This window comes from Schistocerca nitens, chromosome 7, assembly GCF_023898315.1.
Source record: "Schistocerca nitens isolate TAMUIC-IGC-003100 chromosome 7, iqSchNite1.1, whole genome shotgun sequence".
Classification (NCBI taxonomy): domain Eukaryota; kingdom Metazoa; phylum Arthropoda; class Insecta; order Orthoptera; family Acrididae; genus Schistocerca; species Schistocerca nitens.
This window is the reverse complement of record NC_064620.1, coordinates 453,795,375-453,939,553: the sequence shown is the minus strand read 5'-3', so window position 1 is coordinate 453,939,553 and position 144,179 is coordinate 453,795,375. Positions and strand designations below refer to the sequence as shown.

General features: G+C 38.8%; 2 protein-coding genes across 2 annotated transcripts; both read right to left on the bottom strand.

Moving 5' to 3' along the window:
* Window positions 1-32,726: 32,726 nt before the first annotated feature.
* Window positions 32,727-104,750, bottom strand: LOC126195683 (putative neural-cadherin 2). Its single transcript, XM_049934311.1, has 9 exons — window positions 104,746-104,750; window positions 104,537-104,714; window positions 102,997-103,110; window positions 102,696-102,882; window positions 100,048-100,237; window positions 69,939-70,177; window positions 65,711-65,911; window positions 50,462-50,620; window positions 32,727-33,286 (listed from the first exon to the last, which is right to left on the bottom strand). The coding sequence occupies exons 1-9, from the start codon at window positions 104,748-104,750 to the stop codon at window positions 33,228-33,230; spliced, it is 1,332 nt and encodes a 443-aa protein (XP_049790268.1). The 3' UTR covers window positions 32,727-33,227.
* Window positions 104,751-116,827: 12,077 nt separating this feature from the next.
* Window positions 116,828-141,940, bottom strand: LOC126195682 (neural-cadherin-like). The gene is made up of 8 exons (XM_049934310.1): window positions 141,937-141,940; window positions 138,100-138,308; window positions 133,965-134,161; window positions 133,678-133,846; window positions 133,400-133,591; window positions 128,143-128,414; window positions 117,059-117,264; window positions 116,828-116,976 (listed from the first exon to the last, which is right to left on the bottom strand). Exons 1-8 carry the CDS (start codon window positions 141,938-141,940, stop codon window positions 116,828-116,830), a joined length of 1,398 nt encoding a protein of 465 aa, XP_049790267.1.
* Window positions 141,941-144,179: the final 2,239 nt, after the last annotated feature.

Sequence of the window (144,179 nt, the reverse complement as noted above, 5' to 3'; positions counted from 1 at the left end):
CGTTAAGGAATCCAATATTCCGAGATCCATAGTATCAAGAGTGTGCCGAGAATAGCAAATTTCAGGCACTACCTCTCACCGTGGACAACGTAGTGGTCGACGGCCTTCATTTGACGAACGAGAGCAGCTCCGTTTGCGTAGAGTTGTCAGTGTTAACAGACAAGCAACTCTGTGTGAAATAATTGCAGAAATTAATTTGGGACATATGGTGAACGTATCCGTTATGACATTCCGTCGAAATTTGGAGTTAATGGGCTGTGATAACAGAGAATCAACGCGAGTGCCTTTACCGAGCGAGGTGGCGCAGTGGTTAGACACTGGACTCGCATTCGGGAGGACGACGGTTCAATCCCGCGTCCGGCCATCCTGATTTAGGTTTTCCGTGATTTCCCTAAATCACTCCAGGCAAATGCCGGGATGGTTCCTCTGAAAGGGCACGGCCGACTTCCTTCCCCATCCTTCCCTAATCCGATGAGACCGATGACCACGCTGTCTGGTCTCCTTCCCCAAACAACCCCAACCCAAGCGAGTGCCTTTTGCTAAAAGCGCGACATCGCCTGCAGCGCATCTCCTGTGCTTGTGACCGTATCGTTTGGACCATAGAAGACTGCAAAACCGTAGGCTGGTCAGATGAATCCTGATTTCGGATGGTAAGAACTGATGGTGGAGTTCGAGTGTGGCGCATATCCCTCGAACCCATAGACCGAAGTAGTCAATAACGTACCGTGAAAGCTGGTGGTCGGTTGTGTTTAAATACAGTGGAACGGATCCTCTGGTCCATCTGAACCGATCATTGACTAGAAATGATTATGTTAGGATTCCTGGAGACCATTTGCAGCCATTCATAGATGGGGGTTTTAAGACTGACAACGCACCATGTCATTTCATCACAATCGTTCGCAAGTGGTTTGAATAACACTCTAGACAGGCTGGTATCCTCCGGTTTCCCAGCAATGGGGCAGAGACATAAACAGGTGAGATAGTATTGAGAATATCGACAACCGAGCGATAAGGATGTCATGCGCGCATGGCGCGCGAAGGCTAAAGGAAGAAAGCATTGAGAAGAAATTTTTCGATCCTCTAGGTTGGTGGTTGTGCAGTGAGCATGTTCCTCACTCACATAAAATGTATGAAACACGAAAAATTTAATAATATGCCTCAGAAAACTGGAACTTTTTGATCAGAGTCTGGCGATGAAAAAAGAAAAATGGAATTTGGATTTTGGAACTTGCAAGTCATAGCTACTAAAGTGAATGTATTTCCCACAAGATTTAACACACTCAAAATGTTTGTTACTGTACCTTCAGAAACCTATAGGAAAGGTAAAGAGAAAGCAACGTTTTGGGTCTTTGGTTGATTCTAGAATTAAAGGGAATCATTGACGCCTCTCAGTTTTCTGTTTGAGACGTAGTTATTATAATAATTGTTCTCTAAGATCCGATACACAGCGTCCTGCAGTCCTGGAGTGTCGTAGTAGGGACAGGATTTCGTTCTCATGGAGCACGAAGCGACATGTAGTTGGGCAGAGTGCTTTTAAGGAGCTAATATGTTGTTTTTCTGGTGACTACTTCACATACCTCTTCATTAATTGTTATCATACGTTATTCTGTTCCACTCTTAATGGTATTAGTACGCCTGTCTGGTAACAAATTGAGGTACCAAGACATTATTACCACGGGCTTAATTGCCTGCTGGCCCCTCTGTGGAACGGAATATAAAAGTGATTCTTTGTGGTGTGGATTCTACAGGCTCTTGGTACATTTCTGGAGATATGGGGCACCTGATACCTAGGGAACTCTGGTTGTTGTTGTGGTCTTCAGTCCTGAGACTGGTTCGATGTAGCTCACGATGCTACTCTACCCTGTGCAAGTTGCTTCATCTCCCAGTACGTACTGCAACCTATATCCTTCTGTATCTGCTTAGTGTATTCATCTCTTGGTCTCCATCTACGATTTTTACCCTCCACGCTGCCCTCCAATACTAAATTGGTGATCCCTTCATACCTCAGAACATGTCCTACCAACCGATCCCTTCTTCTAGTCAAGTTGTGCCACAAACTCCTCTTCTCCCCAATTCTATTCAATACTTCCTCATTAGTTATGTAATCTACCCATCTAATCTTCAGCATTCTTCTGAAGCACCACATTTCGAAAGCTTCATTTTCTTCTTGTCCGAACTATTTATCGTCCATGATTCACTTCCATACATGGCTACACTCCATACAAATACTCTCAGAAACGACTTCCTGATACTTAAATCTATACTCTATGTTAACAGATTTCTCTTCTTCAGAAACGCCTTCCTTGCCATTGCCAGTCTACATTTTATATCCTCCCTACTTCGACCATCACCAGTTATTTTGCTCCCCAAATAGCAAAACTCCTTTACTACTTTAAGTGTCTCATTCCCTAATATAATTCCCTCAGCATCACCCGACTTAATTCGACTACATTCCATTATTTTCGATTTGCTTTTGTTGATGTTCATCTTATATCCTCCTTTCAAGACACTGTCCATTCCGTTCAACTGCTCTTCCAAGTCCTTTGCTGTCTCTGACAGAATTACAATGTCATCGGCGAACCTTAAACTTTTTATTTCTTCTCCATGGATTTTAATACCTACTCCGAATGTTTCTTTTGTTTCCTTTATTGCTTGCTCAATATACAGATTGAATAACATCGGGGGTAGGCTACAACCCTCTCTCACTCCCTTCCCAACCACTACTTCCCTTTCCTGCCCCTCGACTCTTACAACTGCCATCTTGTTTCTGCACAAATTGTAAATATCCTTTCGCTCCCTTTATTTTACCCCTGCCACCTTCAGAATTTGAAAGAGAGTATTCCGGTCAACATTGTCAAATCTTTCTCTAAGTCTACAAATGCTAGAAACGTAGGTTTGCCTTTTCTTAATCTAGCTTCTAAGATAAGTCGTAGGGTCAGTATTGCCTCACGTGTTCCAATATTTCTACGGAATCCAAACTGATCTTCCCCGAGGTCGGTTCTACCAGTTTTTCCATTCGTCTGTAAAGAATTCGCGTTAGTATTTTGCAGGGAACTAAATACCGTAAATTACGGGCCGTTGGTTTTTGGGCACGGAGCTGGCGTCGGGTATTGTCCCCGATGTCTTCAGTCATCGAGTTTTATGGCCAATACTTCCTCACGAGTTCATAATGATGCTTTTCGGTACACTGTACCACTATTCTGAGCTTACGACGCAGACAATTGTCCTGCTGGAAGATGGCATCACCGTCGGGGAAGGCATCAAGCATGGAGGGTTCCAGGGTCACGTAGTTCAAAGCTGTCATGATGCCTTCAATTACTACCACAGGTACCACGGAAGCCGAGGTTAATGTACCTCAAAGAATGATACTACCGCCACGTTCATGGGATGGTGCACATGTCGAGCAGTTATTCTCTGACAGCATATCTGGATACGTCCATCGACGTGGTTTAGCAATAGATGTGATTCTTACAACCAGGTGACACGTTTCCATTGATTCACGGCCCAATTTAGATGATCCTGTAACCACTGCAGTCGTAACTGACGATGTCACTGGGTCAACATGGGAACACTTGGGCGTCGTCTGCTGTTGAGCTTCTTATTCAGCAATGTGCCCCGGACAGCATGCCCCGAAACACTTGTGTCTGCTCCAGCGTTATATTCTGCCATCACATTTGGCACTGGTCGACTCCTATCTTTACAGACGAGCCTCCGGCGTCCACTTTCTGTGACGAGGCGTGGACGTCTGACACCTTATCGCCTACTCGTTATTTCACCGTGGTTCATCTATTTGGGCAGTGTTCATAATATTTTGGGTCATCAGTGTAAGTCACTTATAAATTAATTCAGTAAAAAACGCATGGAAGTTAAAGAGAAATGGCAGCGGGAAATGTTTGAAGAAATTGAAGTGGAAATGGTCGACGGAAAAACTGGTTCAGCATTTGATGATGATGAAGTCACATACTCCTTGGCAGAGCTTAGGGGAACGATGCGGGAGACCTACACCACAGTACTAATCAAGGTCCTAGTGGAGATGGGCCGGCCGAAGTGGCCGTGCGGTTAAAGGCGCTGCAGTCTGGAACCGCGAGACCGCTACGGTCGCAGGTTCGAATCCTGCCTCGGGCATGGATGTTTGTGATGTCCTTAGGTTAGTTAGGTTTAACTAGTTCTAAGTTCTAGGGGACTAATGACCTCAGCAGTTGAGTCCCATAGTGCTCAGAGCCATTTGAACCTAGTGGAGATGTTTGCCATTGCCTTCCTCCGACCGTAATGGGGATGAATGATGATGATGAAGACGACACAACAACACCCAGCCATCTCGAGGCAGGTGAAAATCCCTAACCCCGCCGGGAATCGAACCCCGGACCCCGTGCTCGGGAAGTGAGAACCAGGGGGGCGCAGAAAGCGATGCGAAGAAAGCAACGTGTTTTCTCAGTTGTGCGCATGACGTCACCATGGAAGCAGCTGTGCCAAACAGTACACAGTTCGAATTGTGTGTGATTGTTTTTGTTGTGTTCTGTTGTGTTTGAAGGAGTATTTTGATTGAGTTCTTTCTTCTGAGGTACTCAGTCAACAGTGGAAACATTCGGAATTCTGGAGCGTTACGGTTTTTGCTGTAATTGATATTTGATTCGGAACTGAAATAGTTAGCGATAGTGGACAGCGGGAACAACATTGTGTTCGGCAGCTCTATAGTTTATGGTTCGTCCTGTGAAATTATTATTCGAGAATCTGCAAGTGAGTGAGAAAATTAATTTTTACAATGCCAGGCTGTGCTGTTACGGGCTGTTCTTCCTACAACCGGAACACGAAGGGAACTGACATAAAGTATCAGTTTCCCGCGTAATGAAACATTACAAAAACTATGGTTGTCGAAATGTAGGAAAGACAGTGTAAATGTTGCGTATGCACGAATATGCTCTCGCCATTTCGCAGAAACAGATTACTTAAGGGATTTACAGTTTGAATTGCTTAATTTTCCCCGAAAAAGAATGCTCAAGCCAAATGCAGTTCCTTCGTGCAATTTGCCGTGCAGTAGTGCGACTGTCAATGTGTCACCCACAACAGACGACAGAACCAAACGGTATAAGAAACGAGAACTACATAAGAGATCTATGGAAACTCTGGAAAAGCTGTCACCAAATAAGAAACATCATAATAAGAGCACATGTACGGATGACAGTTTTTTTTTTCAGACACAGATAAAGTTACTTTGATGAATACTATAGCGGCATTAGAAAGAAGGAATGCTGTTCTTACAAACAAGTGTGTGCAACTTTGAGCCCTTAAGTAAATTCATTTCTAAATGAATAGTTTCTGATTTATTTGAGCCGAGGTTTCGAATTTCAAGTGTGTGTCAGTGTGGTTGTGATCTGATATTTTACCGATGTGTAAGGCATAAGCTGCGAAAGAATATAACTCATCAGTTTTAACTGTAATATTTTAGCAGCAGAAAAGCAGTTTAGACATCTCAATTCTGCTATAAACAAAATCTTCCGCCAAAAACTTGACGTAAAGGCGCATGCCGTGTCGTCTGCTTGTGAGCGCTTGCGTCCACGCTGACGTCACTAGGCCAGCCAATGGCAGGGCAGAGCGCTTACTGCCCAACCTTATTATTTAGTAACCTTGGTGAGAACGCTATTGCGAGACCACGAGCTGTATACATCGAAATCAAAATAATTTTCGGTGAATACAAATGTAAATGTCTCAGTGTAAAGAGTTGAAGAGGGTAACACTGTAAAACGCAAACGAGGCAGTGGTTAAGTTGCAAAGAGTATATTAAAGGCCTTTTCAAGGAGAAGGAACTGTCTAGTAACACATACACGAATGCAGACTTTCTCGGCGTGTGTGCTAATCGAATTCTTGAAAAATCAGTCAAAAAAATGGCTCTGAGCACTATGGGACTTAACTGCTGAGGTCATCAGTCCCCTAGAACTTAGAACTACTTAAACCTAACTAACCTAAGGACATCACACACATCCATGCCCGAGGCAGGATTCGAACCTGCGACCGTAGCGGTCGCGCGGTTCCAGACTGTAGCGCCTAGAACTGCTCGGCCACTTCGGCCGGCAAAAAATCAGTCACATAATCTGTTTCATCAGTAGGATGTTTTGACAAGTTTCTCACTTATTATGTAGGTCAAAGACCTAGCAAAAGCCGTATTTCAATCGTTTTTTATTTATTTTTCTTTAATCTACCAATTTCGTCTCATTTCTGGTACCATTCTTAGGCTCTATGTACACAGTGAACGGATGTACCATCAAGCGTGGTGCAACACAATGAGAGCCATCAAATAAATCTGAATTCCCTGGATATTTTTCTTAACTGAGTACCCTGACAATTAGGGTCCATGGATTCATGAGGTTGTCTCCATCCGCTCGACACAATTTGAAACGAGACTCGTCTGACCAGGCAACATGATTCCAGTCATCAATAGTCCAATTTCGGTGTTGATGGGCCCAGGCGAGGCGTAAAACTTTGTGCCGTACAGTCATCAAGGGTACACGAGTAGGCTTTCTACTCCGAAAGCCTATATCGATAAAGCTTCGTTGGATGATTCGCACGCTGACACTTGTCGATGACCCAGCATTGAAATCTACAGCAATTTGCGGAAGAGTAGCATTTCTGTCACGTTGAACGATTCTCTTCAGTAGTCGTTGGTTCCGTTTTGCAGGATTTTTTCCGGCCGCAATGATGTCGGAGGAATTCCTGATAGTCACAGTACATTCCTCAATAGGCCGTACGTGAAAATCCCTACTTCGTCGCTACCTTGGAGATGCTGTGTGCCATCGCTCGTGGGCCGACTATAACACCACGTTCAAACTCACTTAAATCTTGATAATCTGCCATTGTAGCATTAATAACCGATCTAACAACTGCGCCACACACTAGTTGTCTTGTATAGGCGTTGCCGATAGCAGCGCCGTATTATGCCTGTTCACATATCTCTGTATTTGAATACGCATGCCTGTACCAGTTTCTTTGGCGCTTCATTGTATATCAGTTGCGATCTGCTCTAGCAGGACGAGAATGGTCTCCTCTATATGTATCTTGGTAAAGAGAGACTTGATATCGAAACTAACGATAGTGTCAGTTGATGGTATCCGTTGCCCTTCCATTAGTTGTTCAAAGAAGGAAGAATGCTTCAAACACTACATCTGAGTGAGCGCACATGGGAATTTGGGCAGGACGGGAGGCGTGCTCGGATGGCCGAGGTAGTTAATGCAGCCGCTTGAGAGAGGAGGAGCATCGGGTATGAGTTCCAGTCCGTCACCGTTGCCAGTGCCTGTATGCAGCTGAGATCTGAAAATTTCTCTCTTATTCTATACATACGGCTGCTGAATCATACAAATGTTGTCTGTTATTTCGTACATGTACCAAAGAACAGACACCACGCATATCAATACTGAAAGCATGGTTGAAAGAATGTACTTACGACCGAAAAATCAATAAGAAACTCGCATTGCATGTACCTGAAATAATGTGGCTATGATATTTTTATTAGAGCTTCATATTTTATTGAAGTTTTCTCGAAGTAATGAACGTGTTACTTACTGTAATCTACAGCCGAGTTCTTCGGGAAATACATATGGCACACGTGCTAACACAGGCTAGTCACGTCATTACTGCTCCTTTGTGTTATTCACTGCGGCAGTAGCGCTCCAAGTGGAGAGAAAGCTATACTGCTGAATAATATATCGGATGAGTACGAATAGTATTGATTATATAGATTTCTAACATAGTTTTTTTTTTTACAGTCAGTGGCGTATGTAGTGCCGTAAAAATCGACAGTAACTAAAAAATGACACCACATTTGCTTTTCTTTAACTTCCGAAGGACCAAGGGATGTAATGAACGGTACAATACAGGGCAGTGTATTTACATTTCTCTTGTAATCTGCAGATATTTAATGAAGAAAGTCGTTTTCTTTTAAGAACAAGAAAATGGATAGCGTACTAGACCGCTGGTAGAAGGAAATATGTCCATTCAACAACGTGAGTCACATCAGTGAATTTGGAACGTAGGAAAATTCTGTGGAATGCAATACCTACATTATTTAAAGTATCAAATAAGCCACGACAACCGTAGGTGAATGGAAGACCATAGATGTGACAAAAAAATGGCTCTAAGCTCTATGGGACTTAACATCTGAGGTCATCAGTCCCCTAGACTTAGAACTACTTAAACCTAACTAACCTAAGGACATCACACACATCCATGCCCGAGGCAGGATTCGAACCTGCGACCGTAGCAGCAGCGCGGTTCCGGACTGAAGCGCTCAGAACCGCTTGGCCACAGGGGCCGTCGGTAGATGTGACAATTAAGCGTCATAAGCTATAAAGCTTCTTTCCCAACCCACAAGGAACCAATTCCGTGTTACCGCATCTGAGCCACAAAGGGCAAAAATGATCAACACGTTCTCTTACGAAGGAAAAATAAATGGGGCGTTGAGAACCATAAGGTCTAAATCGCACTGTCTCGATTTTGAAGATTGTAGCGTGTATGTGCGCTCCTTACTGTTGACCTTACTGTGAACGAGTTTTATCAATGCTGTGCCCTTACGATGTATTTATGAACAGCAGCGGCAGCCTCTGCGCGTGCGCCGAAGTCTTTGGTTCTTCGTCTTGCAGGTGGCGTTGCTGTCCTTCCAGCTATCGGTTGATATCGTCACTATTGGCCATCGAATTTGGCGCCTCCACGCATGCGCACTTCCTGCCTAAGACTGGCATGAATATGAGGCTCTAGTCATGCCTTTGCAGTGTGTTCGTCGCACCTGAAGATGTCGGCCAGTTGCACTGACGAAATATTGTGTTTTCACTATGACATCCGATGTCTCACCCGAGAACCATGTATACAACATATCCGTCGGGAATGCCTCAAGCAACATATGTATGAACATTTGCGAAAATCTGTCTCTCCCATTTCTCTGATATTTATTTTCTCTTGGGCCCAAAGCACAAATTTTCATTGCTGTAAAATGATCAAATGTGTGTGAATTCTTAAGGGACCAAACTGCTGAGGCCATGGGTCCCTAGTCTTACACACTACTTAAACTAACTTACGCTAAGAACACACACACACACACACACACAGACACACACACACACACACACACACACACACACACACACACACACACACATGCCCAGGGGAAGACTCGAATCTCCGTCGGGAGGGGCCGCGCAATCAGTAACATGGCTCCTCTAACCGCGCGGCCACCCCACACAGCTCAAATGGTTCAAATGGCTCTGAGCACTATGGGACTTAACATCACAGGTCATCAGTCCCCTAGAACTTAGAACTACTTAAACCTAACCAACCTAAGGACATCACATACATCCATGCTCGAGGCAGGATTCGAACCTGCGACCGTAGCGGTCGCGCGGTTCCAGACTGTAGCGCCTAGAACCGCACACAGCTCATTGCTGTAAGAACACTCACTAGCTACAATGGCTCAAATTTCTTCATAAAAGCTGTAAGCTCTTGAAGGAATATCCCACAGCAAATTGACGTTCCGTGGTTTAAGCATTTCAGTCTGTAAAGTGGACGCTGAGGATATTAAAACCGTTAAGAGCGTTACCAGCCTCAGAATCAAACCAAAACATAGCGTTCGTTGTAACAATGTACATTTCAGAAGCTTTACAATGTCACGAACTGATGTTTAAAGTAATATATACTTCATTGGAGTCATGGGAGGACACCATTTTCTTCAAGTGACGTCGAGAGAGAACACAGTTCGCCCGCATCTCGTGGTCGTGCGGTAGCGTTCTCGCTTCCCACGCCCGGGTTCCCGGGTTCGATTCCCGGCGGGGTCAGGGATTTTCTCTGCCTCGTGATGGCTGGGTGTTGTGTGATGTCCTTAGGTTAGTTAGGTTTAAGTAGTTCTAAGTTCTAGGGGACTGATAACCATAAATGTTAAGTCCCATAGTGCTCAGAGCCATTTGAGCCATTTGAGAGAACACAGTTCGTTATTTTCCTACCATTCGTAAATGCCTTGCAAAATCTAGTGTCCAAATACGTACGTCGAAGACAAATATGTACCATGATACGTACGAACTTAACAAAACAACTAGGTCATGTCTGAAACAAAGTTAAAAAAAAACAGTAGGTGTCATGTCTGAACAGTTTTATCTGAACCTCAAGCCGTGCAAAAGGTGGTAACGAGGGCCATGGATAGTTAGGGCAGGTCGTAATTGTGTATGTATGTGTGTGTGTGTGTGTGTGTGTGTGTGTGTGTGTGGTATGTTTATTATCTGTTCTTTACGTTCTGATTCTAGTTTCACATTGATTACGAACTACACAATAGTCAAAAAGACACCATTGCCACTAGCCTACATATAAAAATTTTGTGGATGACATTAATAATAACAATCATAAATATTACTTAAAATTTCATAACATAAAGTGGGCACATTATTTTTACAGTAAACATATCTTGTTGAAAATTGGGTAGAAAAACAAGTCAAATTTTCGAGATTGGACTTTTACCTATAAATCTGATTTTCACAAACATCTACTTCTCTCATAACTTTGTGGCAGTGCTTTGTCACTTGTGATTCTCACTGCCTCAATCACATTTACAAAAATATTTATGTATTAGAAGATCGAATGAAGTGTAAGAGTGTGCAAATCATGAGACTCCACACGGAATCGTCATGTGTCAAGAAGGTTTCGGCTCACGGACCACGCCATTGTACAAGCATCAAGCGCTCAGCCTCGCTGTACATTTTCCTCCACCATCACGCCACACTGTCGAGCGTGAGGAGGAGGAAGAGGGGAAAACTGCGAACATGCTGTGCCTCTGACTTGATTTTAATTTTCACGTTTTTCAGCAAAATATATCACAAACAAAACATTTTTTGTATTATTTAATTATTTTTGGTGAGTTGAAGAGATAATATAATTTTTCTCTGGTATAAACTGTTAGCATAAGGACAGACACACACAATTTCACAGAATTTCCCACTCAAGTTGCCACGTAATTTGACTTATTTAGATTCATAATTGAAATAAGGTCTTTTGGACACATATGTTGATTGAAATATTGTAACACTTTTGCAACCACATTATGGAGACTTCGAAACTCAATCTGAGAAAAGCAATGTAGACACCCTGGACAGTTTTAACGTAAAAAGATTTGTCATTAAAACTGGAATTACCTTGCAGGTCAATCAGTTACATCTGCACATGGAGAGGAGCACCTTCACCTGAAATGGCAAACGATCTGAAGCAGATGTAACATTTCCAGTGTCCTCAGAATATGTAGTAAACTATTCTTGTAATTCTTTCAAGATCAGTGTTGTCCGCAACTCGTGGTCGTGCGGTAGCGTTCTTGCTTCCCACGCCCGGGTTCCCGGGTTCGATTCCCGGCGGGGTCAGGGATTTTCTCTGCATCGTGATGACTGGGTGTTGTGTGTTGTCCTTAGGTTAGTTAGGTTTAAGTAGTTCTAAGTTCTTGGGGAGGGATGATCATAGATGTTAAGTCCCATAGTGCTCAGAGCCATTTGAAGGTCAGTGTTAGAATGTGTCCAAGGGCACCCATACAGTAGTTTGTAGGGGCGGGCGTAGACTTAGGGGGGAGGGGGGGATGGTGTATTTTTATATTTTGGAGGACGAATGGTGATTTGAAAGTAGCTATAAAAATGACCATGTTAAAAACCTGTGTAATACTGACTTTTCAATAGTTTTGTTGAAAGAAAACCGCCTAAATACACAATATTTCTTCCTTTCCCTGAGATCTATGGGGGTACTGCGCCCCCCCCCCCCCCCCCGCCCGTCCCTTGTCCATGGGTATGGACACCCTTTAATGCGTCTCTTCCACAACGCGATTTTCTTATTTAATGCATCCCCATCAAATCAGAAAGAAGTTACCTTGCAATGTTTTACTGTAGAAAGTGAGCAAGCAGGTCCACTTAAAATGCAAAGTCTACAATCCATTCCAGATGTTCTAATGTTCGTTCCTGCACTCACTTTTCCTTCACAAATTCAACAATAGCGAGTTTTAAATCGAAAAATAGTTCCTTGACTTCATCAACACACTGTGCAGTAATATAAGAAATCTCCATACTCTTGTTCAAATCCACTGAAAATTATTGCAAGTGAGAATGGAATAATGCGTGTAAGCTCAGAAAGTTTACTACTCGTACCACCAACTTATTCGCGTGCTCCATGCTTGTAAATTTAGCTCAAGGTGCTTCTTGTGTACAGAGCAAAGAATCTCATCTGTCGATTATTGCAATTTTTTGCTCTTTCATTGTGAACCTAAACTTTAAATTCTTTCTGCATTCTGTTGTAAAGTCGTTTTGTAGCAAATATGCCCTACCTGTCACTCACTCGAATTGAGAATCCTCATCTCTCACTTCCGTCGTCCTCATTCATTTTAAAGGATTGTCATAGTAAATAGCTGGACTGCCTCGTTTTGTGCAAACAGTCACTGGACCTGCGAACGTTTTTCATGCTATGAACAAATAGCGAAGGGTAAACAGTGCTGACACCACGATTCTGCCGAACTGACGACTTGTGCCAGCCAAGAAATGCTGTACCGTGATGTTAAATTAAATGTAGCGCTCTTGCGCGTATTTGCGAGGAGGACCGAGCAAAGCTGTGAGAGACTCGTCCTTGGTCTTCACAAGGCCCACACACGCTGCGCGCGTGAAGTTTAGCACGTCGTGGCCGGCACTGGCCTATCGTAATAAGAACAGACATCAACAGAATCACATGATTCTCATTAACGAAGTACGTGTTTACACTGTCTTGCTTCCAACGGATTAAGCTAGTTATACACATATTCGAAATTATTTCTCCATGAACGCTTTGTAGCCTATGTTACAGATTCAATGAGATTAGGCTGCTTCTACATTTATTTCACGATAATTCACGTCTCTTGATAATTTACTAACGTTTGGAACGCAAAAATACAGTAAAATATCTTTAGTTATGTAGAAAAACATATAAAAACGAACATTAATCTTACGTTTACCTTTCAAACCGCAAGAGGATATACAGTCCCCAGTGAAATACTAATAAAAGACTTAAAAACGTTATTTATAAAGAAGAGACATTTAAAAATTTAATAATAAGTGGACACTATCCGCTCAGGCGAACATACATTTTTCTCATGTATCCGTATTGTAATAATTTCTCTGTGTAAGTTTCGAAGGCAAAGAAATATAACAAAATGATCTAAAGGGACGACAAGATATGCTCAATTGTTATTTTTTAGTCGTCTTAACTTCTTCTCTTGTCTTGGTTGCGTGTAGGCGGACATTTTGCGAGTGCTGGCAAATGTAAGCATATTTGTACTAATTAAGCAGATAATATGTTGATTTAATATTATTGTTCACTTTTAATTTGTAAGAGGTGATCCCGATTTCATGTTCGCCTTCCTTGAATTAATCTGCATTCGAGTGCAACAATCACAGCGGCGGATGCAGCCAACGACGCAATTACGTGGCGATATTAACTTATAAAAATTAGCGGAAGCGAAAAACTCGCCCGCTATTAACATAATATATATCTCTACAGCCGCCCGACGTTGCAGAAAATACGTAGCTTTAAGATTGTTATTTTCAGTACAACAGCCGAGAGCCAGAGCCAGGACTCCGACTACAATGCAATGGTTAACGGAGGTAAGAAAAATACTCTCGCGCATGTGTGGGCCGCAATTGTAATTAATAACCAAAGTTTTTTTGCTTTAAAGTGAACTGGCTAGCCGAGGAAATTAATATGTAAAAGTTTATTCCATTGTTCAACTTATATGCTCATGTTTTAAGATGCAGTGAGTCTCACGTCGTAACGTAGCAAGTAATTTCCGCTGAAGATTAATATTATTTAAATAAAGAGACAACTGCACAAAAGCATTTAATTGTAAATCAAAATTGAATCAAATATCATTTTTATTAAGGCCCACGCGTAAGTTGGCAACGATCACCATTACCAATGAATTTGTGTAGAAAATGATAAAGTAAATTACGACGGCCGACGGACGCGTAAAGGAGCTAGTGTTCCAACTGTCAGACAGCAACAGCTTTCACAGCAGTGTCGCGACTGTGTATCTTGGACCGGGGTGCTACTCTGAGATATTGGTACAGGAGACGACTTAGTTGTGAGATGCATAAAACCAGACTAAAGACCGAAAAAAAAGAGAGAAATATTTATGAGCACTTTCATACACGAAACACTTACTGAAGTCACATCAAAAATTCCAGTCACGGCCTCGGTGGCAACTGAACCCGCGGCTGCTGCTTTACGAGAGCAGAGACCCGGCTGCAGCAGCCAGCGCGCCGAGCCACGCCCGGGCGGAGTGCCAGAACTTGGGGTTTATTCAAGGCCCTCCAGACACAGCCGCAGGGTTTCGCTCGTCCATCCCGCTGTCCTGAAGAGGCACCGCCACATTACCGTAAATTGTCCGCCATCCTTGTTCGTAACCCTCTATTTATGCACGCTCGCAGAGTTGACGTCCTGCCAACCAAGTGCACATGCTAGGGCGTTAAACAACAAACAGACGACTTCCGACGAATCTCACTTGAAATTTCAATTAGCTGTCGTTGAAAAATTACGAAATTCCAAGTGCCTGCTAGAATTTGTGGCGTTACGTTATTACATGTGAAATATTTTCACCGAGAAATAATTCTGTGCACGAGTTTTCTATTATAGTTAAAAAGCTGCATAGAACAGTTATACAGGGTGACTCAAGTGCCTCTATCGATGTCGTTTTATGCAACGCTCAATATTAAATCGGCCTTCAAAAGCCACCAGCGAGATTTTTATATCCTCTCTCTCGCTACGCGCAAGCTATTAATCCTGCAGAAAAATGAACAGGACCTTTTTTGTAGTAAATTTATTGTAGTTAAGTTTTGTACTGGCATACATTTTCGCTGGAGGCGACGATTTTCGAGCTATTCAAGAAAAACGTACTATCAGACGCATCTTCCAGCCCACACTCGTTCGTCACCAGTCAGGATGTTTAGTATCTCTCCTACCAGTGCACAAAAATTTCCCACTAGACGAACAATTCCCGATATTCGACCTTTTTTGGTCGCTGTTGATTGTGCTATTACGCAACCAACACAGTCGGCCATTTCGTTAATATTATTAATTTAAATGTGCCTGTGAGGGAAATGAAAGAAAAACTACTTCTGGAAACGTTATACTAAAACTAATTATATTGACAATTGTATCCAAACTTAATCATTACTGTGGGACCCTGCCCACAAGTCTCTTATAAGATGTCTAGGAAACTGTTTTCTCGGATAGCTAGCACAACATACAAGCAAATCACATTGAGGGTTTTTATTACAATAAAGTAGACTCACAATACTTAACTTGGCGTCTTTACCAAGATTGGTCGCAAGCAATTGGCAAGATGCAAATAATCAATGTCCTTTGCTATATACAATGTCCACGCAAGCAGTTGCTTCTGGTGCGGCCCAGGCTAGGCGGCGCGTCGCTTTCATTCTCTTCGTGTAGAGGCCGCACCTATCGTGGCGACGTCCCATTCAGCGTGCTATTGGCTGACGTCGTCTCACAGCCCTCTCTGCTGTATCGTTCTTGATCTTCGTGCCGGCGCTTGTCGTTACGCCGGAACGCTTACAAGCACAGCAGTTTCGTAGTGCGAAGGCCTGACGAATACAACAATGTAGTTGTTTATTTTATGCTATTAAGATTCACAAAACTCTTAGGTACATTCTACAAAAACGTCAGTTTTACAGTTTTTACGTGGAGATTCAATACCCAACCAGATAAAGCTAGGTTACATTAATACAAGATTTAAGAAAGGGGATCGCAAAATTTGTTCAAACTATCGAGGAATTTGTGTTACAAACACATTAATGAGAATCTTTGCGAAAGTGATTAAAAACAAACTGGAAAAAAATTTTAGTACCCAGGAAGAACAATGTGGTTTCGCGGCTGGGAGATCATGTGTAGACCATATTTTCACATTATTACAGATTTTGGAGAAACATAGGAAAATAAAAAAAAAGGGATTAATTTACATAGATCTAGAAAAAGTGTATGATACTGTTCCAAGAAAACTACTTTGGAAAGCACTACACATGGCAAACATAAACCCTTCCTTGATTAAAATACTACAACAGATGTGTAAAGATAACATTTGCCAAATGAAATTTGGTAATAAACTTTCACAGAAATTTAGAACAAGCAAAGGCCTTTTACAGGGCTGTCCCATGTCACCATCATTATTTAAAATAAAAAAAATGGCTCTGAGCACCATGGGACTTAACATCTATGGTCATCAGTCCCCTAGAACTCATAACTACTTAAACCTAACTAACCTAAGATCATCACACAACACCCAGTCATCACGAGGCAGAGAAAATCCCTGACCCCGCCGGGAATCGAACCCGGGAACCCGTGCATGGGAAGCGAGAACGCTACCGCACGACCACGAGCTGCGGACTATTTAAAATCTATATTGATATTAGCCTTAGAACATGGTCTTGTAAATTAGAAATAAGAGATGGAGTTTACCTACATCATTTATTGTTTGCTGATATCAAGTAGTCGTAGCACAAGATGGAGAGGGTGCTAACTATATGTGCAATCAACTAGCAGTAGCATACAAAACTTGGGGTTTGAAGATTGATTACCAAAAAACATAATGCTTGACTAATGATTCAGATGACCTATACATTGAAAGAAAGAAAATCAAAAAGATAAACAATTTCTGTTATTTGGGATCCATTTTAGAAATCGAGGGAAAATCAGAGTCAGAAATCAATAAAAGAATTAGTAGCGGACGGAGGGCCATTGGGATGCTTAACTCAGTCTTATGGAGTACGAATGTAATGAGCAGAACTAAAAAATTAATGTACAAATCCATCTTAGAGAGTGTGGTTCTATATGGAACGGAGACCTGGACAATTAATATGAAGCACATTAAAAAATTACAAGCTCTAGAGATGAACTTCTCGAGAAGATCGGCAAGAATCTCCAGGAAAGAAAAGATAAGGAACACCGAAATAATAAGGAGAATGGAAATAAAATGGCTCTGAGCACTATGGGACTCAACTGCTGAGGTCATTAGTCCCCTATAACTTAGAACTAGTTAAACCTAACTAACCTAAGGACATCACAAACATCCATGCCCGAGGCAGGATTCGAACCTGCGACCGTAGCGGTCTTGCGGTTCCAGACTGCAGCGCCTTTAACCGCACGGCCACTTCGGCCGGCTTGGAAATAAAAGAAAGAATATATGACGTAATGGATAGGAAGAAATTACAGTGGTACGGGCATGTACGACGAATGGAGAAAACCAGAATACCAAAATTGATACTGGAGTGGGAACCGGAGGGGAGAAGAAGAAGAGGACGACCTATGACCACATGGCTCCAAAATGTACAGCACACAATGAGGAGATTAGGCGCAGAGGAAGAGGACACCAAGATCGAAACACCTGGAGGAATATTTTGAAAATAAAGTTTAAGAACGTTTATTCCTTGTATAGTAATTTCAAAGTAAATTATTATGTTGGAGATAAGCCTCTGTCATGAGGAAAAGCTCAAAATAATAAAAATAAAAATAACGTGGTCGATAAATCTGGTGGCTAATAAGACCAAAAAACATAGAGTGTGGGAAATAATTGGTGCAATCGCAAATTTTTGTACAGTGGTAGGAGGAAAAGTCGTCAACAAGATACCGGAAATCCTGCCCGGTGGGGGCTGAGTGTGGAAGTGTGGGTGCGTTTGATGGTCACTGTACATTTTTCTTTAATAGCTCGAAAACTAGGGCCTCTAGCGAAAATTTAGCTTCTGTACATTAAATTTCACACAAAAAGGACCTGTTCAATTTTTCTACAGGACTGATACTTCGCGTGTAGTGACCGACAGGACATCAAAATATCGCGTGTTGTTTTGGAAGGCAAAATGTAACACTGCGGGTTGCATAAAACGATATCTGTAGGGGCGGCTGAATTACCGTATGTAGACATACTGTATATTAAGGAGTGTTCTGCAGAAAAGTGGCTGTGTTGGCTATCGTTACTGTTATAGTTGCCACAGTTAACATACTTAAAGAAGTATTGCACGCACAATTTTACTTCCAAAACATGTTCCAGAAGTTTAAACATTTATAGTAGATTTTTGCATTAATACGACGTACAAGTATTGTGTGTACGACTTTGGGGTATACAGCGGTACTGTCTAGTAGTAGGAAACAAAACCAAAACACATTGTTAGAACATGACTCAAAATATCTCCAGCAGTCACAGGGTCGTGCTTCTGTCGTGTGTGTATCACATACAGAGGTTGGACAAAAATATGTAAACAGTGCAAACACAACACATTACTGTACCTAACACGGTGTAGGAAAACCGTTGACATTTAAAGCCGCTTCCAATTGCCTCGGACTGGATGAATTCAAGTCCCGTATGGTTCTGAAGGATATCCCACACCATTCTTCCCGCAAAACAGTGGCAAGTTCAGGTAACACTGATGGGGGTGGATATCGATGACGCGCCCTTCTCTCCAAAGCAGACCACAAATACTCAATAATACTGAGATCTGGTGACTTTTCTTTCAATAGATTGTTTGACACATTAAAAATATCTGTACTGTATGAATTTTTCATTTCTTTGACTATTTTAAGAACTTCATGTTGGCGTACCTCTTTAAAGTGTTTTAATGATGATCTGGCCCTATTATGATTTAGGTTTGCTCTCTTAAGATAATCTATATATGTTACATTGGGTTTACTGATCAACTTTTTGATATCATCAGCACAGCTTACAAAATATTTATTGAATATATCTGCTGGTATTGGGACTGTCTTGTCAAAGTTTCTGACTTCACCTTTAACAGTATTAATTACTGACCAGGCTGTTTTTGCATTGGTTTTTACTATTTTTTTATGAGATTTGTGTTGCATCTTTGTTTTGCCAATTGTAACTCTTTCTTATACAGTGATTTTTTCGAGATCCTTAATTTCATTAGAATTGTTTACTTTGGCAAGATGCTTCAACAGCATTAGCTTATTTTTTAGATTCTCCAGTTCTTTGGTGTACCAAAATTTACCCTTTCTTGTTTTATGATATTTCTTTTGAACAAGATGGGCTTCTAAAGTACCTGTTAAGTAATTGTGGAATGTTTCATAAACTGTTTGCGCACTGGAATCACAGTTTTGAAATAATTTGTCCCAGTTTGTTATGCTCAGCTGGTGTGTTAGTTTTATGAGATTGTGTTTAGACTCTTCAGTTGCTCTCTCAATAACTTCTTAATTGTCAACTAGCATTTAATTAACACTACTACTGAAGGAACCGCTGTCTTCCCATGTAATGGAAGTCCTGTGCGTAGCAACCATATAGAGAGGACTGCAGCTTCCATTCTGTCAGCTTTGTTGGTGATGTCATGATCCCATTCACCTTGCAGACTTACCTGAGCTCTGGTAAGAGGGCATTGAAAAATAATACAGATAGATGGAGATTTATAATGAAGTGTTACTCCATCATTCTCTTTTTTCTTGGTATTATAGACAAAGTCCAAGGACATGTCTTGTTGTCAAGAATATATATTATCTAGGAATGATTTAATGTGAACACCTGGACACATACAAATTGGGCACTTCTTTATCTGTCACATAAATTATCACTAAACAACAGAATTTTCGTATACAGCAAGGAATGTGTCAGTGGTATAGAATGTATATGCATATGCGTATCTCATGATGTAATCAAAAACTTTAGGGAAACCTTCAGTTCACTTGCACATAAGTTCTCCAGTCGTATTGTAATCATCAGTGGAGACATCAATTGTCCAACAGTTCATCGGGAAAATTACACTTTTGTTATTGGTGGGTGTAATAAGACAATATGTGAAACTTTGCTAAATCCTTCTCTTGAAACGTAGAACAGCTAGTTAGGAACCTCACTCATGATGGAAATATATTGGATCTAATGGAAACAAACAGACCTGACCTCTTTTATGATGTTCACATTGAAGATGGCATCAGTGACCATGACACAGTTGTGACAACAATGATTGCCAAAGTACAAAGGATAACTGAAACAAGCAGAAGTATATGTTCAGTAAACTAGATAAAAAATCGGTAGTATTGTATCTCAATGAGGAACTTGAAACTTTCAGCACAGGGCAGGAGTATTTAGAGGAACTCTGGCTCAAGTTTAAAAGACTAGTTTATAATCAGAAGAAACTTCCATGGTAGACAGTCACTGTAAAGAAACTTCTAAGGAAATAGAGATTACTACACAGTAGGTGTAAAACAGTGCAGTGCTATAGATAGAGAGATGCTGAATAAAACACTTTTAAATTTCAAGAGATCAGTATATTGTCAAGTGATCTTTCAAAGAACCCAAAGAAGTTAGTGGCACCAAAGTTAGTGTCAATTCCCTAGCAAATGAGATAGGAACTAAAATTGAGTATAGCAAAGCAAAAGTTGAAATGCTTGACTCCAAATGGTTCAAATGGCTCTAAGCACTATGGGACTTAACATCTGAGGTCATCAGTCCTCCACACTTAGAACCACTTAAACCTAAAAAACTTCCTGGCAGATTAAAACTGTGAGCCCGACCGAGACTCGAACTCGGGACCTTTGCCTTTCGTGAGCAAGTGCTCTACCATATGAGCTACCGAAGCACGACTCACGCCCGGTACTCACAGCTTTACTTCTGCCAGTATCTTTTCTCCTACCTTCCAAACTTTACAGAAGCTCTTCTGCGAACCTTGCAGAACTAGCACTCCTGAAAGAAAGGATACTGCGGAGACATGGCTTAGCCACAGCCTGGGGGATGTTTCCAGAATGAGATTTTCACTCTGCAGCAGAGTGTTCTGCAAGGTTCGCAGAAGAGCTTCTGTAAAGTTTGGAAGGTAGGATAAGAGATACTGGCAGAAGTAAAGCTGTGAGTACCGGGCGTGAGTCGTGCTTCAGTAGCTCATATGGTAGAGCACTTGCCCGCAAAAGGCAATGGTCCTGATTTCGAGTCTCGGTCGGGCACACAGTTTTAATCTGCCAGGAAGTTTCATATCAGCACACCCTCCGCTGCAGAGTGAAAATCTCATTCTGGCACTTAAACCTAACTAACCTAAGGGTATTGCACACATCCATGCCTGAGGCAGGATTCGAACCTGCAGCCACAGCAGCAGTGCGGTTGCAGACTGAAGCGCCTAGAATCACTCAGCCACAGCAGCCAGCTGCTTGACATTCCTTTACAGAGAAAAACCCAGGAGAACTGCACCAGTTCAATCCTTGTACCAAAGAAAAGATGATTGAAATAAGTACTGGTGCCATTGGTATTGAGGAGCAGCTTAAATCATTAATAATGAACACAGCTCCAGGTCCTGGCAGTATCCCTGTCAGATTCTATGTAGAATTTGCAGCTGAGTTCGTCCCTCTTCTAACTATATTACATTGTAGATCCCCCAAACTAGAAAACCATGTGTAGTTCTTGGAGAAAGGCATGGGTTACACCTGCCTATATGAATGGTAGTAGAAGTGATCCACAAAACTACTGTCCAGTATTCTTCACATTGATTTGTTGTAGAATCTTAGAACATATTCTGAGCTTAAACATAATGAGGTATCTTGAACAGAATAACCTCTTCAATCCCAACCAGCATGGATTTCAAAAACATTAATAATGTGAAACCCAACTCTCATTTTTCTCACAGAACATACTGTACGCTATGGATCAAGAAAACCAGTTAAATGCAGTATTTCTTGATTTCCAAAAAGCATTTGACTCAGTACTGCACCTACACTGATTCTCAAAAGTATGATCATATGGGTGTATCAAATGAAATTTGTGGCAGGATTGAGGATTTTTTGTTATGGAGGACAAAGTATGCTATCTTGGATGGATAGCCATGGTCAAAGTGGAAGTAACTTTGGGTGTGTCCCAGAGAAGTGTTCTGGAACCCTTGCCATTCATGTTGTATGTTAATGACCTTGCAGACATTATTAATTGTAAAATCAGGCTTTTTGTGTATGATGCAGTTATCAGTAATGAACTACTATGAGAAAGAAGCTGCATAACTATTCAGTCAGATCTTTATAAGATTTCAAAGTGTTGCAGAGATTGTCAGCTTGCTTTAATTGTTCAGAAATGTAAAATTTTGCACTTCGCAAAATGAAAAAAATGTAGTATCCAGTGAAAAGAATATAATATCCATGAGTCACTGCTGGAATCGGCCAGCTCATACAAATACCTTGGTTGTAATACTTTGTAGGAAAATGAAATGGAATCGTCACATAGGTTCAGTCATAGATAAAGCAGGTGGTAGAGTTCAGTCTATGGGTAGAATACTGGGGAAGTACAATCAATCTATGTAGGAGATTGCTTACAAATCACTCTTGCGACCAGTTCTAGAATATTGCACAAGTTTGTGGGACCCATACTAGATACGACTAACCGGGGACCAGGTAGGACTAACAGGGGATATTGAACGTATACAGAAAATGGTAGCACATATAATTACAGGTTTGTTTAAACCATGTGAGAGAGTCACAGAGATACTGAAGGAACTGAACTGGAAGACTCTTGAAGATAAACGTAAACTATCCCAAGAAAGTATATAAACAAAGTTTCAAGAACCAGCTTTAAATTATTACTCTGGTAATATACTACAACCCCCTACGTATCACTATTATTGGGATCTTGATGATAAGTTTAGAATAATTATTGCATGCACAGAGGCTTCAAACAATCATTATTTCTGTGCTTCATACATGAATGGAATAGGAAGAAACCTTACCAATTGGTACAATTGGATGTACCCTCTGCCATGTACCTTACAGTGGTTTGCAGTGTGTAGATGTAGATTGTAGTTCTGTCTAGTGTCAGTCTATTAAATGCATTTGAGCTATGTGTGTTTAAATCTAAATTTGAAATGAATGGAGAGAAGTAATAGGAAAAACCTAGCAATTAATGACTGATACAATTTCAATTTCAGAAGGGTACTCTGCTCTGATATCTTAAGTTAAACAATTTTGCACCATTCCACCTTAAATGGGTTGGACAGCCTTTGTGCTTCACCCTACAGGATAATTCCCATTATTTACAAAGGAGTGCAGGCAGACAATGATTAGTAAGCAAACCATGCACCCAGCAGATGGAAGCCAAGATTTTGACGCTGGTATGCCTAGTGGAAAGAAAACTTACCTACTCAAATACTGCCAGTGCCTATGAGGAAAAAATAATTTTAACAATGAATTCTTATCCAATACATAGGAACAGTTGGTCACGAGTTGCATGAAATACAGGACTACTTCACTTTCCCTAGAACAAAACCACAGTTTGCTAAGACAAGTTTTAGATTATTCATTCTGCAAAAATGCTTCATCTTTACTTTATTTATTTGTTACTAATTACCTTTCAGTTGAACACCACCACAACTTAGTTTACTGAAGCATTATCTTTGAAAAGAGGCCAACACCATGCGATACTGTTCTGTTGAATTTGGATACAATTCTTTATGAACTCAAATTTGTATCTAAGAATAGCACACATCAGCCCCTACTCAACACAGCAAGTTCATGGTTTATAGCCATAATGAGTTTCTATCCTGGTTGTATGAATCAGATTATCAGATATTTCAGGGGTAGTGCAAGGAGTGGTGATTTTCACGAACATGTCAGAAAAAGACATATCACTGTTATTGATGTGGCAGCCTGGAAAATTACAGTCCACCATGCCATGGCTCACTAGTTACTGTTTTGAAAACTGGAAGCCATTTCTTTGAATAATACATGGTGTACATAAAGTCCAAGAACACTTTAAATTATTTATTGCATAAGAACCATACATTGCACAGATATCATACATACGTCATTTTGAAGAGAAACTCTGAAAGTTTTTTTCATGTATACCATCAAAGTGTAGTTTGGTAATTTTCCGATAGCCAGTGTTAGTCTCAAACATGGCGAGTTCAGGTGTGGGGCAAGTTTTCTGTGTGTTGGAGTTCGACAAAAACAGATGTGCTAGAGTTGTTCAATGGATGTTTAGAACCAAGCCCAGTAAGTAGCCACTAACAAGGAAGACCATTTACCACTGGTATAAAAAATTTGTTATGACAGGTTGCTCGTGCCCAGCAAAGAGAAGTGGATGTCCCAGTGTGAGTGCAGTAAATGTGGAGCGCATACACGAGACATTCATAAGGAGTTCAAAGAAATCGGTGTGTCATGCATCACATGAACTTGAAATGGCTCCAATAACAGTGTGGAAAGTCTTGTGACAGAAGCTGCCATACAAAATATTCAGTATGCTGCCAATTTTCTGCAGTGTTATGTGCCAGTCCTCTCTAATGATTACATCCACACAGTAAACATTTGCAACAGTACTAGATGTTTTGGGCCTGACTTTGCAATATCACTGAGATCCATATGTCCGGCATCAAATTGCATACACCACTTTACAATATCTGTGTGAGAGACTGCATGATCACCATATACAGTAGTGATGATGAATGTCCATGCAATTGAGTCCTTTGGCCAATAGAAATCCAATCGTTACATGCTCCTCGAATTTAAAGTGAACATCCAGTTGATGCACCTTTAAGCCTAGCCTGCTCAGCACAAACAACACCATGGGATACCACACCACCTACCCTGTCAGACGTCGGCAGTTACTGTTGAGTGCTACACATTAGCCATGGTCAAGACGCACAGCATGGTCTCACAGCGAGCTGGTGTAATATACTTTTTGATTCCTCCTCGAATTTAACACTTCTTGTCTGGGGAGTCATAGGTACCACAGTCAACATGTCCTCAGTTGTGTCATTACCATTTCAAAATAACCAATTTGATAGCAAAACATGACATTCATTTTGTAATGACTACTACAGTAGCATTCTATACACAATATTGTCAGTGTCAGACCAAGGTTTAGTAGTGGCTGCAGACTAAATGATATGGCTGAAAACATTGCAGTGCCATGAATTGAGAACTAGGGAGCCCAGTAATGAAGATAGTTCAGTAAAAAGTAGACACTATTTTGCAGCATCATCCAACTTAGCAGGAAGCCAAACTAAACAATTAAACTTTCTTATTAGTGAAAAAACAGCTTGGAATTATATTTAAAGTACTCCAGGCAGCGACTGGTGGTCAGTGGCTACGATGTTTTGCTGAAAGCACAAACAAGAAGGGTGAGAAGCCTTCTTCCTGCTCTGTAAGTCAATCATATTTAACTAATTTGATAGGTCAAATTCTTTGCCAAAATGATGTAAAATTTTAATTCTTCAGTCAATATAAAGTTTTTGATACTTAAAAATATCCAAATAGTGGACTGGCCTACCACAGACCCTTCTTATGATCTCCATGCTTGATGATTTTTTTGTTGTGACTAAACAAAACAGACAAAACTGTGAGATAAGAAACAAAATACGCTCCTGGAAATTGAAATAAGAACACCGTGAATTCATTGTCCCAGGAAGGGGAAACTTTATTGACACATTCCTGGGGTCAGATACATCACATGATCACACTGACAGAACCACAGGCACATAGACACAGGCAACAGAGCATGCACAATGTCGGCACTAGTACAGTGTATATCCACCTTTCGCAGCAATGCAGGCTGCTATTCTCCCATGGAGACGATCGTAGAGATGCTGGATGTAGTCCTGTGGAACGGCTTGCCATGCCATTTCCACCTGGCGCCTCAGTTGGACCAGCGTTCGTGCTGGACGTGCAGACCGCGTGAGACGACGCTTCATCCAGTCCCAAACATGCTCAATGGGGGACAGATCCGGAGATCTTGCTGGCCAGGGTAGTTGACTTACACCTTCTAGAGCACATTGGGTGGCACGGGATACACGCGGACGTGCATTGTCCTGTTGGAACAGCAAGTTCCCTTGCCGGTCTAGGAATGGTAGAACGATGGGTTCGATGACGGTTTGGATGTACCGTGCACTATTCAGTGTCCCCTCGACGATCACCAGTGGTGTACGGCCAGCGTAGGAGATCGCTCCCCACACCATGATGCCGGGTGTTGGCCCTGTGTGCCTCAGTCCTATGCAGTCCTGATTGTGGCGCTCACCTGCACGGCGCCAAACACGCATACGACCACCATTGGCACCAAGGCAGAAGCGACTCTCATCGCTGAAGACGACACGTCTCCATTCGTCCCTCCATTCACGCCTGTCGCGACACCACTGGAGGCGGGCTGCACGATGTTGGGGCGTGAGCGGAAGACGGCCTAACGGTGTGCGGGACCGTAGCCCAGCTTCATGGAGACGGTTGCGAATGGTCCTCGCCGATACCCCAGGAGCAACAGTGTCCCTAATTTGCTGGGAAGTGGCGGTGCGGTCCCCTATGGCACTGCGTAGGATCCTACGGTCTTGGCGTGCATCCGTGAGTCGCTGCGGTCCGGTCCCAGGTCGACGGGCACGTGCACCTTCCGCCGACCACTGGCGACAACATCGATGTACTGTGGAGACCTCACGCCCCACGTGCTGAGCAATTCGGCGGTACATCCACCCGGCCTCCCGCATGCCTACTATACGCCCTCGCTCAAAGTCCGTCAACTGCACATACGGTTCACGTCCACGCTGTCGCGGCATGCTACCAGTGTTAAAGACTGCGATGGAGCTCCGTATGCCACGGCAAACTGGCTGACACTGACGGCGGCGGTGCACAAATGCTGCGCAGCTAGCGCCATTCGACGGCCAACACCGCGGTTCCTGGTGTGTCCGCTGTGCCGTGCGTGTGATCATTGCTTGTACAGCCCTCTCGCAGTGTCCGGAGCAAGTATGGTGGGTCTGGCACACCGGTGTCATTGTGTTCTTTTTTCCATTTCCAGGAGTGTACACATGAAGGGAGGTGAAAGCCACAAAGATTCAAAACAAAACTGAAACATGTGGACAGGGGACAGGATATAGATTTTAACAACATTTGTTTGTTATCTACACAATACAATGTTTAGAAAAAAAAAATTCTGGAAAATAACAGATTAATTCCAAAAGAAATGTTGACTATTGGATTTTAGTTATTTATTACCAGATATCAGGCAAGTACTAGCAAGGTTCAGTGTGTGAATGGTAGAAACATTGTCTAGAAAGCACCTTCAACTGTGACATAATTTTGTTAGGACATACGTCCAGTGCTAAACTTTGCCAGAGCAGGGGTTACAGCAGTTTCAAACCTTATCTGACTTCTTATAAAACTCATAGCTGGACTTCAATCTAGCCAGTTTACACAGTGAATATGAATAAATATCAACAAATGATTGTCTTATAGTGATTAGTCAACATCACTTTCAGTTTTTATGTCTAAAAGACAATACAGTCTGCTTAAAAGTTAGCTGACATCCACTATGTTATCTTAGTATGAAAACAGAATTGTTCGGGTGATCCATGTTAAGATATCAACAACATCTTTAGTACAGGATTGTTACTCCCAAAAAGTGCTTGATTTCCAAATAAATAATACTTCCAACTTACCATTACAAATATTTTTGGTCACACAAATATTTCTGGTCAGAAATTTTGAGTGGAAATAATTTTATCTGACTGAAGTGGTAATGCAGTTGCCCATTTATAATTTGAGTCAGTGCTGTTGAACATGCACTACAATGAATTAAACTTAAACTACACACTTTCTTAACATAATTAAATCATCTTAAAAATGAGTGGCATGTATTTAACTTGCAGTATACATTATGAGTCTAAAATGCTATTTGATTCAGCTTGACTGACTGTAAGTGCCATCATCAAGGTAACTGGGACCTTTAGTATCTAAAAGTAGTTAGTTTCACTACAATCTTAAAATGGGTTAACAACTGGTAACTGAGTCTCTGGACTCATTCTTGGGATGAGCACTACACAGCCATTCTTAATTTTGTAATTAGATGAGAGTGCAGGTTTTTCAACCACAGGACAATTATAACACTAACATAAACCATACAGGGTTAACAGGAACTAATAACATCTATATTGCAAGCAGCACAAGCATTAGCAAATATGGCAGGAACATCTCCTGCACCATCCGTGTTTAGAGTTTTACTACCATTTAACAAACAGTCTTCTAAAGAATCAGATGCTTGCAGGGTTGCCACAGGTTCTAGAAATCAGAGAATTTCAAACACGTCAGGGCAATTTGGAAAAAACAATCTGAAAAAATCTCGTTTTTGTCTCATAGATGAAATGGTTTGCTTACTGAAGTGTCATGCATTGTTGCTGGATGGATGCAGCTCAATACATGTACCACTTCCTACTCTCTCATTACTACTGCTTCTCCCCTTGCTATCACTGTCCTAAGCTTTCAGTCAGCGCTGCACCACTTCTTTCCACTAGCCTAGCAGCTGCCATTGAAAGGCAGGGAGGCATGAGGATTGGTCTGTTTGGATCTAATTCTTAGAGACTGTAGATGCTGCTGCCAGAGATGATGGTCATGTGTGCATGAGTTGTGTCTGAGCGATTGTGTGTGTGCTCTCGTTTTCTGACAAAAGCTGTTGCTGAAAATTTAGTTGTGGCAGTGTGATTGTCTTTTCTACTTGCCTGTCTGTTGCTCAGTGATCATCTTTATCGTGAGTTGCTACCTATCTTCATTATTATTCATTCTCAGAGTATTTGAACAAGTTATTTGTTGCATGGAGTGATCACTTAGGTCTCATTTCATCAACAGGCTGTCTGTGACTCGTGAATAACTGGTCATACAAGTGGATTTTGTCAATAGGCCAAAACTGCAGGCCATTTCTGCAGATGTCTCTAATAGATCGGGCCTGCCGATCTGAAGCCCATTGTTCCCCACTAATGTGCAGGTCCTGCCTGTCATACCTAGCCTCATCGATCTGCCTGCAGACCAGATGGCATAATGCAGTGGATTTTTGTGGTTTATTCATGGACCCAGGACTGCAGTGTTCCTCAGCAGGCCAGAGGTCATGGGCGATGGATTTCAGGAACTGTGACTGTTTTGCCACAAGTACATTGTACAGTGTGGCATTTTATAGACATATGATTTGTTCTAGGATATTTTGGCTTTTCAAAAGTTGTTTATATATTAGAAAGTATGTGCGATAACAAGAAGGAAAATTTTGTCAGTCGCTGGCAGTTTTTATGCTATGTACTCATACATTTCTCAAAAGAAAAAATCATTCAATACCTGTAGAATGATAGATATAACACAGTGGGTAATACCTGACAATAATGAACACAATAGAACCAATATTTTATGGGTGGTCACCTACAGTGTTGGTTTACATGACTCTTCCCCACCTTATACACTTCTTTCAAGAGGCCTACTTCTTTCTGAGGTCATTTCTGAAATCAGTGAAGGTATTTTAAATCTGTCTTGTGACTCCAAGAAGATGCATATTTCTGTCACCAAACATGCTTTGTTTTTGTGAAATAAAATAACATAAGTGGTCTTAATGAAACACACATATTTGGCTTGCTTTCTCCATCTAAAACCAGTTCATTATTAAGGACATTGATGTTAGTACTTCAGAATTTTCCTCACAGGAAATGCTGTCTGCTTGCAAGTCAGTTTTTAGATATTTCCTTGTTTGCACTATTGTTTCTTGTACCATAGTTGCAAAGACAGATTGTCACCTTACATCTTAACTTACCCTGGAGATATCAAAATTTGTCACAGGAAAATGCTAAGGCTTGTCAGGAAATATCAGGGAATTTCACTAGGGGAAACTTGTGGCATCCCTATGCTTGGCTCCAATGACATTATATTTTTTGGCTTGTCAAGTTTTTATGCAGGAAGGCTAAATTCCATACTCTTGTCAACTTGAGAATGTTTTAATTATTGTGAAAACATTTTCCAACGAAGATACTCATTATTGCAGCCAGGTTAGAATTCTGGCAGCAGAGAAATGGGGCCCAATCAGTCTCATGCAGACTGGAAAACCAACCTACTGTGTTTAAGTAGGAATTGGAACTTTAAATGTTGGTGTGGGAGACTTATATGGACTCTAAACAGGATGTTATAGTGCATCATAACCCTGACTTGGAAGTGAGAAACCGCACATTGAGGTAATCAGATCTGTCTCTGAAGCAAGTAATGCAAATAGATGAAGCCTATAAAAGTATCTACACATCTCATAGTTTGTTTATGAGGGATAAAGATGTCACAGCAGTCATCTCCCTGGCAGCAGTCAGCTCCCTGTCACCAGGTCATCACACTGCATTGTATGGGGCTCCCACCTGATCCCCAGATTGGACAATCTAAAAACAATCACACTTTAGTGAAAGGTCATATCAGTGGCAGCACTTTTTCCCAAATGTAAACAATGTTTTCTTCATCACTCAATGCTTGCCCCCATTGAAATGCAACATGCCACATGCGTAGCAAAAAAGGGGCACTTACAAGATGTACCTCTCCCTATTCAGATATATCACTCCCTTTGGAATTGGACTAAGTGACTGATAAAACTACAGAAGTATAGATTTCTCAGAATGCAATCCAGCAAATACGCTTAGGTATGTTTATTGGCAAATATCCTGAGAAGTTACTCTTTGACACTGATGCTTCTTTGTTACTGCTAAAGCAAACTCCTTACTTAAGTAAGGTAGGCACCCAGGACAAATCTTTGAGCATATGGAGGTCATCAGGTGACCTTTCTAGGAAAAATACAATTGTAGCCATATACAACCAAGTCACTTGACCAGTAAATTTTCTTGTAGTAACTGATCCCACTCTTGGATTTATGGTTCATGAAAGAGTATGCACCATGCAATCCAAAGGGCCTTCCACCACTTTAAAGACCCTCTGTGACAGGCAAGCTCAAATATTCTCACCTGGGTGCGAGCAGACAAATGATTTCAAAGCTCATGTTACTCTTAAAGTGACAGTGGCCTGTAACTGTTCCAAAGCTTCTTTGTTGGCACAGGCTCTAATGGATGCTCTTCAAACAGAACTGGATTGATTTGCTAACAAAGATGTAGTGCCTATTCCTCTCAGTCAATAAGTCACTCCACTGGTAACATTATTCAAACCCCATGAAACCTTAAACTTTATGGTGACTCCAAAGACACAGTCAGTACACAAGCAGAAGTGGAAACTTTAGAGGTCCTGGATGAATTCTTTTCAAAGTTAAGCCATGGACTTTATTCAGTCAAACATACCTTGCAAAGTCATACTTTGAAATTTGTTTGGATACTTCATCACAAACTCACCTGGTGCTCATTACATGATGTGACCTATACTGCCACAATCAGCTACCTTTCAAAATCTCTTTGGCTCCTGCCACATTACAATGGTTTATGGAGCAGTTACTAAATGTTATTCCAAACTGTGCTGCATACTTGGTGATATATTAGTTACAAGTGCAACTCTACATGGACTGTCTTCACAATCTCGAGCTTTTGTTCTAAGGGTTAGCAAAAAAAGCACCAAAACTGCAACCTGCACAGTTGTTCTCTCATGCAATCTTCTTTGACAGAATTGGTATCCAAAACAATGGGCTCCCGTCAATGAACCATTTTATCACAGCTGTCACCTATATGAAAATGACGTCTAACACCACACCCAATTCCCTCTGTGATTTTGTAGCACTTATATGGAAAATCCAATTGAAGGCTGCAGCCCTGAAGCACAGCATCATGACCACCTTTCATTGCACCATCTTGGACATGTTTGACCTACTGCTGGTGCAAGCTGTCATTAAAATCTCTCCTTTCTGGCTGGGCACTCCAGCATGAGCCTGCAAGTTCAAATGCACTCAATCTGTATCTAAGGAGCAATCTCCAATAACAGGTTCATGTTGTGTAACATGGCCTCTCCACATCGACTTAGCAGTGGCACTAAAACCAACTTCACCTACTGTTTCCTCCATCCCCAGAAAACCCTCTAGTCCTGTGCTGACTCATGCAACTTCCATCATCCATCAAGCCTTTCCGGTCAATGCTTTTTGCTGCAAATCTCATGGACCCGATCCACTGTCCTTCCTGGTGGTGATGCCTCTGGACCATGCAAAACCTATCACCTATGTTCTTCTGCTGGGCTGGATGCATTGGATGCATTGGTGCCATCTGACATCGCTACGCAAACAGAATAGCTGGCACCGTATTACTGCCAACTGATGTGGCGTCACTGTCCAGAGGGTGCTGGTCATCAGGAGTTTCCTCTGATGGGACCACACATATAGTAAGTGTGCTACTGGTTTGGCTCAGCTGGTAATATCATGGGCATTATTTGTCGTAGGTGGAACTTTTATACTGCATGGCTGGAAGTGGCATTAGAATACAGACTTCATCACTTGCTCTGTTTCCAATGAGCCTCCTGTCTATTTTTCAATGTGAAACTAGTCTTTACAAAACTTATTTAGATTTTTATTTATTTCCTGAAACACTTCAAATGCTAGGGTGGCTTCTTCAATAATAATAATAATAGTGATAATTATAATAATATTCAATAATTCTGTAGCTGACTCCTTTCTCCATTACTGTCCAAACTGAAATAGTTATACATATGCTATGGTTTCAAAATAAATGAACTGTTAGACTACAGTGTCCCCTCTTTTCCATGCTGTATCTGCTAAAAATGCTAACTGCAGAAATGTTACCTGCAAACAGAAAAGTGAGGAAATAATTTCACAATTTTTCTGCCAGAATATTCAATGATCAGTGACAGAGGTCACAAAAGGAAAGGTAAGTATCAGTGCCTTACAATTCATCTTTCACATATCTTGCTCACTTTAATGCATTTTTCATTCACTATACAAAGTGAAAAAGTTCCGTTATGTAGAAAATTTACATTATGAACTGTAGATGTTAAAATAAATCACAATACAAAAATATTAATTTCTCCATATTAGTACAAATGATAAATTCTGCAGTATTGGGTGCATAATACATTACAATGCAATTCTATATCATATCACAAGACCACTGAATTCTCATTTACAGTTGAAAGGCAGTGGCCTAACAGGTTTCACAGGCACATTGTTCTACAAAATATATGAGTTTACATTGGTGGTCCACACTGTATCTTTACAAATTATGTATGATAACACTTATTAAAATGTAAAAGGTATATGCCATCACAATACATCTTGTACATATGTAAAATTATTCACATTTTATGCTTCTCACATAAGAAGCCTGGCAGGAAGTTTTTACAGAGTTATAGTTTGAGGCACTTCATTCTGGAAAGAATGCACATGCTGTAGTATGCTGCACTTTGATGTGGCCGTCACAGAATTACAAGTAGAATTTTTGTAAAGTTCCATATCACTCACTGAAACATGCAAGTATCTTGTGATGAACATGCAAGTATCATGTGATGGTCACTATGTTGATCTCCTGTCTTGTTCAGATTTGATTAATCCCATTTGAATCAAATACTTCAGATCTTGTTCTGTCTTCAGAACCTAAAAATATATTTGTAGGTAAAAGAAAAAGCTTTAGCAACAAAAATCACTTACTTTGCAGTACACACAATCCATTATTGGAGAATAATTTCAATAAGCAGTTAAATGTACATTCTTTTGATGGCTGTGTTTGGCTTTCAAATTTAAATATACATTACAACAAATGCCAAAGTTAATGTGTAATGATGCCTCGACCAGCATCAGACTTCAACAGCATATCAGTTACACAATCCCATGGATGACAACATCAATAAATGTCAGAATTAGTACACAATCAGCTTACCAGGCCAAGCATTCAAATAAGTGAAAAGAATAATACACAGAATAAAATAAAGCCGTCCACCTAACCTTCGTAACCTCTTAGTTCACCCATATGAATTCCCCAAACCACCTTCCCTACCCTCTGGCTCCTACCCTTGTAACCGTCCCTGGTGTAAAACCTGTCCCATGCACCCTCCCACCACCACCTACTCCAGTCCTGTAACCCGGAAAGTGTACACGAACAAAGGCAGATCCACATGTGAAAGCACCCACGTGATTTACCAACTGACCTGCCTACACTGTGACGCTTTCTATGTGGGAATGACCAGCAACAAACTGTCCATTCTCATGAATGGACACAGGTAGACAGTGTTTGTTGGTAATGAGGATCACCCTGTGGCTAAACATGCCTTGGTGCACGGCCAGCACATCTTGGCACAGTGTTACACCGTCCGGGTTATCTGGATACTTCCCACTAACACCAACCTGTCAGAACTCCAGAGATGGGAACTTACCCTTCAGTATACCCTCTCTTCTCGTTATCCGCCAGGCCTCAATCTCCGCTAATTTCAATTTGCCACCGCTCATACCTCACCTGTCTTTCAACAACATCTTTGCCTCTGTACTTCCACCTCGACTGACATCTCTGCCCAAACTCTTTGCCTTTACAAATGTCTGCTTGTGTCTGTGTATGTGCGGGTGGATACGCGTGTGTGTGTGTGTGTGTGCGAGTGTATACCTGTCCCTTTTTCCCCTTAAGGTAAGTCTTTCCGCTCCCGGGATTGGAATGACTCCTTACCCTCTCCCTTAAAACCCACATCCTTTCGTCTTTCCCTCTCCTTCCCTCTTTCCTGATGAAGCAGCCATTTCGGCTAGTTCTAATAACTTTCGCTTTTTTTCCATTTCCGTTTTTCCCACATCACTGATCTTTCTTAGCCACTTCCCACAGATTTTAACGTCATTATTTCCTCGTCAGACAATTGTTAGCCTCATTTTCACAATCTGCCACCACAAAACCACTCCTTTTAATACATTTACACGCAGTTTTTTCGAAATTTTCCCGAATTGCTCCACACTTTAACGTGTTTTGGCGGCAACACAACCACCTAACCTTTGTGCACATTGTTGTCTACCAAGCCAAGTTCACCACCGGATCAACATAGCCCAGCTATAACCAACACTTTTTCGCCTTTTTTCGCACCAGATCTCCAGTTGCTTTCTAGTTCACCTTTATCTCTCCCCATATATTTTTATTTTCATTTTCATTTCAGCCTCATGTTACACTTTCCACCTTCTAATACCATGTCACCCTCACAACATCCCCACAATGACCCCATTAAGTTTTATTTACATTCCCTCTGCAAACATGCCTTCGCCCTAGCCAAATTACACTCCCATATTTTATTTTCTCAGGCTTGTCTGACATTTGGCATTACCCCTAAAGGCCTCACACTTAAAGTTCCCATCTCTGGCTGTAACCCTTCTTTCCATCAGTCCATATACCAGTTCCAAACTGAATGATCCATTGCCCTCACCCACTTAATCCTTCACCTACACATCAACTCAGCCAATGAACACACCCGTCAACTCCTATCCTTAATAAAAGTCCTCAATCTTTCCTCTCCCACATCCACACCGGCTGTTCAGAGCATCCTCCTACAGGCCAACCGCAAATTAGAACAGCATGCCACCCTCCACCTCAAAAAACTATCCAATCTCCTTGTTTCCCACCTCCGGAAAGGCAACTCACTCACTCACCCTTCACAATCTTTCCTGCAAACCTCAACTTCCTCTCATTGCACACAGACCCAGTCTCTCCCATCTACTCAATCTCCCACTTCCAGCTCCACTCCCCCCAATACCTCAAAATTCCAATCAACACAATCTGGAACCACAACACCCTAATTCAGTAGTTAACCTTTCCTCCAAACCTCTCTCCCCATCTGAAACCTCTGTCCTATCCAAAGGCCTTACCTTCAGCCCCACTCCCAGATTCAACCAAACAGCCCTTGTCAAAGATTTACTGTCCTATACCCGTACTCTCTGCTGGAAATATCACTTGCCACGAAGAAAAATGATCCTAATCCTACTCCTAATGATCCAACTCCCCAAGACACTATCCAAATTGAACCCTGCCTGGAACAGTTCCGTCCTCCGTCACAGCAGGACCCACCTCCTCTTCCTCAAAATCACCCTCTCCAAACCTTCCAGGAATTTCTGACTTCCAGCCTTGCCTCTCAATCCTTCTTAAAAAAAACTTAATCCTACTCCCAACATCACCACTGCTGAAGCCCAGGATATCCGTGATATGAAGGCTGACCGATCCATCATCATTCTTCCGGCGGACAAGGGTTCCACAACCGTGGTACTTGATTATCGGGAGTATGTGGCTGAGGGGCTGTGTCAGCTTTCAGTCAACACTACATACAAAGTTTGCCAAGGTAATCCCATTCCTGATGTCCAGGCGGAGCTTCAAGGAATCCTGAGAACCTTAGGCTCCCTACAAAACCTTTCACCTGACTCCATCAGCCTCCTGACCCCACAGACACCCCGTACCCTTACCTTCTACCTTCTTCCTAAAATTCACAGCCGGCCGAAGTGGCCGTGCGGTTAAAGGCGCTGCAGTCTGGAACCGCAAGACCGCTACGATCGCAGGTTTGAATCCTGCCTCGGGCATGGATGTTTGTGATGTCCTTAGGTTAGTTCGGTTTAACTAGTTCTAAGTTCTAGGGGACTAATGACCTCAGCAGTTGAGTCCCATAGTGCTCAGAGCCTTTTGAACCATTTGAACCTAAAATTCACAAACCCAATCATCCCGGCCATCCCATTGTAGCTGGTTACCAAGCCCCCACACAACGTATCTCTGCCTACGTAGATCAACACCTTCAACCCATTACATGCAGTCTCCCATCCTTCATCAAAGACACCAACCACTTTCTCGAACGCCTGGAATCCTTACCCAGTCTGTTACAGTCGTGTGAAGTTAGCACCCCTTTTTCGAGAAATATACACAGTTCTTGTTAGATGTGCCATAGTTCTAGAGTTCTTTGTACAAAATTTCAATAGTTCTGCAAATTGTAACGAAGGAAACAATACTGAAAAAATTTTCGTATCGAAAACATTCTTTGGCAATTTCCGCAAAATGTAAATAAGTACAATAGTTCTGAGCACAGTTCTGAACAGAGCTCCAAGAGTTCTTTCGAAAATCCAAGTAACATTTTCTTGTGCAGCTAATAGTTTACGAGATAATTGCAATTTAAGGAGAAAATCTATTCACTTACTGTGAAGTTGGCACCATTTTTTTCAGAAATGTATATTATTTTCAGAGTTCTTGATAGATATGCCATAGTTCTAGAGTTCTTTGTACATAATTTGAATAGTTCTGCAGAATTTAGCGACGAAAACAACAATATTCGAAAAAATTATCGTATCGAAAATATTCTTTGGCAATTTTCGCAAACTGTAAATAAGTACAACAGTTCTGAGCACAGTTCTGAACAGAACTCCAAGAGTTCTATCGAAAACCCAAGTAACATTTTTTTGTGCAGCTAATAGCTTACGAGATAATTGCAATTTAAGGAGAAAATCTTTTCACTTACTGTGAAGTTGGCACCATTTTTTTCAGAAATGTATACTTTTTTCAGAGTTCTTGATAGATGTGCCATAGTTCTAGAGTTCTTTGTACAAAGTTTCAATAGTTCTGCAGAATTTGGAGAGGAAAACAATATTCGAAAAAATTTTCGTTTCGAAAACATTCCTCGTCAATTTTCGCAGATTGTAAAAAAGTACAACAGTTCTGAGCACAGTTCTGAACAGAAATCCAGGAGTTCTATCGAAAACCCAAGTAACACTTTTTTGTGCAGCTAATAGTTTACGAGATAATTGCAATTTAAGGAGAAAATCTTTTCACTTAGTGTGAAGTTGGCACCCTTTTTTTCAGAAATGTATATTTTTTTCACAGTTCTTGACAGGTATGCCATAGTTCTAGAGTTCTTTGTAAAAAATTTCAATAGTTCTGCAGAATATAGCGAAGAAAACAGCAATACTCGAAAAAATTTTGTATCGAAAACATTTTTTGTCAATTGTCGCAAAAATTAAACTTGTACAACAGTTCTGAGGACAGTTCTGAACAGAACCCCAAGAGCTCTATCGAGAATCCTAATAACATTTTTCTATGGCGATAATAGTTTGTGATAAATTGATTTAATGTGGGACACACTTTCTCTACAGAAAATATAAATATATTCGTACAGCAGTTCTGATGACAGTTCTGGACACCACGTGAAGAGTTCTATCGAAATTCCTAGTAGAATTTTTTTGTGCAGGTAATAGTTTAAGAGGTAATTGCAACTTAATTAAGAACCCCATAAGAGCTCCTACTGTGAAGCTGGCGCCCTTTTTTCAGAAATATATATTTTTTTCAGAGTTCTTGATAGATAAGTCATAGTTCTAGAGTTCTCTGTACAAAATTTCAATAGTTCTGCAAAATTTAGCGAAGAAAACAACATTGTATAACATAGCTGATTCAGGAACCCTTTCCTTCTGATACAATTCTTACTGTTGCCACAATAAATCACTTGTGCATAGATTCCAACTGTACTGATGATTACAAAAATACAACCATTGACCAGCGGCGCACATTTCTTGCAGCGTTGTACAAGGCATTCGGCTTATCCGCTGTGAAAATTCACACCTAACGCTATTGTAAAATTTACGGTGGATGGCTTCCGTTTATCTACAATGTCAGCATCTATCGAATTATCTTCATGCAAACGTGATGCCTGGATCATTCACTTCCCCTTTTTAGGTACGGAGGAAACTAGAGTTCAGTCTTGTGGAAGCCAAAAAAGGAAATGTGGGCAGCCCTTCTTTTACTGATAGCAAACTCTAAGAGAAATCTCCACGCTTGTTTTTCTTCATCATGCCAACAAAAGAAAAATTCTCCCTTCATAGCTCTATTATCATTCCAGTACTAGTAAACCAGTTGTCCGCTTTCACATTTCGACCTGACTGATATATAGGTTTACACACTCACAGAACAACATCAAAATGTTTATTGCTCAGTTGGTAAATCCTTCTGGTTGCAACACAGCGTATATTTCCAAATTGTACAGGTAAAATACTTAAGAATCCACACTTAAGAATCCATACTCTTTTGTTTTGATTGATACATATTGGCGAAAACTGTTCCTTCCACAGAATCCTTCCAGCTTCTTGTCTATTGTAACATTTTCTCCTAGGGTGTAAGATTTGTGGTAGTTGCGTACAAACACAGTAAATATTTCCCGAATAGCTGTTAGCTTGTCTAATTGTCTCCTTTCATCACGAATAGCGCGACTGTAAAATCTAAGGCTCTCCAGCATAAATTTGAAACGTTTTATGTTCATTTGCGAGGTGAAATTTTTCAATGCCATCACCATCAGTTGCACACAGATCTTCCAGGCTTTATCTGTTACTTTTGTTAACAACAATTAAAAACAAGAGACTCATGAAGGCTTTCAATTCAATATCATCTATTGATTTTACCCCTCTCTCACGCTGAAATGAGGCTTTGATGCTCTCAAAATTCTGATTGGAATACAAAACTACAATAGACAAATATCGTTATCTATGAGGTAATTACAACATCACAGATGCTGCTTTGGCTGCACCTATTGGTACAGGTAAATTCCGAATAATATTATGCTCTTCGAACAATATGCCTTCGATTTCTTCAACATTATCTAGTACTTACCACTTAAAATAATAAAATTCCTATAAAACAACGCAACGAGGCGCAGTGTATTAATCTGATATTTGACGTTCAGACAGCGGACACTGACGATTAAACAGTTCAAACAGAATTTAAGTGCAGTTTACATTCTGGATCAGCTTTGTACTACTTACTACGTTGATAAACAAATAAATTAATCCCTGAAATGAAATACGAAAGGGCACAGTGGATAAAAACGAGCAATCGGCTCATATCTCATCAAGAGAGCATTAGCGTCGATACTGAATCATACAACAATGAAAGGCATACATGAAGAGTATATTTTTAGAATCAGGAAGAACCAGATGAATTTTATTACGTAAAACAGTAATTGTTTTGAGCTCTCATGACATCCAGGACCCACTAACAGCTAAAAATATGCCCAGGACCCTCATGGATGTAAGTTTTGTGGCAACATCACCAGACGCTAGGATCCATAAAAACATGTACTGTGTGTAACGAATAAATTTGAAATTGCTGTCGTTAATATTGTTCCAAACATTTGTTCTAGTTAGAAAGGAAGTGTGGAAGTTTGATGACTTACACTACAGCGAGAGTTAAAAGTCTTTACGATGTATAGAAATGTAAGTATATTTGCTGAATATATTGTACAAACGAACTAAGTAGTATGTTTAAATCTTAATTCAATACATGACTGATAGAGGTGTTATTATGTTGAGGGGATACAGTATTAAAGTTAATAAGAAGTTCGAAATTTGTAAATAAGAACCTCGTTTATTTGGTCCTCAGTAATCCGGATTTCCGGTTTATCCGGATTCATATTTTGTGTCCCTTGGTATTTTTCTCTTTTTTTCTTATAACACGAAGATGTGTAGTCGGTGAGGTACATAGGCTGCTTATCACTAGGCCGGTAATTTAGTCTAGTACTGAGTGATAAGGAACTCGGAGTGTGTGAATGACATTGTTTCTCAAGTATTGTACATTAATATAACGGTGTATTGATGCCCATCAAGTAAGTTGCATAGTAACCACGCCAACAGCACTCCACCACAGCTCATTGTACCCCTGGTGCGATTCTCGACAGGTGTGACATCATCTGGTTAGTGGCGCGTGTGAATGTATCTGCTCTCTCAGCCATCTGTTTGTTTTGCACTGACGAGCCTTCTCTCCTTGAATCATCTAAGCGTGCACATCCCGCGCTTCCACCTACAGTTACTACAGTCAGTCTTAAGAAGGCGTACTGGCATTTGTATAGTCCTGAACATTTAGACTTTTTGTATTTAGTAGAATATACATCCGGGTTTTCGATTTTCGGTTTTCCAAAATAAAAGTGAGAATTTACGATCGTCCTCATAGCTGTACTTCCAGCAGTACTTCATCTCCTGCGTTCCCAATTTCGTAGAAGTTGTCCTACGAAAATTGCAGAAGAAGCACTCCTGGACGAAAGGATATTGTGATGATATTCCTTCGTCATAGCCTGGGGTTAGAGACCCGGTCCGGCACACAGTTTTTATCTGCCAGTAAGTTTCACATCGGCGCACACCAACTGCAGAGTGAACACACAATCTATTTCATAATCTACAGGCACCATAAAAATGTTATGAGGGTTTTTAAAAGAACTCTTTCGGTGCTATCCAGAACTGTCAGCAAAAGGGTTGTGCCAATTAATTATAAAGTACACCAAGTGGGTCTCTCGAAAATGCTATTATCTCATTAACTGTTATCCCCACAAAAAATGTTATTACAGTTGTCGGTAGAACTCTTAGGGTCGTATTAAGAAATGCCATCAGATCTTTTGTACGAATTTATTACTTTTACATGACAAAAGTGAGTCCCACATTAATTATCTCATATAATGTCATCGTCACAAATAATGTTATTATAGTTTTTGGTAGAACTCTGTGGGTGATATTCAGAACTGTCATCAGAACTATTCTACGAATTTTGCTATAGTAGAGAAAGTGAGTATCAGATTAAAACAATTATTGTATAAACTATTATCGCCACAAAAATGTTCTTATCATTTTCAATGCAACTCTTCCGGTGCTATCCAGAACTGCCAACAGAACTGTTATACAAATTTATTTTTTCCAAAGTGACAAATAATTTTTTACCATACCAAAATTTTGCCGAGTTATCGTTTTCTTCCCGAAATTCTGCAGAACTATTCGTGTTTTGAGCAGGGAAATCTAGAACTATTGCAGGTATATATCAAGACCTATGAAAAAAACGTATATTTATCGTAAAAGGGGTTCAAACTTCACGGGAAATGCTCATAAGCATTCCTTAATAAAGGCAGTTACTACGTAAACAATTACCTGCACAGAATATGTTACTAGTATTTTCGATAGAACTCTTACAATGCTATCCAGAGCTGGCATCAGAACATACGAACAGACCTTTTTTTTTGTTGAGTAAGTTTGTCCCACAATTAATCAGTTACCATACAAACTACTATAACCACAAAAAATGTTATAATGATTATCGATAGAAGTCTTGAGGTGTTAACCAGAACTGTTCATCAAAACTGTTGAACGAATTTACTTTTTCTGTGGAGAAAGTGGGTCTAACATCAAAGCAGTTACCGTATATTTTTCGAGTATTGTTATTTTTTTCTCTAAATTCTGCAGGACTATTCAAATTTTGTACAAATAACTCTAGAACTATGACATTTCTATCAAGAACTCTGAAAAAATATATATTTCTGAAGAAAAGGATTCCAACTTCACAGTAAGTGAAGAGGTTCCCTCCTTAAATTGCAATTATCTCGTAATGTGTTAGCTGCACAAAAAATTGTAATTAGGATATTCGATAGAACTATTGGGGTTCTGTTCAGAACTGCCCTCAGAACTGTTGTCCGAATTTACTTTTTGCGAAAATTAATAACGAATGTTTGCTATACGAAATTTTTTTCGAGTATTGTTTTCTTCGTTAAATTCTGCAGAACTATTCAAATTTTGTACAAAGAACTCTAGAAATATGCCATATCTATCAAGAACTCTGAAAAAAATATATATTTCTAAAAAAAATGGTGACAACTTCACAGTAAGTGAAAAGATTTTCTCATGAAAATGCAATTATCTCGTAAAATATTAGCTGCAGTAAAAAATGTTACTTGGATTTTCGAAAGAACTCATGGAGCTCTGTTCGGAACTGTGCTCAGAACTCTTGTACTTATTTACATTTTGCGGAAATTGCCAAAGAATGTTTTCGATACGAAAATTTTTCGAGTATTGTTGCTTTCTTCGCTAAATTCTGCAGAACTATTGAAATTTTGTACAGAGAACTCTATAACTATGACTTATCTATCAATAACTCTGAAAAAAATATATATTACTGAAAAAAGGGTGCCAGCTTCACAGTAGGAGCTCTTAGGGAATTCTTAATTAAGTTGCAATTACCTCTTAACCTATTACCTGCACAAAAAAATTCCACTAGGATTTTCGATAGAACTCATCACATGGTGTCCAGAACTGTCATCAGAACTGTTGTACGAATATATTTATATTTTCCGTACAGAAAGTGTGTCCCATATTAAATCAATTTATCTCAAACCATTATCGCCATAGAAAAATGTTATTAGGATTCTCGATAGAGCTCTTGGGGTTCTGTTCAGAACTGTCCTCAGAACTGTTGTACAAGTTTAATTTTTGCGAAAATTGAAAAAAATGTCTTCGATACGAAAATTTTTTCGAATATTGTTGTTTTCTTCGCTAAATTCTGCAGAACTATTGAAATTTTGTACAAAGAACTCTAGAACTATGCCGTATCTATCAAGAACTCTGAAAAAAATATATATTTCTGAAGGAAAGGGTGCCAACTTCACAGTAAGTGAAAAGATTTTCTCATTAAAATGCAATTATCTCGTAAACTATTAGCTGCACAAAAAAATGTTACTGGGATTTTCGAAAGAACTCTTGGAGCCCTGTTCACAACTGTGCTCAGAACTCTTGTACTTATTTACATTTTGCGGAAATTGCCAAAGAATGTTTTCGATACGAAAATTTTTTCGAGTACTGTTGTTTTCGTCGCTAAATTCTGCAGAACTATTGAAATTTTGTACAAAGAACTCTAGAACTATGCTACATCTATCAATAACTGTGAAAAAAATGTATATTTCTTGAAAAAGCGGTGCTAACTTCACACGACTGTCTGTTACCCCCGGAAACCATCCTTGTAACCATTGATGCCACTTCCTTATACACAAATATTCCGCACGTCCAGGGCCTCGCTGCGATGGAGCATTTCCTTTCACACCGATCACCTGTCACCCTACCTAAAACCTCTTTCCTCATTACCTCACCCACAACTTCTTCACTTTCGAAGGCCAGACATACCAACAATTAAAGGGAACAGCCATGGGTACCACGATGGCCTCTTCGTATGCCAACCTATTCATGGGTCGCATGGAGGAAGCCTTCTTGGTTACCCAGGCCTGCCAACCCAAAGTTTGGTACAGATTTATTGATGACATTTTCATGATCTGGACTCACAGAAGAACTCCAGAATTTCCTCTCCAACCTCAACTCCTTTGGTTCCATCAGATTCACCTGGTCCTACTCCAAATCCCATGCCACTTTCCTTGACGTTGACCTCCACCTGTCCAATGGCCAGCTTCACACGTCCGTCCACATCAAACCCACTAACAAGCAACAGTACCTCCATTATGACAGCTGCCACCCATTCCACATCAAACGGTCCCTTCCCTACAGCCTAGGTCTTTGTGGCAAACGAATCTGCTCCAGTCCGGAATCCCTGAACCATTACACCAACAACCTGAAAACAGCTTTTGCATCCCGCAACTACCCTCCCGACCTGGTACAGAAGCAAATAACCAGAGCCACTTCCTCATCTCCTCAAACCCAGAACCTCCCACAGAAGAACCCGAAAAGTGCCCCACTTGTAACAGGATACTTTCCGGGACTGGTTCAGGCTCTGAATGTGGCTCTCCAGGAGGGATACGACTTCCTCAAATCCTGCCCTGAAATGAGATCGATCCTTCATGAAATCCTCCCCACTCCACCAAGAGTGTCTTTCCGCCGTCCACCTAACCTTCGTAACCTCTTAGTTCACCCCTAAGAAATCCCCAAACCACATTCCCTACCCTCTGGCTCCTACCCTTGTAACCGTCCCTGGTGTAAAACCTGTCCCATGCACCCTCCCACCACCACCTACTCCAGTCCTGTAACCCGGAAGGTGTACACAATCAAAGGCAGAGCAACGTGTGAAAGCACCCACGTGATTTACCAATTGACCTGCCTACACTGTGACGCTTTCTATGTGGGAATGACCAGCAACAAACTGTCCATTCTCATGAATGGACACAGGCAGACAGTGTTTGTTGGTAATGAGGATCACCCTGTGGCTAAACATGCCTTGGTGCACGACCAGCACATCTTGGCACAGTGTTACACCGTCCGGGTTATCTGGATACTTCCCACTAACACCAACCTGTCAGAACTCCAGAGATGGGAACTTACCCTTCAGTATACCCTCTCTTCTCGTTATCCACCAGGCCTCAATCTCCACTAATTTCAATTTGCCACCGCTCATACCTCACCTGTCTTTCAACAACATCTTTGCCTCTGTACTTCCACCTCGACTGACATCTCTGCCCAAACTCTTTGCCTTTACAAATGTCTGCTTGTGTCTGTGTATGTGCGGGTGGATATGTGTGTGTGTGTGTGTGCGAGTGTATACCTGTCCTTTTTACCCCTTAAGGTAAGTCTTTCCGCTCCCGGGATTGGAATGACTCCTTACCCTCTCCCTTAAAACCCACATCCTTTCGTCTTTCCCTCTCCTTCCCTCTTTCCTGATGAAGCAAACATTGGTTGTGAAAGCTAGAATTTTGTGTGTATGTTTGTGTTTGTTTGTGTGTCTATCGACCTGCCAGCACTTTCGTTTGGTAAGTCACATCATCTTTGTTTTTAGATATATTTTTCCCACGTAGAATGTTTCCCTCTATTATATTCATAAAGTAAAGGATTTGTTAGATAACAATCAGTTTGATTTTTGGTCAGTTAAAGGCACCAGGGAGCGAGTTCTGGTGTAACGTTTCAAATTAAAACAAGCAAGAGGAAACAAGAAGAGTGGAAGACAAAGAGAAAAATGCTTGATCAAAAAGGGCATAAGGTGAGAAAGCAGTCTTCCTCCCCTACAGGTCAAACCTGTACCTCAAAGAAGTGATGATGTAAATAAAAGAACAGTTTAGGAGTGAGACTAAAATTTAGGTAGTTGGAGTATTAATGACAATAAGGACCTGAAAGTCACATCTGCTTTCAGCTAAATTGCATTTTTTCAATTACTTATTTTTTTTTAAACTTTAATAATTTTTTTTTAATCTTGTCATGCCAGCTGCCTGAATATGAAGGCTTAGTGCTTGGGAACTGACTGAATAATTTATGCGGGAGCTTCTGGAATGGAATGTTTGCTTTTGCTACAACTTCAACTTTTTTTTCCGAAATGCTCTTCGGCAGTTTTTACTTTTCATTGTATTTGACCTATCAACAAAAGATTATTGCTGTTGAGATGCAGCACCATTTTCATGGCTCTGATTAAGGGGGTTTCTCAACATAATTTTTTCCCTACCCAATTTGATAATTACAAAATCTGCAGAGCATCGATTTCAACCTTTCATGAGCATTCATAGCCGTGCAACCCATACTTGACAAAGTTACTTAGAGACATGATTAGGTACTTTCGTATAAGTAAGACTGAAGAAACTCTGTTTGCACATAACGAAAGTCTTTTGATATGCTTGAAATACATTGGCAGGTTTTGTTTTCTGGTCTCACTATAGTAAATGTAAATGTAAATGTCCTGTGACTAGGGCCTTCCATCAGGTAGACCGTTAGCCGGGTGCAAGTCTTTCAATTAGACGCCACTTCGGCGACTTGCACATTGATGGGGATGAAACGATGATGATTAGGACAACACAACACCCAGTCCCTGAGTGGAGAAAATCTCTGGCCCAGCCGGGAATTGAACCCGGGCCCGTAGGATTGACATTCTGTCGCGCTGACCACTCAGCTACTGGGGGCAGACTCTCATTATAGTGCAGAGAGAGGACACTGTAAACTTGCAGTTGACCACAAGCATAATAATTTTTGAATTCTGACAACCAGAGGGCAGAAGAGCAATGTGGGCAAAGAAGCCTACATGCAGGACAGCCAGCCTTCACCCATGTTCCGTGTTTCTGCAAAAGGAGATCTTGTCAGATGGTCACAGGGATTGTAATACATTCTTGTGTTTCATGGTCAACAAATAATCAAACTTTATGAAGCAATAGGATTAGTTTCTTCATTCACCTTACAAAAAGGAAAGAAAATAATGAGCAATGCATAACGCAAAAGATTCAGTAATGGCTACCACACAATTGTTGCTGATGTTGGCAGTGTCGTAAATGAGGTAGTTCAGTTCTGACCTCTACCAGTAATTGATTCAACCGCAGTCAAAACCCCTGCCACCTAAAACTGTCACATTAAAATATATGTGATAAATCAAATTTCAAACTTTAATTAGTAGACAAATATACGTGTTTCTTTATTCTAAGATACTAGGTCCCACAGTTGAGTCCTAAATCACATTACATGACATATATCTTACATAGAGCAGTCAACCACCCAAAACTGGAGTAACATCAGAGCATCAAGCACACTGGTGCATTATTGTGTTCATGCACTTTTTATTCCACAAACACATTCTTTAGGCATGTTACCTTTTGCAACTAGGCTTCATTCAATGATTTGAGATACCAGTAACTGACAACTGAGTACATTTTCAGTATTTATAAGCAGAAAATAAAACTGTTTCAAACTATCTCAGATAAAATAGACAAATCAAAAAAAAAAAAAAAAAGACTTGCATCCCTCAGTTCTGATAGTTCCAGAACCCGTACAGAAAATTGGAACAAAGATCAACATAAACATCATTTTTGACCTTTTTATTGCTCATGAAAACAACACATTGTATGTTGTACCACCATACAGCAAGACCTCCAGAGGTGGTAGTCCAGATTTCTGTACATGCCGGTACCTCTAATACCCAGTAGCACGTCCACTTGCATTGATGCATGCCTGTATTTGTCATGGCATACTATCCATAAATTCATCAAGGCACTGTTGGTCCAGATTGTCCCACTCCTCAATGGTGATTTCGTATAGATCCCTCCATCATCCATAAACAGCCCTTTCCAATCTATCCCAGGCGTGCTCAAAAGGGTTCATGTCTGGAGAACATGCTGACCACTCCAGTTGAGCGATGACATTATCCTAAAGGAAGTCATTCACAAGATGTGCATGATGGGGGCACAAATTGTTGTCCACAAAGAAGACGAATGCCTCGCCAATATTCTGTCAATATGGTTGCACTGTCGGTCAGCAAATGGAATTCGCATATTGTACAGCCATTACGGCACCTTCCATGACCACCAGCAGAGTACATTGGCTCCACATAATTCCACCCCAAAACCACAGGGAACCTCAACCTGGCAGCACTTGTTGGACAGTGTGTCTAAGGCATTTAGCCTGACCAGATTGCCTCCAAACATGTCTCCAATGACTTTCTGATTCAAGGCATATGTGACACTCATCAGTGAAGAGAACGTGATGCCAGTCCTGAGTGGTCCATTTGGCATGTTGTTGGGTCCATCTGTACCATGTTGCATGGTGACGTCGTTGTAAAGATGGAGCTCACAATGGACATCAGGAGTGAAGTTGTGCATCATGCAGCCTATTGTGCACTGTTTGAGTCATAACACGACATCCTGTGGCTGCGCAAAATGCATTATTCAACATGGTGGCGTTGCTGTCAGATTTCCTTCGACCCATAATTAGTAGGTAGCACTCATCCATTGCAGTAGTAGCCCTTGGGCGGCCTCAACGAAGCTTGTCGTCGACAGTTCCTGTCTCTCTGTATGTCCTCCATGTCCGAACAGCATTGCTTTCGTTCACTCTGAGACACCTGGGCACTTCCCTTTTTGAGAGCCTTCCTTGCACAAAGTAACAATGTGGACGCGATCGAACCACAGTATTGACTGTCTAGGCATGGTTGAACTACAGACAACATGTGCTGTGCACCTCCTTCCTGGTGGAATGACTGGAACTGATTGGCTTTTGGACACCATCCTTCTAATAGGTGCTGCTTATGCACAGTTCTTTACATCTTTGGGTGGGTTTAGTGACATCTCTGAACAGTCAAAGAGACTGTGTCTGTGGTACAATATCCACAGTCAATGTCTGTCTTCAGGAGCTCTGGGAACCGGGGTGATGCAAAACTTTTTTTGATGTGTGTAGTTCACCTGGGTGGAATTTGCTATGAAATAGCAGTTGTTCGGTAATTCTGCTTTTGGAGGCAGAATTTGCAACTGTATTTCATTTATCACAAACTGTAAATTTTTAAGATATCTGGTGATAACATTCACTGATGACATTGCTGTCCTCATTGAAGCTCAGGAAGCTGTATACAATCTGCTGACGGTAATGAGAAGTCTAGTGCTCACATGATATGCATCATATGGAGGAAAAAAAAGGAAAGTAATGTGGAGCAGCATAAATAAGATTGATGATAACATTACATCCAAATTAGAATCTGTGTAGTAAACACTGAAAAGGAATTCTCTACCCTTGGAAACAACATAATGGTTGACAGATGAAGCAAGGAGGCTATAAAAAGCAGATGTAAAAATTAATCTACAAGAATGAAATATAGACCTTGACTTGAGGAGTAAATTTCTGAAAACGTACATCTGGAGCTCTGTAACATACAGATGTAAATTGTGTGCTGGAGAAAAACCAGAAAAGAAGATAACTGATCCATTTCTGCAGTATGAAAGGAACACTTTGAGGATAACTGGGTGATCTTGTCATTCTGGAAGGCACAATGGATCAACACAAATATGCCCCCACCCTTGGGGACCATGTCTAACCCTACGTGTTGTTTAATGATATAAATATAATAGAAAGAAACATTCCACATGGGAAAAATATATTAAAAAACAAAGATGCTGTGACTTACCAAATGAGAAAGTGCTGGTAGAAAGACACCATAAAAAACACACACACAAATTGCAAGCTTTCGCAACATATGTCTGTTTGTGTCTGTATATGTGCGGATGGATATGTGTGTGTGTGCGAGTGTATACCTGTCCCTTTTTCCCCCTAAGGTAAGTCTTTCTGCTCCCGGAATTGGAATGACTCCTTACCCTCTCTTTTAAAACCCACATCCTTTCTTCTTTCCCTCTCCTTCCCTATTTCCTGATGAAGCAACCGTGGGTTGCGAAAGCTTGAAATTTGTGTGTGTGTTTGTGTGTTTTTTATGGTGTCTTTCTACCAGCGCTTTCTTGTTTGGTAAGTAACAGGATCTTTGTTTTTTAATATATTTTTCCTGCATGTAGTTTGTTTTTTCTCAGCTCAGTGGCATCTACCAGCAGGACAATGCAATTAATCACACAGCTTGCAGCATACATGAGTGGTTCAAAGAGCAGCATGATGAGTTTACCGTACTCCCCTGGCCACCAGACTCCACAGATTTAAACTCAATCGAGAATCGGTCTGAATCGGGCTGTTCATGCAATGAATTCTCAGCCAAGAAACAGCTGACCATGGCAGTGGAGTCTGTATGGCTCCATATTCCTGTTGGTACCATCCAGAACTTCACTGACTCTCATCCTGCACATCTTGCAGTGCTCTGGACTGCACAAGGTGGTTATTCAGGCTTTTGACAGCTTACATTAATGGGACTGGATGGTGTGTATACATGTAAGACGACAATAAAACCTGTGTTCAGAACTGATGAATGAAAAATCTGATAAGGATGAGATAAGGGCAGGCAAATGTTGCTCAGAACTCCAAATGAAGAAGTATTCAGAAAGGATATGTCTCTGAGAACTACATGTCAAGAGAGAGGTACTGCAATAAGGTGGAAGTGATACCACACTACATCGTTAATAAATTTAATACCTTTGATGCAAAGAATGGATAAATTAGACATAATAGCTACACATTAAAAGTGAATGTAAAGTTTATAACTAAAAGATAAAGTTAGGAAATAAACAAAGTACAAACTTATTTCTGGAGAGGAAAGAGGATAACAAGCAAAGCACAAAGTTGAACGCGTTATTTCTTGAGTGTTACGAATATTTTAGGCATTCTGTTTCTATCTTCAGAAGGTTAAAGTCTTGGCACTGGAAATTAAATAATTACCTGTACATAAAGATGACAGAGAGCTTGAGCCACTCCTGCTACCTTCACAGAAATAGATATGTATGTCATCATTAGTTTTCAAATGTACTTCAGCATCAGCTTTATCTTTGTATTTGTTTATAATGCTTCTTAGTGTCCTTTCATGGTTTTGTTGTAGGTCTGAGTATGGAAAAGATACATAAAGAAAATGTGTTACATATAACCACATGTGCATAAACACAATAGATTTCTGGGTGTAAATCAAAGATTAGAACATAAGAGCAATAAACAGTGAGATACAAACCCAGACAAAAGAATAACAACAAATACAAAGGGAACCAATGAAGGAATATGCACAGAGAAAGATAAGTTGTCATTATAAAACATGCAGACAGTTTCAAAAACACAGGGACATGAGGAGAATGGGTAGTCACAATGAAGAATGAAATCTCAGTACGTGGAGGTAGCCTCTAAAAGAAACTTATAGTACTAAAAAACAGAGAAAGGAAAGCAATAAAAAAGCCAAAATATTATCAAGGCCTTGGTAAAAAAGTGTAAGGATTAAGGAATTATGAAAAGATTTGGAGGGAGACAGAATGACCAAAACAGAGGAATATTAGCATTAGGGAAAAAGGGGATTGAATGAAACAAAGGATAACCAACTCAGGGAGAAAGTATTAGTGTAAATTATAACATGGCTGAACATTGAGTCTACAAATGCTTATAGCGAAGAACAGTAAACACTTTTAAAAGTAATTTTCTTATGAGTAATATGTTACACACGCATTTTATTTTCAAAAACTGTTTCATACAAACTATTAATAATTTGTAGCATTTTTCATTTTATTGTACTGTTTTGTAAGAGCACAAGAAAACAAACATGATTTTTTTTCTAGTATTTCAAAGTGGTAATAAGTAGCAACAAATGGAAGTTTCATATTATTGTTAAATACGCAGTTCCACACCATTTGCAGTAAGATAATGAACATTGATTCCAGATGTGAGAGAGTGAAGTGGGAATAATCTTATACCAGTGTACTTTTGGCTCTAACTCACACAATTATTTAAAACAAAATAATAATTTTTACAAAACTCTATTTTCTTGCACATATTTGTTAACATTTTGTTTGTTTATGTTGCATTAATTAGTTTACTAGCATTGTGTTATTTATTTTCTGTATTGTACTGTTATTGACTGAACCTGTTTTTTGTTTTTTATCTTATATATTCCATGTACTATGTAATAATATTTGAAATAATCTTTGTAAAATGTATTTTTGTGACTCACTTGCTAATAGGACATTCAGAATTTGAAATTACAAATAAATAAAACTGAATGCCAACTTATGTGAATGTGTGGTCTCTGTTTTTTTTTTTTTTTTTGGACATGTCCAAAAGAAAAGACACCATGCGGAATCCGCAGCTGTGATGCATTATATGTAAACTGAAGGTGGATGAGGGAGAAAGAAAGGGAAAGGGAAGGGATTACTGATGTCAGCTGCATAGGGACATTATGTGGAATCAGCAGCAATGAGTGAAAATATGTACCAGACTGGGATTCAAACCTGGGATCTCCTGCTTACTAGGCAGATGCATTAACCACTGCGCCATCTGCGACACACTGTTATCACAACTGCATGGACTGTTTTAATATGCCTCATGGCCAAATCACATTCCCATTGAGTACCACCTATCTGCAGCCCTGTCCATTTCCTCTGTGCTCTCTACTTTCAGTTTCTTGCAGGTTGTCGAGTGTACTTGTGCATCTGCACTGAAGAAAATGGGTCCATTGCTGATCCAAGCGAATCAACTGTATGAATGCGTGGTGTTTGTCCTTTCGGACATATTCGAAAGAGCAGACACCCTGCATTCATATAACTGATTCACCTTAATTGGTAATGAACACACCTCCTTGAGTGCAGATGCACAAGTATGTCCAATGACCTGGAGGAAACAGAGTAGCAAGCATGGAGAAAATTTACTGGGACTGGAGATAGGTAGTTGCTGTGAATGTGGGTCAGCCATGAGGTGTGCCAAGATAGTCTGTGCAGTTGTGTCCCATATGGTGCAGTAGTTAATGCATCTGCCTTGTAAACAGGAGATCCTGGGCTTGAATCCCAGTCCAGTATACATTTACACTCATCATCACTGATTCCATGTAATGTCCCAAAGCAGCTGACATTGGTTATCCCTTCCCTTTCCCTGCCTTCCTCCCCCTCCGCCCTCAGTTTACATATAATGAATGTCATCTTGTCAATTTGCATTGTTGTTATAGAATAGCATCTGTTTCATAGTCTGCCCACATAGCTATGTGGTCTGTGTGTTTGACTGCCATGCAGTGGGCCCCAGTTTGATTCCAAACTGGGTCAGAGATGTTTTCTGCTCAGGGACTGGGTGTTGTGTGGTCCTTATCATTTCATCATCATCAATATGCAAGTACCCAATCATTTCATCTATTTGATACACAAAAATTAGTTCTTTAATTATAGTAACACACTAAGAAGAAGTTCTTGACATGGCTGCCCAAACCACTATAAATACAAGGACGTGCTTAAAAGAAATATCTCTGAATTTTTTATATGAAAACTCAAAAATTTTTTAAACAAAACCAATGTTGTTAATATTCCACACAATATGAAATTTCCTGGCAGATTTAAACTGTGTTCCAGACCAAGATGTGAACTCGGGACCTTTGCCTCTCACATGCAAGTGCTCTACCAACTGAGCTACCCAAGCACGACTCACAACCCACCCTCACTGCAAAGGTCCTGAGTTCGAGTCTTGGTCTGGCATACAGTTTTAATCTGCCAGAAGTTTCATATCAGTGCACACTCTACAACAGAGTAAAAATTTTATTCTGGAAACGTCCCCCAGGCTGTGACTGAGCCATGTCTCTGCAGTATCCTTTCTTCCAGGGATGCTAGTTATGCAAGGTATGCAGGAGACCTTCCGTGAAGTTCGGAAGGTGGGAGATGAGGTACTGGTGGAATTAAAGCTGTGAGTGTGGGTTATGAGATGTGCTTGGGTAACTCATGTGGTAGAGCACTGGCCCATGAAAGGCAAAGGTCCTGAGTTCGAGTCTTGGTCTGGAACACAGTTTTTTCTGCCAGGAAATTTCATATCAGCACAAACTCCACTGCAGAGTGAAAATTTCATTCTGGAATACTCTAACATTTATTCTACCATGTCTACATATCTGCAGATGTGGCATGTGTAATGTGACTACATTGGTGTGTGAGAAAGAGCATGTTGTCATTGAGTTTTGAACTCAAAGATTTCATCTACATGGAACATCCCTCCTTTAGCATGACAGTGCCAGACAACACACAAGCGCTGCAACATCTGCAATAACCTGACGCCTTGAGTAACTGACATATGTCATCCTCCATACAGTCCTGACCTGGCCCTATCTGATATTTGTATGTTCACAAAACTTAAAAAACAGCTTCAAGGACATCACTCTGATAGTGATGAAGCAGTACATGCAGAAGTGAGGTTTTGGCTCTGTCAATAGTCACATTCTGCAGTGATGGTATCAACAAATGGTCTCTCATTGGGAGATATGTGTTAATTTCCAGGGTGACTATGTTGAGAAATAAATACGTAGACATGAAGAATAAAGGTGTAAATTGCTAATAACATTTGTTCTACTTAAGAAGCTTTAAGAGTTTTCACACCAAAAATTCAGAAGCATTATTTTTCAGCATGCCCTTGTACCTATCTTTCTCACAAATGGTGTGAGATTTTAATGAATATACACTGAAGAAAGCCTTTCCTGAAAGCATATGTCTGGAATGTAGCCTTGTACAAAACTAAAACATAGAGGATAAATAGTTCCGATAAGAAGAGAACAGAAGCTTTTGAAATGAGGTGTGCTGAATATTAGAAAGTTTGATGGGGTAATTTATAAGAAGGTACTAAGTCAAACTTGGTAGAAAACAAAAATTTTGGCACTGCTTGACTAAAATAATGGGTTTGTTGATAGGATACATCCTGAAGCATCAAGAAATTGTTACTCTGGCCATGAACGGAAGTGCAGGGATAAAAATTGTATAATAGAGATCAAGGCTTGACTGCATGATCTCTTAATGTGGGCAGTATGTAAACAGGTGAAGTCAATGTACATTGTAGTAGGTATGCAAAGATTAAGAGGATTGTACAAAAAAGTCAAGCTGAGGAGTTGCATCAAACCGGTTTTGGAGAGTAGACCAGAACAACAACAACAACAACAACAGTGTTATTGGAATTAATGTCAGGTCTATCAGTATTTCCGATTGCTATATAAGTTTGCAGACTTCATGGCAGTTGTCACTGAAGGAAAAATCTTTTACACTGTTGATAACTTCATGTTCCTGTTCAATTTGTTCTTGTGCAATCAACATTTTAACACCACTGCGACAAAGCGAGGTGGCGCAGTGGTTAGCACACTGGACTTGCATTCGGGAGGACAACTGTTCAATCCCACATCTGGCCTTCCTGATTTAGGTTTTCCGTGATTTCTGCTCCAGGCAAATGCTAGGATGGTTCCTTTGAAAGGGCATGGCTGCCTTCCTTCCCTATTCCTATGAGACCAATGACCTTGCAGTTTGGTCTCTTCCCCCCAAAACAACCCAACCCAATACCACTGGTTGGATCTTCAAGATCTTTTGTTCCTGATTATCTGAACACTGTCAAAGACCACTGCCATTTTCACTTCCTGCACTTATTCTGAAGAAGTGGGGTTACTGGCTAAATTTCTTTCAGCTACTATTAATATGTAACTGTCATTGGATAGATAGCAAAGTAGGCTGAGCAAGAGAGTAGGAATTTTTATCAAAATATTATCATGCTGTAGCATTGGCTTTCTGGTTGATGTTTGTAACCCTCACACACCATGGCTGTGTATTTACTTCCTTGGTTAGGAGAATCCACAAAGGTAAAAGCCTATAGTTTTCTCCTACATTGAAATTATATTCACCTTTGTAAATTTATCAGATTTTTCTTGATAAATGTTGCTTTACTGGACTAGCACATGTACACTGTTGATATTAACGCCCTTTGCTGCAGTTCTCCTGACATTGTCACCATTCTCTTCATAATTTGTTTTAACAATGTACAAAAAGACTGACTGCTTCTACACACACACACACACACACACACACACACACACACACACACAGGCAAGCATATCTCATGCACACACAACCGCGACTGTCATCTCCAGCATCTCAGGTCAGATCGTGTGAGATGTAAGCAGCAATCTGTCCGCAGCTCGTGGTCATGCGGTAGCATTCTCGCTTCCCGCGCCCGAGTTCCCGGGTTCGATTCCCGGCGGGGTCAGGGATTTTCTCTGCCTCGTGATGACTGGGTGTTGTGTGATGTCCTTAGGTTAGTTAGGTTTAAGTAGTTCTAAGTTCTTGGGGACTGATGACCATGGATGTTAAGTCCCATAGTGCTCAGAGCCATTTGAACCATTTTTTAAGCAGCAATCTGGAGGGGTTGGGGAATGGGAAGGGGAAGGGAAGGGATACTGGTGTACAGACCACTACTATCCCTTCACCTTACCCTTCCCCACCCCTCCAGATTGCTGCTTGCATGCCACATGATGTTGCACTCCGGTCCGAGATGCTGGAGTTGGTGGTCACGTATGTGTTTGATTTGCCTTCTTTACAGTAAGTAGCAATCTGTCTGTTCCTACAATGTTGATATTCCTACCTGAAGTTTCCACACTTTGTTTTAACCACGTATGGTATTCACATTCTTTAATACATTTTGTTACTGCCTTCCTGTTTCACCCATATATACTTTTCAGCCACACATTACTCCCTATCTGTACAAGAGGCATTTTCAGAGAGTGAGTACTGTTTTTTTCTACCACCCCATCAGCACTAATGTCACAGTTTTGCACATTCACATTCATCTCTCTGGATCATTGTCTTTCCACTGATGCCATTGCAGCCAAATTGTGTTCTGTTCACATTTGTTAGTGATCATTTAAAATGTTTAAGACAACCTCTGAGCCTGTCAGATGTGAAGAGCATTCTGTAATTTGGTTGTTGAATGTGAAGACTGCTAAGCCAGCTGCAGCTCACTGTCAAATTATACAGATTTATCGTGATAATATAATGACTCATGGGATCCTGATAGAGTGGCTGACACAATAAAAAGATAGATGAACCAAAGTTCATGACAAAGCATGGTGTGAGAGGCCTTCTGTAGACAGTGATAGTTTGGTTGAGAAAGTGAATGAGAAAATTTATGAAAAAGATTATTTATGATAAGTTTCCACAAATTTCTAAAAATTGTTTTGCCTGAGATTGTCACAAATAACTTAAATTTTTGCAAGTTGTGCTGCTGTTGAGTTCCAAAAATTCTTAAGGATTTCCACAAAATGAAGAGATTTGGCAGTGCTTAGACATTTCTTGCCTGATACAATGATGAGGGAAATGACTTCTTAAACGGAATTGTGACCTTTGATGAAATGGGTCTGTCATGTCACCGCAGAATCAAAACAACAGTTGATGGAGTGGAGGCATTCATGATTCCTCAAAATACAAAAATTCAAAACAAAATTGTCATCACAAAAAATCATGAGCACTGTATTCTGAGACAGAGAGAGAGCATCCTTCTTGTTGAGTTACTTCCCAGAGGTGAAACCATCATATGGTACAATTCTGTGAAATATTCAGTGTACAATTCTAAACAAAAGGTGTGGAGTGCTCAGTCAAGGCATTGTTTTGCGTCATGACAACACACATCCACATTCTACTGGTCTCACTCAAAACCTTATTGAACAGTTCGGTTGGGAGCAGTTCAGTCACCTGCTGTATAGCCTTAATATCATATGTTCTGACAGCTTCTTGTTTTTGAAGTTAAAGTATGGTTTTGGAGGGAGGTGCTTTGACACCTGATGAAAGTGCAAAAAACAGTGTTCGGCAGTGGCTATTCTCACTGGTGACATCTTTCTATGAATAGGGCATAGAAAAGTTTGTTTCTCACTGTGACAAATGCCTGAACACAGGTGGAAACTATACAGAAAATAATTTAAGAGTTGCTCTTTCTTATAAAAAGAAATATTAGTTTGAAAAAGATATTTTTAGGAGGTTCTTTTTCCAAAATGGTACTTATTTTCTTGACATGCAACATACCATTTTCTCAATAATTCTGCTGATGTGGTCAGCAACTCTAGCATCAAATGGTAGCCTAACAGTGAGAAGGTGGTTCATCATTCATCTTTAAGCATTTACACAATGGAAACTCCAGGTAGGAATATCAAAGACATAGAAAAAGACAGATTTCTTTTTACCATAAAGAAGACACGTCAAGTTGCAGATGGGCACTCTCAAAAGACACTCCCATAAAGCTTACGGCCACAGCCCTCGTCAGTAAGAAAGTGTGAGGCACGTGCGCACGCACACACACACACACACACACACACACACACACACACACACACACACACACACACACATGCGCGCGCGCGCGCGCGCAAGCAAGCACACCTTACACACACATGACACATCTCAGGCTGGAATTGTTCCGGCCCGAGATACTGGATTTGGCTTTCGTGTGTTCATGAGGTGTGCTTGCTTATGTGAATAGTCTCTCTCTCTCTCTCTTTTCTCTCTCTCTCTCTCTCTCTCCCCCCCCCTCCCTCTCCTCTCTCTCTCTCTCTCTCTCTCTCTCTCTCTCTCTCTCACTGACGAAGGCTATGGCCAAAAGCTTTATGTGAGTGTCTTTTAATTATGCCTGTCTGCAATTTGATATGTCTTCTTCATGGTAAGCAGCAATCTATTCTTTCCTACATTGTTAAAGCATAATTAATAATATTTTGTTTGAAAGCCCTACCTACTGACAAACCTACACAGCTGCTGGCCTTTCATCTCTCATGTAAGAAACAACTCCAATTCCAAGTTACTGTCACTGATGTGGAAGGCAAGTGATGACAGAGTGTTGAGCACTGCTAAGCAATGACAGAGTGTTGATAACTGCTTGTTCTGGGTTGGATAATGGTGCAAAGTTGCATCTAAATGCTCCATATATTTGTGACCTGATTGAATTATGCCTGTGATCAAGCTAGGATTCATCTTTTGTTACCAGTAGCAGCTGACATTTTTATGGAACATTTTGAACAACAGGCAATAAGTAATGCACCGCTGAAACCTTCTTGGCACCACTGAAGCCTTCTTGTTAGCCCCACTATGTGGATGGCACATTTATTATATGGCCATGCAGCAGAGTCTCACAGATCCCACAATTTCTTACATGTGATTCATCTCAAAACCAACTTCAACTTGGAGATAGAGAGTGAGGTCAATCTTCCGTTATGGGGTGTTACTTTATAGAAGATATGACATTACTCTAGGACATAGAGTGTATACAAAGCCTGCAAATGCAAATATGTATTTTTATGCCACTTCGTACAAGCACTCAACCTAGAAGCAAGTAGGACCCAACACTGTCTTCATGTGCCGTCCGCATCAGTGACAATAACAAGTTGGAACCAGAGTTGAATTTCCCAAAGAAGACACTGAAGGCCAAAGGCTATGATGATTTGTCCATGATTTGTGCATATGATGATTTGTCCAATTTCAAATGAAATTATATTAACTGTTCTGACTAGATGGGTGAGGACTCACCTTCGCAGTCTGTTAGGCTACTGATCGTTACTGGGTTACTGACTGCATCGGCAGAATTCTTTGGAAAACTGGTTTACAGACCACATTTTTCAACACAGAGCAAAACAGACAAACCTGATTCCTTCAAGCTGTGGAAGTCTATGAAGTGGTGTGTGGCTGTAGAAAACTGTACATAGTTGAAACAGACAAGACAGTAAGGTAACTATTAAAGAGCATGACTACCATGTGTGGTTGAAACAAAGTGTGTAACCTGTGGTAGTGAAACATTAGGAGACTATGACCAAGAAATTATTTTAAACTATCTTGTGTGCTGTTCAAGGGAAGTGACATTTATAGAAGGAAAGTCGAAGGAGCAGTTGAGATTTACAAAGTGAAATGTAATTTCAATAAAGGAGATGGAAATAGGCTTCCAGCTTCATGGATTCCTACAACCAAAGAAGTAAATACACAGATACAGTGTTCAAAGTACACAAACAATCGCCAGGAAGTCATCACTCTGGCACAACAATAATATTTTGATTAACAGTCCCACTGTACTGTTCGGCCCATTTTCCTATCTATTCCCACCCATAATAGCCAAATAAATTTTATGTAATGACCCCACCTCTTTATCATAAGCATGGGAAGACCCCCTTTTATGGCAGGAAAACTTCCTTTTATAAGTGCATGCAACACTGGTTGCTGACAGTGTTCAACTAACCTGTAAAATAAGAAGGTCATGGTGATGAAGCCAGTGCAGGTGTCAAAATGTTGAATAGTACAAGAAGAAATTGAGGAAGAACATGACATGTCCTGACAACCTTGAAGACTTCATATTAGTGTCAGAACAGTGAGATCTTCACAGTGGTCTTGGTGTAGTACAGTTAAAAGAGGAGTGAAAGCTAGAGGAATTTTCAGATCTATACCTACAAACACTTCTACTAATATACAGTGTAACTGCTGCCCATTCTGTCTCTGCTTTAAAGTCCTATTAAGTGTGACAACATACAATAAATCAAAAGAGAAGGATTTTCTTCTTGAAAGTTCCTGACAGTGCTGGACTAGAACTTGATGAGAAATCTAGCCTTTTGTGGTCAATGATGTCACAGACTGAGCTATACAGTCACAACACATTACCTGCTTTCACAGTTTCAATTCTGCCAGCAACCTCGTACTTTCCCAAGTTTTAGTTTTTCAGAAATTTTCAAAGCTAAAAATTTGCTACCCTAGATCCAGATTTATCTTTGCTGTAGCTGAATAAAATGCTGATTACAGAGGACTGAAGCTTTAATGAGAATTTGATTTATATGTTAGACAGAATGTTCTGTCATTTGACATGAAATTAGTATAGAAATAAATTAAGCACAATTTTCATTCCTGTGACTGCCGATCTTGTCAGCTTGCTGCACACAAAAGTACATGTATCCTCTGTTCTCATTTTTCATCCAACTCCTTAACTTATTTACATATTCCCGAGATGTCTTATTGTGGGAGGTATGAACTACCACTAATATAATACAGTTTCAAATTTCCTTCTCATATGTTATCTTCTTTTGCCTGAGAAAATCAGTCAGCTCTGACACATATGAAGCTGTTGTGTTTTATGAATTTTTCACTGCCGTATGTGGGCACTAGTTTTCTGTTATAAAGTTTTTGAGCTCATAATACTGGCATTTTTCCAAAGAGTAAAATAGCAACTAAACAATAAAGGATCAAAATAAAACAGGAAGATAAAATGCCCACTGGATTCTGTCCATAAATTAAGCAATGAAACAATGGAAGATGCATGAATACTCTTGGTGTGGCACAAATAGTTAACTTTGCTACTAGGGTACAGAAAAGCTCAGCATCAGTGTTACACTGTCTCTTTATGGACACTGACAGAGAAAAGTGGACAGTATTTGTAAGAGATCTTTGTCTTTCTGGTTATTACTGTCAGTTAATAAAGCTAAAGACAGGCATGGTAAAATATAAAAAAAATTGCAGGACTCCAAAATAATCTTTCCAGAGCATAAAATACATACATTTTCTTGGGCATTGTCAAATCACACCTGGGATGAAGAGTATATGAAAAATATTGTAAATGCTAAGTTTTCTAGATTGTGCACATTGTTTGAGTTAATTTTTTAGGTGACATTTCCAACAGCAGCCATAGAACATCCACAGGGATTGGCAAATACTGTAAACGACTATTTGTGTGGTACTGCAGAGACATTGCAACTAAATTTCCTAAAACACATGTTGCACCCACAGTGACTTACATGCCAAGTGTAATGATGTTGTATCCCACAACAGAGTTTTGTACAACAGAGCTGGAAACTTTTTCTCTGCCCCCATCTCAACCACATTAAAAGCAGTTAGTTTTCTTCTCTCATTTGCTGTTTTCTGTTCAGATTAACTCTTGCATGTTATTTTGTCAGTTTATTGATCCAATAATATTATGTCTCCAGAGCTTGAAGTTATGGAGGTAATACAGAAATTAGAATATAAGAGGTTAGCAAGCACAGATGAAGTTTCATTCTCTGTTCTGAAGGTGTGCATGGAGAGCACACAAGCCCAGTTAACAAACATAATAAATGGGTCCTTTAGTTCAGGTATTTTTCCAGAGTACCCAAGGTACATGAGTTGTGCCCTCACTAAAGAAAGATAATTTGAACAGTATTGAAAACTACAAGCTAGTTTCACTACTATCTGCATCCTAAAAAATTACCGAGTCAATCATGAAAGACTAAAGAACTACATGAAAAAATACAACCCTTTTATCAAAGCACACTTTGGTTTCCAAAGTGGAAGAAGTACCATATTAGCGAATATAGAGTTCACGAAAGTTGTACTTGAAACTCTTCATAAGGATGACTGTGTTACTGGTATATCCATAGGCTTCTCCAAGACTTTTGGTACTGCTGACCATAAAATACTTCTAAACAAGCTTTACGTCTAAGAGTAATAGCAAATGAGTGGTTCTAATCTTACCTGGAAAACAGGGTGCAAAAGTTAGAGATAGTTCTCACATCTACTGATGATACATATTTTGTAAAACAACTGTCAGGTTAGAAAAAAATAAACATAGATGTTCTTCAGGGTACTGTAAGGGTCCAATTCTGTTATTAATCTACAAGGGCTATCCAGAAAGTAACAGACATTTTGAAATAAAAAATTGACAATACAGAAAAAACAAATTTTATTAAATGCATTTTAAAGGTACTCTCTTAAGCTACTTTTCTACACAGCCACCATTAAAACTCAGACACACGTATCATATTTTGGCACAAGTTTTTCAGTACCATCTCTGTAGAAATCTGCAGCCTGTGATTGCAAACACTGGTTTATACTGGCATGCAATTCAGCAACAGTATCAAAGTGTTGTGTAGTGAGCCATGTCTTCATTTCTGGAAAGAGGTAGTAGTTGTTCTGTTGTGTAGTGAGCCATGTCTTCATTGATGGAAAGAGGTGGTAGTTGCTCAGCATCAAATCTGGGCTGTATGGTGGATGATCAAGCACCCCCCATCCAAAACCCTTTGGAGCTCTCAGGTACAATTGTCTGTATGTGGACATGTGTTTTCATGAAAAAAACACAACTTTTATGCTAAGTTGTCCTTGATGCTTGTTTTGTATCACCTGCCTTAACTTTATCAGCGTTTGGCAAATTTACATTGGTTTGAAGATTTTTGCTAACAAAATCCTAACCACAGAATGCACTTCACAAGTGGCAGAATTTTCTATTGCAGCACATATTTTAACACATCACAGAAAGCAAAGCAGCATAGCAACAGACCATAGACTATCACTGCTGGATGCATAGTGAGTGTAGGAATGTTACAGCATAAAGATTGTGGCTGTAGCCCCACCCACTGCTGCAGTAGACAAAATGTCTGTTATCTTCTGGGTAGCCCTCGTATATCAATGACTTTTCAGACAGTATAAGCCATGGACAAAAGTTCTCTTCGCTATATCAAAGTCACTGATAAAACACCTAAACTGCTATTAGAGAAAGCAAATGATACCCTGAAGGATGTTTATGATTGAGCAGTATATAGTACTTTAATGTTCCTCTTAAAGGATACAAACATTATGCACTTCATAGTAAAGAGGGAAAACGATTCTGTTGCATTAAGCACAGATGATAAATCTACAGATTGTGTAAGAAGCACGAAGTTTTCAGGGATGAATTTTGATCATAAATTAATGAACTGACAAAGAAGCTGGCAAAAAGAATGTCATTAGCATGTTTTGTTCTTGTGGATCTATCAAGAGTTTGTAACAGCCATTGCCTTGTGGTGACATACTGTACCTACTTTCACTCAGTTCTTGGCTATAGGATTCTTTCTGGTGGTTGTTGGAACAAAACATGGACACAATTTTTAAACTGCAGGAATAACAACTAGAAATTGTAGGTGGGTTTCTTGTAAAAAAGGCTTTCAAAACTAGGTATCTTCATTGCACCAAGTGTGTACACCTACCACTCTGTTGTATATATCATGGAAAACATTCTACACATAATCATCGAACTAGTGCCAGTTTGGAGTTAAATTCACCAAGGAAAAATAAAGAAAGAGCTCAAAACAGCATTTTATATGAGAAAATGAAATCGTACAATAAATTGTAAAAGGAGGTGATAAATAATATTAAAATATAGCTATTTAAAAAGGTAGCTAAAACATTTCTCATCAGTAATACATGCTACACAATCAAAAATTTTGTAGAGGACTCAGAGTAGTGGTTAAGAATGAAAGGTGGTAACTACAACAACTTATCACAGGACAAAGCTTTTCCAAGAGAATCATGTACTAAGATCTGCAGTGGATGATAGTTATGTCTTGTCATTCTTCTGAGTTCAGAGTCTCACTCATCATGGGGAAAGACATGAAGATGTACATGGGGTATAATGGCATGTTTATGGGCCTGGTGTCAGTTTTATGAGCAGAGTGGATTTAGCACAACTGGTATAGCACGTTGCTCACAGTGCAGGAGTATATAGCGATGAAGAACCAATCGATGCTTACATTACAAGTTGTCTGGAGAATACTGTGTGTATGTCATAGCACTCTGTACAATAGGGACAGCCAAACACTCATCCTATCTTCACAAAAGGATGCTTATACAGGCAGAGTTCAGTAAGCATTACTTCTTTCTTTTTTTCTGAAAAAAGGTTGGTTCTATTCAGGATCCCAATGCACCAAATCATTTCCCTCTCTTTTTTTTATATTTGTATACTTTTTTCTATGTAACCTTATTTTCGAAACAATCTCTGTTCAATGTAATGGCCTTTTGTCACCTCACTGGGAAAGTCTGTATGCCCACATGATACCACTCTACAGGTCGGCATCAAAGACAGCTTTCTGTGACAATAACCTCCCTTGAATCCACATACTGATTCCTGCAAAATGTACCCGTTATTGGGCTAAACGCATGGAAGTTGGAAGGCATGAGGTCCAGATTGTAGGGTGGATAAGGATGAACAGTCCAATAAAGATTTGTGAGCTTCTCTCAGATGTGCAGACTTGTGGGAGGCCTTGGAGAAGGAGAAGTTTATTTTTATTTTTCTGGCAACAAACATGCTGAAGTGTTTTCTTCAATTTCCTGAGGGTAACACAATAAACTTTGAGAGTTGATTGTTGCACCACAGAATAGACCATGACAATCCCAGATCTTCACCATGATTTTTCTGACTGAGGGCATGGCTTTGAACTTTTTATTCAGAGGAAAGCTGGTGTAACACCACTCCGCGGATTGCCATTTTGTTTCCAGTTCAAAGTGACGAACTCGTGTTTCATCACTTGTGATGATGATAAAAAAATTGTCACAATGAGCCTTGTAATGCACAAGCAGTTCCACACAGATGATGCTTCATTGCTGTTTATGATCTTCTGTTAGGCAGTGAGGAACCCACCACCCAGCAGGCACAGACTTTTGAGTACCTGAACAGATGGTACTGTGTCAGCACCACCAAAGGAGACATCCAGTTGAGCAGTGAGGTGTCTGATCGTGAATCACTTCAAATGATAGTGTCCACAGGTTACAACATTGCAGGAGTCACAGCTGTGTGCCACTGACTGGCACACAGGAGATTGGACACGCTTGTGCAACCTCATTGCAATGATGACAGATGTCTCGCCCAGTGACTCGTGTTGATTTTGTTCACTGCCAGGTCTCTGTAGACATTTGGAAAGCAACCACAAATATCTGTAATGCTCTGGTTTTCCACCAAAAGAAACTCTATGCTTGGAGCACACCACAGTTACAGACATCATTTTGAAGGCTATGTATAGTGCCACCACCTACTGGAGCTTCAAGAAACTGTAGAGGCTAAGGTGGGAATATTCCGCGATGTTCCATAATAGATTCTGCACTTTTTTTAACCAGAACTGGCAGAGAAAAAAGTTCTGTGGCATTGCTTATTGAATACTCCTCATATATTCTGTGCGTTTATATATTTTTGAGCTGTTTATTTTCATTGTATTATCATGGCAAATCCTACATCATTGTAAGATAGTCCCTGGATGAATGAGTGAATAAATAAAATAAATCCTGCTACTCATTGTTAAAGGCCTGTATTTTCCAACATGTTGCAGTAAATGTGAAGTATGCAGTATATGACTAACACAAATTTTAAAGATAATATGTTGGGTATTTTGTAGTACCATCTTCAAAAAACTGTTGCAATCTTACTTACTGTGTAGTTCGAAAGAGACTACAATTTCAGTTCCATTGACAGGACTCATCAGTGGTTTCACATTGGAGGAAGTCATGTCACCTTCACCAACACCGTCATCATCATAATGAATTACATTTTCTCGTACATCATTTTTTATCTGCTCTTTCTTCTGATCAGTGTTGTGGTGATGTTTATAAATAAGAATAACTCCAGCCAGAACTGTAATTTGAAAGAACCTCATAAGTATAATATTTATAAATAATACTAAAATGTTGTTACAGACAGGATTTCACTTAATATACAAATGCAAGGTTGTGCATTGACATGTACTTACAAAATTCTCTAGAGCTTCCACCATGTCCAGTGGTTTAAAATCCATGAACATCTGGCTCAGTAGTCCTCAACCACTGTCAAGTGGAAACTAGTTTGGTTGCTGTTACTGTCCTTACATAGCCATTCTGCCTTCTGTGATGTCACTGGTGCTCACTCCAGCACCATATAACGGAATTTCTTCATTGCATGACCACTACACCTGCTTCAATCTTCTGATAGCCAGGTCCCAAACCATGCTTAGCTGCAGGCCACCAGCTTTGTTGAGCATGTTGATACAAATTTTTATCTCAGTATTATACTACCCCAGAAACTCTTAGTCTGTGTGATAACAGATGTTTCAATGATCGCCATACAATGTCCATTTTTTAGAGCATGCCCTGCTATTGCTGATTTCTCAGGGTACCAAAGGTGAAGCTTCTTTCATGTTCTATGCAGGTCTGTTCAATAGTATGCACCCACATGATATTTTATATACTCCTGGTGTTCTGAGGTCACATCATCAGAATGTGCTTAAATAAATCCACAACAGTGTTGTCAAATAACTGGGAGAGAAGATCTACAGAACTTTTGATGGGAATGTGTGTGAAGATTCTATAGACTGCTCTCCAAATTATTTGATGATAATGTTGTGGATTTATTTAAGCACAGTCTGACAGCATTATAATTTTTTTGCATGATAGAGAATTTTTTAACCAGACAGATAGTGTCATGCTGTGGAGCCTATCAGCTCCCAGTTGTATCCATCCTGTTTATGGAGTACTTTGATGTTATCACCCTGGACACCATTCCTGCTTAGTCTTGTTACTTTTATCATTATGTCAGTGACACATTCTTTGGATGTGAAAAACTGGAACAATTCTTGGACCAAATCAAAAATATCGTGTTCATGATTGAGACAGAGAGAAAGTGTACCCTGCCATTCCTTGACATCCTTGTCTGCCATAAAGCAAATGCATGTCTCAGCCATAGTGTTTACTGAATACCTGCCCACACAGACAAATATCTGCACGCTATCAGCACCCATCACAGAAAAATTCTATTCTGAGGAGCCTCATGCATTGAGGAGAAGCCATCTCAAAAACTGAAAACCTGCTGAAGGTACTAAGCCATTTATGGAAAGTCTTCAGGTGTGATGGCTACAACAACTGCCCAGTTTCACAAGCCACCTTTCAGAAAACATGTCGGAAGATGGACTCCAAGGATGACTCAAAGCAGCTTGTGTCCTTTCCATTCTGTGGCTCAGTTAGAGGAAAGGTCAGCCAACCCTATAGACATATAAAATCAATTCAGCCTTAGCAAAAATTACACAACTCATGACACCTGTGAAAGATGATGTAGGCCTCAGAACTCCAGGAGTATATAAAATACCATGTGGGCATGGACAATTTTATGCTGGACAAACTGTGTGTACTATTGAATAGTGCTGCTTAGAACATAAGCTATGCTTTCACCTTTTATACCCTGAGAAATCAGCAGTAACAGAGCATGCTCCAAGAAGTGGACATTGTATTGCATTCATACATCTGTTATTACATGACTAACAGTTCCGGGGATAGTGCAATGAAAGAACCGATCAAGATAAAAATTTGTGACAACACCATTAATGGAGGCAGTGGCTCACAGCTAAGCATGGCTTGGGACCCGGACATCTGAAAGCTGAAGTGGACATGGCAGGATGGCAGGCAAGCAATGAAAACATTACCTTATATGGCTCTGGAGCAAGTACTGGACGCGTCACAGAAGGCAGCATGGTAGTAGTCCCCTAACAATGGCCAAGTAGTATTCAGCCAAAAGCTCTTGGATTTCAAACCACTTGAAGCAGCTGGGAGCTCAAGAGAATTTTATCAAGTTTGTACTTAGATAATATTATTTTTAAGTTGCAGAAGTACTTTTTAAAAGAAAGTGAGAATATACCAAGAGCAGGCATTGTCTGCAGGGGGAATGACTGTTAAAACTAAGTTTTCAAAAATAGCCACAAGTCGCACTTTGTATTTTTTATTATGACCGGTTTCACTCTTCAAATGAACAACAGCATCATCAGAATATACAGTTTAAAGTTGCCTGACATATTAAGATTACCTTTACATTTGGATGACAGCTCTAAGTATTAATTTGGCTGTACTATAGTACTCAAACTTATGTTTAAAGTACGTTTAAAGTGCAGTAGTGAATGATGACATTGACAGCAAAAAAGATGAAATTTCATCTGTTTTCAAAAACTAAGTGAGAATATGTTGATCCTAATCACCAGACAATGTTTGTTATGTTATTAATACCTGAAGGGTATAAAATAGGTCACTCAGTCATACGTTGGACACATTTGCTGCCAAAGATAGTGTCAACCAAACTGTGACTCAAGTTATAAAAGACCTTTGATTTTAAGAACAGGAAAAAGTGAGTAAGTGTTAACAAACACAATAACATATGAATAACGTTTTCTTAGTGTGAGCTAAAGATGACGGAGAACAGATTTCTTCATTATTAATAACTTTTTAAGGTTTTGAAGCACATGTAGCAGCTTTAGTCATATGAAATAAGGAGGTAATGGTTCACTGATCACACTAATTATCACCTTTTCAGACGATTCTGCAAAAACTGACTATATTGAATTGTATTTTTTATTGTTCCTTTATATCATACATTATTATGATGAATTTCTTTGTATGATCTAAAGGACCAATGAAAAAATATGATAAAAACCGTAAGATTTTGCAGCATCTGCTGAAAAATGTTGTTGTAGCTATTATTAGATTAATGAAACACTAAGTGCTTATTTCATGTTATGCTTAAATAGTTATTCTTCACTTAGAATATATAAATGAAATGGAATAAATAAAGCAGTCAACTGTTACTACTCCTATATTCACATTGTACATTGCTGATACAAAACAATATGAAATACACAATTCATAACTATATATGTGTACTATAAAATGCTTCCACAAAATATGGAAGTTGGTAGTACAACATTTTACTACTATTGTACAGTACTTCTTGTAACAGGAGGGAAGTTTAACCTGACTTTTTTTAAATTCACTATGAATAACAGAAAAAAATGTTGATGGTGATAAGTGCATATGATAATGCTTTTGTGTTTAAGCTTCAGTTAAGAACCACAGTGAAGACATTCATGTTACTTGTCTAATTCTTTGGCTGGTTCCTGCTTGAGGTGAATACTGGAATGTCTGAGATGCATATAATGTTTGCTGTGTGAGAATGGGTACCAGCTTAGTATTCACTTGGCACATTGTGAGGAACCGCCTGAAAACCACATCAAGGCTCGCCAGCAGACTGATGCTCTTCACTAATTCCCTGAGCAGAGCTGATCCTGGTCTGGCATACCATGCCATCCTGGAATTGGCACTTCAAAATGCACAGTTGTTAGGTGAGGTGTTCACTCTTAGAAAATTGCTGAACAAAAAATGTGTTACACTCAGTAGCTGCCATTTTGTATGTGTGGCCTGCAAGTGGGAAAATGACAAAGCAGTACTTGTTCATGCACTTAACTAAATATTTTTGAGTTACTCTTTAATTAGGACCTTTAACCAACACTCTACAACATTTACAGTTGATGATATTCATATTTACTGCTGAGACATTCTTTTATTGACACCCTGTACAATAAATACACTGCCAGCAACGAAATGAAATAGTTAGCATGAGAATAAAGAGAGAAAGCTAAATATCTTTTTCATTGTTATAAATATTTTAACTGATAGAGAAGGCAACAATCATTAAGAAAAACCTGAGAAATGTAGGATGTATAGGCACAAAAAACTATATCAACATGCATCCTTTGTTTTTTTAAGCATCTAAATAGTTACGTTGTAAGGAAATGTTCCTCACAAAAGTTAAATATAATGGTTTTCTGAAATGAATCCAATACAATTATGTACTGTAATTCAGTTCTTACCTAATATTAAGAAAAGTGTAGACAACAAAGCTATTAAAGCCCAAACACCAATTCCAAATGTGTCTTTATCACCAAGAAATTTGCAGTTCATGGTTGTTACATCATCAGGACACCGGCATTCATAATAGAACTTGGAATGAAGATTCAGACAGTTCTCAGTATTACCACAAGAGGTACTTGCACAGTCTTTCTCAGTGCAATCCTTACTGGTTGCAGCTAAAATCTGAGCATCACTGCACCTGAAGAGAATGACACAAACATTGTTTTTATTTATAATTTTATCACGCGCTTTGTTTTTCCCATAGTACAATGTGTGTCCAGAAAGTAAGTACAATCGTTCTGCCACCATCATAGCACTAGTGTCACAGTCCAGCACATTCACACTCCTCTGTGGTTCATTGTCTTTCCACTGATGATGTTACAGCTGGATTGTGATGTGTTAACATTTGCTAGTGATAGTTCAAAAATTTTAAGACAATCTCTGAACCCTCCAACTGTGAAGTGCATTCTGTAATACATTTTTTGAATACAAAGAGTGTTAAGGCAGCCAGAATTCATTGTCAACTTGTAGAGATTTATGCTGAAAATTCAGTGAGTGAGGGACTGGTCAAAAAGTGGGTGAGACAATGATGGACAAAACAATTTTTATAATGAAGCATTGAGTGGACAGCCTTCTGTTGTCATTGATGGTTTGGTTGAGAAAGCACATGAGAAAATTCGTGAAAACACACAGTTCACAATAAGAATGCTTTGTGATGAGTTTACATAAATTTCTAAAACTTTTTTTGCATGATATTGTCACAATTTGCTTAAATTTTAGCAAATTATGTTCCCATTTGGTTCCAAAAATGCTTATGGATGTCCACGAAAATGAAGAAAATAGGCAGTGCTTTGACATTTATTATCTGATATACTGATGAACTTTTAAACAGAATTGTGACCAATAATGAAACTTGGGCTTGTCATGCCACGCCAGAACCAAATAACAGTCAGTGGACTGGAGGCACTCATGATGCACCAAAAAACAAAAATTCAAAACAACATTGCCTGCACAAAAAATTATGTGCTCTCAGAGGTGAAACTGTCTGTAGTAGGATACTATAGAAAACTGAGAAAACTTTGGGAAGCAGTTCAGAACAGAAGATGTGGAATGCTCAGTCAAGGCATTGTATTGCTTCATGGCAATGCACATCCGCATTCTGCTCGTGTCACTCAACAATTTTGTTGGGAGCAATCTGATCACCTGCCATACAGCCCTGATCTCACTCATTCTGACCACCACTCATTTTTGAACGTGAAGCATGATTTTGGAGGAAGCCACTTTGACAGCGATGACAACACAAAAAGCAATGTTCAGTAGTGGCTGTCTTCTCTGGTGTCTGAACAATGGTGACAACTATGTTGAAAAATAGTTTAAGAAATGCTCTTTCTTGTAAAAATAATTTTGTTTTGAAGAAACAAAGGTTTTTATGGTTTTTTTGGTTTCAAAACAGTACTTACTTTCTGGAATGTCTCATATTTGAGTAGCTATGATATGGAATGAGTCGGTGTTTTAACAGTTTTTACAGTCACAACATTTTGTAAAATTTAAATAATGGAGATAGTAAGGTGCAATATAGTACATTCATGAAAGTACTCATATCAGCTAACATTACACCATAATACATGAAAATAAAATAGCTATATAGTACAACCAGGTACCCGCATTCTTTTTATTCACATTTACTTCTTGCTTCAAAGGGCCAAGTTTGTCTGGTTAATAAATAAGTCTGTTATGACCATGTAATGTAGCCGTGCACACTATCAGTTTTGAAAAGAGAATGGTTTTCATTAATGAACATAAAAAGGAAAATTACATTACTTTTATTATCATCATAGCTACTGTTTGTATTAGCATTAATTGTGTATTTATACTTTCAAATTCATTCACTCGTCATGTTCCGAATTAGATTCCATTATGGAGTACAATCATCAGTCACATGCAATGATCCAAAATACTATTAACAATGTGAAGCAGTTCTAAATAGCTGCTGCTTGTCTCCTACTGTTAGCATGATAACACTGGTATTCATAACAGAACAGTAATTAGCTGCATTTCATAAGATAGAGGCCCAACTGCCCAAAAAATTGTTACTTTTCTTGCTAATGATTTCTTTGAAACAGACAATGCTTTCTAAACAAGGGACTACCCTCAGTGATCCCTATACCTTTTTTTGTATAGATGACTCCATTCTGGTTTGCTTTAACAGACAGTACACTGAACTTCCGCACTCTTTTGGAACTCTGTCACATGACTTGAATGTTAATGAGCATCTATTATTTGTTTCAGTGCTGCGAATCTAGGGTAATTCATTTTCTCCTCACAGATGGTTCTTATTGCAGTTCTGTATGGCAAATGGGAAGAAACATTCTGCAGAAAGGGTTAGTATGTTAAACACTTATAGTACTTAATTGTGAATAATATGTGTCACAGATGAAATATTGTCCAGTGCTGCAATTAAGTATTTTCATTGTGTTAATAATGATCTGCAGCATATAGTGACATATTAAGTGGTGAGCCACTCACGTTATTACACATCGTAAAATGATATAAAGGCACAGCGTGGTACCAAATAATATGAACACTTCCAACATCATTAAAATAATTTTTTCCCCGTGATTTGTAGTTACATTATAAGAAAGCTTCCAGGAATATTGACAGTGGTATCTCATGCAAATTCTACATGTAGGAGCTATACAGATACATATATAATTTGTTTACTTGTATATTAATGACATTCAGCAATCCTTATTTGATAACCACTCTCTCATTAAATGCAAGAATTTATAATGTCTGACATCAGTGAGTTGGCATGTGATAGTGCTGAATTAAGTGTTTGCCTAGTGTTGGTGGTGCAGTGTGATGTGGTGTAGCCAAGTGAACCATGGCTGTCAAAACAGTTCCACACCCAGTCACCAGGGCTACTGGATTTTTTACGTGTTTTAAGCTTATTCTGTGTATCCTTTTATTCCTTGTTTTTCTGAGCTTATTGTGTCATGTTTGCTGTTTGGAATAAAGGCATCTCAAACTCACATGTCTTTGACTACAGTGAAGGAACTTGCAGGCCAAATACAGGAAGCCATCAGCTTAGCCCAGGCTAGCACATTTACAACATAGTTCAGCATTACGACAGCCACAGCAACTGTAGCATGCACTGATCATGACTTGCTCATGGAGAAGGGGGAAATGTTATGGATGCAGGTTGGCATGCTGTAGTCAAAAGACGACACTGTAAACAGTAGAGCATGCTACTGCAAACGTTTGAGGAGCTGGTTCCCTAGAAATGTTACTTCTTCTCAGGGTGAGCTGCCTGGGTGTTGGTATCACCAGAGATACAGCAAGGAGGCACCAAATTGTATGGCACCATGCTTTCACACAAATGCCGGTGTTGGTCACAGGTGCCACTGACTGCCGAACACCATCTCATCATCTTTTCACTTGTCTGTTGTGACCAACAGCATCCAGATGATTAACTTTAACCTAGGACTATCCTGAAACTTCCTGGCAGATTAAAACTGTGTGCCCAACCGAGACTTGAACTCGGGACCTTTGCCTTTCGCGGGCAAGTGCTCTACCATCTGAGCTACCGAAGCACGACTCACACCAGGAAGTTTCATATCAGCGCACACTCCGCTGCAGAGTGAAAATCTCATTCTGGAAACATCCCCCAGGCTGTGGCTAAGCCATGTCTCCACAATATCATTTCTTTCAGGAGTGCTAGTTCTGCAAGGTTCGCAGGAGAGCTTCTGTAAAGTTTGGAAGGTAGGAGACGAGATACTGGCAGAAGTAAAGCTCTGAGGACGGGGCGTGAGTCGTGCTTGGGTAGCTCAAATGGTGGAGCACTTGCCCGTGAAAGGCAAAGACCCCGAGTTTGAGTCTCGGTCGGGCACACAGTTTTAATCTGCCAGGAAGTTTCATATCAGCGCACACTCCGCTGCAGAGTGAAAATCTCATTCTGGTAGGATTATGCTGTCTGTTCACCTGGGATTTTACTGCCACACATGACACAGAAGCTATAACTGGCACAGATCAAATGGCTCTGAGCACTATGGGATTTAACTTCTGAGGTCATCAGTCCCCTGGCACAGATCGTTTGGCACATTACAAACTCTTAATCAGACATAATGAACACCCAATTGGTCAACAGCATTACAAGGTTAACTGCCACAGGTTCATCTCAGTGTGCCCATCCACAGCATGAAGCTGATAAGGGCACAAGTGAGTGAATATACCTTTCTATTGAGTTAGTTTCTGAATTTGACCAGACCACCAGCAGCTCCAAAGCAAATACCACAAATACCATACAACATGGTGCACCACATCGAAATGACAGATGGCCCACTAGTTTCATGCAGACCTAGGTCTATTGCACTAGACCACCTCACTACTGCCAAGGCAGAATTTGACACTATGCTAAGACAGGGCATTATTAGATAGTCAAGAAATCCGTGGTCCTCCACCTTACACCTGGTTCCTAAAAAAAAGGACTAGCCTGGCACCCCTGCAGAGAGTACTGTGTGCTTAGTGTGAGAACAGTACCTGACCATTATTATGGGAACACTTTTATGGGACTACAGTTTGAATTACATGGTGGAATGAACTGGGTGAAAGCCAATAAACAGATACCAGTGGCAAAAGAAGACATTCCAAAGACTGCAATTAGATCACCCTTTGTGCTATTAGAAAGCATGCATATGACACTGGGATTAGGGAATGCAGCACAGACATGGCAAAGGTTTATTGTCTCTGCCCTTCAAGGCCTTCTATTCTGTTTTGCATACCTGGGTGTTGTGCTTGTATTTTCAGCCATCCTAGAACAACATCAACAACACCCACAGGAAATGTTGAAGCATTTGGAGCATTACAGGGTCATTTGGAAACGTTACTAAGTATATTTTCAGGCAACCTGTGGTTACGTCCTCAGGACACAGTGTAACATCCATGAGATAAATTTTAGCTGCAGTGCGACAAGAGGAAATTATGCCTCTAACAGTTACAAACATTATCTATCCGACATTTGAAAAAACAGTGAAATAAATATTAATTTTTTATATAATATTTTATGATGTAATTGGACATATCGATGTGTATCATACAAAGACAATGATAATTGTAAATTCCTTTTATGATCTGTGTTTGTCTTCTTTTGTTTTTACCTTTTGTTGGTTGGCTTTTGTAGGTTCAGGACGCAAGACACATATCAAACTGAGGTCTGTTCAGAAATTGTAATTATTTGTTAATTATTACTTGAGAATAGGGTTCATTATTATTATAAATATGAGTGAATAATTATTTGTAACTTTAATTCCTCTGTCAGAAAGCATTATCTGTGTTAATTATTTCTTTCCGCTGCAAGTAGCGCAGCCATTGATGATAGCGATTTGTATCGCATTTTTTGTCTGTGTTTTACCTTAGAAAAAAAGTCAAATGTTTGCTTGATGAAGTCTAAATAGTGCACAATACAAAAGTAAAGTTTAATAAGCATTTCAAATACTTATCCTATTTGCTCTAACAATAGAAAGTCTCTATCAATTGTCTGCCGCCATCTTAACAATTATCTCAGCGGCAAATTCAAATTGCACAACTCTGCAGACATAAATGCCGAAGGTAATAAATGTGCACCGGTGGTCCCAAACTCATTTTAATGAAAATAATTCGAATCAGATTGGTTCTTTAAAAACAGTGCTCATAGCACGATCCTTATAACAAACTTTTCTAGCTGATGTATGGAGCCGAAATTAATTGCGCACGAGTTGCGAAGAATATTGTTTCAGGTAACATATGTCAGTGTTGTGCGTGGCTGATATTCGGTGGTTTTAATGATCATTTTGCTGAAGATAGCTGTTTCCATCATAATCAATAGTTGTATATGAACTGTGATTTAGTGACACTTATACAACTTACAGACAACACTTTTAACACGACGTTAACTTGGAGTTCTTTAGCAACTTGACCAAATCCTTAGCCGGGAGAAAAATAATTTAGTAATTACTCAATGTAATAAAATAAAATTATCATTTTCATTTACAAATTAATAAAATAGCAAACCACCAAATAACACAGCGAACGCCACACTGGCGCCCAATGTGGGGCCACCAATGCACATTTATTCATTTTAATAATTGAAATTATGATCTATTACAGGGTCAGGGTACCAAAACAAACTATTAATCATTGTATATTTACTTGTTTCATCAGCATTGACATATTCCTACCAAACTGCTGTACGAATCTGTATCTGCGCTGGTGCGCGACACACGCGTAACTTCATATAAGCACCACTCTCAATCAACACAGGTAGGAATAGATGTTCATGTTCAGTAATTAAACAGCAACATACGATCACCACTCGCTGTGTGTGACATTTTAATTTGAAATCTGTACCTTGTAACGGAACATATTAAAGGCTTTACTTTAATGAAGTATGCGATCCCTTCCAAATTCAACCAGTTTAATGAGTATTTATGATTATAGAAAAGTTATTGTGTATGTTAACAATGATTGCACAACATGTCTCCATAAACAGTCAACCCATTAAATTATACTGAATAACTGACCCACACAAAAGTTAATATCACTTGATCACTGATACAGCAAATGTCATCATGTAAAAACACTAAGTTCATCTTAAATAATTAATATGAAGTACGAAAAATAGTGACCAACTTAGGTATTTTGGATCTCCTTAAATAAAAATCACCCAGTGAAACCTATTTGTTCACTAGGAGCGTTTTCACTCAGTATTCACGTAATCAATCCTATTTTAGACGAAAACCAATTTAATTCTTAATAATTCATGTTACTTACTTATTTATGCAAATTAGAGAAGTCAATTGACAAACTTCTAAAAAACAGCCTTTTTGTAACAAAGAATTATTCTGTCAAGTCAACAAATCTGTCTGTCATTTTAATAACATGTTAAATTATGTCACTCGATGCAAATTAATAACTTTTCTGCACAAATTATGATAACAGATGTACATGTGACTTATAAACTATATCTCTTTTTAGTAGTTCTTTGACAATGTTATAAATACAAGCAGCAAGAAGGGTCGAGAAGACAGTCGGAGGCAGTAGGGCAGTCGGAATGTCACTTTGGTGAAGTGTGTTTCTGTGTTATTGTTTGGCAAAACAAGGCAAAGAACATGTAAAGGAAGTACTACTTTGTGTTGTGTTATGGTCTTTGGTGGACAGTGGAATTAATATGGCCACTAAAGTAATAAATATTTGATATTTACATACGTGTTGGTTTCGCTCGTTCTTTATCATCAAAAGCACATGAAAAACATGGGACCTCATGTTTTTTAACCCTAGACAACCAGATTTAGAGCCAGCATCAGCATCGAGACACAGCAGCGATCCAGCAAGCAGCAGCGATTACTACAATACAATACATTGTAATGGCGCCAACCTAACATCAAGTGCTAACAAGCTCCGTAAATTGGAGTGAAATAGTGCGTTTACAGCAATTAGCGATATCAACGACGACTTAGGCGGACCATTACAAAAGTGGGGGCTCGTCCGGGATCTTTAAGTGCATCGATGATAATAGTGCAGCGATAAATTTCGTAAGTGCTTGGCATTCCAAAAAAAAAAAAAAATTATTTGTGCATTGTGGCAACAGTGAAAATATGTCAAAATTAAATAAATAAATAAAGTGTGTTTGTGCGACTACGAAAAACTATCATCACACCGCTCGGAAGATTAACGTCTGGATTATGTCAATGGATTTCATCACTCAAGACTTCAGCTTCAATAAAACCGAATATAAGTGAAGAAAGCCAACAAGAACACCGACCACGACATCATAGCATAGACATAAAGCAAGGTATTTTTTTTTTGTTGTCGTTTAAAATAATTAATTGTTAACATGTCTCTACCTGAGAGGGATGAGATCGTAGGAAATGTAAAAATTGAACCAGGGGGTGGTGAACAATTAAACTTAACAGAGTGGCTAGCAGAGTTTGCAACTCAAATAAGCTCGCAACTTAAACAATCAAGTGAACAAGTAAGTTTGAAACTTGAAGAAAACACAGATAGACTGAATAAGTTAAGTTTGGATTTTAAACAATCAAGTGAAGAAAACACAGATAGACTGGATAAGTTAAGTTTGGATTTTGATCTATTAAGTACTCATCTCAATGAGAAGTGTGAGGAAATTAAAACTACCCTCAGTAAGAACACTAGCGAACAGTTGATACACTTCAGAAAAGAATTTCAAGTTAAAGTTGAAAGTTTAAATGAAAACATACAAGCGAACACAGACAGCATTGCTGTCATTTACAACAGAGTAGATACTGAAGCTAAAAGATTAGATCAGAGAATAGACAAAACATCAGAAAACCTTAAACAGGAATACAACCTGTACACCACTAATGTAGATACAAAAGTAGAAAATATACACACTAAATATACACAATTGGAGGACGCATTGATGTCCAAACAAACGATTTACAATCAAAATACAATGTATGGACACATCCAAGTGAAATGCTTTCCTGGTGAAAATCTGCACCCTATTGACTTTATTCACCAATGTAAAGATATGTTTGTTGTAGGAATGTCAGATAACATAAAAATTAAGTTAGTAAAACGGTTTCTAGAAGGGGAGGCCCTATCCTGGGCAAATGAGAATAATGATTCTTGGAATACTTTTGAAGAGTTTGAAGCTAAATTTATTTGCAAATTTTGGTCACAATCCATACAAGCCAGATTAAAGTCAGAATTTCTAAATGGACCAGTGTATAGAGGGAAAGTAGGGGGAATGCAAAAATTTTGCAGAGATCAATTGAAAAAACTTGCTCACTTGAATAATTCTTTTGATATTATGACACAAATTGATGTTTTAAAAAGAAGATTACCAGAGAGACTGCAGTGGGAATTGGTCCATGGACCAGACGATTCAATGGAAGAGTTCCTGAAATTTGTAGATAGATTAGATAGGGCCTTGGAAAGAGAAAATAACCAAAGTTTTGGCTCTGGCAACAACCAGTATGGGGGGTGGAACAAGAATGTAAATAGAGATTATTATGGGAGGAGAAACTTTGAAAATTCTGGAAATAATGCTCCAAATAGGGGAGATAGGAGATATGAAAATGATTTCAAAAACTATACACAGGAGGGAGGATGGAGGAGAGATAACAGGAATGATAGAAATAGGTATTGGGGAAGAGAACAAGATAGAAGGGGGTTTGTTGAAACTAGTGAACAAAACAACAGCTACAAATGGACAGACCGAGGAAACCAGCCGGGAAACGGTGGACAGTCCCACTAGATGTCCGTAGTTTTGGGGCTAGACAATATTATGACAGGACAACACATAACCGAAACTGGAAAAGGAGAGGATACAATGTAAAGAGTAATTACCATGAAAATACTGTAGTTGTTAGAATGAATAAATTAGAATTTAATAAAAGGTTTTGGGATACTATGAGTAAAAGTGATACAGTTAATAAAAACAGTGTTCAAGCACAGGTAGATAGTGAAAGTGCAGAAGTTGAAGGTATTGCAGAGTTCCATAGTTGGGCTGAAAAAGATACTGGTGATAATAACAAGTCAGACACACCACAAATAGAATCTATTTTGGGGGGTTTATTTGATAAGAAGGGGGATGACGATGTGTTTAATGGAGCCAAAGACTCAATTGCTGAGATTCAGATACATAGGGGGGAAACTGCAGATGGGGTTGTTGTTGAGGAGGAGGAAGAAGTAATAGAGGGACATTTAAATAATGATCCTAAATCAAGTGATGTTATTGATGAGAGTGTGGAGGAAGAAATAAAAGTATTTGTAGAATTGAAAAGTGATGTAGTAAAGGTAAGTGATGTGACAAACATGGGTAATAATGAGGTTAATTTAAGTGAAATGCAGACTAGGGAATGTGTATCTGAGGACAAGCTATTGCCTATTGGGAACTATGAAACACTAATCTATGAGAATGGTAATAATAATAATATTAAAGAGAATATAAAGGGATGGAATGTAAATGTGGGTTTTCAAGAAAAAGGGGTAAAGTTTTTAGAAGTTTTGTGGAACAACTATGGAAACTGTATAAACAAAGATGCCTTTTGGAAAGAATTAGCAAAGGTAAGTGCAACCTTGTATCCTATATGGTGGATAAAAATCCGTAGTGGACTTTATAAAAAAGGGGGTGAAAACAGTAGGTTGTTAAGTGACAACACAGTGTTAAAAAGAACAGATGAAAACAAAGGTTTATGTTTAAATGTCAATGCTTTGCAAACAGAGAGGGATGTGTCTAAGTGTAGGAAAGAGGAATTAGACTTAGGAACTAAAGGAATTGAAAATGATCTATTGTTTGAAAATACTGAAGTAGACAAAGATGTTGAGCTAGGTTGTCCATATGTTAAAGTAAACAATGACATTGGTCCATTTGAAATAAAAGAAAGCCCACATCCTAATGCGTATAGACTTATCTTTCCCAGATCAAGAAGGTTATTTGGATTAAGAAACATCACTGAATTAAAACCATATAAATATGATTAAGCACATTTCCCTGTTTGAATACAATTACTTCCCCAGTTTCCTTAAAGCGTTTTATCAGCAAAGATTTTTACTGGATGTGTCAAGTAGCAACTACCACTCATCCTATAGACCCTGGAAAAGTTCCAGATGTCTGAGACAATGTTTTTATATTTTTATTGTCACTATTGAATATTAAATCTTGAGACATCTTCTTTACTTGCAATGGCCAAGAAGGTGACAAACATTTATTACTCTCTTTTTGTATTGTTGAATATGGGACATACTTGCACCAAATATAAAAGACAATGAAAAAAAAAATTGTTGTGCAAGACCCATCATTTTGTTACTATTGTTTTCTTAGGCATAAGATTAGTGTACAATTTTCTACAGCTAATCAGATGTTCACCAAGTTTGATGTTTGTGTTATGTTGTGACCAAATTAAGTGTGCAATTTTGGTATTAATATGTTCTTGTACTATCTTGACTATGTGTCTCAATGGGAGACAAGTTTTTTAAATATTTTCTTTTTTTTAAATGCATATTATATTCATAAATGTGACTTCTCTAGTGTTTGTGTTTATATATCATGTCCATACTTATAATTATGTTCTTTGTTTTCATTTCCTTTATGTGGCTCAAAACGAGCAGACAGTTGCAAAATTTTGCTATGGACATCTGACCTGTCCATCTATGTAATATATTTATGTTCCTTCTATTATCTTGATTAATCTGTGACTCAATGAGAACTGACTTTGAAATAATTTACATATATTTTTTATATATCTTAACATCGCATGTGATACATTTGTGTCTGTTTTTGATCATTTTCCATGTGGCTCACTGGGAGCAAAGATTAACATTCTTTTTACTTTCATATATTACTAAATATTTTTATTATGCTGTCATATTGATTGACATAACACAAAGTGCATTTGAAACAACACAACTAAAATATTTGCAGGAAAAAGTCATTTTGAAACGGTGTAACGGTTGTTGTATACATACACATTATGCATAGTAATTGACACATTTGTCCTAGTCGGCTAATATCATTAACATTCTGTAAATGATATTACCCGAGGGGGGTATTGTAATGGAACATATTAAAGGCTTTACTTTAATGAAGTATGCGATCCCTTCCAAATTCAACCAGTTTAATGAGTATTTATGATTATAGAAAAGTTATTGTGTATGTTAACAATGATTGCACAACATGTCTCCATAAACAGTCAACCCATTAAATTATACTGAATAACTGACCCACACAAAAGTTAATATCACTTGATCACTGATACAGCAAATGTCATCATGTAAAAACACTAAGTTCATCTTAAATAATTAATATGAAGTACGAAAAATAGTGACCAACTTAGGTATTTTGGATCTCCTTAAATAAAAATCACCCAGTGAAACCTATTTGTTCACTAGGAGCGTTTTCACTCAGTATTCACGTAATCAATCCTATTTTAGACGAAAACCAATTTAATTCTTAATAATTCATGTTACTTACTTATTTATGCAAATTAGAGAAGTCAATTGACAAACTTCTAAAAAACAGCCTTTTTGTAACAAAGAATTATTCTGTCAAGTCAACAAATCTGTCTGTCATTTTAATAACATGTTAAATTATGTCACTCGATGCAAATTAATAACTTTTCTGCACAAATTATGATAACAGATGTACATGTGACTTATAAACTATATCTCTTTTTAGTAGTTCTTTGACAATGTTATAAATACAAGCAGCAAGAAGGGTCGAGAAGACAGTCGGAGGCAGTAGGGCAGTCGGAATGTCACTTTGGTGAAGTGTGTTTCTGTGTTATTGTTTGGCAAAACAAGGCAAAGAACATGTAAAGGAAGTACTACTTTGTGTTGTGTTATGGTCTTTGGTGGACAGTGGAATTAATATGGCCACTAAAGTAATAAATATTTGATATTTACATACGTGTTGGTTTCGCTCATTCTTTATCATCAAAAGCACATGAAAAACACGGGACCTCATGTTTTTTAACCCTAGACAACCAGATTTAGAGCCAGCATCAGCATCGAGACACAGCAGCGATCCAGCAAGCAGCAGCGATTACTACAATACAATACATTGTAATGGCGCCAACCTAACATCAAGTGCTAACAAGCTCCGTAAATTGGAGTGAAATAGTGCGTTTACAGCAATTAGCGATATCAACGACGACTTAGGCGGACCATTACAACCTGCAGCCATAAGTAGTAATCATTGAATATTATGGCTGCGAGAATAATATTTTTAAGTGTTATTTGTGTATATGTGTTAGTTATAAGATCATTTTGTGTCAACAGATGCTTGAAAGAAACAGAATAAACCGAATGAGCGTACTGATGCAGAGATGACATCAGAGTCTCAGGTAGAACAATCTATCCATATTTCTGTCGAATCATTAGAAAATTTAATTATGAATGATAATTTAGTAAGTGATGTCCCATGTGATAGTAAAACTGAGGAGTTGCCAAAACAAACTGACCCTCCTGCATTCAACCAGTTAGGAATTAATGACAATATTTCTTCTGGGCAAGGGGCAGAAGTTAGCAATGCTCAAGCTATGTCCATATAGGATATGCTTACAGCATTATTTGAAACGTTTACTATTAAAGAGCAGGAGCGCGAAAAACAACACGAGCTTAAAGAGCGGCAGCGTGAAAGACAACGTCAGCAGGAAAAGGAAAAACGTAGACAGGAAAAGCTTATACAAAAACAGCAACAGGAGCTCAGGAACCAAGAAAAGGAAAAGAAATTTATGGAAAATATAAACAATATTTTTCTGGAAAGAGATAAAGGATTTGTCTGTAGGATAAATCCAGTGTTGGTCGATCGTGATAATGCTATTACTACCCATTCAAGCAGGAGATCGATGCAGTAAAAACCACTATTGAACCGTTAACAAACATTCCAGTTCAGGTCAATAGTCTTCAAACTGAAGTAGATAGACTAGAGAACCAATTCAAAACTTTGTCTATCGCAGTGAAAACAATGCAGGAGGACATTCCCTCGGAAATCTGAAAGCAAGTCCGAACAGAAGTAGCCAGGGTGCTGAGCTCTGAAAATCAAAACATTGAAAATCTGACAGTATGCAGTAATGACAACACTGGTACTGACAGGCAAAAGATCGCAGATAATCTAACGGCGAATTTTAATGCACCACAAGGAAGACCAAATTTTGGTAATCAACCAATATTACCAGAGCAATATTTGAGACCAAGGAACAATAATTGTGGAACAGAATGTACTTGTAATAAAGTAACCACACCACCTGCGAATGATAGCAATTCCATGCACTTAACTACTTTGATGCATGAAGAAAGCCTGATTAAGCATAGACAGTTTCAAATATTTAACGAAGAAAGGAAGAAAAACATACATCCAGTAGTTTTCATTCGAAACTTCAAAAGTGTTCTTCCAAAATCACGGTCAGAAGAACAGAAAATACAGTTTGTGGTTTCACATATTTCTGGTGATGCATCGCTCTGGGCATTAAATGCAGCAGAAACTTGCAAGACTTTCCACGACTTTGGGAAGGCATTCCTTGATCAGTTCTGGACAGCGTCTACTCAAGAGCAACTCCATAAAGTTGTTTATGATGCAGAAATGTACAATCTGAAGTCAGGTTTCTTAAGGAAGTACTTTGAAAAATATATTAACATGACCCAGTGCCAGGATGAGCCAGTAACCACCAGAGACTTATTGCGAGTGTTAAAAGCTAGATTACCCATACATATTAGAGAAAAATTATTAAATGTTACAGACACCGATCTGAAAGAATTTCTGTCTGTAATTGATTCTCTGGATCTAGTGCAAGAAGACGCCAGAAAAAATTCTGACGTGATCAGCAATACCAATAGTCCTAATAGAAAAAAATCATGGAATGGAAATAATGGAAATAGCGGTGAAGGCAGTCCAAAGAAAAATAAAAGTAAAGCTTATAGTAATGGAAAATACAATAATAATAATGATAGTAGTAGGAATCCATACAACAAAAATTTTGGTTATCCTAATAATAATAACAGTAATTATCAAAAGGCCGAAGAACACCAACAACCAAATGGTAATCAGAGGCAGTACCACAATGAAAACCCAAACAGTAACAATAGCAACTGACAGAGACGAAATGACAACAGGTCAGACAGTCCATATAAAGACAAGCCTAAAAATATGCGGGGTGACAGTGAATATTGGTGACAGCCAGGGCCAAGTCATTGGCAGCTGCGCAAAATTCTATCAATTCAGGTCAGCCAATAAATTATGTACAGGCTATACCTATACCAAGCAATCAGTATCCACCGTGGTGGGATCCAAGCAGGCCTCCTCCAACTGAAAACTCACAAAATGTTAGAATAGTGGAGGTACCTTCGGAAGCAAAACAAAACACTTAGAAGCCAACAAACTAATTTCGGTCCCTGTAGGCCTTCGCCAAGTGACCGAGGCCAACAATGAAGGCAATAGGTTGACGGAACAAAAAATAAACATGATACGGTATCAGGATGGCAACAGGATTGAAGATGAGCTATATCAAGAACCTGCTGTCTCTGATAAGCCACAAGAGGAAAATATCCAAGCAAGTGTCACCGGAGCTGTAAATGGTGGAACAACTACTATTCTACTTGACACAGGTGCAAATGTATCAGTTATGAACATGTAGTTTTTCAAGAAGGTATCGGAGATAAGAAGATGGCCGATTTTGCCAGTTGCACAGAGTATAAAATACTAGACACAGATGGAAGTTTCCTTGGGAAATGATCACTTATTATGCACATTCCTACTAATGGATAACTTGTCAGTACCGGTACTTCTGGGTCTTGAGTTCCTTCGGGAAAGGGAAGCTGTAATTGATCTCGCACATGGGACACATGCACTTAAGTACCAACAGCGACCCATAACATTAATGCTGAATTGTGAGTTTGGTGCGAACCTTCCGCTGATGAGAAAAATGAATCTTACAGTCAGCAAACAGAAGTTGTTAGTTTTGGATCATAAGCACCCACAGATCTGTCACAAAAATTGAAATAACGATCCACCCAGCAACATGAGTGACATTGTCACAACAATAGAAGAGAAAGTACAGGAGGCAACTTGCATTAATGCTTCAGAGGCTAGACAATTAACAGAATTATTATCCGGATACCTCGAAGTATGCACTGAATGCCCTGGAATCGTAAAAGATTACCAGTATAATATGAAAGTATATCCGCACAAGACCTATTGCAGATGATGTGACTTACCAAACGAAAGTGCTGGCAGGTCGATAGACACACAAACAAACATAAACATACACACAAAATTCAAGCTTTCGCAACAAACAGTTGCTTCATCAGGAAAGAGGAAGGAGAGGGAAAGATGAAAGGATGTGGGTTTTAAGGGAGAGGGTAAGGAGTCATTCCAATCCCGGGAGTGGAAAGACTTACCTTAGGGGGAAAAAAGGATAGGTATACACTCACGCACACACACACATATCCATCCGCACATGCGGATGCACTATACCACAACTGCAAATATAATGTTTATGATAAAATAATTAGCAGTAATAATGTGATAATATTATGTATGTATTAGTTTATAAGCTTTTATGTCAAGTATTACACTATAATGTTCTTGAATTATTTGAACAAGGAGTAGAGAATCCCCATAATAAATGTATTTTTACTCTAAAAGGAATGAATAACTTGATAAACACTTGAGTGTTATTGCGTTAAATGTGAAGAATTTTACCTTTCCATACGTAGCATAGAAATGATTAAAATGCTTAAATAATATATTTGTTCATGTGTAAGAATGGATACAACAAAGATGTTTTCATAAGATTGAGTCATGTAATCCCACACACGTAGCAAATGTTGGTGGTGTGTGAGCTGTGTGACTGTGAAAAAAAAAAAAAAAAAAAAAAAAAATGCTTCCACCACTAGTTAAGCAAAATCTGAATGTGTATTGATTTATGTACATGGTTTCATTACGAATTCATTTAAAATGCTCTTACGAGCAACATTCCGGTTAGATAAACCGAACATGGACACCTGTCCCAAAAACATGGTAAATAACAATCCCCATAAATAAAAAATAAAAAATAAAAATATATAAATATATGTAACTGTAATAAAAATGGAAATGTACTGTTATCTGGACAGTTCAGTAATGATCTCATGGTCAAGATAATGTAGTAGATTCTGAAAGTTTTATATTGTCTCATGTTTATGTGACAGTGTAAAATTTTAAATTTTGTTATTCAGTCACGGTAATATGAACTCATGTGCAAGTGTACCAGACCTCATTACTTGAAAAGTGTCATTTGCATATAGATGGTCTGTTAAGTACTGTGGAAAACTACTAACAACAATCAGAACAGTTAAATGTGATTCGCAGGAACTAGTGGATGCATGAAGAACTGTGATTTATATTGTGAATAATGATGAACAGTGATAAAAACTGTGATCACGTAACCTTATGAATGCTCTTGGAGTGTCAAAGTTAGCAGCAACGCTATGAACATTGAGTACTGTTGACTGTATTAATAATTAACTTGAACTGATAACCTTTAGTAGTTTGACCCAAAGCGTCTTCGCGTGCCAAATTTAATGTGACAGACTGTACAACCAGCTGCACGGCAAAACGATAATGCAACATTGGCTACGCAGCACGTAGCAAAAATATTTATATTCCGCTTAAGTAAACGAAGCACACTACAGACACTTGTATGATTAATGGTGCAGTGTTAAAAATGTGCATCTTGTGATAAACTTACATGTGAATCACTGCAGTTTGTTGAACAGTGTCAAAATACAAACATTCTCCAAAAACAGTCTAAGTCCATCCATGTGAATGCGAGTGAAATGGACACATGCGGTTGGATATGTGTGTGTGTGCGAGTGTATACCTATCCTTTTTTCCCCCTAAGGTAAGTCTTTCCGCTCCCGGGATTGGAATGACTCCTTACCCTCTCCCTTAAAACCCACATCCTTTCGTCTTTCCCTCTCCTTCCCTCTTTCCTGATGAAGCAACCGTTTGTTGCGAAAGCTTGAATTTAGTGTGTATGTTTGTGTTTGTTTGTGTATCTATCGACCTGCCAGCACTTTCGTTTGGTAAGTCACATCATCTTTGTTTTTAGATATATTTTTCCCATGTGGAATGTTTCCCTCTATTATATTCATATTCAATAGTTGTATAGAATCTGTTGTATGAGCTGTGATTTAGTGACACTTACACAAATTACAGACAGCACTTTTAACACGACGTTAACTTGGAGTTCTTTAGCAACTTGACCAAATCTTTACCTGGGAGAATAATAATTTAGTAATTACTCAATGTAATAAAATAAAATTATCATTTTCATTTACAGATTAATAAAACACCAAACCACCGAATAACACAGTGAGCACCACAAAGAATTTTGTCTGTGGGCTCTCCTCCTTTGTTAGAGAAGGTCAAAGCAATTCTGCAGCTGGCTATACCAACCACAATCTAGAAACTGTGGTGGTTTCTCAGCATGATAAACTTTTATTGTTGTCACCCACCTCATACAGCAGAATTGCTGGAACCTTTGCCTTTGCCTAATGTGAAAGGCAGTTTTCCTGTGAAGTGCACTGATACAGCACTCCTCAATGCAACCCTAGTAATAGTGGTGGACACAAGCCAGACAGCTACTGGCATGGTGCTACAACAATGTTCTGACAGCCCATGGCAGCCACTGGCGTAATTCTCTCACAAACTGTTCCCTTCTCAGAAAAAGTGGAGCACCTACGACCATGAGCTTCTGGCTGTATAGGAAGCCATTAAATACTTTCGACCACAGATCGAAGCATGAGCATTCACAATCTTCACAGGCCATAAACCATTGACCTGTGTATTTAAGTGGAGCAGCATCAACTGCTCTCCTCACCAATATAACCATGTGGAATGTCTACTGCAGTACAGTACTGATATCAAGTACATTTCAGGTATTGATTATGTTATGGCTGACTGTCTTTCATGTGTCAGCAGGTTGACAAGCCCTATTGACATTCCCACACTGGCCCAAGCACAAAAAGATGGTTCAGAGCTCCAAATGTTCATTGACCATGCTAGTCAATATTACAATTGCAACCCATTGACACTCTGGGAGAAGATGCCAGACTGCACTGTGATGTCTTCGAGGAAGGCCTTGCCAGTTTCTTCCATCAGCATTCAGAAGACAAACTTTCAATAGCGTCACAACATGTGCCATCCAGAAGTCTGTCCCATCTTCAGTCTGATTTCTCAACATTTTGTTTGGGCAGGAATGGAAAAATACTGCTGAGGATGGGCATGAGAATGTCTACAATGCCAACAGTGTAAGGTTTCTCACCACATGCATGCATCAACTGGTGATTGTCCCAGGCAACATTATGTTTTGTGCATGTTCACCTCAATTTAGGAGGACTGCCTCCTACATCAAAGGGTCAAGGTTATTTATTGACCACAACAGATCTTTTCACCTGCTGACCAGAGGTGATGCCCATCAACAACATTAGCAACAACATTGGCCTCTACATTTGCATCAACATGATTAGTGAGATTTTATGCAGTCTGCATATCACTATGGATTGTGGCCACCAATTTGAGTCAGGCTTGTTGGGGCAGGTTGCCAAGTTTTGTGGGTATGTCCACCACAAGTCTGGCAGTTACTGTCCTGCTAGCAATGGAGTGATTGAGTGTTGGCATTGTTCCCTGGAGGTTGTCTTCAGGTGCCACAACACAACTTAAAAAATGACATGTGTTGTTGTTGTGGTTTTCAGTCGAGAGACTGGTTTGATGCAGCTATCCATGCTACTCTATCCTGTGCAAGGTTCTTCATCTTCCAGTACCTACTGCAACCTACATCCTTCTGAATCTGCTTAGTGTATTCATCTCCTGGTCTCCCTCTACAATTTTTACCCTCCACTGTGCCCTCCAATCCTAAATTGGTGATCCCTCAATGCCTCAGAACATGTCCTGCCAACCGATCCCTTCTTCTAGTCAAGTTCTACCACAAATTTTTCTTCTCCCCAATTCTATTCAATACTTCCTCATTAGTTATGTGGTCTACCCATCTAATCTCCAGCATTCTTCTGTAGCACCACATTTTGAAAGCTTCTATTCACTTCTTGTCTAAACTACTTATCGTCCACGTTTCACTTCCATACGTGGCTACACCCCACACAAATGCTTTCAGAAATGACTTCCTGACATTTAAATCTATATTCAGTGTTAACAAATTTCTCTTCTTCAGAAATGCTTTCCTTGCCATTGCCAGTCTACATTTTATATCCTCTCTACTTCGACTATCATCAGTTATTTTGTTCCCCAAATAGCAAAACTGATTAACTTCTTTAAGTGTGTCATTTCCTAATCTAATTCCCTCAGCAACACCTGATTTAATTTGACTAAATACCATTATCCTCATTTTGCTTTTGTTTATGTTCATGTAATACTTTCCATTCAAGACACCGTCCATTCTGTTCAATTGCTCTTCCAGATCCTCTGCTGTCGCTGACAGAATTACAATGTCAATGGTGAACCTCAAAGTTTTTATGTCTTCTCCATGGATTTTAATTCCTACTCCAAAATTGTCTATTGTTTCCTTTACTGCTTGCTCAATATACAGATTGAATAACATTGAGGATAGGTTACAACCCTGTCTCACTCCCTTCCCAGAAACTGCTTCCCTTTCATGCCCCTCGACTCATATAACTGCCATCTGTTTCTATACAAATTGTAAATAGCCTTTCGCTCCCTGTATTTTACCCCTGCCACCTTTACAATTTGAAAGAGATTATTCCATTCAACATTGTCAAAAGCTTTCTCTTAGTCTACAAATGCTATAAACATAGGTTTGCCTTCCCTTAATCTATCTTCTAAGATAAGTCATAGGGTCAGTATTGCTCATGTGTTCCAACATTTCCATGGAATCTAAACTGATCTTCCCCGAGGTCAGCTTCTACTTTCCATTTGTCTGTTAAGAATTCTTGTTAGTATTTTGCAGCCATGACTTATTAAACTGATAGTTGTATACTTTTCACATCTGTCAACACCTGCTTTCTTTGGCATTGGAATTATATATTCTTCTTGAAGTCTGAGGATATTTCACTTGTCTCATACATCTTGCTCACCAGATGGTAGAGATTTGTCAGGGCTGACTCTCCCAAGGGTATCGGTAGTTCTAATGGAATGTTGTCTACTCCTGAGGCCTCGTTTCAACTTAGGTCTTTCAGTGCTCTGGCAAACTCTTCACACAGTATCATATCTCCCATTTCACATTCATCTACATACTCTTCCATTTCCATAATATTGTCCTCAAGTACATCACCCTTGTATAGACCCTCTATATACTCCTTCCACCTTTCTGCTCTCCCTTTATTGCTTAGAACTGGGTTTCCATCTGAGCTCTTGATATTCATACAAGTGGTTCTCATTCCTCCAAAGGTCTCTTTAATTTTCCTGTACACATTATCTATCTTACCCCTAGTGATATATGCCTCTACATCGTTACATTTGTCCTAGCCATATCTGCTTAGCCATTTTGTACTACCTGTCAATCTCATTTTGGAGACGTTTGTATTCCTTTTTGCCTGCTGCATTTACTGCATTTTTACATTTTCTCCTTTCATTAATTAAATTCAATATTTCTTCTGTTACCCAAGGATTTCTACTAGCCCTCCTCTTTTCACCTACTCTGTCCTCTACTGCCTTTACTATTTCATCTCTCAAAGCTACCCATTCTTCATCTACTGTATTTCTTTCCCCCATTCTTGTCAGTCGTTCCCTTATGCTCTCCCTGAAACTCTCGACAATCTCTGGTTCTATCAGTTTATCGAGATCCCATCTTATTAAATTCCCACCTTTTTGCAGTCTCTTCAGTTTTAATCTACAGATCATAACCACCTGTGTAATAGCTCTCTGGAACAGGGCATTTTCCCTGATAGACTGAAATATGCTATTGTTATACCTTTGCATAAAAAGGGTGATAGATCTGATGTCAACAATTATCGTCCAATCTCCCTTCTAACAGCTTTATCCAAAATTTTTGAGAAAGTAATGTATTCAAGAGTAGCTTCACATATCTGTAAAAATGAAGTACTAACAAAATGTCAGTTTGGTTTCCAGAAAGGTTTTTCAACAGAAAATGTCATATATGCTTTCACCAGTCAAATTTTGAATGATCTGAATAACCGAACACCACCCATTGGGATTTTTTGTGATCTCTCCAAGGCTTTTGATTGTGTAAATCATGAAATTCTGCTAGACAAGCTCAAGTATTGTGGCATGAGTGGGACAGTGCACAAATGGTTTAATTCGTACCTAACTGGAAGAGTGCAGAAAGTTGAAATAAGTAGTTCTCATAACATGCAAAGATCAGCACATTCCTCAAACTGGGGAACTATCAAGAATGGGGTTCCACAAGGGTCAGTCTTGGGTCCTTTGTTGTTCTTATTATATATTAATGACTTGCCATTCTATATTCATGAAGAGGCAAAGTTAGTTCTCTTTGCTGATGATACAAGTATAGTAATCACACCTGACAAACAAGAATTAACTGATGAAATTGTCAATACTGTCTTTCAGAAAATTACTAAGTGGTTCCATGTAAACGGACTATCACTGAATTTTGATAAGACACAGTACATACAGTTCCGTACAGTGAATGGTATGACGCCATTAATAAATATAGACCTTAATCAGAAGCATATAGCTAAGGTAGAATATTCCAAATTTTTAGGTGTGTCCATTGATGAGAGATTAAATTGGAAGAAACACATTGATGATCTGCTGAAACGTTTGAGTTCAGCTACTTATGCAATAAGGGTCATTGCAAATTTTGGTGATAAACATCTTAGTAAATTAGCTTACTACGCCTATTTTCACTCATTGCTTTCATATGGCATCATATTTTGGGGTAATTCATCACTGAGGAATAAAGTATTTATTGCACAAAAGCGTGTAATCATAATAATAGCTGGAGTCCACCCAAGATCATCCTGCAGACATTTATTTAAGGATCTAGGGATATTCACAGTAGCTTCTCAGTATATATACTCTCTTATGAAATTTGTTATTAACAACCAAACCCAATTCAAAAGTAATAGCAGTGTGCATAACTACAATACTAGGAGAAAGGATGATCTTCACTATTCAAGATTAAATCTAACTTTGGCACACAAAGGGGTGAATTATACTGGCACTAAAGTCTTTGGTCACTTACCAAATAGTATCAAAAGTCTGACAGATAACCAACAAGTATTTAAGAAGAAATTAAAAGAATTTCTGAATGACAACTCCTTCTACTCCATAGAGGAATATTTAGATATAAATTAAGAAAAAAAATATTTAAAAAAATAAAAATAAAAATAAAAAATAAAGAAAAACAAAAAAAACACAAAAAAATAAAGTTGTTATATCAACTTAAGTATGTTGTTAAATTAACCTAATTATGTCATGTATTGGAAAATTCGACTCGTTCCACATCATTACGAAATATCGTATTCATGATCCATGGAACTAGTATTAATCTAATCTAATCTAATCTAATCTAACCAATAGGTTGTGGTCAGAGTATACATCTTCCCCTGGAAATGTCTTACAATTTAAAACCTGGTTCCTAAATCTCTGTCTTACCATTATGTAATCTATCTGAAACTTTCCAGTATCTCCAGGCCTCTTCCATGTGTACAACCTTCTTCCATGCTAGCTATGATTCTTTCATGTTAGCTATGATTAAGTTATTCTCTTTGCAAAATTCTACCAGGTGGCTTCCTCTTTCATTCCTTACCCCCATTCCATATTCACCTACGTTTCCTTCTCTTCCTTATCCTACTATCGAATTCCAGTCACCCATGACCTATTAAATTTTCATCTCCCTTCACTATCTGAATAATTTCTTTTATCTCATCATACATTTCATCAATCTCTTCATCACCTGCAGAGCTAGTTGGCATATAAACTTGTACTACTGTTCTAGATGTGGGCTTCGTGTCTATCATGGCCTCAATAATGTGTTCACTATGCTGTTTGTAGTAGCTTACCCACCCCCTATTTTTGTTATTCATTATTAAACTTACTCTTGCATTACCCCTATTTGATTCTGTATTTATAAGCCTTTAATCACCTGACCAGAAGTCTCGTTCCTCCTGCCAAATGACAAACACATATCAAAATATGTTTTGCATCATCTCAGTTCTGAGAGTTCCAGAACCTGTACAAAAACTGGAATAGAGATCAAGATAAACATAATTTCTGCCTTTTTTATTTCTCATGAAAACCACGCATTGCATGTTGTACCACCATACAGCGAGACCTTCAGAGGTGGTGGTCCAGATTGCTGTACACGCTGGTACCTCTAATACCCAGTAGCACATCCTCTTGCATTGAAGCATACTTGTATTTCTTGTCACATACAATCCATAAGTTCATCAAGGCACTGTTGGTCCAGATTGTCCCACTCCTCCACGGTGATTTGGTGAAGCTGGCTGAGAGTGGTTGGTGGGTTACATTATCCATAAATAGACCTTTACAATCTATCCCAGGCGTGTTAAATAGGGTTCATGTCTGGAGAAGATGGTGGGCACTCTAGTCAAGCGATGCCATTATCCTAAAGGAAGCCATTCACAAGATGTGCATGATGGGGGCACGAATTGTGGTCCATGAAGAGGAATACCTCGCCAATATGCCGCCGATATGGTTGTACTGTCGCAGGTTTGCATTCATGTATCGTACAGCTGTTATGTTGGCTTCCGTGACTACCAGCAGAGTACATTGATCCTATATAATGCCACCCCAAAACAGCAGGGAACCTCCACCTTGCTGCACTTGCTGGACAGTGTGTCTAAGGCGTTCAGCCTGACCGGGTTGCCTCCCAACACATCTCCGACGATTGTCTAATTGAAGGCATATACGACACTCATCAGTGAAGAGAACGTGATGCCAATCCTGAGCGGTCTATTCAGCATGCTGTAGTGCCCATTTGTACTGTGCTGCATGGTGTCATGGTTGCAAAGATGACCTTGCCATGGATGTCTGAAGTGAAGTTGCGCATCATGCAGCCTATTGTGCACAGTTTGAGTCATAACATGACAACCTGTGGCTGCATGAAGAGCATTACTCAACATGGTGGCGTTACTGTCAGGGTTCCTCCGAGCCATAATCCATAGGTAGTGGTCATCCATTACAGTAGTAGCCCTTGGGCGGCCTGAGTGAGGCTTGTCATCAACAGTTCCTGTCTTTCTGTATCTCTTCCAAGCCCGAACAACATCGCTTTGGTTCACTCCAAGACACCTGGACACTTCCCTTGTTGAGAGCCCTTCCTGGCACAAAAGAACAATGTGGACATGATCAAACCGTGGTATTGACTGTCTAGGCACAGTTGAACTACTGACAACATGAGCCGTGTACCTCCTTCCTTGTGGAATGACTGGAACTGATCGTCTGTCATACCCTTTCCATCTAATAGGTGCTGCTCATTCATGGTTGTTTATATCTTTGGGCGGGTTTAGTGACATCTTTGAACAGCCAAAAGGGACTCTGCCTGTGATACAATATCCACACGCAATGTCTATTTTCAGGTGTTCTGGGAACTGGGGTGATGCAAAACTTTTTTTATGTGTGTGTTAACCCAACATTGATTCTTAAGCCATGGAGCTAGTATACAGGGAAACACTGCATCTGCCAGGGGAATCCATTCATGCCAATGCCCTGTTTATTCCCATACAAGACCAGCTAGGATTCTTATGTCATATACAGGACCATATCACTTAGAGCTGGCCTTGCAAGATTCCCATCATGATATATCACCTTGTTACGTGCATCAAGATCTACACAGCTGCTCCATTGTCATGCTCCATACTGACAGTGTGAAATCACCAGCCAGCCGCAGTGGTCTAGCGGTTCTAGGCGCGCAGTCCGGAACCGCGCGACTGCTACGGTCGCAGGTTCGAATCCTGCCTCGGGCATGGATGTGTGTGATGTCCTTAGGTTAGTTAGGTTTAAGTAGCTCTAAGTTCTAGGGGACTGACGACCACAGATGTTAAGTCCCCATAGTGCTCGGAGCCATTTGAACCATTTTTGAAATCACCAGTGCAACATCCATACAGTGGCTCATACAGTTTCAGGGGTGCACTACGCACAGGAAGCAGCTACATGAGTAGCACAGTTCTTGTGGTGTGCACATGGGTGTTTTTTAGATTAGGTTCCTCCCCATGGGAAACAAACTGCTGGCCCAAAACATTACCAGTTAAGACACTGATGTGGGTGTGTCAACTGTAAAAATGATCCACCTTGGTACAACAAACATATTAGGAAGTTGCTGAGAAAGCATAGAATTTTGCACAGTCATTTTATACTTAGTCACTGCCCCGCTGACAAACAGAAATTATGTGAAATGAAAGCACCTGTCAGAAGGACAATGAGAGACTCTTTAAACGAATTTGAAAGCAATATTTTATCTGCAAATTCCAAAAATAACTCCAAAAAAATTTTGGTCGTATGTAAAATCTATGAACACTACAAATAATTCAATACCTTCTCTTGCTGACAGTACGGGTAATGTAACTGATGATGATAAACAGAAGGCCGAAATTCTAAACCTAGCTTTCAAAAACTCGTTTATGTTAGAGGACTGCAGCACCATTCCCCCTCTCAATTATCGAACAAACAAAATGATGGCTGACATAGTGTTTAGTGTACCTGGGATTGTAAAACAGTTAAGATCCTTAGATGCCAGAAAGGCATCTGGCCCAGACAGTACCCCCTAAGATTTTATGTTGACTATGCTACAAATATAGCACCTTTCTTATCCGTCATCTATCAGATATCATTGGAATGGTGGAAAGTTCCATGGGACTGGAAGAAGGTTCAGGTCATAGCAATCTATAAAGAGGGTAGAAAATTGGATGCACAGAATTACCGGCCAGTTTCACTGACATTGATTTGTTGTAGAATCATGGAACATATTTTGTGTTCAGACATAATGACCTTTCTAGACACTGAGAAGCCCCTCTGCAGAAACCAGCATGGTTTTAGGAAACAGCGGTCGTGTGAGACACAGCTGGCCCTCTTTGTGCATGATATGCAACAGGCTGTAGATACTAGCTCCCAGGTTGATGCCATATTTCTCGACTTTCGAAAGGCGTTTGACTCAGGTCCGCACTGTTGCTTGCTACAAAAAGTGCACTCTTACAGTCTATCCAATGACATATGCAGTACAGTATGTTAGTTCATCCAGTCTTAGAGTATTGTTTTCTAACAGACAAGGAGCTGTATGTCGTCCTGAATGGGGTAACTTCAACAGAAACAAGAGTAACTTCAGGTGTGCCTGAGGGCAGCATAATAGGTCCTCTGCTTTTTACGATTTACATAAATGATCTGGTTGATGGTATTGACAGCAGTCTTAGACTGTTTGCAGATGATGCTGTAGTCTACAGGAAAGTAGTATCACGCAAAAGTTGTGAACAAATCAATGAGGATTTGCAGAAAATAAATGTGTGGTGTAATGACTGGCAGTTGTCTCTCAATATTAATAAGTGTAATCTACTGCATATAACTAGGCGAAAATCCCCATTAATGTATGAGTGCAAAATAAATGATCAGTCTTTGGAAGCAGTAACATCTGTCAAGTATCTGGGTGTGACTATTAGAAATGATCTCAAATGGAATGATCAGATTAGACAAGTAATGGGTAAGGCGAATTCTAGATTGCGATTTAATGGTAGAATCCTGAAGTGATGCAGTCCTTCAACAAAGGAAATAGCTTACAGTACGTTAGTTCATCCAGTATTAGAGTATTGTTCATCTGTATGGGACCCTTACCAGTTGGGTCTGATTCAAGAGATTGAGAAGGTCCAAAGAAGAGCAGCAAGATTTGTGACTGGTACATTTAGTCATCGCGAGAGCATTAAAAATCTAATATAAAGTTTGAAGTGGGACACACTTGCAGATAGACGACGCGCTAAACAGAAGGGGCTGCTCTCTAAATTCTGAAATCCAATCTTCACCGAGGATGTAGAGCATATATTATTACCACCAACTTTCAAATCGCATAATGATCATCATTCAAAGATAAGGGAAATATGATCTCGTACTGAGGCATTCAGACAGTTGTTTTTCCCTCGCACGATCAGCGAGTGGAACAGAGGGGGGTAAATGACTTTGGCGTGAATTGTGCCCTCCACCACACACTGCTTAATGGCTAGTGGAGTATATATGTAGATGTAGATATGTAGTTTGATATGAAGAGGTACAAAGATGTCAGACATGTTGGTGAATGGCAACACAATGACCATTTCCCTGACAGAGTCAACCCTGCATATATATTCCAAAAGACTTCACCATCCGCAACTGCACAAACACTTTGGAAACTTCCAGAACTTGAGACACAACCACAAGTACTGCAGCCACCGAAAACGCTCAATGCAGAACAGCCATCAATGTGGACAACCCATTCCGGACAACAAGTTCACTACTCTGCATTTTTCCTTGACACTAATGCTCCACTTCCACCAAGGGGGTTGATTTGCTGTCTGACACAAATTTAGTTACTTGCTAGTGCAGAATTCAGTGTTCACCTAGTGTTGGTGGTGCAGTGACACATGATATAGTGTCAAATGAACAGCAGCTGTCAAAGCAGTTCTGCACTCAGCCGCCAGGAGCGGAGCACTGAGTGTTTTACATTTTATGCTTACTCTTTGTATTTCTTTTATTCCATGTTTTTGTGAATTTATCATGCCATGTTTGCTTCTTGCTGGTTAATTGTGTAACTACAGCTTAACTAGTTTCCTTTGAGAAGTAATTCTGTTGCCTGCGATGGTTCAGTGCATTAAAGTACGATATGTCTCTTCCGTCAATTAGCAAGGGTATCGGTAGATGATGCACTCATAAAGAATCTCTTATAACTCCAGAAAAGTGTTTGATTGGTACTTTTAGTTATGAACATGTCCAAGCAAAAGTTGGTCAGCTGAAGTTGAGCTAAAACTGACAAATGTTACTAATAACTGTTTCCTGTCTGTTCTCGTCTAGCAAAGACACTAAACCACCTTGCACCTATTGTTTTTCTTAGAAAGATTTTCACCATATTCAGTGTAGAGAAATAGTGTTCAGGTTCACTTGTTGTTAAAGTAGGTCATGGTCATTTCAAAACTTTCATTATTGGTATTTAAGCAAAAATGGAAGCAAAATAGTTTTCTCAAAAATACTAAATTAAATTTACAGCTCCACTAAGCTTTGTGAATTCTTCCTTAGAGTACATTACAGAAAACTTTGCACACAATTTTGCCTTCTTAAAGATTATAAATAATTTACCACATGTGTTTAAAAGTATGGACTGTACAACAAAATAATGATGTCATATATCACCCTAAAACCACTAGTATTTGACTTGGCATGCAAAACATGGTAATGCTAAACAGAATTAGAACCCAGTGAGACAGGTGTGCTTAATTTTTACACCAGTTGGGTAAGCAACCATCTCCACTTTGTAAGTGCAGAGAACCACAGTACATCAGACACATCAAAAAAGAATGACCCACAAGATCATATAATGGTAAACTGGTAGACTTCTCAGTGGCAACTCCAAGGTTGTTAGATTAAAAATTTGCTCTAGTCCATTTTATTTCTTTCTTCTGCTGAACAAAACTTTAAGTAGTTTAGGCACATTGCTCCTGAAGATAATTTTATAAGACAATAGAAATAAAAATAAGTAAAATAGCCAACACTCTTACCTGTAGGTGAACGCAATGACATAACATCCTGAAATGAACTTCCTTGATTAGTTTATCCATGTGTTGACCTCAATGTAACTTATTTTTCGGCTGGATCACAAGTGTGCTTCATTCAGTGTACTACGTCTGATGGTAGGAGGTCATTACTGCTTGTTTCAAAGTGCATAATACAAGTTTTTGTAAGATTATGAATTAAAACCATTAGCTGTGTTAACACTTGTAGGCCTGTTCAGCTACAATCTGAGTTGTACGTGCTTGGGTTGAGTCTGAACCATTGATCAGTATTCTTGTGTCACCAGCAAACAATGATATAGGTTTGTAATTGTAGACGAGTGTTCCAACAGCTTATTTAATCTTGCAGGAAACATGCCACAGGTCACTGATTGCTTACAAAAATAGCTTAAAGATAGTCCTTTTACATCAGGACAAGAGTTTAATGTTCTGCTAGAAACAACATCATAATCTGCAAAATTACCAGTTTTTAGTAACCAGATGAATTCTCTTTTCTTCGGGGAGGGGGGAGGGGGGGGTTGTATTTTTGAAGCTAATGTCTGTTAGTTATGCATACAGTGATGGCACATGTAAATTTAATGACCTGTGTTAGGTTGGTCATAGTTGTGAATTTTCCTCAAGCAGTTGTGATCACTGGCAATACAAGAGGACACCAGCTGTATCTGTCTCCCACCTGGAAGTTATTAACAGTTATTTCGAAGGAACATCCTCTTGATTGAGTGCAATATGACAACAAATATAAAAGCTCTGCATTCATATATTTCACCAAGGAAGTATTTATTATCCTTTGACTTGAGAGAAGTTCAGTCATAATAAACAGTAAAAAAAAGTATAATGTGGGTAAGACTTACTTACACACATTTGTGTTGTTTTAGTGTGTCACTGCACTTTGTTGGTTCTGTACAAATTGTAAAGCTACAGTCTGTAGAAAAACTGCAACCAAATTCCAAATTAAGAGCCACTGTTGCTTGTCCCCATTGAGTGATGTTGGCAGCTGGAGGCAAGGGAAGAATTCTTCCATTCAGGCGAATATCATCCACACAGCCTGTAGGGAAGAAGAGAAGAAGGAAGTACTAGAAAAAAAATTGATGGTCTTTTTGTGACTATTTTAACTTGTGAAGCTGTGCTACTAATTATTGTTAGTTTTAATTGTTGTTGTTGTTGTTGTCGTTGTTGTTGTTGTTGTGTTTTTCACTCCAGAGACTAATTTGATGCAGCTCTCCATGCTACTCTATCCTGTGCTAGCTTCTTAATCTCCAAGTTGCTACTGCAACCTACATCCTTCTGAATCTGCTTAGTGTATTCATCTCTTGGTCTCCACCTATGATTTTTACCCTCGACACTGCCTACCAATACTAAATTGGTGATCCCTTGATGCCTCAGAACATGTCCTACCAATCGATCCCTTTTTCTAGACAAGTTGTGCCACAAATTCCTCTTCTCCCCAATTTTAATCAGTACCTCCTCATTAGTTATGTGATCTACCCATCTAGTCTTCAACATTCTTCTGTAGCACCACATTTCAAAAGCTTCTATTCTCTTCTAGTCTAAAATATTACTCCATGATTTGCTTCCATACATGGCTACACTGCATACATATACTTTCAGAAAAGACTTCCTGACACTTAAATCTATACTTGATGTTAACAAATTTCTCTTCTTCAGAAGCACTTTTCTTGCCATTGGCAGTCTACATTTTATATCCTCTCTACTTTGACCATCATCAGTTATTTTGCTGCCCAAATAGCAAAACTCATTTACTACTTTAATTCATTCCATTATCCTTGTTTCACTTTTGTTGATGTTCATCTTATATCCTCCTTTCAAGAAGCTGTCCATTCTGTTCAATTGCTCTTCCAGGTCCTTTGCTGTCTCTGACAGAATTACAATGTCATTGGGAAACCTCAAAGTTTTTATTTCTTCTCCATGGATTTTAATTCTTGCTTCTAGTTTTTCTTTTGTTTCCTTTACTGATTGCTCAATATATAGATTGAATAACATTGGGGATAGGCTACAACGCTGTCTCACTCCCTTCCCAACCACTGATTCTTCTTCCTGCCACTTGACTCTTATAACTATGATCTGGTTTTATGTACAAAGTGTAAATAACCATTTTCTCGCTGAATTTGATCCCTGCCACCTGCAGAATCTGAAAGAGAGTATTCCAGTCAAAAGCTTTCTCTAAGTCTACAAATGCTAGAAACGTAGGTTTGCCTTTTCTTAATCCATCTTCTAAGATAATTCATATGGTCAGTATTGCCTCATGTGTTCCAACATTTCTATGGAATCCAAACTGATCTTCCCCGAGGTCAGCTTCTACTAGTTTTCCCATTCAGTGTTAAGAATTTGTGTTAGTACTTTGCAGTCGTGGCTTATTAAACTGACAGTTCAGTAATTTTCACACCTGTCAGCACCTGCTTTCTTTGGGAGTGGAATTATTATATTCTTCTTGAATTATGAGGATATTTCGCCTGTCTCATATATCTTGCTCACCAGGTACAGTTTTGTCATGGTTGGCTCTCCCAAGGCTATCACTAGTTCTAATGGAATGTTGTCTACTGCAGGGGCCTCGTTTACACTTAGGTCTTTCAGTGCTCTGTCAAATTCTTCATGCAGTATCGTATCTCCTATCTTATCTTCCTCTACGTCCTCTCTTCCATTTCCATAATACTGCTCTCAAGTACATCACCATTGTATAGACCCTCTACATACTCTTCCACCTTTCTGGCTTCCCTTCATTGCTTGGAACTGGTTTTGCATCTGAGTTCTTGATATTCAAACAAGTGGTTCCCTTTTCTCCAAAGGTCTCTTTAATTTTCCTGTAAGTAGTATCTATCTTACCCCTAGTGATAAATGCCCATACATTCTTACATTTGTCCTCTAGAAATCCATGCTTAGCCATTTTGCACTTCCTGTCGATCTCATTTTTAATTAACTGTAGCAAATTGTATGTTTTTGATGCTGAAATGACAAGAGATATGAAAGTACATTGTTGAGAGTAATTAGCAAAAATGATGACCCATAAAATCAGGACCTAAGGGCAAAAAGAAGAATAAGAAATGTCTTAAATCATATTAACAGAATCTTCCATCAGTTCTTGGTAGAACAACATTATAATAAATGAAAAGCACCAGTTTGCTTTTGTTCTACAATATTACTTTTATTGTTAACCTGTTTTCGGCTTACAAGGCCATCTCGTAAGCTGGCTTGTAAGCCGAAAACCAGTTAACAATAAAAGTATTATTGTGGAACAAAAGCAAACTCGTGCTTTTCATTTATTAAATATCTTAAACATCAGGAAAACATGAAACTATCTTTCTAGCACAATTAACATTTTTGCTGCATCCTCTTACAGTTTGTGATTCTAATTTGAATTTCCTTCACATGTTCATGCCTGTGTCTAGTCTAACTAATAATATAAATTTAGCAGTCATTTCTGTGTACATTTTAGTATAAGAGATTATTATATGGTGTTATACATGCAACAAAATGTGAAAAATTACCATTTCTGTAGTCAGAGTAAACTTCTATCGTATTTATGCCTGTATTCTCTGCCCTCCCACCAGCATGAGCACCTTCTTGTTTATCAATTATGAGCCACTGATGCCCCTCAAAAAAAGAGGTCTGATTGCGTCTTAAGAATTCGCCATCATCCAGTTGCAATATTGACAACGAACCATATCGTGAAACCTGAAAATTGAAAATTTGGTTCATTTATGGTAATGGTTATTGAAACAGAAGTTCTTTTACTTATTATTTGCAATTACTCCTGTTTCAAAGTGAGTGATATTAAACCAAATTTACCTTTGCCATGTGCCAGTATCCATCATCAACAGAAATATAACATAAACAGATACTTTTTTCTTCAATACGTTTACTATTCAAGTTGTAACGAAAATATAAATATCCATGTTGTATCTAGGAGGGAAGAGAAAAGTGCTTTGTTACTTTGAAAATAATTAAAATATATCTCGGTACAATAGAATCTTACAGCAATTGCAACTTAAACATGGTAATGTCACAATATACACCATTATTATGAAAATTATCTAGTGAATTTCTTCAACTGTTCATGAGTACATAAAAAACTAGATTGATGGAAGGACCAATAACATGGAAACCTACCTATTGTAGTGCATGGTATTTGGGAAAAGTGAAGAGTATTGGTGAACAAACTGACAGGTATAGAAACCTTTAAGCAAATTACCTGTTTACAACTAAAGAAAGTGCAAAATTCCCAACCCCACACCACTGAACAAGCAATGCATTACTGTATACAAGCCTCAAGTATATTACATTTTAAGGACAAATATAACAGTTCTGTTTGTGCTACACCAGACTAACTGAAACTCACTCAAAATACACATTTTAATATTATTTTGTGTTAACATTTTCACAAATTTATATAACTGCCAGTGTGATAACTTAATAAACATTAAATTTATTCCCTTTTAATAAATATTCCAAAAAAGAAATTATGTATCTCCTTGACTCAGTCCACACTTCACTACCCTGTTTTGTACCTCAATTTTGATTCTGTAGAGGAGGCATCTCAGAAATTTATGGTAACTTCATTCCAGTTAAACTGTACACAATTAATTGAAAGAATACTTAAATATTAATACAGTTTTTACTGTATGTAAATAGCTATTTCTACACAATAAATTTGTGATCAACTACATCCTCCTAAACTCTTAAGTCTTTCTTTATCAAGTCTTCCACAGTGCTGTAACACCTCTGCAGTGATGTACCATTAGTAAGTTCCTTTTCAGTTGACATAACATTTTGTTTTGAATGGCCTTGTCTGTTAGGCTTGTAAATTGTAATCTGGTACACTGAAGAGTCTGCGCACATAATTTATTTACTGGAATATGAATCATAATTTTTTCCGCATTTTTCTATTCATGATCTCAGTGATTAATCCATTAATTTGTCCTTTAGCAACCTTTATCTTAAGAAGGGCCAGCAGATTGGTTTTATTTTTATTTGATTCCATTTGCTTTGACGGTTCTCCAATCCTGCTATCAGTGGAGGAGACTTTAAAGATCCAATAATAAACTGAGAAAACTGGTTTTGTAAGAGGTGGATGTGACAAGACATTCAGATGCTTTGGCAGTTGTCATGCATGTAAATGTAAAACAATCTGATACAGTTCGAATGTAACCAAATAAAAGATATCATGTAAGTCACACTAACATGCGAATATCCATTACCTTGAGTGATTCCAAATTCCTGCATTTGTTTACTCAATAGTACCCTCCACTGAAGGTTTGTCTTTTTACTCAGAAAGTGACATTATTTGTATTTTTAATTCAGGGATTGTAATACTATGTAAATGACAAACCTCAAGGATGGCATACTCCAGAGACTGTTGATCAGACAGACCAAATAATTCACCATCCTTTTCCTCTGTCCTGAATCTGAGCTGGATAAAAGTTGTGAAGTACCCAATTTCAAATGAGAGTGCAAACTTGACGTAACTGTGAGGTAGAAATGTGACAGGTTGTGTTGGTGAAGAGCAACTTCGACCCCTCCACCCAGCATCACACCAACACCATGGTTCTCTGGCTGTAAGGTCTGCTTGGCATGTCCCATGTCCAGAGCAGTCCAGATTGCTGCATGCAGGCTTTGTATGAGAACAACCAGTTACTGTGCCCAATGACAGCAGTACATCAGACAAGTCCAAAATCTGTGGGTAACAGTGAGAGTCAGGAGTATTTGTTCACACAATTTGTATACTTAAGAGTCACACACATTTTTAAAATTGTTATAATAATTAAGTTATGTTGCAATTGAACACCATTACACTATATGCTTAGCAAATACATACTATAGCAAAATCAAAAGCGAGAGGGAACTGTGTTGTAACATCAAATTGTATTCTTTTTAACATACACCTGAGTGCAAAAGGCACTTCCTTTGAATTTTATTTTATTAGTTGTGGACATACACTGATCAGCCAGGACATTATGACCACTGACCTAACAGCCAGTATGTCCAGCTTTGGCATGAATAACAGTGGCAGCGCATCATGTCATGGAAGCAATGAGGCCTTGGTAGGTCATTGGAGGGAGTTGACATCACACCAGCACATACAAGTTACCTAAATCCCATAGACTCCAGAGGGGGGAGGGGGGAGGGGTGACAACCTCTAATGCCACGTTCAATCATATCCCAGATATATTCGATCAGCTTCAAATCTGGTGTGTTGGGAGGGCCAGCACATCAATTTTAACTCCTCACTGTGTTCCTTGAACCACCCACCACACTCCTGGCCTTGTGAAGCAGCATATCATCTTGCTGAAAAATGCTGCTGCCATCAGGAAACATGATGGTCATGAAGGGGTGCACATGGTCAGCAACCAGTGTACAATACTCCTTGGCCATTATGGTCCCTTGCACAAGCTCCACTGGACCCATGGATGCCCAAGCGAATATTCCCCAGAGCATAAGGGAGCTGCCGCCAGCTTATCTGCATCATGCAGTACAGGTGTCAAGGAGTTGTTCCCCTGGAAGACGACGAATTCGTGTCCTCCCATCAGCATTGTGAAGACAGTATCAGGATTCATCAGACCACACAATGTTCTGCCATTGTGCCAATGTCCAGTGCCAAAGGTCATGGGCCCATTTCAGTCACTGTTGCTGATGTCATGATGTAGGAAGTAGGTTACAGTACACTTGTTCACCCACCGCTTCAATACTGCTCAGCAGTGTGGGATCCGTACCAGATAGGGTTGATAGAGAAAATCCAATGGAGAGCAGTGTGCTTTGTTATAGGATCATTTAGTAATCACAAAAGCATTACGGAGATGATAGATAAACGCCAGTGGAGGACTCTGCAGGAGAGACGCTCAGTAGCTCAGTACGGGCTTTTGTTAAAGTTTCAAGAACATACCTTCACTGAAGAGTCAAGCAGTATATTGCTCCCTCCTATGTATATCTCGTGAAGAGACCATGAGGATAAAATCAGAGAGATTAGAGCCCACACAGAAGCATACCGACAATCCTTCTTTCCATGAACAATACGAGACAGGAATAGAAGAGAGAACCAATAGAGGTACTCAGGGTACCCTCCGCCACACACCATCAGGTGGCTTGCGGAGTATGGTTGTAGATGTAGATGTTAACATTGGCACATGCAAGGGTTATTGGCTTCGGAGGTCCATCCTGAGGAGTGTTCGGTGCACTGTGTGTTCAGTGCACCGTGTGTTCGGACACACTTGTACTCTGCCCATTATTAAAGTCTGATGTTAATTCCATGACAATTTGCCACCTGTCCTGTTTTCCCAGCCTGATCAGCCTACAACATCCAACAACTGTAATGAGGGGTGGCTGCCCAAGCCCAAGATGTCTGGGCATGGTTTCATCTTGGTTTTGCCACCTGTTGAAGACACCACAGCAGTCCTCCAACATCTAACAAGTCACGTAGTTTCTGAAATGCTCATGTTGAGCCTCTGGGCCATTGCAATCTGGCCTCAGTGTAACTCAGGAAGATTGTGCACCTTTCCCAGTCAACACACTGACAGCATGCTGACTGTTACTACATACATGGTGTGTGTGTCTATCTAGCAGTCATTCCTCACCAGATGATGCTGCTATTGCCTGGGTGGCGTTATATCAATAGTAGGTGAATGGTCATAATATTCTGGCTCACCAGTGTAATATCATGGTACAGACGGACAAAGAAGTATTATTCCTCAGTGTTCATCGAATCTGTATATCTCTTCTTTAAAGAGGTGGTTAAGTACATGATTTATGCATGAAATAACAAGGAATGTTGAGGGAGAAGGGCAATAAATGATTGAATGGAAAATTTGCTACAGAAAATAAATACCAGTGTTACATTAGACTGTTAGCTGACTGATTGGTTCATTCCGTATTTCTACCATATACCTGTTAAATACATAATTGTGCAGGTGGCATGAGACAATTCAATTGTATTACAAGAAAATAAATTGCTATTTACAGAAGAAACAAACATTACATATTCACTTCTCTTAGGTGAGATCCAGTCACATAAAACTTTATAAATGACATTAAAATCACCTTTGATGTAAAACTGTTTATTTATAAAATCCACTATTGCATTTTCAGCTATTCAGCCACGCAGCCATTATCAATTTAGCACATGTCAAAACCTGAAAAAATATTTGACTTTTAAATATGTTGTTTTCATGTCCATATGTTGGTATTTAATGTCACTGCTGTAACAACTCCCCCCACCCCTCCAAACCTAGTTTTCAGGCTCCTAGTCCTCCATCCCACTGGTAACACATCACCCATTGACTAGACTAACTAAACCACCAGGACTGCAATTACCCATAAATGAAGAACATCCTATTCATAGTCCTTCCCACCTCTCACAAAAGGGGTATTATGCTTCCCTTGAAATCTCCAAAATATTATGGTTCAGCCTTATGCTACATCCTCACTCAAACACTTGAGACATAGGTTATAGCCCTGTGGAAGATACTTAGGCAAAACTTGTCTTATGTACCCACCCTGCTCTACATCCCATTCCAACTCTAACACAGTCCTACCCACAGCTCTATCAGTGTCAGGACCACCAACTCTGCTATACCTTCTGCAGAGTCTTTTATTGTGGGCATGACCACTGACTAGCTGTCCACTCGCATGATTAGCTGCCATGAAATTGTGACCAAGAACAGAGTTGAGTGCCCAGTGGAAGTACACAATGCAGTGTGCATCACACTCTACTTCAACGGCTGCTTCACAACTGTACCATATGGATCCTACAGCTTCTATGAACCTGCCACAATCCTCTGAACCTGCCACAATCCTCCTGACCTCAATCTTCATTAGTCCGTGTCCCACAACCAGTTCAACCTCTGTCCCCACTACCCTCGCTTCACTCATTCTACACACACAACATTCTCTCCTTTATTCTTCCTCTTCCTCTGTTATATCTGCTGCTTCCTAGTTCAGTACTCCACATCACTGTGTGCAACATGTACATCCCCTTTACCTGTGCCGGAGTAAGCACATCAAAGCTATAAGCCTATGTCATCTTTTATTTTTCCATTACATACATTATATTCCATCCAGGACTTTCAGTTATCATATTAATTTTATCAAATCCTTGAGATTGCCCGATTTTTAGTGACTTAATTACATTCACAATCCCTTTAACAGAGCATGGAATAGTTGTAATTTGATTGTTTGTATGTGTCACAGACATTTCTTACCTCATGTACTCTACTGCTTCATACCTTGAACTGTCCATGACAATTTTTCAAGTTTTGCTGCTAATGAAAAATAATGTCAAAATATGCTTCTTAGGAGTATAATATAGAAATAATTGATAAAAGGAATAGATAACAAGTTAAAACTGTTAAAATATTAGTACATATAAAAGAAGAGTGGTCAAATTTGAAGAGAGCTGATAATATAGTGTCAAATGTGTTCTTATTAGAGTTTTCTTATCTGCTGAACATATCCTAAGGTTCCTTCCTACACATGTTGTAAAGTCAAATTGCTTCGCTAGTTAGGTACTTGTTCCATGGATCAGTTTGCATGGTACATCATAATTATGTTGAATGAGTAATTTTACATTCACAGTGAAAATTAATTTATATGTATGGTTACATTCAGAACACCACTTCCAAGTTTTTTTTCATAAAAAGGAAAAATCTATACAGATGTGAGTTAGTTATTCCTACTCAACACCTTTTACACATTACAATAATAGAAATTCTTCTATGGAATAGAAGAAGTTGTCAAGGAGAAACTTCCTCAGTTTGTTAGCAAATTTTACTCTGTTGTCTATCAGACATTTTACATTGCTGAGTAAGTGATAAAAAAAAATTATTGTTGTAGCATTGCACACCTCTTTTTGTGCTTTTTTGCTAAGGACAACCACAATATGGGGTAATGAATGTAATGTTTCGTTCTGGTATTGTAATTATGTGCCTAATTGTTCCTTTTGAACAGCAATGGATTATTTACAACAAATTTCATGAGGAAATAAATATATTGTGAGGTAGTAATCAGATTGTCCAACTCCTTAACCAGACATCTACAAGATGATCATAGGGCATCACCACATGTTATTCTTACAGAACATTTTTGTACAAAGAAGACTCTCTTTCTTAAAGATGAAACAATGGAAATTCCAGGATGGACTGTAACAATATTATGAAAAGGATACTTGCTACTACAATACAGTGGAGATGCTGAGTCAACATATCCACCACAGGGGGAGTAAGAACTATTCTTTTCATGATATTGTTTCTTAAAGATGAGTTACCTCAAGACATTATTCCATATGACATTACTAAATGAAAATATTCAGAATATGTCAACTTATTGATTTGTCTCTCTCCACAATTTGCAATGATTCTAAGTGCAAATAAGGCTGAAATAAGTTGTTTTAGGAGGTCAAAAAATGTGTTTTCCAGTTTAAATTCTCATCGAACTGGACTAATCCTAAGAATATTCAAGTTTCCAACCTATTTATTATTTCCTCTTCACATGTTACACTTATCATTGGTATAGTACCTCTCAATATGAAGAACTGCATATATCTTTCCTTTTTAAAACTGAGGGTCGAACCATTCGCAGAAAACCTGTCAATGGTACTTTTACAAACCTTGTTTACCATTTCTTCTATTTCTGATCGCATGCTTTGACAGATTACAATACTAGTGTCATCAGCAAAAAGAACTAATTTTGCTTGTTGTATACTAACTGGAAGATCTTTTACATATGTGAGGAACAGTAGTGGGACCTAAGATTGAACCTTGGGGAATCCCATACGTGATTTATTCCCAGGCAGAATTATGTCCTGTGACTATCCTGCTCGAATTACTAACTACAAATTTCTGCATTCTTTTGGTTAGATGTGACATTATCCACAGGTTGGCTATACCATCAGTTTCATAAAACATCAATTTATCCAGAAGGATACTGTGATTCACACAATCAAATGTATCAGAGAGGTTGCAGAGCATACTAACTGGAGCTATTTTATTACTGAATGCTTGTAAAATCTGGTGAGTGCATATGTAAATGGCATTCTCAGTAGAGCAACCCTTCTGAAACCCAAAACTGTGATTTGCTATGGATATGACTGTTACTACAGTGAGATACTATCCTAAAATACATCATCTTTTCAAAAATTTTGGAGAATGATGTAATCAGTGAAATATATAGGTAGTTATTGACATCTATCTAATCACATTTTTAAAGAGGGCATATTTCAATCTCTCTGGAAAAATGCTTTGAGTTAGTGATGCATTATATATTTCAGATAAGACTGTCTTATTACGTGGGAACATGGAAAGTGAGTTGAATTCAAAGAAATAGTATCAACAGAAATTGAGAGATTTATACCAAATAAATTAATGAATGATGGAGTTGATCCTCCTTGGAACACAAAACAGGTCAGAACACTGTTGCAGAAGTAATGAAAAAACCATACCAAATTGAAACAAATGAAAAATCTCCAAGATAGTTGATCTTTTACAGAAGCTCAAGATTTAGTGCAGACTTCAATGTGGGGTGCTTGTAATAGTTTCCACAATGAAACTTTGTCTCAAAACCTGGCAGAAAATACAAAGAGATTTTGGTTGTATGTAAAGTATCCTAGCGGCAAGACACAATTAACGCCTTCCTGTGTGATAGCACTGGAAACACTGATGTCAACACTGCTGACAAAGCAGAGTTATAAAACACAGCTTTCTGATATTTCTTTAGCAAAGAAGATAAATTAAATATTCCAGAACTTGAATCAAGAACAACTGCCGACGTAAGTAGCTTGCAAGTAGATATCGTCAGAGTCATGGAGCGACTTAAATCACTTAATAAAATCAAGTCTTCTGATCCAGACTGCAAACTAATTAGGTTCCTTTCCGAGTATGCTGATGCAATAGCTCCATACTTAACAATCATATACAACTACTTGCTCGATGAAAGATCCATATCCAAAGACTGGAAAGTTGCACAAGTCATGCCAAAATTCAAGAAAGGTAGTAGGAGTAATCTACTAAATTACAGTTCCATATCATTAATTTTGATATGCAACAGGATTTTGGAAAATATAGTGTGTTCGAACATTATGAATTACCTTGAAGAGAACAGTCTATTGACACACAGTCAACATGAATTTAGAAAACTTTGATTTTGTGAAACACAACCAGCTCTTTACACAAAAAAACTGTTGAGTTCTACTGACAAGGAATTTGAAATTGATTCTGCATTTCTAGATTTCCAGAAGGCTTTTAACACAGTACAACACAAGTGACTTGTAGCGAAATTGCGTGCTTATGGAATATTGTCTCAGTTGTGTGACTGGATTCATGATTTCCTGTCAGAGAGGTCACAGTTTGTAGTAACTGATGGAAAGTCACCGAGTTAAACATAAGTGATTTATAGTGTTTCCCAAGATAATGTTGTGAGCCCTCTGCTGTTCGTTATCTATATAAACAATTTAGGAGAAAACCTGAGCAACTGTGTTAGGATGTTTTCAGATGATGCTATCATTTATCACCTAGCAAAGTCATTAGAAGATCAAAGGAAATTGCAAAACAATTTAACAAAGCTGTCTGTATGGTGTGAAAATTGACAATTGGCCCTAAATAATGAAAAGTGCGAGGTCATCCATATGAGTGCTAAAGAAATCCATCAAACTTCAGTTACATGATAAATCACTCAAATACAAAGGCCATAAATTCAACTGAATACCTAGGAATTACAATTATAAACAACTGAAATTGGAAAGAACACACAGAAAATGCTGTGGGGAAGGCGAACCAAAGACTGCGTTTTTTGGCAGGAGACTTAGAAAATGTAACAGGCCTGCTAAGGAGACTGTTTGCATTATACTTGTCCACCCTCTTTTGGAATACTGCATGGTCTGGGGTCCTTACCAGTTAGGATTAACAGAGTAAATTGAGAAAGTTTAAATGTTTTGCAATACTGTGAAATAGGGAAGAGTGCGTCACTGACATTTGGGGTGGACATAATTAAAACAAAGGTGTTTCTCGTAGCAGTGGCATCTCCTCACAACATTTCAGTCACCAACTTTCTCCTTGAAATGCAAAAATATTTTGTTGATGCTGACCTACATAGGGATAAATGATCATAATAAAATAAGGAATATCAGAGCTCACACAGAAAGGTACAGGTGTTCATTTTTTTCTGTGCACTGTTTGAGATTGGAATAATACAGAATTATTGTGAAGGTGATTCAATGAACACTCTGCCAGGCACTTAAGTGTGATTTTCAGAGTATCCATGTAGGTGTGGATGATCTGCTTGTCCTTATGCTTTCTACTGTATTTAAGAAATGGTTATTAAATGCTTTTGCAACCTGTGACTCATCGTTTATAGCCCTCCCATTCAGTTTAATAGCAATGTTGTCTTGTTCTGTGGCTGGATGTCCTTCCTTTTGTTTCACTACATTCCATGTAGCCTTAAGTCAGTTGTTGGAAATACTGATTTCTGACATTATGTGCATGTGCCTTGATTTTTTTATTAATTTTTCTTAGTAATTTTGTAGTGTGAAGCTACTGCAGGATCCCTACTTGTTCTTGCCAAAAGATACATCTCCATTTTCTTTTAACAAGATATTTTAATCCCTCTAGTGACCATGGTTTTTTGCATGGCTGTTTAATGTCCTTCCTGATTAGCTTATGTTCAAAAATTATGTAAATTTATCATGGAATAGATTAAATTTTATATTAGCATTTGGTTCACTACAAATTACATCCCATTTCATATGTTGTAAGCTATCCTTAAAAACATTTGTCCTGGAGTCATTGATTAATCTAACTGATTTCCAGTGAGGAGTACACATACCGTAAGGTGCTATGTTATTTGAGGTAGTTTACTATCGTTCCCTCTGTTGGGTTTGACTTTTTCTTCTTCTTCTTCTTCTTCTTCTTCTTCTGCGAACTGTTCATATTGTCAAAAAACATCATTTTCAGTGATGTCCACTAGTAATACTATGTAACTCAATAACCCTGGATATACATCAGTCATTTATCAAAGTATCTTTTGACAATATGACTACAGTTTCAAATTATGCCCACTGATTATTCGCTTTTGATAAAATAAATTAATTTTTGAAAATATTATTTGTCCTTTATATTTAATGTATAAAAGAACTCTCATTTCACATTCTAATGCATTTATATGAGAGTGTTCATTTTATTTTTATTAAAAAAGTGGGACATCTTAAAAAGTTAGGAAAAAATTGGAACATTTAAGGAAGAAAATTGGACACAAATTGCAGTGACAAAATTTAATGGACATGAAACTTTACCTTTGCATCATACACTTAGATGATCCCAAATGATTTTTTTACATTTACTCTGCTGTGCTGTCACTGTACTTTCAAATTTTGTGTCTTCGATCATGATTTTGTGAGTATGTCATGGAAATCTGTTCCCAGATTGGGTTTTTGGGATAATGTGTATCAGCAAAGCTCCTAGTAAGACATTCAGCATGCTGAGCAAAGAGTGTGATTCCACTTGCCTTTTTAAATCTTGGCAAAGTGAAAGGAAGGTTCCTCTCTCACACCACATGAAAAGAAGCATGTTGTGCTGAGCTGCATGTTGTGCCACTGGGTGGTCAACTTTTCTCTTGGCCACAGTTTGGTGGTGGCCCTTCATACTAGTGGACAGTTGGTTGGTTGTCATACCAACATAAAAAGCTGTGCAGTGATTGCTGAAGAGTTGGTATATGACTTGGCTGCTTTCACAGGCGACCTTACTTTTTCCGGTGGTCTAGGACAATCCTGTGACAGGACCAGAGCAGGAAGTGCTTGATGAGTAGTATGGGCAGATCTTTCACCTGGTCTTCCACAGGGATATGATCCCTGTGACAAGGGGATGGGAGTGGGAATGGAAAAGACATGGACTTAGATGTTGTGTAGGCTGGGTGGGCAATGGAATACAACTTTAGTAGTGTGGGAAGCATTTTGGGTGAGATGTCTCCCATTTTGGAGCATGCTGATAAATGATCAAAGCCCTGATAAGCTCTAATCATGTATTGCTAGGAGCTCAACATTCCAAATTATACCTAATTACATTTGATGCAGATACAAACCAGTGGTATCACATTTTACAATTGTGATGTAATTTTGTTACTGAGTCTTATAAGTAGGCAATATTTCAAGTTTATAAACACAGAGGTGAAGCGTTTCATCTACTTCAGAGACATGAGGAAAATGCTCTATCTAGGCAGCAAAGACTGTGCTCTTAGGGGGAAAGAAAGGTTGTAATCTGATTGGGTTCCATTTTAGGTCAGTAGACTATATCTAACATTTTCATCTTTTTATTTATTTATTTATTTATTTATTTGTCCATATAAACCTCTTTTTCAGTACATATATTGTACATAGGATATTGGAAAGAAAACCTTTTTAGCTATTGGTTTTACAAATGTCAAACATACATTATTTAAATTTTTATAACAAACTGGATCTATACAGTTAATAATTACAAATATTTTTAAAATATTGTATATTTGTAACTTATTTCTACAATTAAAGATACAAATTACATTTTTTCTTGAGTAGCAGTTTTTCAGAAGGTAGGCTGTCACAGACTTTTTAGAAGCTCTGTAGTCAGGAAGAGATTTTATATGTCTTGGTAATCTGTTGTAAAGTTTTATTCCTGCATGATATACACCTTTTTGGCATAATGTGGTGATGCAATGATTAACATGTATGTCACTATCTGATCTGGTACTGTAATCATGGACACTTTTGTTTTGAGGAAAAAGGTTTTCTTTACTCAGTATGCTTTTTTTGACATGCATGACTACTTCCAATATATAAATACAGGGAAGGGGTAGGATCTTTAGATCTTTAAAGAAAGGTATGCATGGTTTTCTGCTGCTCACTTGTTTCATTATTCTTACAATTGCCTTTTGTTTCCTGAAAACTGTTATGGCCTGGTGTACATTTCCACAGAAAATAATACCGTGCTTCAGTATTGAATGTACATGAGCAAAGTATACACCCCTAACTATTTCTGCACTAGTATTGTTACAAATAATTCTTACTACATAGCTCATTTTTGCTAGTTTTGAATTTAGGGATGTGATATGAGTGCACCATTTAAGATTTTGGTGGGTTTGAATCCCAAGAAATTTAGTTTCAATGGCAGCACTAATGTTCTGGTTATCTATACATATTACGGGTTGTGCCGCATCTTTATTTTGATCAGTGTGGAAATTCTTAACTACTGTTTTTTGGGGATTAACTATTAGCCTGTTTCTGGTAAACCATTCAGACACTCTTTTGTAATATCTTTTGCAGATGCAGTAAGATTTTCTTCTTTATTCCCTTCAGTCAATACACTGGTGTCATCTGTAAACAGTACTGGTTCAGAATCCCTAATGTGTGATGGGAAATCATTAATGTACACCAAAAAAAGAAAGGGGCCTAAACTGGAGTCCTGTGGAACACCATGACTGAGTCCACATGGTTCTTAAAGGTGTACCTGGAGTTCATTTCCTTCCATGTACTTAATTTCAGTTACTTGAGAGCGATATTCCAAATATGATTTAATCCAATTATTTGGCACACCTCTTAACCATACCGTTTGAGCTTCCTCAGGAGTGCAGAATGATTAATCACATCAAAAGCTTTTGTTAGATCCAAGAATAAACCTGAGATATTTCCATGGTTGTCCACTGATGTAAGACATGGTTTATCAGATTGAAAGTTGTTGTTTCAATTGATTACTCTGGTCTGAAGCCATGTTGACATCCAGAAATAATATTATTCTTGTCGAAGAATGTAGTTAGTTTTGAAAGGAACACTTTTTCAATAATTTTTGAAAACTCTGACAATAGAGACACATGCCTATAGTTACCCATACATTGATGATCACCATTTTGTATAGGGGTATTACTGTTGCCATTTTCACTTGCTGAGGGAAGACACCACATGATAAGGATGAATTGCATGTACCCACTAATGGTTTCACCAAATTTCAATGAATGTGAAACAATAAATACCAATGAGAGAGTTCTTGAGTTTTTACATGAATACAAGATGATGATGTTGCTCTAACAGTTGTGACATTGTAAATGTCTTCGCTACTTCAGCAGTAATGTTGCAGTACAGACAACAAAATAAGTCTGGAAAGCATGTTTTCCATGAATTAAAATGTACATATTAGTCTAAAATAGTATTTGATGTGAATGTAAAAACTATAGTGTCAGAATATTTTCTGCCAAAAACTTACCTGTCCATTGTAATAAAGATTCCTTATACATCCTGTGAAGCCAACAGCATTTGGACTTGCATTCCATTTAAATGTTTCCTGTGATGTTTCATCCCAGTAAATGCCACCAACCTGCAGAGGGCTGTTTAAAGTCAGGTGTTCTCCAAGTACGGGTAATTTCCCCTTAACCAGGCAACTTGTTCCATTGAAAAATGATGTTGTCATGTTTTTTGTTTCCCTAACATCAGCTGATTTACAATAATCCAATATGAGATGAACATACTGTAACAAGTGATTTTGTTGGATAAATATACTTTATTGACAACATTTACTATAGACCTAAAAGGCTTTTTATTTTAAATTGCCAGTTCCAAGTATCAGACTTTTTTTTATTTTACTGCAGTAGAAAAGCTCTAATTATAAATATAATTAGATAACTATACCTCTGAATTCCAGAATAAATCCATTTGGTGCCACATTCCATCATTCAACTTTTTCTTTACTTTTATAAATAACTCGGTAGTACTGTATCCAAAATGAAAGAGTAGTCTTGGTTTACCATCTTGTAGCTCCAGCGCAATATAGTCTGTAATTAGAAAACCTGTAGAGAGGTCACAAAATAATGAGAATATGTCTTCTGACTTGGTGTGATCGAAAGTGTTATATACCTGACATAATAACTTCATCTATTATGACAGAAGACAATGGGCCATTGTAAAATAGTAAACCATGATCTTTATTTGTAAGGAATTCAAGACTAATGTGATTTTCAGCTTGTGGATGAATTGCCTGAAACCAAGCCCAGCCATCACCTTGGAAACTTATTCCCATCTGTTGGCAACGTGGCCCCTCGTATCCATCTGGGCAAGAACACCTGGATAAAGAATGGAAGTAGTAAGATAAAATGTAATGGTATAGTTATTATATGTACAACTTATAGCTTTAATTTTTTGTCACCATGTGGAAAGTAAGCAATATCATTTGAGTTTGTTATTATAGCATACATTTTAATAAGAGAAATGACTATCTTTCTAGCTGTTGGTAATGATAAATCACTGCTTATGATTCACATTGACGGGAAACACAATTTACAGTATTTGAAAAAATCAGTTAAACCAAAAAACTTTCCTCTAAATTCTCTTATTTTACATATTAGATCACATTAGTGTAAAATAAATTCCCTTATTGCTGTACAGAACATTATAAGAAGAAATAAAAGAAATTAATATATCCAAAGTTATTAAAATCAAACAACAGAAACTCCAGAGTTGAATATCAACAATATTAGGAAAAGGATAGATTGCTACTCACCATAAAGAGTTGCAAACAATCACAAAGAAAAGACTGTTACACATTTGTCTTTTAATCAGAGCCTTCTTCAGAAAAGAAAACACACACACACACACACACACACACACACACACACACACACATATATTCACACATGCAAGCACACCTCAACCACACATGACCACCACCTCCAGCTGGAATGCAACTGTCACATTGAATAAAAGCAGCAATCTTGAGCATGGCAGGAAAGAGGGAGCAATAGAAGGATATTGGTGGGGGTAGAGAAGAGTGCCATCTGGTGTGGCCTGTAGGAACTGCCAGGCACAGTATCGAGAGGTTGTGAGGCAGGGAGGTAGGGGTGAGGGGTGGGTTGGGAATGGAAAGCAGAAAAGGAGAAGAGAATTGACAGGGAAAGACAGGCAGGTGCATTGGCAAAGGACAGCACACAGTGAGGATGAGGCCATGATAATTTTTGGACCAGAGAATGTGTTGTAATGACAACACACATCTGTGCAGTTCATAAAACCTGATGGTGGAGAGGAGGATCCAGATGGTCCAGGTTTGTGAAGCAGCCACTGAAATCAAATATGTTATGTTCAGCTGCGTGTTGTGCCACAGTGTGGTCTATCATGCAGCAATGTGCCCTTGCTTTGCATGGGTAGCAGTAAGCATCTATAGTGGGACCACTTGTCTGATGTAGCAGTTATTTTGCTGACTGACCACTGTGAAGAGTTATGATAAAAATTCGGGGAACAACTTCAGGTAATTGAATAGCATCACTTTCAAACAACTTAAACGATCCAAGTAGCATTTGCTAGGAAAGCCTTCAGGAGGCATGAGTGTTATCCATTCCAAATTTAACTGATGTGACTGGTGTTTAGAGTGACATCTTGTGGCAATGATATGAGCTGCAAGTTACCACACCAACCATTATGCCTGACTACTGCACCATTTTGGCATGAGCTTCAGCCACTTACCAGCCGCCCAACAGCAGTGACAGTATGGTGTTGCCTGCCAGACTGCAACAGAATATTGCACAAGCTACTCCCACTGCCAGTCCAGCTTCAGCTACATTTACTGTGTGACCTTTTCCTGTTTATCACTACAAAGCAGCCTCTGCTATGCAATGTTGGTAGAATACACTCTCTGCCATGACACATTGGGATGTAGCACCCTTACAAAGCACCCTCTTCCGTGCATGATTGGTGTGGCATACCCTTCACCTCACAAAATGGTACAAAGCCCCCTTTTCCATGCAACTTTTTTATGTAGAACCCTCTGCCATGCAACATTGACACAAAGTATCCTCTGTCATGAAACTTCATTATGAAGCACCCTCTACCATGTATAACTCATAAGAATCACCCTCCAACAGGCAGCATTTGTGTGAAGCACCCTCTGCAATGTAACATTGCTATGGAGCACTTCTACAACCCAACATCAATTTATGTGTTTATAGGTAGGTCAATAAATTGACACAAGATATAAGGAGAGACGCAGCAACTTTGAGAAATACACAGGTTCTTCTCATACTCAACTGAACAGTTGTTTTTATCCAATTCTTCAAATTTATATAACTTTACAAAAACAGTACCAGATATCTGCACTTCTGACCATCAAAAATGACATGCCATGAAATCAACATGAGACAAAAGTCAAATTGGCATGACTGCTTGGATAAGCAAATGATTTGCATTTCAGAATAACTGCACAAAGTAGGTAGGAGTAATTCCATCTACATTCTGTGTAAAAGGAAAGCAGTTCGTTTCTCATTCAGAAACAGCATTTGATTGTTTACTGTTTGTGACAAGATGTTACATCAATTGGAGGAGAAATATCTATTACTACATGTTGAATCCAACAGTGGCAGGATTGTGACCTATTGTTCCTCGATACTATTGCAAATGTTGCTTATGATTCCAAGAGTGACATATGAATAGAGAATAAATGGATTCAGGAGGGCCATACTCAATGCTATCCAGTATCTCAATAATGTGACTAGCGCCTAAGAGGCCAGGAAAAGCACAAAACTGCAAATGAGCACGATTTTAGAAAGTATCACTGATGTGAAACTGTCTGCCCCAGGTAGCTGAGTGGACAGCGCGACAGAATGTCAATCCTAAGGACCCGGGTTCGATTCCCGGCTGGGTCAGAGATTTTCTCTGCTCAGGGACTGGGTGTTGTGTTGTCCTAATCATTATCATTTCATCCCCATCAATGTGCAAGTCACCAAAGTGGTGTCAAATAGAAAGACTTGCACCCAGCGAACAGTCTACCTGACGGGGAGCCCTTGTCACCTGACATTTAGGGTGGCCCATTGCAGACTGTTGACGGAGGTACGCGAATATGAAATATGTTCCCTTATATGTGAATGGCTTTAAGACCTCTTAAGTCATAGGACCCAGTTAATTGTCCTCAATGGTTAGTGTTCATCAGAGACAATGGTGTCGCCAGGAGTGCCCCTGGGAAGTACGATAGGAATGCTATTACCCTTTATATACATAAATGATCTGATGGACAGGAAGAACAGCAAACTGTAGCAAGTTGCTGATGCTGTGGTGTACAGGAAGGTGTCATTGTTGAGTGACTGTAGAAGGATACTAGATGAGTTAGGCAAAATTTCTAGTTATCTGGTGAATGACACATAGTTCTAAATGTACAAAAACGTAAGTTAATGCATGTGAGTAGCAAAAACAAACTCGTAATGTGTGTGCTATCTGACACAGTCAGGTCCATTAAATATCTAGACATAACGCTGCTAAGTGATATGAAATGGAATGAGCATCTAAGGATTGTAGTGAGGAAGGAAAATGGTTGACTTAGGTGTACTGAGAGAGTTATAACAATGTGTAGTTCATCTGTAAGGAACACCACATATAGAACACTAGTGTGGGATTCACACCAGGTCAGATTAAAGGAAGACGTCATAGCAATTCAGAGGTGGGCCATTAGATCTGTTACCCATAGGCTCAATCAACATGTAAATATTGCAGAGATGCTTTGCGAACTCAAATGGGAATCTCTGGAGGGAAGGCAATGTTCTTTTCAAGAAATGCTACTAAGAAAATTTAGAAAACCAGCAATTTTTAGTTGACTGCAGAATGATCCCCCTACCACAAACAAACATTTTGTGTAAGTACCACAAACATATCTTATAAGTTAACAAAAATTAGGGCTTATATGAAGGCGTTTGGACACCCTCACTTCATTTGTGAATGGAAAAGGAAGGAAAATGCTAGCAGTGCACCATATGGTGTTTTGCAGGGTATGTATGCAGATGTCGATGGAGACATATATTATTTGCTTGGCCATGTTGCACGGTATAACCACATTCCGCAACTAGAGTCAGGAGATGGGCTTGTCTGCTTGTCTGCTTGTCTGCTTCTGTGAACAGTGTCACCATGGTTGCATCCATGTGTTGAAGCTCCATGTAGGACAAGCTTTGACTTGCAGTCATCATTGGCATACAGGGCTCAGCACCTGGCAACTTGTGGGATACCATTGGGTAAAAAATGAGTTCACCTCAGGTTTTGTGTAGTGGGTAATTTGGGCAGCAGGTGCTGCATTTCTGATGTGTTAAGTACATAGTTTGTACCTCCATCTGTGAGACTTACATGGCATTATCTTTCATCAAGATAATGCAAAACTGCATGCACCCATGCTGTCCTAATGTATCTCAATACAGAGTGTGTTTGTCTGTTACTGTGGCCAGTGAGTTCTCCAGATCTCACACACATTAAAACACCTGGTCATGGGTTCCCAAGAGACTGGCATGTCACCACTTACCAGCCAGTACAACTGATGAACTCTAACAAAGAGCATGGAACTGTGTACTCGTATCTGTCATATAAGCACAATTTGATACATCTGTCATCCAAGGACAGTCTGTATCAATGTCCAACTGGGTTGGAGCCACTGTTACTGCCAGAGGTGGTAACTCTGTGTACTAGATTTCACACATCTACAAGTTTAATCACGTGCTCTTCCTATACTCTATACATAGAATAAGTAAAATTCCATTACTTGCCATTGTTTGTGGTGTTGCAGTTTTAATGGCCAGCACTGTAAATACTGCCTACATCAGTACAACATCCCTGAGTCCAAATACAAGGTGTTCTAAAAGTCCCATTACAAACTTCTAGGACTTGCAGAGGAGAGTCAGTAGATAATACAGGGTGTTTCAAAAATGACCGGTATATTTGAAACGGCAATAAAAACTAAATGAGCAGCGATAGAAATACACCGTTTGTTGCAATATGCTTGGGACAACAGTACATTTTCAGGCGGACAAACTTTCGAAATTACAGTAGTTACAATTTTCAACAACAGATGGCGCTGCAAGTGATGTGAAAGTTATAGAAGACAACGCAGTCTGTGGGTGCGCCATTCTGTACGTCGTCTTTCTGCTGTAAGCGTGTGCTGTTCACAACGTGCAAGTGTGCTGTAGACAACATGGTTTATTCCTTAGAACAGAGGATTTTTCTGGTGTTGGAATTCCACTGCCTAGAACACAGTGTTGTTGCAACAAGACGAAGTTTTCAACGGAGGTTTAATGTAACCAAAGGACCGAAAAGCGATACAATAAAGGATCTGTTTGAAAAATTTCAACGGACTGGGAACGTGACGGATGAACGTGCTGGAAAGGTAGGACGACCGCGTATGGCAACCACAGAGGGAAACGCGCAGCTAGTGCAGCAGGTGATCCAACAGCGGCCTCGGGTTTCCGTTCGCCGTGTTGCAGCTGCGGTCCAAATGACGCCAACGTCCACGTATCGTCTCATGCGCCAGAGTTTACACCTCTATCCATACAAAATTCAAACGCGGCAACCCCTCAGCGCCGCTACCATTGCTGCACGAGAGACATTCGCTAACGATATAGTGCACAGGATTGATGACAGCGATATGCATGTGGGCAGCATTTGGTTTACTGACGAAGCTTATTTTTACCTGGACGGCTTTGTCAATAAACAGAACTGGCGCATATGGGGAACCGAAAAGCCCCATGTTGCAGTTCCATCGTCCCTGCATCCTCAAAAAGTACTGGTCTGGGCCGCCATGTCTTCCAAAGGAATCATTGGCCCATTTTTCAGATCCGAAATGATTACTGCATCACGCTATCTGGACATTCTTCATGAATTTGTGGCAGTACAAACTGCCTCAGAAGACACTGCGAACACCTCGTGGTTTATGCAAGATGGTGCCCGGCCACATCGCATGGCCGACGTCTTTAATTTCCTGAATGAATATTTCGATGATCGTGTGATTGCTTTGGGCTATCCGAAACATACAGGAGGCGGCGTGGATTGGCCTCCCTATTCGCCAGACATGAACCCCTGTGACTTCTTTCTGTGGGGACACTTGAAAGACCAGGTGTACCGCCAGAATCCAGAAACAATTGAACAGCTGAAGCAGTACATCTCATCTGCATGTGAAGCCATTCCGCCAGACACGTTGTCAAAGGTTTCGGGTAATTTCATTCAGAGACTACGCCATATTATTGTTACGCATGGTGGATATGTGGAAAATATTGTACTATAGAGTTGCCCAGACCGCAGCGCCATCTGTTGTTGAAAATTGTAACTACTGTAATTTCGAAAGATTGTCTGCCTGAAAATGTACTGTTGTCCCAAGCATATTGCAACAAACGGTGTATTTCTATTGTTGCTTGTTTAGTTTTTATTGCCGTTTCAAATATACCGGTCATTTTTGAAACACCCTGTATTTTGAATTGGAACCCATATCTTGAAACATACCATTTCCACACTACAGCCATTTGAAAACATGTTGGTAATGTGGCAACTTTTAGAAGTAATTGATTAGACATGACCCAGTGCATCACTTGTCTTACAATTACACTCATCAATAGGCAAATAAATTGCTCATGTACTTGTTGGTGGGTTCTCTTCAACATGATGCAATATGGGCTCTCCCAATTTGGGTGTGCTGACAATGAAGGTATCCTTTCTGAGAGGCGTTGTGTAATTGTGGTGAGTAGGGTATGCAATGGAATCAGACATTGTGGAGAATGAACTTGAGGGACGCAATGGACAGTTCTTCCATTACTGTGAGCTTTGTCATTCAGAAGGACCATACAATGTATTCTGCTGTGTAGTCAACCATTGTTGCTCTAACACTCACAGACATGTGAATGAGGCTTCAACCAAGTCAAGGAGGTAGGACAGGTGTCAAATGATGTCAGCTGATCTGATGTAACCCCCCCCCCCCAACCAGGACTAGTATTTTGCATACCTACCTAGCAAACATGTTTTCAAATGGCTGTACCAAGAAAACAATATGTTTTTACATGAATTTCTATTCAAAATAGCATGCACTCACTCCCCTCTACACGTTCTAGATTTTTGTGAAATGCATTTCCGAACACCCTGTATACTGATAAATTGTAGAAAAAGTGGTTAATAATTTTTGTTTCTTTTTGTTTTTTAATATTTGAAAGCCAACAGAATGCCTCTACCTTCAACCTCTCAGTTTTTTAAGGCATTAGTGTTGAATACTCATAAAGCAAAGATATATTTCTGCTATGCAAAGATACATTTTTGCTATTTTTATCAATAAAGAGGACTTAATGCTTTTCCTTCACTATTTAATAGCTACAGAATCTGGTCAGATATCCTACAAACTTAATTTAAAAAGTAATAGAATCTGCCACACCTAACTGTGTGAAATGAAAACATAATAAGTGCTTTATTGTGCATATATGATGTTCAGCAGAAATATGTGTTAATAAGCATTGGAAGATCTTGTGAAGCACACAATAGGAATCTAAATACTGGATTTTTAATTTATCCCTGCAAAAGACAAAAACAAATGCTCAGAAAAGTAATTGTGATGTGGAAGCCAGTATGAACATAAACATTGTTAAAGGTGTCTGGGATGTCTTCCCAGAAACATTGGGTTCTCTGGAATACACTAACCTCTGGGTAGGTATATAGAGCAATTAAAGTGCAGGTATTCACAAAGTCCAGAGTGGGCTGTAATTATCATATGACAGCGAAACTTGTTAGACAATCTCACATGTTAATGAAAAACCCATTTACACCAGAAAAAAATGAGATCCAATTTTGGTTACAATGTGTAAATCTAGCACCGTGAATGCAAGAATGATGTTTCCACTGTAATGGATTACAGACACGATGTGGACAGAAAAGGTCAAACAAATGAGAAAGACTTAAGGTTGATTTTATTATTAACTACTGCTTACACAATTTGTTCAATATGAGCATCAAGATATCAAAGAATTCATGTACAGTGCCATATATGCCCCTGGAGGCTTATATTGGAACTATTTTTTTCTGGTGTGAAATGATTTCACATTAACACATTAGTATACCTACCAAGTTTTGTTGTGACGGGAAAATTACAGCCCGCGCTGGGCCTCCATGAGTAGTTGCACTTTAATTATAACCAGCTGGTATAATTACAACATGATGTGAAATGTGGTTGCTTTAAACATCAAACAAGATCAATCACTTTGATATCTAAATAAACTATTAAATTTACAGTCATGATCAGATTTTAATTTTTTTTGAAAAGGTAACTGTTTTTGGCTTTACAGCCATCATCAGGTGTTATAAAGTTGGGATCATGGAGGATGCACAGTTGTTAATAGCTGTGATGATGGCTGTAAAGCTAACACCATCTATATGTTGAAACAAAAGGGGCAATTAAAAAATTTCTGTTTAAAAACTATACAGTCCAGAATTGGTATGCCAATCATACAAAATTGCTGTGAGCATTGAGGCAATCATTGCAGTGACACACCAGGCTGAAGATATCTGCTTGGTAAAACACCATGTGCTGCTGCTTGAAGAAGTCTGTGACTGTCTGGTGTACATCCTCAACCAACAGGAATTGTTGATCCTTCGAGGCCTTTTGTAAGGGACTGAAATCGTGATAATTGCATAGAGAGAAATCAGGATTATAGGGTAGGTAATCAAGTGTCTCCCACTTGCATGGGCATAACTTCTGCATTGCAACATTTGCAATATGAACATCTTGTGTCAAATCATTACCAGCACAGAATTTGGAACAGCATATCACAACAGTGATGTTTAACAGATATGCTGCCCCTGTTACATTCCACACTCTCTGATTGATGTTTACCAGTGTTTGTCCTTTGGCAGGCAAAAAAACAGAACAATAACATGTTGTTCCTGCTTTGATGCATTTTGTAAGTATGTAGCTGTAGTTCACATGGCCGCATTTACAGAAAGCATCTCAGAAAGAGGGTTTAATTTCATATTAATTTCTTATCAACGTTGGCACTTGAATACTCACATTGGAGTAATGATATGATGTGTATACTCTACAGCAATGCCCTCAAACAAAAATAGTTTTATCACCCTTATAAATTAAGATATGATGAATACTGTAAAACTGTACATTATACAGAGTGTAAGCTTCATAACTATAATAAAGTAACAGTTACTCATATCTTTTTCAAACCATGAATGTAAATAATTGAGTCTGGTATTCATAAATAATCAAAATCCGCTTTTAGAAACATATTTTCAGTATTACCATTCCTTCCTGTGGAAATTTTAATAGGGAACTTATGGTCCAGCTTGGAATAACAAACAACTTTAGAACTAAAGATAGGCTCTCACTCACTGTGTTGTTGACATATTGAGTGGTCGAGTGGTCAACAGGAGCATAAACAAGTTCAAAATCATCATTACACTTTTGGGACATTCCCTTCCTTGGAGGCAAGAAACTAACAAAATAACGCGCGCACACAAAAACACACACACACACACACACACACACACACACACACACACACACAGAGTCAGGCTGCAGCAGTAGGGCAGTGCTACCATGTCTGAAGGGCACTGTGAAAAAGCATAGCAATTATTTCAGTCATATTTATCTGCTTGACAAAAACTCATTGCCTAAATTATATAGTCTGTGGCTCCCTTAGTTTCTTCCATTGATCAAATGTAAATTTTGTGTGGCATTGCTGCCTGGGATGGCCTCTCTGCATTCAGCTGCTTCAAGTGGAAATTCTTTCTTTATTCATACCTGCTGGACATCAGTATTTTGTAATGTTTGAGTGTTGTGTCTTAAGTGTGATTTTTTGGCATAGGTCACTGTGATTAGTGAATGTGTAATGGCAAGGATGCCAGATTTCGTAAAATAAGAAACAGAGTGTCGACTCATCACCTTTTTATAACAATATTTTGAATACTGAAATACACATATGTACCACACAAAAATTACATAGCCCTTCCATATATTTAATAGAGTGCCAAAATATTAATAGTGAGGAAGAACACAAAAAGTACATCTTTCTGTATTACAGAAAGGATAGTTGGTACTCACCATATAGCAGAGATGCTGAGTCGTAGATAGGCACAACAAAAAGACTGTCAGAAAATAAGCTCTCTCTCTCTCTCTCTCTCTCTATCTCACACACACACACACACACACACACACACACACACACACACACACACACACCAAAGAAGGCCTTGTTGTCCAAAAACTTACTTTCTGACAGTCATTTGTTGTGCCTATCTGCAACTCAGCATCTCCACTAGATGGTGAGTATCAACTATTCTTTTCATAATATTGTTACATTCCATCCTGGATTTTCCATTGTTGAAAAGTATATATTTATCATTCTGAAGGGCTACTCAATCAGATTCAGATTTATTCTAATTTATTTCGCTGAACTTCTGGTACCTTTTAATAAAAATATCACTCTTTCCTGGAGGAATCTTTGATGGAACTTCTTCACCACCAAACATTTTTAATTTGAAACTAATTTTCTACTGAGAACTAACAGTTTAAGTACACACACTGAACTGTGCTTGAATCAGACTAGGGACACTAGAGAAAGCAGTGTAAATTACTATTATTGGTTGTCACTTTGGTTTATAAGCTCAAGTGTTGCCAGCACTCATTAAATTTAACATAAGTAAAGAAAGGGTAACACAGTAATTTTTCAAGGGGATGGGTTTTAAGTTTAGATGTATTCCATAAATTATAATTCATAATAGCCTGTAATATAAAAATGGAGAATTATTTATTCTGGATGAAAAGTAAATTAAGGGAGAAAATTTGAGTGAAAAAATTGAAAAGTCCATTAATAACAGAGTGTCAGGTAACCCTAGAGAAATGTAGTGCTGTGCTGACAGTGGAAGGGAAAGAAGACAGTGAAACCAAAAGTGTCATGCAACCTACTTATTTTGAATAACATAAATGCGACCACTAAGCTTAACATCTTTATCAGACAAACAGATCAATGTCAACAGTGTCACAGGCCTTCATTCAGTGACTCATGCCATCATCACACCTCCCCTTGCTGAAAATCAGTTGTGTTGATTCATATGTGGGGGGTTATAATGAAATGTAATGTAGGAAAAATGAGAATAAAATGAGAAATAAAAGATAAAAATATTACAAGAAATGTCTTCTACATAGAAAAATTCATAAAATTTACCTTATAAATTTTCCTTTCTGAAAACACTGGCCACCATTAAAACAATGATTCTCATGACATCTATCAATCGTAGCCAAGTTTTGTATAGATGAGTCACATTCTGGTGTAATATTTACTGAAATTCCTACTAAAGAGGTCATGTTTGCATCTACTAAGATTGGTTCACTGTTTATCCTGTATCTGTCAATGCATGGTCCTTGGCATTTTATTTTATCAATGAAGCAGTAGTGTATTCCAGCCACAACCAAGTTGAGATCAGTTGTCCTTTCTATCTGAAAAATTTGTCAAATGACCTCAGAATTATTACAAAACAGAATATTAATTAAAATATTACAACAAATTAATAATAGTTTGCATAGTGATGAAAATATTTGTGTTAATTACTTTGCTAAAGATGTTTTCATTAATAAAGCAATTGACAGAAATGACTCTACATTGTGCCTGAATTGTTGTTGTTGCCCTCTTTAAATGCAGCAAACAGTAGGACGAGAAGGAGAGGGAGAGATGTAGACACAGAGAAAGAGAGAGAAGGCAGAGACCAATAGTAAGTTAAATGAACACTTTGACTAAAATGTAGACTTGGGTTAAAAAATTATGTGAAAAAGAAGCAACAAGTCGAAGTGGAATTGGCTGAGGAGCCAAATAATCTTAAGGGCAGGCTCCCTCCTGCTATGTTATGCTTTTATAGCAAAGAAACATAAAATGACCCACCTGGTGAAATAGATAATCTGATTAATGCCATCTTACTGTATAATAAAATGTACCGTTTGCTCATCTATTCCCTTTTGTAGATAAACCATAATGTCTTCATTACTGGTGAATAACATGCCAGGAAGTAACACTTTATCTGGCATAATCTTATATTTAATTTGTTTCACGCATTGTACATAGCCTATTCCTTTAACCAAGCACCACAGTGATGTGTGATTCTTTGCACCAATCTTCTTGTTTGTAAGTGTTTTCAGTTCTCCTCTTCCCTGCCCTTTGTCACTGGATCAATTAATAGGAATTTATAGCCTGTAGAATTAGAGTTTCTCAGATTTTTCAAGATTTCTTTGAATTTTCTGCCATTTCTTACTAGCCACAAACACACTAAAAGTGTACAGTTTTGAGGTATTTTTTGTACATGCTTTTTCTAATTGCATATCTGTTTTAGTATATAGTAGTCTCACATACATTTGGAAATGGAGCTTATACTCATATATGTTACCCACAAATCATACATGTTAAATGAGAAATAATGTCATGTGGTGGAAATGAAACTAGTGACCTGCATGTTGGATTCTGGTTGTTTTGTCACATCCTAATGTTCAGTGAAATGTTCAAATGGTATTGTTTCTGTTCAGGAATTGAGACTGCTTCTGGTCTTCATGTTTATTGCATTATGTGCCCCATCATCATCATCTTAATCTGGGGACAGGCTTTATGCAGGGGACATGGACAATAATTCTGCTGTTTTGTCTTCTCATTGTAGGATATCATCTTTAACTTTGTAGGTACTACTGGCAAGTCATATGGGATTCATTAGTGGTAAAAGTAGTGTTTTAATAATTTTTCTGTTAGCTTGACATTCCACGTTATCTTACAAATACTCACTAAGGTCATGTGGGTTGTAGTTTACAGGCCAGTTCTTGGCAATCTAATATTCACATGTCCATAGTCCATATATGTGCCAGATATCTTGCTTTTTCAGTTGATTTAATTGTCATAAGCATCCATTGTTGTTTCAGTCTGTTGAGTGTGGATCAGGGAAAATGGCATGAAACCTGTAGTGTCTTGTTATGCTGTATTGTATCTGAATGTCATGATAGGGAATATTATAATCCTGTTTCCATTTTTTGTGTCGATGTACACTTAAAGTAGATCTATGGACATCTTATTAAAACATTCCATGAGGCCATATATCTTCATAATGCTCCATGCTTTAAAATTATATTTTTCACTAGAAACTTTGTGACTTCTAGAGCTTCAGCAGTTGGTACAACCTTAGCAACAGTAGAGAGGATGAAGCAGGCAGTGTAAACAGTTATCAGTTTATTCATATTTGTTGACTTGGGACCACAAGTCATTCACCTATGAGACATGCCAGTAAATCTTCAAAAGGTCTCAATCCGTCCTACTTAACTGCTGATCATCTAATAATATGCTCACTCCATAAACTGTTTCCTAGTGTGAAACAGAATTGTCTTATTTACTTTTCTCACCTCTTTCCCACATGAAATTTGTGTCAACAGTCCAGAAGGAGCCCAGGAGGCATTTACTTAAGCTTTGAGTATTCGAACACATTGTGAGATTTATATCCCTTGAAGCACAGTTATTTTAAGTCCTAATGGGAATTGCTATCTTCCATATTGAACAGTTAAGAAATGGCTTTGGTTCCTGCCATTCTCCAAATGTACTTAGGTTAAAATCAACAGTAGAGAGCACAATAATAATTGTTTATTGACCAGTTTTGGCTTACATTAAAACCATCCTCTAAATTTTTTGACCCCCTGTGGCTGGTGCTGGTAGCTCCTCAATTTTTCATGTGATACATGTGTGTGTGTGTGTGTGTGTGTGTGTGTGTGTGTGTGTGTGTGTGTCATCCATTTTTGACAAAGGCCTAGTTGGCCAAAGGCTTATTTTGTGACAGTCTTTTTCTTGTGCCTATCAAAAACATGACTCACCATCTCTGCTATGCAGTGAGTAGCAACTATCCTTTTCATAATATTGTCTGAATTTATGAACTTTAAAAGTAATTGTGCAGTATATAACTGATGAGTGCTGACAAACTATTGTCTGTCTTTGAGCTTATACAGAGACAGGCAAAGCAGGTAATGGTGATACATATCATTCTTAGCTTAAGCTTAGCAGTATAATTGGATAGCAGTGGTATATTGGGTGGTTCTGTCTACCAGAAATACAAGCTGACCAGTCCCTGCCAACAAATCTAACAAATCTACCGCAGCAGGATTGCACATCTTGGCTGACCATAACACATTTGTTTGTTTTTCAGTGGAACTCCAGGAGACACCATTCAAATGGGTGTCACCTGATTCAACACAGATGGCTCTGGTATCACAATTGGTACTACCCGCTTCTGCTGATCACTTGCACAGAAGTACATGGAGAAAATAGCATCCCATCTAAGCTGTATATAAGTGGCCATACAGCCACAAAGAAGGCAGTTCCAACCACACTGCCAAGAAGTTCAGCACAGCAGCCTATCACAAGTAACCAGCTGTTGCAGCCAGAGCCCTCACCTCTTCCAGCCTTGGCCTCACTTGGACTCTTTGCTCCAGGACTGGTAAAAACTTGAATATTGTGATCAGTTAATTATCATCTGTGATAGGCATCTGACCTGACATAGAACAGTTCCAATTAATTGTCAGCAGTGATTGGCATCTGATCAGACTTATTTAAGAACTTCAAGTGTTTTGTTCCCTGCCAATTGACTACTCACATCACAGACCATTATTCCTTACCTAAATTCAAATCAAGAAGATTATTATGTGGCTGAGCGGTTCTAGGCACTTCAGTCTGGAACTGCGCAAACGCTATGGTCTCAGGTTTGAATTCTGCCTCGTGTATGGATGTGTGTGATGTCCTTAGGTTAGTTAGGTTTAAGTAGTTGTAAGTTCTAGGGGACTGATGACCTCAGAAGTTAAGTCCCATAGTGCTCAGAGCCATTTGAACCATTTGAACCTCAAATTGATGTGCAGAAGATCTTATAAACAGTTGAATTGGAAGCAAATAAAAAGTTCTCATGTTTACATAACTGTGCTTGAAGATTCTGTCATGAGTGTATAATACACAAATTGATGTTCCCACAGGACTACAGAAACTTCAGATTCAGAATGACTTTGGAAGTGGATTCTTGCATGCACTAGGCTCCAATGATCATGAACAACCATACAGGTTTACAGTGAGATGGTGTGCTGTAACTGGCCTAGTGGAAACACTACTCAGTGGACAGTGCAAAATCTGAAGATGTCATAGTGGTAGCAGAGCACAGTTGCAAGCAAGAAACTTTACCTTTAATCAGTATATTCACTGAAGAAAGGAAAATACAGTAGACACACTTTATAACAGCACATACACATATACTCAATGTACAGAAGCAGTCAGAGACTCTCCATTACCAAAAATGAATACATAGCAAACAAATCATCAGGAGCACAATATAGAACTGCTATTATTTCACATGCAACCTTAAATATTTCCATTCATTGAAATAAGATTTTGATTACTCTAATTCACAGCTCATCAGTATATATCCATTCTTTCATTCTCTCCCTCCTCAGATCAAGCAACACTGCTCATATCTGAATGAATATCACAAAATATCATAAAAAAAACAACAAAAACAATCAATTTTTGACAAAATAATTGAACTTGGTAGATAAAAAATCTACTTACTGAACACGGCAAAACACATACATAAAAGAAGGTTGCAATTAGGCAAGCTTTCAGAGCCAGTGGCTCCTTCTTCAGACAGAAGGGTTGAAGGAGAAGGAAAAGGGATGAAGGAAAAGGACTGGAAAGGTCTAAGAAAATGGGTAGATTTCAGGAAAAACACCCAGAACCACAGGTCAGGGGAGTCTTACCATATGGGATGAGAAGGAAAGTCTTACCAGATGGAAAGAGAAGGAATGAGTCATTCCTTCTCACCCCTTCTGATAAGACTATCCTGACCTGCAGTTATGGGTGACTTTCCTGAAATCTATCCCCTTTCCTAGACCTCTACAGCCCTTTTCCTTCACCTCTCTTTGCTGAACAGTGTGGCCGAGCGGTTCTAGGTGCTTCAGTCTGGAATTGTGTGACTGCTACAGTCGCAGGTTCGAATCCTGCCTCAGGCATGGATGTGTGTGATGATCTTAGGTTAGTTAGGTTTCAGTAGTTCTACGTTCTAGGGGACTGATGACCTCAGATGTTAAGTCCCATAGTGCTCAGAGCCATTTGAACCATTTGAATCATCTCTCTTCCTTCCCATTCAACCCTTCTGCCTGAAGAAAGAGTCACTGGCTCTGAAAGCTTGCCTAATTATAACCTTCTTTTATGTATGTTCTGCCACTGCTTGGTGACAACATATCATCAGCTAAAACTGTTATAATATGTTTTCTGCTTTTAAACACTCCACACAATAACTGGTTATTACTTGCTGTAAGATTTGTAGAAAGTGTATATGAGTAAATCAATGAACAGATATGACAACTGGATCCAGGAATAATACAGAGTCAGTGATAGTAAAGTATTAAATGTGCAAGTTAATAAATACCTTTGCTTTATGTACTTGAAGTAGCCCATTTATCTTTTCAGGGTTGTCGTATCTTGAATCTTTTACAGAAAAGAAGATGTCCAACATAGGTATTGTTCTTCTATGTTGCCTTACACTGAATATGTCAAGATTTTTCTTTTCAGTATTCAGAACTTCTGACAAGGCTTGCTTAAATCGTTCTGCCTTGCTTTCCTGCAATTAATTTTCAGGAGGAGTATAAATTTTGGCACTACAACATTTTATATGTAACATGAATTGGAGGAAAAAAGTTAATTTACCATGTTGTTCCATTTCTTGATGAAGTCTTCATCAGAAAGATGTGAAATTCTTACAGAACCACAACTGATTATGGCATCAACGGGAATCTGTTTCACAGTAACAGTCACAGTTGCTGAAACATTGTTTTGTGAATGTCTGTGATCAGATACTCTGAATGCCAAATTGTATCTGAAATCATTTGTTCCTCCTTTTAACAAAATAAAGATAAATTGAAATGTAGAAATGTACAGTACATGAAACATTTGACTGTCAAATATGTGGATCTAATTAATGAAAATTAACTTACATCCCTTCTGGTGTGTTGTATTTCATTGTAATCATTCCTGAGGCTTCATTAACTTTAAATCTATGATGTTCATCTGCCAGCCAGTAGAATTTCTTGTCCGGTAAATCCCAGTCATCTGGATCTTGAACATATATCCTTCCAATATCTGTTTCTGGAGTTTGATCCTTTATATCAGTGTGGAAACATATTAACACGCACTAAAATATGCATGCAGGTCCAGCAACCTTCCTAATAGTATTACTAATGGAAATGAAGTTTACTGTTTTGAGTTTTTTCTGATGTCACATGATATATGAGAAGAATAGTGATGTACATTCTGAGTAATGCCTTAATGCAAAGACACCTTTCTTGACACTAATGTCAGATCAGGTTCATGCATTATTTAAACCACACAGAATGGTAAAGGAGCAGTAAAATTTATTTATGAATTTTATATTATTTTTTATAAATACAGACATCATTTGAAAAGCTTAAGGAATTTGTCAAAAGTCTTTTGGGTATAAAATCTTGACACTTACTTCACTTATTTCCATTGCCAAAACGTAGGAAAAAATTAACATATCATAAATGCTATAATAATGATAGCCAATTTCAAATTATGATATCCACTGTACAAAAATAGTTATCTCTGTCTATAGTACGAGGTGTGTTTTTTAAGTAAGTACCATTTTTAAATTAAAAAAAGACATGCTAAGATATCTCAATAATTTTATTTTTACATGACACCCTGTACCTTAATCTACTTTTCTACATAATTTCTGCCAATATTGAGGCACTTGTCATAGCATTGTACCAATTTCTGAATACCCTCTTCATATAAATCTGCCACCTGACTTGTTAACCACTGCATCACCACTGTTCTGACTTTGTCACCATCTTGAAGATGTGACCCCCCTGGTGTTTCTTCAAGATGAAACATGGGTGGCCTATGTCACACCAGAATCAAAGCAACAGTCCATGGAATGGCGGCATTCAGATTCACCCTGAAAAGTGAAGTTTAAGCAAACAATTTCTGCCCGGAAAATCATGTGCACAGTTCTTTGGGACAGAAAAGGAGTATTTGCTTGTGGGATCTCTGCCTCATAATGAGACAACCAATGCAGCAGCTTACTGTAAGACATTGCACAATCTGCACCGTTCACTTCAGAACAAAAGACGTGGCAAGCTGAGAAAGGGCATCGTTTTGCTGCAAGACAATGCCCGTCCACATGTGGCAAATCAGACCAATGATCTCATCACATCTTTTCGATGGGAAACTCTAGATCATCCTCCGTATAGCTCCGATCATGTGCCCAGTGACTACCATTTGTTCCTGCACTGGAAGAAACACCTGGGCGGTCAGTGTCTTCATGACGAAGTCAAAACAGTGGTGATGCAGTAGTTAACAAGTCAGGTGACAGACTTATATGAGGAGGGTATTCAAAAACTGGTACAATATTATGACAAGTGCCTCAATATTGATGGATATTGTGTAGAAAAGTAGATTGAGATACAGGATTTCATGTAAAAATAAAATTATTGAGATATCTTAGCACGTCTTTTTTTAATTTCTAAATTGTACTTACTTAAAAAACACACCTCGTATTTCATCTTTTGTGGACCACAATGCTCCAAATTTTGTTGCAACACAATCCTGTCCAGAAATGAGTGAAGAAGGACCAGTGTCAATATCCTAGAGCTATACACGTGTAGTAACGTAAGAATTTTTACACATAATCTGGGAAAAATAGGAGATTTTTATCCAATATGGTCATCATTCAGCTACTATTCAGGCATTAATTTATAGACTGTGCTGTCATAAAGCAGAAATGCTAACCATCTCTTTCACTATAACATATTTGTTACATCCAAAGTCAGTTACCCACATCTGCCAGTTAGTTCAAATCAGTTATGTGCCCCTCAATACATGACTGACAACATAGGAACTGCAACTTGCCACTATTGTGGACACTCTGAGTGTTAGAAGACACTCAATAAGTTGTACCTCCTGATTTCCATTATCTCCTGCCAAACTATTGAGGTCTGCACACCAAGTAACTACTTTTTTTCCACTGTATTCATAAGAGAACTACACTGTACAATTAGTGAATGAGTTAGCCCTGTCTTAAATAACAATTAGATGTAACTTCTGGCAAAACTGAACACAGATCAATGTAGGTAATTAACCGCTTAAAACAACATATAAAAGAAATGTTGAAAAACTTAAATGGCTGGCACTCAAAGCAGGAGTTATATATCTCAGGAGAAACTGCTTAGAAAGTGTCAAGAACTGTCCAAGAAAGAAACTAAGAAATTTCTTTGGCACCTTATGTGTATATTTCATAGAGATTGTGCAGATAAAATTAGGCAGATAACAGCATGTACAAAAGTAAACAAGCAATCAGTCTTTCCACACTCCAGTCATTAATGTAACCAGGCAAACTTAAATATATATGGTACATAAAATGGAAATCTGCAATGCACTTCACAGTTATGTGCATAGTAAAGATGTACATGGGACTATATAATTTACAGCTACACATGTGAACATTCATTACCTGTGTTAGAAATGATTTAGACAGTGATTCAGAGGAAAAGATAATAATAGCACATTCACAAGAAATTGTACATTTAGATGTAAATAACAGAACTTATGTGCATATATCCTGATCAGTAGTGAGAGAGACAGCCAAGCCACCTGTTGGACAATGAACAAATCGCTCCAATGCATGTAGGAAGGATATCAGTCATTCTGTGCACTTTCATCAGCTGCTCCAGCACCCTCTGTTGGTAACTGCCTGCCAATATACATGACTGTGATGGCTTGTGCCTGTCCTTGTCATTGTCATTGTCATCCAAATACCTATGTTACCACTGCAGCATCAGCATGACCAACAGTTTCTCTTTGTGGCTGCTATGATTTTAACATGACCACCACTGGATCCCACACTGTCCTAAATTGCTATAATTTGCCCCTGTACAGCAGATTATTCCCGCTGTGAATTTCCAACATTTCTTTAATAATGCTGTCCCAGTAAAAGACAATTTTGGAGTTTTTGTAGTTCATACTGGGTACTGCACTGACAATGTTTGGCCACTGTCTGCATTTTATTTGGAAATGAATGCTGAATAGCACCTCGATATGCTTCAAGATTATGTTCACAGTGTTGGAACCACCTGGAACAATTGTAATGACCTAATCTTCATGCAGGATAGGGCACCAGCTCACTTTGCAATGGCTATCCATGCATGGCTCAGTGGCTCAACACCAATTTTCCAGGATGCTACTGGGGACATAATGCCCCTCTTGAATGTCGAGCAAGAAATCCTGACTTGTTACTTCTTCTTCTGGAGGTAGAAAAAACATGAAGTTTATCAGACAAAACTAAAATCTCTTGATAAGTTGGAAAAGCGAAATTGCCAAGTTCTTGAAAACATACTGCTGGACTATCAGTAGAAGTCTGACCCAAAGATACCCTTCTGTTTATGGAAACACACTGATAATGTTGTTGCATATGTGTAGTTTTAGCAATGAGTAATAATTATACCATTATAATGAACAGATTGTTTTTGTTTCACAAAAATTGGTTAAGTATAAATAAAGTTGTAATAGTTTTTAATAGGAAGTTAATTGTTGCCCACCCTGTATTTTGTTACATAGTATGATGTTTATTTAAGAGAGAGAGAGAGAGAGAGAGAGAGAGAGAGAGAGAGAGAGAGAGAGAGAGTGTGTGTGTGTGTGTGTGTGTGTGTGTGTGTGTACTGGCTGGGACAGCCACAGCTGTTCTTCTTGGTGTAGCTTAACACAATAAATAACCAAATGCTGCTTACAATTTTATTTTGTTTGAAGCAAAACTTACTGCCTCATATTTCTATCACATACCAACAACTGTTATTTCTCCTAGTGCTACACAGTATTAGTTTATAAAAAAAACTCCACTCTTTCACTATAACATTACTTTCCTCAATACAAAAGCAAAAATAATAAATCATTTACTGTGATGGTAATCAAATAAATTTCAGAAAAAATTCCATATGTGCAACATGGGCAAGTGATGTAATCACTTAAACAAATATTTTTTTCTGCCAAATAATCATTAACATAATTATTAATGAGGAAGAGAGAACTATTTTACAGAAAGGTAGTGCATATTACCTGGTATTTGTAAACTTGTATATTTTTTCTCCCAGGTTTCATTTTATTGTCATTGATATCAGCAACAACAATTCTTACAGTAGTTGTTCCTGTCAGTGGTGGGTAACCAGAATCTGTCACTAGTATTGGTATGAAATATTCTTTCTTTTCCTCTCGATCAAATGACCTTAGTGATGTTATTATTGCTGATCCATGGCCGTTTGGGCCCTCTGTAAATGAAAATTACTTGAAGATACAATAATTTCCTCAATACCACATTTTACAGCTACAGTGCACCTTTTCCTTGAATGGGAATTGAAACACAATAAGGTGGTGCTGTCCATTTGATCAAAAAATCATTAAGCCAACAAAAACATTAATATATTTTGTGTAACAATGGAAAATCCAAGATGAAATTTATGAGTTTGTGACAGTCTTTTGTTGTGCCTATCTGCTACTCAGCATCTCTGCTGTATGGTGAATATATTTAGTCTCTTATTTTTTGCAGCTTTACTGTATGGTTAATGATGATGGCGTCCTCTTGGGTAAAATATTCCGGAGGTAAAATAGTCCCCCATTCAGATCTCCGGGTGGGGACTACTCAAGAGGACGTCGTTATCAGGAGAAAGAAAACTGGCATTCTACGGATCGGAGCGTGGAATGTCAGACCCCTTAATCGGGCGGGTAGGTTTAGAAAATTTAAAAAGGGAAATGGATACGTTAAAGTTAAATATAGTGGGAATTAGTGAAGTTCGGTGGCAGGAGGAACAAGACTTTTGGTCGGGCAAATACAGGGTTATAAATACAAAGTCAAATAGGGGTGATGCAGCCTACAAACAGCATAGTGAACACATTATTGTGGCCAAAATAGACATGAAGCCCACACCTACTACAGTAGTACAAGTTTACATGCCAACTAGCTCTGCAGATGACGAAGAAATTGAAGAAATGTATGATGAAATAAAATAAATTATTCAGATAGTGAAGGGAGACAAAAATTTAATAGTCATGGGTGACTGGAATTCGGTAGTAGGAAAAGGGAGAGAAGGAAACGTAGTAGGTGAATATGGATTGGGACTAAGAAATGAAAGAGGAAGCCACCTGGTAGAATTTTGCACAGAGCACAACTTAATCGTAGCTAACACTTAGTTGAAGAATCATATAATTAGGTTGTATACATGTAAGAAGCCTGGAGATACTGACAGATTTCAGATAGATTATATAATGGTAAGACAGAGATTTAGGAACCAGGTCTTAAATTGTAAGACATTTCCAGGGGCAGATGGGGACTCTGACCACAATCTATTGGTTATAACTGTAGATTAAAACTGAAGAAACTGCAAAAAGGTGGGAATTTAAGGAAATGGGACCTGGATAAACTGACAGAACCAGATGTTGTACAGAGTTTCAGGGAGAGCATAATGGAACAACTGACAGGAATGGATGAAAGAAATACAGTAGAAGAAGAATGGGTAGCTTTGAGGGATGAAATAGTGAAGGCAGCAGAGGATCAAATAGGTAAATAGACGAGGGCTAGAAGAAATCCTTGGGTAACAGAAGAAATATTGAATTTAATTGATGAAAGGAGAAAATATAAAAATGCAGTAAATGAAGAAGGCAAAAAGGAATACAAATGTCTCAAAAATGAGATCGACAGGAAGTGCAAAATGGCTACGCAGGGATGGCTAGAGGACAAATGTAAGGATGTAGAGTCCTATCTCACTAGGGGTAAGATAGATACTGCCGAATATCAAGAGCTCAGATGGAAACCCAGTTCTAAGAAAAGAAGGGAAAGCAGAAAGGTGGAAGGAGTATATAGAGGGTCTATACAAGGGTGATGTACTTGAGGACAATATTATGGAAATGGAAGAGGATGTAGATGAAGATGAAATGGGACATACGATACTGCATAAAGAGTTTGACAGAGCACTGAAAGACCTGAGTTGAAACAAGGCCCCGGGAGTAGACAACATTCCATTAGAACTACTGACGGCCTTGGGAGAGTCAGTCCTGACAAAACTCTACCATCTGGTGAGCAAGATGTATGAGACAGGCGAAATACCCTCAGACTACAAGAAGAATATAATAATTCCAATCCCAAAGAAAGCAGGTGTTGACAGATGTGAAAATTACCGAACTATCAGTTTAATAAGTCACAGCTGCAAAATACTAACTCGAATTCTTTACAGACGAATGGAAAAACTAGTAGAAGCCGACCTTGGGGAAGATTAGCTTGGATTCCATAGAAATATTGGAACACGTGAGGCAATACTGACCATACGATTTATCTTAGAAGCTAGATTAAGGAAAGGCAAACCTATGTCTCTAGCATTTGTAGACTTAGAGAAAGCTTTTGACAATGTTGACTGGAATACTCTCTTACAAATTCTGAAGGTGGCAGGGGTAAAATATAGGGAGCGAAAGGCTATTTACAATTTGTATAGAAACCAAATGGCAGTTATAAGAGTTGAGGGGCATGAAAGGGAAGCAGTGGTTGGGAAGGGAGTGAGACAGGGTTGTAGCGTCTCCCCGATGTTATTCAATCTGTATATTGAGCAAGCAGTGAAGGAAACAAAAGAAAAATTCAGAGTAGGTATTAAAATCCATGGAGAAGAAATAAAATCTTTGAGGTTCGCCAATGACATTGTAATTCTGTCAGAGACAGCAAAGGACTTGGAAGAGCAGTTGAACGGAATGGATAGTATCTTGAAAGGAGGATATAAGATGAACATCAACAAAAGTAAAACGAGGATAATGGAATGTAGTCGAATTAGGTCGGTTGCTGCTGAGGGTATTAGATTAGGAAATGAGACACTTAAAGTAGTAAAGGAGTTTTGCTATTTAGGGAGCAAACTAACTGATGACGGTTGAAGTAGAGAGGATATAAAATGTAGACTGGCAATGGGAAGGAAAGTGTTTCTGAAGAAGAGAAATTTGTTAACATCGAGTATAGATTTAAGGGTCAGGATGCCGTTTCTGAAGGTATTCGTATGGAGTGTAGCCATGTAAGGAAGTGAAACATGGATGATAAATAGTTTAGACAGGAACAGAATAGAAGCTTTCGGAATGTGGTGCTACAGAAGAATGCTGAAGATTAGATGGGTAGATCACATAACTAATGAGGAGGTGTTAAATAGGATTAGGGAGAAGAGAAGTTTGTGGCACAACTTGACTAGAAGAAGGGATCAGTTGGTAGGACATGCTCTGAGGCATCAAAGGATCACCAATTTTGTATTGGAGGGCTATGTGGAGGGGAAAATCGTAGAGCGAGACCAAGAGATGAATACACCAAGCAGATTCAGAAGGATGTAGGTTGCAGTAGGTACTGTTAGATGAAGAAGCTTGCACAGGATAGAGTAGCATGGAGAGCTGCATCAAACCAGTCTCAGGACTGAAGACCACAACAACAACAACCTTCTTATAAAATAGTAGATCGTAAATTTTTAATAGTTGTAAAGGTTTTATTTATAACTTAAAATTTTGATCATTTGTTTTTAATACTAAAGAACTTTATTTCTCTGAACCTATTTGATGAGGAAGCTTTCCACCATCTGTTCTTTAATGTAACTGAAACAATATTTAAAGACAGATAATTTAACATAATCCCCAATAATAATAATAAGAATAAATGTATCTGCACTAAATGTCGTTTGTTACTATGTAAAAGTTTTAATGATAAGAAAAATACATTAGCACACAAACAACATCTATTACATCAGAGTTGCTTCATTAATATGTACATTCCATAAATAATTTAAAATATATGGAAATATTACAATTTGTGATACAATCTTCTTGGGTGATCAGCTGAATGGTGGCATCATCATTTAGTCTGAAATGTTTCAATGAGTTTCTTACCCATTATCTTCAGGCAAAATGCACATTAAAGGGATTGGTCATGTCTGAATAGGAAGAAGGCCTAGTCGAACTTAAGCACATTATACAGTAATACAATTTTAATTGAGTAAGAGATGTTGCTGGGTGGATATACTGACATGCTTCTAGCACTCCTGATGTAAATTGTATAGATATGTTTAAATATATTTTCTTATTTTCTGTAAGAATTATATATTTTGGATTTTCTAAAACTCAGTAATGTCCAAACAAAACCCGTATGTGTTTAATTTTACTCAAAATTTTGATATAGAAAAAATTCTGATGCACTAAATTTTATTATATTTTAGAACATAAAAGTTAAAATGGTAGCCTTTATGGTAACTTCCCATAAAGAAATAGTTTACCTGAAAGTCTACCCTAAGAAATAGGCCTCATTATTTATGTTTAAGGGAACACCAAAAAATAAGTTGCACATTTTACTGCAAGCCAAGTAACTTTTATTGAATGCTGCACTACAATTCACAATGACGCAGATACATAACACTATTTTGCAATGTAGTCACCAAGTTTCTGTAAACAATGGTTAGAACATTCTACCAACTGCTCAGTTCCTCAACAATATAAATATGTTGTTTGTTCACGTATCCATTTGAGAACCACTGTGTGCACATCCTAATCATAGGAAAATCTGTAATTGCTGTGAATCAGTCCTCAACTGTCAGGACACTGTCATCTGTGGTTGATGTGAATGGCATGTCTTATTGATCAGCAGCCCTTATCAAATTGCTGGCACCATTTCACTGTAGCAGGATGTGGCATTGCAAGTGTCCTATACACTGCCAAAATTTTATTGTGAATCTATGTGCTTGTTAGTCGTTTTGCACACAAGAATCATAGTGCCCCATGTCATCGATGGCTGCAACTTGATTCCAAATACATATAGCTTCTTTCTACATAGAATGAGTATTTCTGTTCTTATAGATATGTTTCTAGTGGCTGAACAGACCAATCCTGGCATAAAACATGTATCCACACAAATTGTATTGAATGGTCGGAGGAGGGCAGGGTTGTAACTGACAGAGCTTTCTTGCTTGTTGACTGGCCTCTTCATGTCTGCAGCATTCTCCTTCAAACAGGCTGACAGTGGTGGGTCTAGTGTTCCTCCTCAGTAAGTAGTCCACAGCACAATCTTCCCATGCTTTTATCTATATTCTAGTCATCTTCATGATGTGTTGTAGCTGGTCCTTAAAGCACTTGAGAGGGGCTTCTTGAGATCTGTTGCCAGAACAGAATTTATCAGAATTCATCATAAAGGATTTGGTGGGGAAGTCTTGTATCACTCAGGTGATAAAAATTTCCTAACCGTTTCAGATGATGAGCAATGGTGGTTGCCTCACTGATATTTAAATGAGCTTTCTCAACAACCACAATGTGGGTTGCATGGTCCTCCCACTTAATGTTCAAGATGTATCTAATTTTTTGTTGGTGGAAGTGCTTGAGTTCCTTGATATCTTGGTAATGGAGTGTCCAAGTTTCTCAGCCGTACAGAAGCACAAAAGTAACAACAGCTCTCTGTACACCATGAGTCTGGTAGGCAGCTTCAGGTATTTATTCATGAAGACTCTGTGTATTAATCATCCAAATGCTGCATGGGCATCCTGAATCCTTTTATCAACATCTTTTCCACAGGTACACCATTTAGACAAGATGCTTCGAAGACATGAAAGTGTTCAGTCTGCTCCAGTACTGTGTCTAGGACAGAGATATTGAACCAAGGGAAACTTAATCCTCAGGTAGAATGTGCAAGTACCTTCGTTTCTCCTGCACTGTTGGTGAGACCAGAGCAGTAACATGTAATTTCAAAACAGTTGACTGACTGTTGTAGCTCTGTCAGCATTATATGCAGTGTCATCAAGATACTGTAGGTCTGTCAGCCAGGTAACTTGGGTACATACGTCTTTGCGAACAGACTCTTGCCAGATTTAAGAGACTTCCATTGAAACAAAATTTAATCTCCCTGCCTGATTATTTGCAGAAGGTTCACACAGCATGGCAGCCACAGTGCAAAGAGTGTTGGAGCAATCACACAACCTTGTTTCAAACCTAGAGTGTCTGGAAATAATCTGATGCAGAATTACTGTGAAGAACCTGTCCAGAACTGCCATCGTGTAGAACTTAAACCAGTTCCACATAGTGTTTAGGACATCCAAATTGTTTTACTATCTTTCACATGGCAGATCCAGCACTGAATAAAATGCTTTTTG

Excerpts from the sequence above, each read along its gene's own strand:
- LOC126195683 (XM_049934311.1), bottom strand. Across the intron at positions 50,621-65,710 it reads AGTCTCTTTCGAACTACACA|ACCTACAACAAAACCATGAA; the intron begins GTAAGTAAGATT and ends TTCCATACTCAG. Across the intron at positions 33,287-50,461 it reads TCTGTCATCTTTATGTACAG|GTTCTGAAGACAGAACAAGA; the intron begins GTAATTATTTAA and ends ATATATTTTTAG.
- LOC126195682 (XM_049934310.1), bottom strand. Across the intron at positions 128,415-133,399 it reads TTCAAGTACATAAAGCAAAG|ATAGAAAGGACAACTGATCT; the intron begins GTATTTATTAAC and ends CAAATTTTTCAG. Across the intron at positions 116,977-117,058 it reads AGATGAAGTTATTATGTCAG|ACTATATTGCGCTGGAGCTA; the intron begins GTATATAACACT and ends TTCTAATTACAG.